At 33.0% G+C, this 144,179-nt stretch overlaps 2 protein-coding genes across 5 annotated transcripts; one reads left to right on the top strand and one right to left on the bottom strand.

Moving 5' to 3' along the window:
• The first annotated feature begins 29,591 nt into the window (after positions 1-29,591).
• LOC139869283 (uncharacterized) lies at positions 29,592-51,943 on the top strand. The gene is made up of 2 exons (XM_071857596.1): positions 29,592-29,826; positions 51,108-51,943. Exons 1-2 carry the CDS (start codon positions 29,592-29,594, stop codon positions 51,941-51,943), a joined length of 1,071 nt encoding a protein of 356 aa, XP_071713697.1.
• A 44,429-nt stretch (positions 51,944-96,372) lies between these two features.
• LOC139866982 (uncharacterized) lies at positions 96,373-143,977 on the bottom strand. Of its 4 annotated transcripts, XR_011765710.1 has the most exons (8): positions 143,380-143,977; positions 142,573-142,636; positions 141,775-141,852; positions 141,531-141,607; positions 141,348-141,403; positions 141,149-141,246; positions 140,348-140,435; positions 96,373-96,415 (listed from the first exon to the last, which is right to left on the bottom strand). XR_011765710.1 is itself a non-coding variant. In XM_071855286.1 (7 exons), the coding sequence occupies exons 1-7, from the start codon at positions 143,415-143,417 to the stop codon at positions 140,427-140,429; spliced, it is 420 nt and encodes a 139-aa protein (XP_071711387.1). In that variant the 5' UTR covers positions 143,418-143,977; the 3' UTR covers positions 140,214-140,426. The 4 variants fall into 4 exon arrangements, 1 of the variants encoding a protein (XP_071711387.1); XR_011765711.1 differs by lacking the exon at positions 96,373-96,415 and having other exon boundaries at positions 140,214-140,435; positions 141,348-141,414; XR_011765712.1 differs by lacking the exon at positions 96,373-96,415 and having other exon boundaries at positions 140,214-140,435; positions 141,149-141,237; positions 141,348-141,414.
• Between the last annotated feature and the right edge of the window lie 202 nt (positions 143,978-144,179).

Below are 144,179 nucleotides of genomic sequence, written 5' to 3'. Positions count from 1 at the left end.
GATAATGTGTAAAAACTGCATTCAAGAAACTTATTTCGTTGTAACATATTTGTATTGTAAACCATTATGTAATGGTCGTGTGTAAACAGGATATTTTAGATTATCATTATTTGATAATCTACGTAAAGCTTTTTAAACCTTTATTGATGAAATAAAGGTTATGGTTTGTTTTAAAATGAATGCAGTCTTTGAAAAACGTCTCATATAGAGGTCAAAACCTCGCAACGAAATCAATTAATATGGAACGTTTTTAATCAATAAGAACGGGACATTTCAGCGTTAAAGTCATAGACGGTCTTTACGGTCATAAGTTTGATGGAAAATAATGGTATGTTGGTATGGCTCAGAAAAAGACTAAAAGGGAATAGGAATTGAAACAACGGTTTGAGCAAACAATGAAGGAGACTGTAGATAAATCACAGGGGCTAAACTTGTACATAAAAGATTTAGATGATACAGTTTCCAATGAAAATCTTAGATTTTTCTCATATACTTAAGATCTCATAAAAGACAACCAGATTAAAATGAGATACGTTCAATCAACAACTCTGCCGATCTTTATACCAAAGCGCTATCAACTGCTGTTTTCAGAACACACGTTCACAATATTGGCATGAGGCAAGTTCAAAAGATGTGACGACTCAGCGATGTCTACTTGAGGAGGAGTCAACTCTATGCTGCACTCTTTTTCCCTTGGCTAAAGTTTTTATCCCACTGGGTTTTTCTTTAGCAAGGTTTTTAACGAGGCAGTAATGAGTGCTCTATAATAAAATTGTCATTCAAGGGGGAGTGTTATAATATCTTTACTATACAAGTATCCTAAAAGTCAAGATATGTATCCTCTAAAGTCCAAGATTTGAATGATCAATTATATTACTCCAAATCTTTATACTGTTCCTCATTTGAAAAATGAACATGAATAGCATTTATATAGTGATTCTTGTAGTATAAATATGCATACAATTGTAAGCATGTGATGCACTCATTCATATATTATATACAAGTCTTATCTTTTACTCTCCACTCAAATCTTATATAATGAAAAAGTTTGTAGTTAATTAGGCCACTAAAAGTAGTTATAAATTACTAAATCACAACATAAACTAATTAATACGTATATTGTATAAAATTTGATGTGGCATCTTCTTATTGATTAACATGACATGGAATTTCCTTTTTGTTACTTTCTCATTTTTTTTATAATCAAAATTATATAGTTAATGATTCTTCAGCAAGAAAAAGTTTAAATATCTCTATTGTTATAATTCAGTAGGCTTATAACTACCTTTAGTGGTTCTTGACTGTAGAAGGTATATAGAGATAGAGATACTGTAAAACGGAAAAAACAAAGGTTGAACAAAAGGTATGAGTAATTGGTTTTTTATTTATAGAAAAATGTACAATGAGAGTTTGGTGGCATTTGGAATCTAGAGAGATAGAGTGTTTTTGTTAACCAAAAAATACATACAATAAACTCTAACTCAACACACCTATTTATACTCAAAAAAATATACTATGCAATATCTATAATAATAATAAAATTATCATCCAATTATTACTTTTATAACACTCCCCCTTGGATGATAATTTTATTAGTGAATAACTAGTACTGCCTCTTTAAAAACCTTGCTAAAGAAAACCCTTTGGGTTAAAACTTTAGCTAAGGGAAAAAGAGTGCAGCATAGAGTTGACTCCCCCTCAAGTAGGCAACGCCTGAGTTGTTACATCTTCTGAACATGCCTCATGCCAATATTATGAACGTGTGTTCTGAAAATAGCAGTTGGAAGTGCTTTGGTGAAAAGGTCAGCAGAGTTTTTGCTGGACTGAACATATCTCATTTTAATCTGGTTGTCCTTAATGAGATTTTGAGTGTATGAGAAGAATCTAGGGGGTATGTATTTTGTTCGGTCACTTTTGATATACCCTTCTTTCATCTGTGTTATGCAAGCTACATTATCTTCATAGATAGTTGTTGAACTTTTATTGCGTTCTAGTCCACAAGAATCAGTAATGAGTTGTGTCATTGATCTCAACCAAAAACATTCCCGACTGGCTTCATGTAATGCAATTACTTCGGCATGATTTGATGATGTTGCAACAAGTGTTTGTTTTTGAGAACGCCATGATATTGCGGTACCTCCATTTAGGAATACATATCCATTTTGAGATTTAGCTTTATGTGGATCAGATAAATAACCTGCATCTATATAACCAACCAAATCTTGTTTTGATTCGTTAGAATAAAATAATCCTAAATCAGTAGTTCCTCGAAGGTATCGAAATATGTGTTTGATCCCATTCCAGTGTCTTTTGGTAGGAGCTGAGCTGAACCTTGCCAACAAATTAACTGCAAAAGAAATGTCAGGTCTTGTACAATTTGTAAGATACATAAGAGCTCTAATTGCACTAAGATATGGCACTTCTGGTCCCAGGATATCTTCATGATCTTCACAGGGACGAAATGGATCAGTGTCAACATTAAGTGATCTAACAACCATAGGAGTACTTAATGGTTTTGCCTTGTCCATATTAAAACGTTTTAAAATCTTTTCAGTATATGTTGTTTGATGTACAAGTAAACCATTAGGCATATGTTCAATTTGTAAACCAAGGCAATACTTGGTTTTTCCGAGATCTTTCATTTCAAATTCTTTCTTTAGAAGTTGAATGGCTTCATGGATCTCTTTATTTGTACCTATGATATTAAGATCATCAACATAAACAGCTATGATCACATATCCGGATGTTGTTTTCTTAATGAAAACACATGGGCAAATAAGATTATTGGTATACCCTTTGCTTATCAACTAATCACTTAATCGTTTATACCACATGCGACCCGATTGTTTCAACCCATATAAAGACCTTTGTAACTTGATTGAGTACATTTCTTTGGGTTTTGCATTGGTTGCTTCTGATACCTTAAATCCTTCAGGTATCTTCATATATATATCACTATCAAGTGATCCATAAAGATAAGCAGTCACAACATCCATGAGATGCATTTCTAAATTTTCAAAAACTGCCAGGCTGATTAAGTATCTAAAAGTAATTGCATCCATAACAGGAGAATAAGTTTCCTCATAATCAATTCCCGGTCTTTGAGAAAAACCTTGAGCTACAAGTCTAGCTTTATACCTTGTAACTTCATTTTTCTCATTTCTTTTTCGCACAAAAACCCATCTATATCCCACAGGTTTCACATCTTTAGGTGTGAGAATGATAGATCCGAAAACTTTTCTTTTATTGAGTGATTCAAATTCAGCTCGTATTGCTCCTTTCCAATGATCCCAATCATGTCTATTTTGACATTCCATGACAGATTTTGGTTCTGGATCATCATCATCATTCATGATGTCATATGCAACATTATATGAAAATATCTCATCAAGATTTTTCATTTCATTTCGGTTCCATAATATTTTTGAATGTGCGTAATTGATTGAAAATTCCGTATTGACATCATCAATCTCCTCTGCAGAAGGAGTATTGATTTGTAGTTCTTCTTGAACACTTTCTTTTACCTCATTATCAGCTAATTTTCTTTTCCGAGGATTTTTATCTTTGGAACCAATTGGTCTCCCACGTTTCTGGCGTGGCAAAGACTCAAGAATAACATTATTGCCAGTTTTTGGAATTTTAATTCGAGCTGGAGCATTTGCTGCTGGTATATATGATTTAGTCACTCTTTTTATATCTGTAAATGCATCAGGCAATTTATTTGCAAGTTCTTGCATATGCATTATTTTTTGAACTTCGATCTCGCATTCTTTTATGTGAGGATCAAGATACATTAATTGAGGTTCACACCATGAAACATCATTTTCTTTATTTTTTATTTCTCCCCCTAATCTAGGGAATAATGTTTCATTAAAGTGACAATCAGAAAAACGTGCTGTAAAAACATCACCCGTCATGGGTTCAATATATCTTATTATTGAAGATGTTTCATATCCAACATATATTCCCATCCTTCTTTGAGGACCCATTTTAGTGCGTTGTGGTGGTGCGATAGGGACATAAACCGCGCAACCAAATGTTCTAAGGTGGGAAATATTTGGCTGATGACCAAAAGCAAGTTGCAAAGGAGAATATGTATGACTTGCGCTTGGTCTAATGCGAATCAATGATGCAGCATGCAAAATTGCATGGCCCCATACAGATACTGGGAGTTTTGTTCGCATTATCAATGGTCTAGCTATTAGCTGCAATCGTTTAATTAATGATTTAGCTAAACCATTTTGTGTATGCACATGGGCAACGGGATGTTCAACAATAATCCCAATAGACATGCAAAAGTTATTAAATGCTTGAGACGTAAACTCACCGGCCGGCATTATCTAGTCTCACCCTTTTAATAGTATAATCAGGGAAATGTGCTCTCAATTTAATAATTTGAGCAAGAAATTTTGCAAATGCCATATTTCGACTTGATAATAGACAAACATGAGACCATCTACTAGATGCGTCTATTAGAACCATAAAATATCTAAATGGTCCACATGGTGGATGAATTGGTCCACATATATCACCTTGAATTCTTTCAAGAAACATTGGTGATTCTTTTTCAACCTTAAGAGGTGATGGTCTTATTATCAACTTTCCAAGTGAGCATGATGTACATGGGATAAGTGCATCATGAGGGATCCTTTGATCCGCCAATGGATGTCCATGTGTATTTTGTATTATTCTTTTCATCATTGTTGATCCTGGGTGACCTAATCTCTCATGCCACAAACTGATCATTACAGGATCACATAATTTTTCTTTAACTACCACATTTACTTCAGGTACATTTATATGTGTATAATGTAAACCAGAATGAAGTCTTGGTAGTTTTTCAATTATACGATTCTTATCAGTGATACTTAAATATTTTTCATTTTCTGTTGTCACTGACTGATAATCATATCCATTTTGGTATATGTCAGAGAAACTTAACAAATTTCTCTTTGACATGGGAGAAAATAAGGCATTATTTATCAGAAAATTCGTACCATTTGGTAACATGAATTTTGCCTTTCCCATTCCTTTTATTAAGTCCACAGGACCTGATATAGTATGTATAGTTCCTTCCGTTGCTTTCAAGTCTGTGAAATATTTTTTAGATTTGAGTATGGTGTGAGTGGCACCACTGTCTGCAATACAAATATCTCCACCATTTGACTGCTTTTTTACTCCAGCATTATACATCATGAACTTCAAAAAAAATATGAGAAACAAATAATGAGTATATAATTCATCAATATATTACATTCAAAACATGTTACAAACGATAGCACATAATAAGGAAATATGTAGTAAACTAGATATGGTGTAGATTGAAAATCTACAACCATTTATTTAACGAGAACATATAATAGGATATCTATATATATATATATATATATATATATATATATATATATATAGATATTAGAAATTTATTCATTAAAGTAGTCACAAGTTGGCTCAGTGATTTTTGTATCAAGGTCATCCACAAGATTTTCTTCTTTTCCTTTTCCCTTTAGGGATTCTTGATACCGATTAACAGAATGCTGATTTGTTTGGCAGTTTTTAGACCAGTGGCCAATTTTACCACATCGGTAACAAGAATCTTCAACATTCTTTGAAGAGCCTTCTTCAACATTGTGATTTGTGGGATTGTATGGTGTTTGGATTTTATAATTTTGTGGATTATTATTTCTTTGTCCACGACCACGACCACCACGACCACCACGACCACGACCACCACCACGACCATTACCATAAGGGTGATTTCGAACATAGTTATGATTTTTATTATTGTTATGGTAATTTCCATGATGATGGTTTTGGCCAATATGGCTACGACCTCTTCCACACCCTCGTCCATGTGCATTTCTTCTTTTATTATTATTATTATTATTGTTAATAGCATTAGCTTCAGGAAATGCTAGCGCACCGGTAGGACGAGATTCTTGATTTTTCATCAGTAATTCTTTATTAACTTCTGCAACTAAGAGATAAGTTTGAAGTTTGGAAAAAGTTTTATAATTCTGCAATCTTAAATTTTCTTGCACAGTTATATTTGCAGAATGCATTGTGGAGAAAGTTTTCTCCATCATATCAGCATCACTTATTTCTTGACCACAGAATTGAAGCTTTGAACAGATCTTGAACATGGCCGAGCTGTATTCACTTACCTTTTTGAAATCTTGGAACCTTAGATTTCTCCATTCTTCCCTCACAGCTGGAAGTAATATTTCCTTTTGATTATCGAATCTACTCTTGATACTTTCCCATAAAACATGTGGATCTTTGATAGTGAGAAACATATGTTTTAAGGTGGTATCAATATGTTTGCGAATAAAAGCAATTGATTTTAATTTATCTTGATCGGAACAAGTATTATTTTCTTTTAAAGTTTCTAGAATACCCAATGATCCAAGATTTATTTCTACGTCCATAACCCATGATGTGTAGTTTGTTCCCGATACGTCTAAGGCATCAAACTCAAGCTTTGATAAGTTTGACATTTTCTATTTTCAGAAAGATGAACAACATAAATCATAATCATAATCATAATCATAATATTTTTTTTTCGTAGATAAATAACAACATGCAATTAGAATTAGTTTAGATTCATAAGTAGTAAACAAAGGAATAATGGTATGATTACAAATAATAAAATCATAAGGGAATATAGGTTCATATTATATTATATTATTAATGATATTATTATAATATATATTAAGTTATAATATATATTATTATAATATATTTTTCTTATTTTAACCTTTAAGATTTACTTTTAATAAAAATACAAACTACTTTTCTTATTTTATCTTTTAAGATTTACTTTTAATAAAAATACAAACTACTTTTTTTATTTTAACTTTTAAGATTTACTTTTAATAAAAATACAAACTATTTTTTCTATTTTAACTTTTAAGATTTACTTTTAATAAAAATACAAACTACTTTTTTTATTTTAACTTTTAAGATTTACTTTTAATAAAAATACAAACTACTTTTTCTATTTTAACTTTTAAGATTATAAATTTAAGAATAAACATTAGTATGCATGAAATAAATAATGATTAATTGCATAAGTAATCATAAATGTTAGATAACATATAAAGACCCCATCATATTCGTATTGATCGGAATTAATCTCGACCCATGGTACCGTGTTGTCAAATGACGTGTTGCGTACATAAAGTACCGTGTTGTCAAATGACGTGTTGCGTACAATCATGAGGTCTTATTAACATAAATATAAATGTTAGTGAAGTTAATAAGAGTTAGATTACAGAAAATATAATTCAGGTGGTATAACCGACCATATATAACTTTAAATAACATAAATATAAATGTTAGTGAAGTTAATAAGAGTTAGATTACAGAAAATATAATTCAGGTGGTATAACCGACCATATATAACTTAAATAACATAAATATAAATGTTAGTGAACATAACTGTAAATGTTAGTATACATAAATAAATGTTAGATAACATAAATGTAAATGTTAGTATACATAAATAAATGTTAGATAACATAAATGTAAATTAGGCGACAGTGTCGACCATATATCATTTAGGTGGTATAACCGACCATATATTAGTTAGGTGGCAGAGCCAACCATATATTAGTTAGGTGGCAGAGCCAACCATATTTAGTATAAATGTTGAGATAATCGTGCTGATAACGTGTTATAATTCAGTAGGCTTATAACTACCTTTAGTGGTTCTTGACTGTAGAAGGTATATAGAGATAGAGATACTGTAAAACGGAAAAAACAAAGGTTGAACAAAAGGTATGAGTAATTGGTTTTTTATTTATAGAAAAATGTACAATGAGAGTTTGGTGGCATTTGGAATCTAGAGAGATAGAGTGTTTTTGTTAACCAAAAAATACATACAATAAACTCTAACTCAACACACCTATTTATACTCAAAAAAATATACTATGCAATATCTATAATAATAATAAAATTATCATCCAATTATTACTTTTATAACATCTATAATTTTATGTGTCCTTTTTATAGTTTTTATATATTTATATATTACGTAAAAATTATTATATTTATTATATTTATCTATAGTTATAGTTATTTATTGTTACGTAAGTAGGATAAGTTGGTGCTAAAATAAAAGTAAAGAAAAAGAAAATAGTAGGGGGGAAGTAGATGGATCAAGATAACTAGATAAGCTCAAATTAACTTTACTTGTGTGAGATATGAGCATTTAAAAGTTCTATAATTTACCAACTATTTTAGTTATAGAATTTCATTTAATTGCCAAAATGCCAAAAGGTGTAGTATCGGAAAAAACTGTGTTTGTGATTTGTGAAAATTCGCCATGTAAGAGTTGAATGTTTATATGATATAAGGGTTGTTAACGAACTGAAATTTTAACGAGCTACTTGAGTTCGAGCTCGTCTATTTCAAGTTCGAGTTTTAATGAATTCAAACTCGAGTCGAGTTCGAACAAAAAAATATTGTTCGATTAATTTTACAAGTTAAGTATAAAAAAGTTATGGCTCGTTCGAAAACTCTTTTAATAATCAAACGTGAGATACGAGCATTTAAAAGTTCTATAAATTACCAACTATATTAGTTATAACTTTGAATTCTTCATTTAATTGCCAAAATGCCAAAAGGTGTAGTATCTGCAAAAAGTATGTGTTTCTAGAAATTCACCATGTAATAGTTGAATGCATATATGATAGAAGGGCTGTTAACTAACTGAACTATTAACGAACTACTTGAGTTCGAGCTCGTCTATTTCAAGTCGAGCTTTAACTAGTACAAACTCGAGTCAAGTTCGAACAAAAAATATTGTTCGATTAGTTTCACAAGTTAACAAGTATGAAAAAGTTATCATTCGACTCATTCGAAAACTCGTTCAATAATCGAACGAGTTAATCGAGCATATATGGCTCGAAGAGTTCGTATATCCGCTTATGTTTAAACACGATTCGAGCTTCACGAGTCGAACTATACGAGCCGAGTTACACGAAACGTGCAGAATAATACAATATTTCAACATGTATGAGGATTCAAACTCTGGACCACAAGGATGAATTTCCCAAGTTTTACCACTAACCTATATTAACCTAGCTATATGATATTTTTGTTGTAATTTTTGTATTAATGATACTTATATATTATCAACTTATATTTCATTTTACACATTAAACACAATATAAACTACCACACTACCCACCACATGTTTCATTAAATATATGAATATTTAATCTTGTAAATGTTTTATAAAATAATAATAGATTATTGTTTTAACTATCTGCTGCGTTAATCTGATTTAAAAGTACACACGGTTTTCCATCAGTGGTATCAAAGCCCCTTTTACACCATCTTAATTGTCGCGTGATTTTCTTAGATCTAGCTTTGTGGTGAATTGGTAAAAGTAAAAACCTTTATGGTTTTGAAAGTCAGCCTTGTTGATTACCTCATGACGCACGAATAAGATCTGGAAAAAATCACTATTATAAATTTTGAATTTATTTTTTATGGCTTGAATAATTGTTGTTTATTTCATTTCATGGTTGTACACATGCTTTGTAACCATGAACAAGCCATATTTAGGTTTTAATAATGTAGTTATTAAAATTGTGATTGCACACATAACCCATAATGCCCCGACCTATGTATGATTGTTGTAATTGTTGATTACGGCAATATTATGTCATGTTGATTATTTATTTTATTAGAAAGACCATTTTGAAGCCAAAGTTGTATTATATTTATTTTTCATTTTCATAGTATTGTATTTAAGTTTATTCTAAATTGTAAAAGTATTAGATTAGTTGTATTTTTTAATTTTAAATAAATGTAATAAGATGAAGATTAAAGATAAAGATGCAACGTGGAGTTTGACTTAGAAGATGGCGAACATGTCAAATTGACAACGATGGCGTTTGTCAAGTTTTCACTTGATTCTTGAATTAAGTAGGAGCTATGATATTACCCTTAGTTTGACCTCTTGATCTCATGTCGGCTCATGGGATCAAGCATAAGATTTTTGGGCTAGGCTATGTGTGTGTGATGCATGGTTGTGTTTTAATTTTACATTTATATATAATTGTTGATTAGAATATATATGCTAAATGTTTTTGATGAAAACATTAAATAAAACTGGTAACGAGTTTCAAATATTAAAATTGATGATTTTAAAAGGTTAAACTCTAACGAGTTTAAAGTTAAATAATTTTGAGACTCAAGTTATATATGTTTTTGATGAAAACATTAAATAAAACTCTAAACGAGTTTCAAAGATTAAAATTGATGATTTTAAAATAAGTTAAATTCTAACGAGTTTAATGTTAAACGTTTTTTTTTAAAACTCAAATAATATATATGGACGACATCTTTTAAAACTGTTTTAAAACGATACAAGTTTGTATATTTGTTATTTTATGCTAGAAATTAAATAACAAACTAGACATAAACACGATCGACATATATAATTGGTTAAAATGATTTTTAACAAATAGTGTAGCGAATCTTGTATGCATGCATTATTCGTTGACATAAACGTTTTCAAATACCCGTCAAATTTAAGTCATGCCATCCAATGAGCTTGCAAACACTCCTCGTTATTTTTCTAACCTAGTAAGACTAGCATGAATTATAACCACAAGGTGGAATTTCTAATCTAGTAAGACTGGCGTGAATTTCCACTGTTTCCAAATTGGACGACTTAATCGTATTCATGGTGAGACCTGAGTTCGAGGAAAGGATGGGACAAACACGCTAGTAGATAATAGTAGTTTGTTGGACTACACATATCTCTAGGTCCCATAAAGAACTAAGAGTTACACTTGTGATGCAATTGGTACTCGCTACCTACCAATAGACTCCATAACTGCTAGCTGATCAACAGATGTAGCTATAGAACCTCTATGTGGATCTTAGGCTTTCGTAAATTAATTGTTTTTAAAAATTATAAAAACTTGGTTAGTTAATTTATTAAAGCTCAATATCGAAAATACTAAATTGAATCTTATTTCTGTTGTAGATGTTAAATAATCAAAACGTAAACCAAACACACTTCCTTATTTGTTGGAGAATGATAAACTCAATTGTTCAAACTTCCCAGACTGGCACTGTAATCTGAGAACTGTTCTCAAACATAAACAGAAGTTGAACAAAATTTAGAACCATATTCGTTCTTCCTGCTGTGGCAGTTGCTGCTGCTCAGCAAAATGCTTATCGAAAGTTGTTCGATGAGCTGGAGAAGTAGGATGAAAGGGTGAAAAATAATAAGTTGAATACTTTGTGGAAGGAAAATGATAAATAGTTTGCTAGGAAAAATATTCCACCTTCCAAGAAGAAAAGCCCAACAAAAGACGCCGAATGTTTCTATTGTGGAAAGGTTGGCAATTGGAGAAGGAAGTTGTCCTATTAACCAATCTGAGCTGAGAAAAGGCAACGCTGGTGAGACTAGCAAATCAGGTATATTCCATATATAGTTATATACTTCTTCTAGTGATTCCTAGATCTTTGTTAACTGGTTGTGGCATTCACACCTGTAACAATATGAAGGGAATGAGAAGAAGTAATAGACTGAAGAAAGACACACTGGATTTGCAAGTAGGCAAGGGGATCAAGCTTTTGTTAAAGCTATTGGTACCTCTGAACTTACTTCTCTAAGTGGTCTTATTGTTTTGTTGGAACAATAGCATTATGCTCTCAATACTGCGAGCGACATAGTTTGAAATATGCTAGTTTTGAACTTGCATTTACAGACTTAGGTATCTCAGTTTCTAAGGATAATATAATTATCTTAATACCTATCCACGTGATGGTATTTTTGAAATTGATATGCATAGTGTAATTTCAAATGAGAATTCTGTGTATACCTACATCGTCAAAGTCTTCAAGCACGACTTGAATAAGACCTATCTATAACATTGTCATATTGGTCATATAAACAAACAGTGCATTTCAAAACTCCAATCTAATGGACTTTTGGAATCAATTGACTCTGAGTCATTTGATGTATGCGAGTCATGTTTATGTGAAAAGATGACAAATGCTTCTTTCTCCGATTTAGGTAAAAGAGCTAAAGATCTTTTAGGACTAATACATACTGTTGTATGTAGCCCTTTAAGAACAATGTATAGATTTAGTTAATTTTACTTCATTACATTTACTGATGAGTATATTAGCTATGATTATGTTCACTTGCTGAAACATAAACATAAAGCTATTTTAATATTCAAAGGTATTCCAAAATGAAGTAGATAATCAGCTTGCAAAGACCATTAAAGCACTTCGCTCCGATGGAGTAAGTAAGTTTATGAGTCAAGAGTTTTTTGGACCACCTAAAGAATTTGTGGGATTGTCTCATAGTTCCTTCTACCTTACACAACACAATACGATGGTGTGTCTGAGTAAGAGAAATTAAACTTTACTTGATATAGTTTGATTTATGATGAGTCTGATTTCTCTACTACCGTCTTTTAGGGATATGCATGAGAGTCTACTGCAGGCATACTCAATGTGATTCCAACTATGAAGGTAGAAAAGACACCATATGAGTTATGGCATGGGAAGAATCCCAAGTTGTCTTATCTAAAAGTCTGGTTTGTAAAGCGTACGTGAAGCATGACACTTCAAACAAATTAGAACCCAGAACTATCTAATGTTACTTTGTACGATGCATAAAGTAAACAATGGGTTACTACTTTTACTACCAAGCTGAAGACAACGTGTTTTCTGCTAGGTCTGCTGAATTACTGGAAAGAGATCTTCTCTTACAAGAAGTCAGTGGGAGTAAAGTAGATCTTGAAGAAATTCAAGTACTTTAAAGTAACATACCTTCAGTAAGCACTAGCAATCCACACGTTGAAACTGAGCGTACTATTGGTGAGTCAGAACGTGTTACACCTGCACTTTATAGATCTAGTAGAACTCATCGGCTTATGAGGTTTAATTATCTGATTAATTAAGATAAACCTCAACTAAGGGATTATGATGAACCCTCTAGCTGCGTGAGGCCATTTCAGATCCTGAATCTGAAAATGACTAGATTCTATGAATACAGATATGCAGTCCATGAAGGATAATCAAGTATGAGACTTGATTGATCTTCTACCCAATTGTAAGACAATAAGGTAAAAATGGGTCTTCAAAGGAAGACTGATATGGACGGTAATGTAAACACTTTTAAAGCTCGATTGGTGACAAAAGGTTATGATGAAAGTTTTTCACCAGTCGCGAGCCTTAAAACAATTAGGATACTTATTGCCATAGTTACTTTTCATGATAATAAAATATGGCTAATGGATGTCAAAACCGCTTTCCTAAATGGCGACCTAAGCGATGATGTATATATGGTTCAGCCGGAAGGGTTTATGAATCCTAAGCATCCTAATAAAGTATGCAAGCTTCTAAAATCTATTTATGGATTAAAGCAAGCATCCAAGAGCTAGAATCTTAAGTTTAATGAGAAAATCAAAGTGTTTAATTTTTCTTAAACCTAAGATAAGCCCTGAGTTTACATTAGAGCTAGTGGGAGCAAGGTAGTCTTCTTGATCTTATATGTTGATGACATATTACTTATTAGAAATAACATTCCAACTTGCAAGATGTCAAGTCTTGGCTTGGAAAATGTATTTTCATAAAGGATCTTCATGAAGCTACTTATATTATTGGAATGAGGATCTATACAATAGATTCAATTGGCTTATTAGTTTGAATCAAAGTACATACATTATCTTGTAGAGATTTAGCATGCAAAACTCCAAGCATGGAGCTTTGCCAATGCAAACGGGCATAACCTTGAGAAAGTCTCAAAAGTCCTATCACATTAGATGAGATGAGACAAATGAAATGTATCACATATGCTTCAGCTATATGATACACTATGTATGCCATGATATGTACTATGCTCTATGTTTCGTTAGTTTTGAGTTTGACGAGTCATTGTCAACATAATCCAGGTGAAGTACATTGGATTGTTGTTGAGACGACCCGTCCCAATCCATAAGGATGAATACAATAACATATGATTACATCGCGAGGTATTTGACCTCTATATGATACATTTTACAAACATTGCATTCGTTTTTAAAAGACAACCTTTCATTACATCAAAAGTTGACAGGCATGCATACCATTTCATAATATCTAACCTATAAATGACCTAATCCGTCATTTAATTAATAATAATCTCTATTGAACTCAACGAATTGAATGCAACATCTTTAGAAATATGCCATGAATGACTCCAAGTAATATCTCTAAAATGAGCAAATGCACAGTGGAAGATTTCTTTCAAACCTGAGAATAAACATGCTTTCAAGTGTCAACCAAAAGGTTGGTGAGTTCATAAGTTTATCATAAACAATAAAATTCATCATTTTAATAGACCACAAGATTCAAATACAGTACACCTATCTCGTGTACGAAACCATTTTTCATAATGCTTAGCAGAGTAGGTTCGTATCCTTTTCTCCCCCGTAGGTTGCCTCGCGATTTTTAAATAATCGTGCACATATCTCGTGCACAAAACTAATACACATAACCTGTGTATAAAAATCATTCTCTCGATACATAACATTCATTTCGATTTCATTGATCAACATGGTAACCGACCTTAACATATAATGCGCATCAATAATATCCCCAAAACAGAACATCTCGTCTGTATAATATATAAACTTTGAAGTACTAAACACCACACCCACTAGCTCTTTCGTCTAGTGAAAATTCTAGGTGGTGGTGTTAAACCCGGTAGCGACCTTTAGGATTCGCGTGAATTAGGGCCATACCCGATTCTAATTCTTAGGTTACCAAGCAATAATAATCAGGGGAAAATATTCACATCAATTGGTGGCAATTATAATGTCCACATAATTCAATAATAATTCACAGAACTTCTGTCTGCATAATAATTCATTCGAGGAATGTTTTGCTTGTGTCTATCTCGTCAAACATTTATAAAAGCATTTCATGCATTCGCAGTTCAAAAATATATTTCAAAAGCATTTAATAAAGCAGTTGTAAAAACAGCGCATGTATTCTCTGTCCCGAAAATGTAAAGAGTAAAAGGGAGCAAATGAACTCACTCTACAATATTTTGTAGTAAAAATATTCATACGACGATACTGAACAATGCAAGGTTGGCCTCGGATTCACGAACCTATATCATTTATATATATATATATATATATATATATATATATATATATATATATATATATATATATATATATATATATATTAACACATATAATTAACATGTAATAATAATCAAACCTAGTTTATATATATTAATTATATAATATATTACTTATTTAAAATTTGTAATGTATTTATTATTTCAAATGTTACATATATCTATATATATGTTATTTTTATATAGTATATGAAAATAGTAAATTTAGATATGCTTATGATATATGGAACAATTAAATTTTTATATAATTATCTTTTATTAAAATAATATTTATAATAATACTAAAATAATGTTAATAACTCTAATAATAAAAATAATGATAATAAAAAAAAATGATAATACTTATAATAATAATAATGATACTACTAATAATAATAATGATAATAATAATAAAAATAATAATTTTAATAAAAGTGATAATAATAATAATAATAATAATAATAATAATAATAATAATAATAATAATAATAATAATAATAATAATAATGATAATACTACCTTAAGGAATTTGCAAGCTTCCATAAAAAAATGAACTGTGCCAGCCCGGGATCAAACCCATGACCGCTCGCTTACAAACACACCCGTAAACCATTGATCTTCCAGTTACTTATTATAATAACTCGCGTCTTTTTGTTATTTAACCCGTACGAAACGGTTATCATATTCATCATAAATTTACCATCATTATGTTAAATATTATCGGTTTTCATCACCATCATCATCATTTACTCGTCATCGTTTGTACCAATCTCATCAATACCGTAATCACCAAACATTATCTTCACTTAACGTTAAACATCATCATCATCATCAAATATCACGTATCATGATCAACACAGTCATCTTAGCATCAACGATATCACGTCCGTTCAACAGAAAAACGTAGCAGCATACAAGGATTTTTATGGGTTTCGTTTGAGTAGGTTTTTTTTTATAACGTAAAAACTGGAATGGTAACATGCCTAGCCCAACAACAAGCCCAAGGATGATAAAGTGTTAATTATTCAATTGAGGGTTAATGGGCTTGAGTTTTTGTCCATGGCTCAATTCATGATCCGTATCAAAAAAAAAAAAAAAAAAAAACGGCTGTACACAGAATTTGACTTAATTGCAAATGGGATTTTTAAGGTCCAAAAGGCAAATGTCACCATGTTGTCGGCCATAAAAACGTTTTTATTATTGTATTAATATTCTCTCCAATTAACAAAATAAAGTGGCAAGTGGGGTGATTGTCGGTTAGAAAAGGAATCATATAAAGGATAACTTAGTTTAATTAGAAACAAGAAACAATCTTAGTGCAATAGATTATTACTTTATGGGTTTTTGTCGAATAGAAACAGAAATATAATGGTGGCGGTGGTGTGGTGATATTGAAGTAGAAGATGGTTGTGAAGATGGTGGTTTTCGCTAGTTGCAGGTTGTCAGAAGTGGTAATGAGTTAGTAGCAACGGTATCAGCTTTTATGGGTGTTGTTTTGGGTAGTGCTTTCACTGTTGTAATATCTTAGCAAGAGGCTGTTAAACAGCGACAAACAAACCACGAATAGCAGCACACTTTTGAAGATGATTCGTTGGGCGGTTTAAACAGAAACAGGAAGAAAGATGGGAGTAATTGCTGCATGAAATAACAAGAAAAGAAAAATGGGTTATGGTTAGGTTGTTAATCGTATGAAAAAATAATAACGTAGTAGTTAAAGCAAGGAGGTCGATTAAAAAAACAGAATCACAAGAGAAAGAAAAGTGGGGAGATGGGTGTATGAATTGTAAGTTTTGTGGGTTTAGTTTTATATAGCAAATATGGAGCATGTGGTGGCGGTCGCGGTTTAAAATAGGAAATAGGGTGGTGAATGGTTATCGCGATGGTGGTTTGTTGCCTTCACGTTCAAGGAAGGGAAAAGAACAAGATAGGGAGAAAGAGATAAGTTGGTGGTCCGGTCGTGTATTGATCAGGGTGTTGGCGATTGTGGTGTTAATCAACTAAACGGAATGAAGGGGTTGTAGCAGCGAAATTCTCATATGGTGATGGCTAGGGTAGCGTTTTTAGAGAGGAAGAAGAAAAAGATGTGACATATAGATAGAAGGATGTCTGTAACATGGGTTATGTATTTGATATATATTATATGTATAAAATGATACTCCGTAAGTGATTGTTGGTGAAAGAAACAAAAGCTAAACAGTAAATCTTAAATCAAGTCATGGATGCATGAATGAATGAACAAGTGGTTTATGATATTTAACAATAATAATAAAATAATTATTATAATATAATATAAATATATAAACCGTGACGTTAATTCGTGACGTTAATCCGTACTTCGTCTACTATTTCATTCACAGACTGTAGTTCGTACTTCGTCGTTAATCCGTGACGTTTAAAAGTGTTTGGAAAAATTCTAAATTTTTACAATAATTATATTTATTTATTTTAGTCATTATTTTATAAAAATGGTTATTAATTGTTTACAATTATTAAATAAAAATTAAATCAATTGTCCGCGCTCGAATCTGGGTAAAAAAATAAAAAGTTCTAAAATTTAATAAATAGGTCCTAAATATATCTTTAATAAGCCTATAATTTAAATCACTCATTTTCGGATCACTGTTTATATATAAGTTTGAATTTAACTTGCTTAATATCAATCAGAACATCAAACGAGTATTACAATCATTTAATATTTATTTTTAGTATACTTTATTTATATATAGTTATGTTGTAAATAATAATTATTATAATATCATATTTTTTATTTTATTTTACATAATTCCTTCTAATAACAAAAACATAAAATATTATATTCCAATTACCATTTATATACACACATATCTATTTTCAATTAATTGTTCGTGAATCGTCGAGAATGGTCGAAGGTCAATTGAATATATGAAACAATTCAAAAATTTTGAGACTCAACATTACAGACTTTTCTTATCGTGTCGAAATCATAATAGGATTAACTTTAAATTTGGTCGGAAATTGTCGGGTCGTCACAGTACATACCCGTTAAAGAAATTTCGTCCCGAAATTTGATTAGGATGGTCATGGCTGACAATAAATATGTTTTCATGACGCATACGAACTGAAAATTAAAGTTCTACCATCATCAAGTGATATAGATAAAACAATTTGATTTTTGTGAAGAGTACGAGTGAAGTTATCACAGAATAGTGAACTGGGAAAAATAAGATTCTTCTTGACTTTTGACGTAGTCAGGGTTGAATTCCGGAATTCAATGGATTTAGAGAAAATTTTTGTAATAAGATTTGATTCTTCGGTAATTAAGGAAATTAGGATCTCTCTAATTAAATTCGATAATCTGTCCCGATTGTTCTGTCGGATATTTCACTATAAATCCGCCCTCTTCATTTCCTTTTATATTTTGGAGTTCCATTCCTTTTTGTTTTCTCTTTCCAACTTTAAGTCAAGCGAATAATGGTCCAGAATTCGTAGGTATAAAGTTTCGAATGAACATGACTAATGTTCTAAGAGAGAGATTGTAATAGCACGATCTTGATTGGTTAAATTACCAGAATTCAAGAGAAAAGATAGAATTATCAGGAAATTATGTTCTTGATATGTTTCATTAGAAACTCAGCATGACTTACTGTAATATAATCACGTTGATCAAGTGTCATTATATTATACTAACTCATGCATCAGTTCCCAATACTACTTCAAAAACATTCATATTTTAAATTTGAATCTTTCAGAATTTAGAAAACTAAAACAGTTTCCTTTCTGGTGTAATACAGATAGCGTGAAGAGATAAATTATTTCAGATAAGAATAGTTACGAAAATATCTTCAGAAATATCGAGGATATTTATAATGAAAGATACGATGATATCTTAGAATTTTCTAATATCGATGAATGATGATAAAGATTTGTCCGTAAAAGTTTAGAGTCAGGAGCAAGGTATTCGTTAATGACTTCAGCAGATACTGAATCATTTGAATTCTTTGAAGGCAAGTTTAGTCTTTGTGATTTGTCTACGGCCTCCTTCAGATTTTCGCATAATCCGCTTTTCGGTACTAAATCTTCTATTGAGTGTTTCCAACACTCCATTCTTTATCATCATACTTTTGACTGTTAAGGTCGTTTGTAGTTTTTGCTGCTTCATCAGCATTTTCAAAATTGGGAGTATTGATTCGTAGACTGGTTGCTTTTCAGAAATTCAAAATTGAAGATCATAATTCTAAGAGATAAATGTTATATGTATACATGTAACTGTTGATGTAGAAATGCTGCGAGATTCAAAATGCTGATTGCTAATTCTCGGTAATTAGTATGGCAATTCTCGTTATAAGATGTGGATGAGAATATGATGGGGTTTCGATAAATATAATGATTTTTCAGAAAGTCAAAGATCAATAAAGTTAAGTTTACTGCTAATGTGGTGGAATATAAACGGTTCCCCAGTAACAATAAAAGAGCAGACATATATATCAAGGTTATAATAAGATTGTTTAGAACGAAAAAGTCGAAGTTGACTTGTTGGAGCTGTGACAAAACTGGCTATCTCGAACAGGAGTTGCAAAGTTATTTTTTGGTAATAATAACGCTAAAGGAATTAGCATAGCTACGTGTTAAACGTTTACTCGGGTTCTGAGAGTTTTTCAGGTGCATAACTATATGCATCAATCTTTTCTTCCGTAGATGAAGTGCGGTTGGTTCATCCTCTCGTTTGAGGTGTTTTCAAGAATCATGAAAGGTTTGAACACAGATTGTAATCATCAAGATACAAATAAGGTTTAAGATGAAATCAAGTGGCAAACTTGAAGAAATGTTTAGTTTCATATGTTATAATCAATATTTTAATTCATTTTAATTGTCTAATGTCATTAGTCCATAGTTAGGAGTCCACAATTAGTAGTTCAACAATTCATATATAGTTTAATATATAATATTCGAATTAATTAATACATGTCGTGACCCGTTATATACATGTCTCAGACTCGATCACAACTCAAAGTATATATATTATTTGAGAATCAACCTCAACCCTATATAGCTAACTCGAGCATTACTGCATATAGAGTATCTATGGTTATTCCAAATAATATATATAGATGCGTCGATATGATGTGTCAAAACCTTGTATACGTGTCCCGATATTTAAAGTGCGTAAAATAAATAATAGAAATTAAATGACGATAAATAAAATTGCGAGAATATAAATTGCGATAAATAAATTGCGATAATTAAAATTGCGATAATGTAATAGGGAATTAACAGTTAGCTAGGAACAGTTAGCGTGGATTCTTAACAAAATTTCTCATAGTTAATTTGTTTGTTTCTAACAAATTTTATTTTGTCAAATGTCTTCTTTATTATGCCACTTGTTGGATTCTGATAAGTCAAAATTCAAATATGAAATTGAATGAAAATGGTTATTCTGCGATGAACAGATACGTGTATCGGTGGATGTAAGTAGGATAATAAATGACTGTTGAATCAGATTCGAAGAATGTACAGTGTAACTTATTAACGTGAAATCTAAATATTCCTCGGGTATTATCTACCCGTTAAAATATTTTCACCATTAATAGTTTGTACAAAAGAATTTTTAATTACAATCTTTATGAAAATATATATACATATATATTTTCTTCATATGTAATCATAGATTTAACGAGTCAATATGATATTAAACTCATTTGATTTACCGTTAGAACAAGAATATATAATCTCTAAAACATTAGAAATTATATAATCGTCATGTACAACGAAGATAAATGATGTAGAACGATTCGTAGAACGATGATTATGCTCGAGGTACATAATGAGATGTTGAGGCGTGTGATGTTGAAACTTGGGTTGTTGGTGGTACTGGTATTGATGTTGGTGGTACTGGTGTTGCCGGTGCTGTTGATGAAGCTGGTAGGTTTTGCACCATATTTTCCAAATTGATTACTTGAGCGCGAAGCTCGTTGACTTCTTCCATTACTCCAGAATGATTGTCAGTCAGAACGAGCGGATGAATAAGGTTTAGAATAGTGGATAGAATATAATCGTGTCGAGCTACCCTGGAAATGAGGCTGAAAATGGTGTTTCGGATAGGTTCGCCGGTAAGTGCTTCAGGTTCATCGCCAAGAGGTAAATTCGGTTGGTGGAAGGGATCGCCTTCTTCGTGTCTCCATTGATTAAGTCGACTACAAACCCATCCCCAATTCATCCAGAATAGATGATAGCTAATTGGTTGATCCATTTCGGTCACACTTCTTTCGGAGCTCGAGTGAAACTCCATATCGGAATTCAAGGGACTTGAACTAGTGGCGAGTTCCATTTCGTACGATTGAATAAAGAATTTTTCGATATGAAATGATTTCCGGCTATCGGGTGGTATCCCAATTATATAGAGTATCTATATATATAGAAGAAAAGATTTTTGTAGATTACGGAGGAATTTACGGTATATGTTAGGTAAAGTTTACAGTAACAGATACGCTAAGATATGAATTAGCAGATACGCTAAGATACGAATTTTATCTATACACTATTTATGCAATCAATGCAGTAAGATGTGTCTAGACTAAGAATGATAAGCAGGTAGTTTCCTAAGGATGATAAACAGGTAATTTTCGACAAGAAATGATAAGCAAAACTTTTGACATGCAGACACGGTCGAAGTCCAGACTCACTAATGCATCTAAACAACTATCAGTTAGACACACTAATGCAAGACCTGGTTTGCTAAGACCACCCCTCTGATACCACATGAGACAACCCGTCCTAATCCATAAGGACGAATACAATAACATATGATTACATCCCGAGGTATTTGACCTATATATGATACATTTTACAAACATTGCTTTCGTTTTTAAAAGACAACCTTTCATCGAAAGTTGACAGGCATGCATACCATTTCATAATATCCAACCTATAAATGACCTAATCCGTCATTTAATTAATAATAATCTCTATTGAACTCAACGACTTGAATGCAACGTCTTTTGAAATATGCCATGAATGACTCCAAGTAATATCTCTAAAATCAGCAAATGTACAGCGGAAGATTTCTTTCAAACCTGAGAATAAACATGCTTTCAAGTGTCAACCAAAAGGTTGGTGAGTTCATAAGTTTATCGTAAATAATAAAATTCATCTTTTTGATAGACCACAAGATTCAAATACAGTACACCTATCTCGTGTACGAAACCATTTTTCATAATGCTTAGCAGAGTAGGTTCGTATCCTTTTCTCCCCCGTAGGTTGCCTCGCGATTTTTAAATATTCGTGCACATATCTCGTGCACAAAACTAATACACATAACCTGTGTATAAAAATCATTCTCTCGATACATAACACTCATTTCGATTTCATTGCTCAACATGGTAACCAACCTTAACATATAATGCGCATCAATAATATCCCCAAAATAGAACATCTCGTCTATATAATATATAAACTTCGAAGTACTAAACACCACGCCCACTAGCTCTTCTGTCTAGTGAACATTCTGGGTGGAGGTGTTAAACCCGGTAGCTACCTTTAGGATTCGCGTGAATTAGGGCCATACCCGATTCTAATTCTTAGGTTACCAAGCAATAATAATCAGGGGAAAATATTCACATCAATTGGTGGCAATTATCATGTCCACATTATTCAATAATAATCCACAGAACTTCTGTCTGTATAATAATTCATTCGAGGAATGTTTTGCTTGTGTCTATCTCGTCAAACATTTATAAAAGCATTTCATGCATTCGTAGTTCAAAAATATATTTCAAAAGCATTTAATAAAGTAGTTGTAAAAACAACGCATGTATTCTCAGTCCCAAAAATGTAAAGAGTAAAAGGGAGCAAATGAACTCACTATACAATATTTTGTAGTAAAAATATTCATACGACAATACTGAACAATGCAAGGTTGGCCTCGGATTCACGAACCTATATTATTTATATATATATTAACACATATAATTAACATGTAATAATAATCAAACCTAGTTTATATATATATTAATTATATAATATATTACTTATTTAAAATTTGTAATGTATTTATTATTTCAAATGTTACATATATCTATATATATGTTATTTTTATATAGTATATGAAAATAGTAAATTTAGATATGCTTATGATATATGTAATAATTATATTTTTATATAATTATCTTTTATTAAAATAATATTTATAATAATACTAAAATAATGTTAATAATGCTAATAATAAAAAAATGATAATAATAAAAAAAAATGATAATACTTATAATAATAATAATAATGATACTACTAATAATAATAATGATAATAATAATAAAAATAATAATTTTAATAAAAGTGATAATAATAATAATAATAATAATAATAATAATAATAATAATAATAATAATAATAATAATAATAATAATAATAATAATAATAATAATAATAATAATAATAATAATAATAATAATAATACTACCTTAAGGAATTTGCAAGCTTCCATAAAAAAATGAACTGTGCCAGCCCGGGATCAAACCCAGGACCTCTCGCTTACAAACACACCCGTAAACCATTGATCTGCCCGTTACTTATTATAATAACTCGCGTCTTTTTGTTATTTAACCCGTACAAAACGGTTATCATATTCATCATAAATTTACCATCATTATGTTAAATATTATCGGTTTTCATCACCATCATCATCATTTACTCGTCATCGTTTGTACCAATCTCATCAATACCGTAATCATCAAACATTATCTTCACTTAATGTTAAGCATCATCATCATCATCATCAAATATCATGTATCATGATCATCACAGTCATCTTAGCATCAACGATATCACGTCCGTTCAACAGAAAAACGTAGCAGCATACAAGGATTTTTATGGGTTTCGTTTGAGTAGGTTTTTTTTTTATAACGTAAAAACTGGAATGGTAACATGCCTAGCCCAACAACAAGCCCAAGGATGATAAAGTGTTAATTATTCAATTGAGGGTTAATGGGCTTGAGTTCTTGTCCATGGCTCAATTCATGATCCGTATAAAAAAAAAAACCGCTGTACACAGAATTTGATTTAATTGCAAATGGGATTTTTAAGGTCCAAAAGGAAAATGTCACCATGTTGTCGGCCACAAAAACGTTTTTATTATTGTATTAGTATTCTCTCCAATTAATAAAATAAAGTGGCAAGTGAGGTGATTGTCGGTTAGAAAAGGAATCATATAAAGGATAACTTAGTTTAATTAGAAACAGGAAACAATCTTAGTTTAATAGATTATTACTTTATGGGTTTTTGTCGAATAGAAACAGAAATATAATGGTGGCGGTGGTGTGGTGATATTGAAGTAGAAGATGGTTGTGAAGATGGTGGTTTTCGCTAGTTACAGGTTGTCAGAAGTGGTAATGAGTTAGTAGCAACAGTATCAGCTTTTATGGGTGTTGTTTTGGGTGGTGAAGAGTGGTGCTTTCACTGTTGTAATATCGTAGCAAAAGGCTGTTAAACAGCGACAAACAAAACACGAATATCAGCACACTTTTGAAGATGATTCGTTGGGCGGTTTAAACAGAAACAGGAAGAAAGATGGGAGTAATTGCCGCATGAAATAACAAGAAAAGAAAAATGGGTTATGGTTGGGTTGTTGATCGTATGACAAAATAGTAACGTAGTAGTTAAAACAAGGAGGTCGATTAAAAAAACAGAATCACAAGAGAAAGAAAAGTGGGGAGATGGGTGTATGAATTGCAAGTTTTGCGGGTTTAGTTTTATATAGCAAATATGGAGCATGTGGTGGCGGTCGCAGTTTAAAACAGGAAATAGAGTGGTGAATGGTTATCGCGATGGTGGTTTGTTGCCTTCACGTTCAAGGAAGGGAAAAGAACAAGATAGGGAGAAAGAGATAAGTTGGTGGTCCGGTCGTGTATTGATCAGGGTGTTGGCGATTGTGATGTTAATCAACTAAACGGAATGAAGGGGTTGTAGCAGCGAAATTCTCATATGGTGATGGCTAGGGTAGCGTTTTTAGAGAGGAAGAAGAAAAAGATGTGAAATATAGATAGATGGATGTCTGTAACATGGGTTATGTATTTGATATATAGTATATGTATAAAATGATACTCCGTAAGTGATTGTTGGTGAAAGAAACAAAAGCTAAATAGTAAATCTTAAATCAAGTCACGGATGCATGAATGAATGAACAAGTGGTTTACGATATTTAACAATAATAATAAAATAATTATTATAATATAATATAAATATATAAACGTGTGATAATATTAGCCGTCGTCTACTATTTCATTCACGGACTGTAGTTCATACTTCGTCGTTAATCCGTTGCGTTTAAAAGTTTTTGGAAAAATTCTAAATTTTTACAATAATTATATTTATTTATTTTAGTCATTATTTTCTAAAAATGGTTATTAATTGTTTACAATTATTAAATAAAAATTAAATCAATTGTCCGCGCTCGAATCTGGGTAAAAAAAAAATAACAAGTTCTAAAATTTAACAAATAGGTCCTAAATATATCTTTAATAAGCCTATAATTTATATCACTCATTTTCGGATCACTGTTTATATATAAGTTTGAATTTAACTTGCTTAATATCAATCGGAACATCAAACGAGTATTACAATCATTTAATATTTATTTATAGTATACTTTATTTATATATAGTTATGTTGTAAATAATAATTATTATAATATCATATTTTTTATTTTATTTTACATAATTCCTTCTAATAACAACAACATAAAATATTATATTCCAATTACCATTTATATACAAACATATCTATTTTCAATTAATTGTTCGTAAATCGTCGAGAATGGTCGAAGGTCAATTGAATATATGAAACAGTTCAAAAATTTTGAGACTCAACATTACAGACTTTTCTTATCGTGTCGAAATCATAATAGGATTAAGTTTAAATTTGGTCGGAAATTTCCGGGTCGTCACAATTGTTAAGAATATTCTTTAGTATTTGCAGAGTACTAATGATATGTTTTTGGTTTACGGTGGTTTGGAAAAAGAGTTAAGTATTAAGTTTTATACTGATTCTAGTTTCCAAACTGATCAAGATGATTCTCGATCCAGTCACGTTGTTTCTTTGTCATGATGGGCAAGACAATTGATTGGAAGAGCTCTAGGCAGAGCACTATTGAACAATCTACAATAAAAGCAGAATACATTGTTAACTGAGAAGCTGCTCAGAAAGCTGTCTGGATAAGGAAGTTTGTTGTTATACTCAGAGTAGTACACAACATTTAATCTTCTATAATATGTACTGTGATAGTTCGAGTGTTAATATACTTTTGAAAGAATCACATGCACATAAAATTATCCGGCACATTCTTCAAAAGTTTGACTACATTCATTAAGTCATTAAGAGGAATGATATTAGTATTCTTAAAGGTTCATACAAATGGTAATGTGGCTGACCCGTTCATGAAGCCCATGATGCACAACAAGCATGATGATCATTCTAGTAATACTTGACTTCGTTATGCTGCTGATCTTTTTCATTTGTAATTTAGTATTTGAAATATTTTTAGAACATTAAGCAGTTTTATATTAATGAATTGATATATAGTTGGTATAATAGTTTTCATTTATATCACTGTGTTCTATATTAGTATGTTTAATCCATGAGTAATTGTTGATTATTCAAAATCTCCATAATCAATTATGTTATGGGAATAACATGAATTAAGATTAATATGAAGTTTTGGTTATATTTATTGATGATAAATAGTTAACTTGTAGAGACTGAAATTCATATGTATTCATTGATGATGAATATTGGAATGACTCATCCGAGATATCACTACATGGATCATTGTCAGTAGTGAATCTTTTAGTGATTATGTCTTTATGTCCTTAGACTTGAGATGCACGCCAATTTTGATGTGTGGAACATTGTACTTTGATATGGTTAAACGCTGTCCTGAATAAGGCTGTTATAAAGGCCATTATTGGGTATAATGTAAAACTCGTGATAGACACGTGTATGCAATATAGGATTTGTTCCTCTAAAATTTTTGGAGTTAGATACTTTTTGAGCTCCTCGATGAATGAATAAGATATTTGTGTGGCCGCACCCAGATGTAATTAAGATGATACTTAATTAATTTGGTGATCTAATTCAGTTCTAAGATCGAGAAACAAAATTGTTAAACAAATGAGAATGATCGATGATCCATATCTCAAGTTTAACTAAAGTATTTGAAACAAAAGGAAGAATGACATTTAAAACTTACCATAAACAGTTTCGAGAAACTACCCTCACATGAATTTGGGGACAATGACGTGTTGCTAGACGCTTACCATTGTTTGTATAGTTACTTGGTGTTGTGTCATACACAAGTGGGAGTCTGTAGGATTAATGTGCAAGGTACAACATATAACTATATGGCCAACTTCATTTGATCCTTCGGAGTCACACACATATACACCGAGACATCAAATAAAATATATATATGATGTATATATATTACTCAAGTAACAAAATAGTAAATCGAAATTAATTCATTTACTATTCATATGAATAGTAAATGAAACGAAATTAATTAATTTACTATTCACATGAAAGCGACATGATAGAAATTATTAATTATAAGTTACATAACATACCCCTAAAGTATTTGAGAAATACGACTTTTTAAAACCAAATCAAACGAAATATGATATTACAGACAAAGAAATCGAAAACAAGATATTCTTTTAATTTTCTTTTTGCTACCAAATAAGATATTTTCTTTTTGTTTGTTGGGTTATGAGATGAGGAAGAGAGAAAGTAAGAAAAGAAATAACATTGTTTCATACGAAGTATTATTTTGGGTTCATAATATTAATCAAAGGTTGATTAATTATTACTTGAGTTTGGACTAGCATCTATTGACGTTGTTTGAAGTGTAGTGTGGACTATCCAAAGAGATGATCATACTTTTGATCGTAGGTTTCTCTCCGTTCATTAGTTTCTTCAAGAAAGGTATATCGTTAACTCATCTTATGATTTAATATTCATGACAATTATTATGGTGTAACTGGATCTTATTGGGATAAATTAATCGTGTGCATGTTTCATTAAATATATGAATATTTAATCTTGGTATGATTTTGATAAATTTTCAAACCTAAAATCTTGGATTACTCGATCGTATCACCGCCTCTCTATCTATGATTTTCAAAAAACCATCTCGGTCGTCATCTTCATCTGGATCTCTATCTTTGATCTCGACGGTGGCTCGGATATCGTCATTGTATCACCGATTCTCTACTAGATCTATCAGATCCCGTTGAAACCAGATCTCTTCAGCAATTAATTTCATCTGGGTCAGTTTCACAATCGTCATTTTTCATCTTTTTTGTTTAATTTGTATAATTAGAACGATTTTGTGTTATATTTATGTGTGAATTGTTGGGGCTTTTGTTATGCACGCAATGTGTTTGTTTAAATGCTTAAATGAGATATGGCCGAAGATGATGTAATCCCTATGTCGAAGCCAAATGACGTTTCGTCTACAAAGTCGAGTGATAGTCGTGTTACATCGTTTTTGATTTTCAACTTTCCGGATTCTTGGTCTCGTGATGATTGTCGAAGAGTTTTCGAGAATTATGAGGCTCTCAGAGACGTGTACTTTGCTCGGAAGAGATTGTCGAGCGGCCAACGCTTCGGGTACGTCCGATTCGATGGCATTTCCGACATCGATTCCTTCACGAAAGTTTTAAACAACATACATGTCAATGAGAGGTAGATTCGTGCCTATAAAGCTTTAGAAATAAATGTAACCAAACGAGTACTAAATAAAGGTCATGTTTCTAACCTGAATGCTGATGTTTATGGTCGTGCTCCCAATCTAAATGTCGATGATTATGATGAATTTCCACATGCTCCTTGGAGTCGTGCTTCGTCAAACCCGTCAAATCCAATTAGTCAGGAAGGTAAATCCTTCGCAGATTCTGTTGTTGGGTCTAACCAACAACCCAATGTGTCTCAGCATAATAATTCAAATCGTATCGAGATAAAAGTCGGAGGTAAATGGATCGATTTTGATCTTCCGGAATCGGTGAGCAATCATAATCTTGTTTTTAGTTTTAACAAGGATCGGATTTCGTGGTCTCTAATCGAAGTAAATAAGTTCCGATTCGAAGATGCTGATAGTGAGATTCAATCGAAGCAGGCCAAGGGTTATAATTTGGGTGATAATAAATCATCAGATATGGATTCAGTTTCGTCACGTGAGCTTAATGTAACGACAGAGGGGGATGTGCATTGTGAAGAAGTTAAGATGGAATTTCAGGGTGATAATCTTACTGTGAATGTCGATGTTGTCGTTGATGATGAGGTTGAAGAGGGAGAGATCACGACTGTTGATTTTAGTGATAACGTAGTTCCGCCACAGTCTGACGACCCTCTAGCCTCGACATCCACACCGGATTTCAATTTAGGCGGCGACTAACTGCCCAAAAATTTACAGTCGCCGATGTCTTCTGATGTAATTTCCAACGTTGATGGTGATGTGTTCGAGGAAAGCAAGGGCACGCGTATGTCTGTTTATCCGATTCCCCATTCGTGCAGTTCCCAAAATAAACATCAAACTGGGCCAATTCCTCATACTGGGCCAGTTCCTCATGTTGGGCCAGACTCTTCATGTGAATTTGCTATGGACAATCAGGCCCTAAACGGGCTAGACCTGGGCTTAGATGACCGTGACGTGGGTGACCCTAGCCCAATATAAAATGTTCATGCCGACTTGCAGGACGTACCCCTCTGTCCTGCTTTTACCGCGGTAGCTCGGTTTCGTGTTAAAAGAAAAAAGGCTCCTCCTTTGATAAAAAGTCATTTTATTAAACATGTGTGGGGTAGGAATAATATGAAGCGTAACCGACGTCGAGATAATTTTCGGTGGCACGATAGATATTTTATCAAGAATGTGATGAATGACTCGGAAGAGGATATTGGTTGTTGCTCGTGTTGCTCTTCTTGCGCGTCATCGGACTCGGAAACATAGTATTTTAGCTGTCGTGTCGTGTCCTCGTAATTGTGTGTCTTCTTTAGTTTCGTGCCTTTGTGTGTACGTGCGTCTTTTTTTTTTGCGGTTGTGTGTTGGTTCGTGTAATTGTCTAGCTCCTTGCTAGTCTTTTTTTGTGTACTGTTTTATTCTTAATAATAAAATCTGCCTTGCCTTTAAAAAAAATGAATATTTAATCTTGTAAATGTTTTATAAAATAATAATAGATTATTGTTTTAACTATCCGCTGCGTTAATCTGATTTAAAAGTACACACGATTTTCCATCACCACCCACCACCAACACTCACTACCAACCACCACCACCACCACTCACCACCAACCATTACCACCACCACCACCACTCACCACCGACCATTACTACCATCACCCACCATTACCACAACTTACCACCAAACACCGCCATCACTCACCACAAGCCACTGCAACCACCGCCCCCACCCATCACCGCCCTTCACCATCTACCAACGATCACCACCCTTACCCAGCCTGCTCGACTCGAGTTTGGTTCGCTAACAACCATATGTATGATACATGCATGTGGAACGATAGCACCTCACTTTTAAATCCTTATAAAATGTGGGACCCGAACATACACCCATTTTTATAAAGGCTTTCACATGCTGGGTCCTAACTTCTAAGATAACGGATACTACTAAGCTATTAACACATTATTTTCTATCTTTTTTTTTCTTTTTTATTTTTTATTTTTATGATTGGTTAAAAATTTTGTGTGAATTTATTTTAACTATCGAATATTGTTTTTTTCACTTTTTATTAATAAAGTTCTTCATTAATTCAATCACCACTCCGAGAACTCTAAGCAATATTATACATAAATGATAAAATCACCTTTTATGGGTGTCATTTTGATCGTCAAATCCGATTGGCATGAAATAACAAAAACAACACACCTTACATGCCATCATTTTTTGACAAAAAAAAATAAAAAAAAAAAAAAAAAATTAAAGGGTGTCAGGGAATTATGAAATTGAGGGAGTTGGGCGTGATTTTCATCCTAGTTTAAGGGTGTGTTCGGTAGAGAAGCTTATGAGAGCTTATAGGAGTTTGAGCTTATAATTTTAATAAGCTCTAAGTAATAAGCTTTGTTTGGTAGACATAAAAAATAGAGCTTATGAAAATCATAAGCCCTAGAAAAATAAGCTACTTCTAATAGCTTATGAAAAAAAGTAGAGCTTATGAACTAGAAAATAAGCTCCAGCTAGTTTACCAAACACTTATAAAAAATAATAAGCTCCAGCTACCAACTTAAAAAATAAGCTCCAGCTCCAGCTCCAGCTCCAGCTCTAGTCCATAAACTCCAGCTCCAGCAATAAGCTCCAGCTCCAGCTCCAGCTAGTTTCATCCAAACACATCCTAAATGTGATTGTTTCTTGTTGTTCAAAACTTTTTTAATTTGTTTTAGACAAAATTACGTTCGTCGTCCCTGAACTTGTATCCAGCCTTCTCACGTCATCCTTAAAGTTTTTTTTTCTTCTGGCGTCGTCCCTAAACTTGTACTTTGTAACTCTGGTCGTCCCTCCGTCTATATTCCGTCCAATTTCTCTGCTAAACTGACCCATGTGCGAATCATGTGAGGGTATTTCAGTCTTTTTATCATTTTCCAAAATAATTTAATTTAATTTAATTTTATCTTTTTTTTTTTCTCTTTTAAAACTCATTTTCTTCTTTATCTTTCTTCTTTTTCATATCCCATTTCATTTCTCCTCATCTCCTTCAACTTCCAAAATTAAAATCAATGGCAGATCTTGAACCAGATATTCAGTCACCACCATGGTCGCACCATTTCCTTCACAAATTAAAAATCCACCTGCAAATTTCATGAAATGGAACTTTTATGTGTTGATCTGTTGAATCAAATTTAATTTAATTTAGTATAAATCTAGATCTGTTGCAAATGACGTTTGGGGTGTTTGTTCATGAAATCAAAGCTTGAAACGACTGTCATGGACGATCTCGTTAGTGGAGACCACGTATATGAGAACGTTGTTGGGTGTTTACCTTTTAGATCTGCAACATGAGGCCACCACTTATGCAAGCTCCACCGTCATCATAGTTCCCCACAAAATTACAGGTCATTATTCTTTGATCTTCGTTTTTCTTTCTCCAATTGGTGTTTTAAGATGAAGGCGTCGTTGGTATAGCTGGTGAATATGAAGCGACGATGTTAGTGGTAAGAAGATGAAGTCTGCTGAATGATTCAATGCTTATAGGTGATTTATTGTGGTTTTGATTTATGTGATTATGATTAGTGTGATGAATTTTGTGAATCGAATAATTTACCGAATAAATAGTTGATTGAGTGTATGTTGAAATGATATGAGTTTGCACTAAAAGTTTATGTGATTACTGATTTGAGAGTGATAATTTCATATGGGGTATATAATTTATGTGATTCCAGATTTGAGATTTGAAAGTGTACTGAATTAAATCCGAAGTCGAGCAGCAGAGAACTCTGTGATTTTTTAAAATCGAAGTCAAAAGCATAAATAGATTTAGCATAAATAGATTTTTTAGTATTTTATGGATTTGTGAAATCAGGGGGTTCAATTTCTATTTGTGGTGAAGTTGTTTTAATGGAGATGTTTTAGTGAAGAAATTTTAATGGAGGAAGCATGAAGGAAAGGATATAAAGGCAAAGAGAGTAAATAAATGAAGGAAAAAGACTAAAAGGAGTAAACGAGTTAAAAAGACTGAAATACCCTCACATGATTAACATGGGTGAGCTTAACAGAGAAATTGGATGGAATATAGACGGAGGGACGACCGGAGTTACAAAGTACAAGTTCAGGGACGACGCCAGAAGAAAAAAAACTTTAAGGATGATGTGAGAAGGCTGGATACAAGTTCAGGGACGACGAACGTAATTTTGTCTTTGTTTTATTTTAACTTACTTTTCACTCAACTACCAATTTTACATCATCTAATATCTTCTCACAACAACGGTTCTTAAAACAATAAAGCATCTATACTCTTAACTTCTAGATTTATACGATAAACAATTGTAGATTAAAAGACACCTCCACTAGCAATTAATCCAATTTGTTTTTGCGATCCCAACGAAACCTGTTTTGCCTGAAACGGGATATCCACGCGCCGCTTGAAGCTCTTTGCCGAAATTGTACTTTCGCCGGCCAACTGATACCGGAAAATTATTTTTCCGACTGGTTCTTGTTTCTATCCCTTTATACGCTCCTTTAAATTGTTTAACCCTTTTGTCTTTGGTACATCCTTTATAGTCGAAGGTGATTTCAATTTATATTATCATTATCATCTTTATATAAATATAATAGTCTCCATTATAGTCTTTCCTGGTGTTTAATTTCTATCCCTTTAATTATTTATGCTACTTATTTACTCCGTATTATATTAATTTGTATTATATTATTAGTTTTTAGAGCTAGTAAATTTGTATAACTTTAACTTAAGTATTATCTGTATCATTAACTATTATTTATTATTATTAAGTATTATTATTATTCTTTATTTTGTTTTTTTTTTTTACTGTTACTGTTATCCATAAGACTAGTTGTATTAATTTATTATTATTTTTATTTTTTTCAACTACTTTGCCGGATTTTTCGTTTCATAGGGTAAGATAGACGCTAATCGTTCTCATGGTTACTTGAGGTCATGTCCTTCGAGCTCTGGGTCGGGTAGGTGTATAGGATCTAGAAGCGGCAATAGGTTAGTGAAGCCGGTTAGGATTAGAGCGGGTAGTTAGAATGTGGGTACTTTGACCGGCAAACGTTACGAACTAGTGGAAACTTTACGTAAACGTAAAGTGGACATCTTGTGTGTTCAAGAGACTAGATGGAAGGGTCGTGGGGCGGTTAAGATCAAGGACTACAAGCTGTGGTTCTCGGGATCGAGAGTAGCTAGAAACGGCGTTGGGATTATTATTGGCCCACCCCATAACGAGAATGTCGTGGATGTGAGCAGACGGTGCGATAGGATTATGTCGGTTAGGTTGGTAATCTAGGAGGTGACCTACACGGTCATTAGCGCTTACGCACCTCATGTGGGCCTTGGCGCAGCGGAAAAGAGACACTTCTGGGATTCTGATGTTAAAGCTAAGGGGTATATAATACTATTAAATTTTACAACGAAACACTATTAAATACGATACAATTTTACACAAGATATTTATTTATTTATAGAATGGATATACTTAAACCTTGCTACAACACTTATAGGCAGTGTACCTAATCGTACAGTAGTGTAGTTTTTAGTAAGTCCGGTTCGTTCCACAGGGAATCTTTTTTTAAACAAAGCTCAACGCTATATTAGTTTACTTTTATAAAAATACAAATATATATATAAGTAATATTATTATTATAAAGGGGGGGTTTTTACCGTTTAATGACCGGTTTGTCGATTTTAAAACTTTAGTCGCAGTTAAAACCAAATGTAAAATATTAAAAATAAATACAAGACTTAAATTAAAGCATGAAGTAAATAACGATAAATGAAATTGCGAATAATAAAAGTGCGATAAAATAAACTTGCGATAATTAAAAAGTACGATAATTAAAAGTGCGATTAAATACAATAACAATAAAAATGCGATAATTAGAAGTGCAATTAAATATAAAATAAAGGAAATTAAATATGAAATAAAAGAATTATGCTTATTTAAACTTCCGTAATCATGATGTTTGACGTGTTGATTTTAGTTTTATGCCCATGGGTTAATTGTCCTTTGTCCTGGATTATTTAATATGTCCGTCTGGTTTTTGTCCATAACAGTCCATCAGTCATAAATATAAAGTGCGAGTGTCCTCGTCAAATTATCCTTATACCCGAAGTTAAATATTCCAACTAATTGGGGACTTAAACTGTAAAAAGATTTTAATACTTTGTTTAATAATTACACCAGGATGTCGACTGGGTGTAACCCAAGGTTTTAATATTTTGTTATCAATTATACCAAGTGTCCTTTGTACATAATTTCACCCCTGTTTTAATTATTCTAGTGGCTATTAATCCATTCTCGTGTCCGGTTAAATGAACGATTATTCGTACATATAAATACCCCGCCCATCGTGTCCGATTGAGTGTATATGGTAATTTATAGGGACGCCCAATTGTAAATCTTTATATTAACATTAACAAACTATCATTTAGTTAAACAAATATAAAGCCCATTAATAGCCCATAGTCTAATTTCCACAAGTGTCGTTCTTTTGTCCAAACCCCAATTATGGTACAAAGCCCAATTACCCAATTTTAGTAATTAGTCCAACATCATGATTACTTCGTTTTAAATAAGCATAATAATAACTTAGCTACGAGACATTAATATAAAAAGGTTGAACATAACTTACAATGATTAAAAATAGCGTAGCGTTACACGGACAGAATTTCGACTTACACCCTTACAACATTCGCTAACATATCCTTATTATTAGAATTATAATTAAATTAAAATTAAAATTAAAATATAAATTATATATATATATTTTACGTATATATGAGAGAAGAAGAAAAAGATGATGAAAATGATCAGAATTCGGTTTGCTTTATAGGGAGTTTCAAAACTGGGGGCTCCGCGACTCGCGGCCATTTTGGCCTTCAAACTTCGCGAGTCGCGGAGAATGAAATTACAGCTCACATCTTTGGAGTCTTTCTCTGCCGACGGTTTTTATTTATAAATATAATATATATATAATTAATTATATATTATATTATATTTATATACCTAGTTAACTTGTAATTTTTAGTCTGTTGCGTCGAGCGTTGCGAGTTGACTCTGGTCCCGGTTCCGATTTTTCGAACGTCCTTGCGTACAATTTTATATTTTGTACTTTGCGTTTTGAATCTTGTACTCTTGTAATTTCGAGACGTTTCTTATCAATAATTGGAACCTCTTTGATTGTCTTTTGTTCTTTTGAGCTTTTTGGTCGTTTGCGTCTTCAATTCGTCGAATCTGTCTTTTGTCTTCACCTTTTATTATTTAAATGAATATCACTTGTAAATAGAACAATTGCAACTAAAAGCTTGTCTTTCTTGAGGAATAATGCTATGAAATATATGTTCGTTTTTAGCATTATCAAATATTCCCACACTTGAGCGTTGCTTGTCCTCAAGCAATATCGTCTTGAAATACTAGAATCACTTCTTTATTCTTCACACTTTGTACATCAGTGATTTCTATACGGCGGTATAAACAATGGTAGTAACGATATGGTTTACATTCCCACATGACTATAAAAATTTAGATCCATTAAGGAAATTGGATCTTTATGAAAACATTTGATCTTTTGAAAATTAAATCTAGTTTTTACCCTAGATAAGTTTTCCGGAATAACCCTTTACTGGTGTTTGCAAAATATTTTTGTGGGTTTGGTGGGTTTCAGATTTGAAAATTTTAGCTCAAAACTTGCGGTTTTGTGTCACCCACTTGCTAACCTTGTATTTGGAAAGCAACACGTCCAGTTTACTTGTCCCGTATATTACCTTTCGGTAAACTACCATCCGGTTGAAAGGAAAGCATTGAACAAGCAACTGTTAAGGCAATGTCTCCTGACATGCTTTTAATTATGGTCTATAACGTGTCGGACGCAATTACTATCCTTGGTAGGAGCAATAGTAAAGCTCACCCTTATAATTTTTCGGTATGGCACAAGGTCCTGTCTTTGACCACTATGCAACCACCGTTCTTGCGGTTGACACCCGATTTAGTTCAGGTGACCTAATGAATTCCAGGTGAATTCCTAGGATTTTACGTTCAATGGTAATGAACGCATTGAAAATAGGTTTTCAGAAAACAAATCGGTTTTAATTTTGATCAAAATATTTTCTCGTTCAAGCTCGAGTTTAGATATCATTGAATTCCATGAGTTTGTAATTCTCAATCTTTAAGGTCAATCTCTAGGATTGAGTAATATCAGGCTTAAAAGCTGATTTTTAATCTTTAAGGAGATTATCCTTTCTGGGGATCTGATTCATTAGTCTTATCCAGCTAATTTGCATGGCGCCCCCCATTGTACGAGATAAATCCTTCTCATGGTTAGGATAAATCTGACCACTTGGCGACCCTGTTTGATGCTGAGGTCCGTGGATTTCCTGCTGATTTTAGTGATGACTTTTCTAGATTTTTCGTCAACCTACAGCTGGTCTGGATGACAACTTCATAACCTAAATCAAGAAGCGCGTTTCTTTTTCGGAAGACTTTACTTCCTTTTAATGATGGAATTGATTCATTGTGTAGATCCATCTTTTTTTTTCATCGGGTAAAACCGTTTAGTTTAGTCCAAAGCAAAAGTATTTTCAGTTATTTGTTACAGATATATGTGACATATGTTTAAGATAACTTGGTAAATTTTCCCACACTTGGCTTTTATTTTCCTTTTTATCGTCCTCTATTCCATTTTAAATGAATTTTAACATTTTGGTTTGTTTCTCAATTTATGTCCTTTCCGAGGTAACAATAATTTCGGTGTTAAAACCTAGTTTTATCGTTCATAAATATGTATAAACATGATTTTGAGTTCATTTAATTGAAAATTTTGAAAAATTTTACTAGAATTGGGTAGTCAGTATATAAGACTAGGGCTGTTCTTTATTATCAGAGAGCACTAGATTCTAATACAACTACTGCTTTACTAGTATTTTTAATGGTAACCAAGTGTTTAAGATAAAAATTTTAAAATCCGAAAGAATTTAACCCCTTCCCACACTTAAGATCTTGCAATGCCCTCATTTGCAAGAAATCAGTAACAATTTAAATTATTGAGGGTGATTTGTGTGAAAATGATTAAATTTTACCAAAGTTTCCAAATATATTGGCGTTTGTTTGCTGAATGATAAATGGTGCACATCATTTGTTCATTCCGTCTTGTTGTTATTTCACATATATTTTGCATCTTGTCGTCAAAATTAGTTGCTTTTGCTGAACTTAATGCCAGTCTTTGAAAATGCGTTGTTTTACCCTGTTGTGTACATAAGATAAACTGCAAATATATATACATATTTTTGAAGTTTGGCATATTACCCCACATTCAAAAATTATTAAAATCTAAGAATAAAAGTTAAACAATTATAAAAACTATTACAATATTAACAAAAGTATTAAACGTATCAATCATTACAAATTACAAAAAAAAAAAAAAAAATAGACTAGGGATGATATTGGTACCAATAGGGGTTCCAGGCATAACCATAGGTGCTATAGAATGCTTCGGCAGGGTTATACGTAGGATATGGTGACTGCATCTCTATAGACCAGGGAGGGAAGATGGGTTTCGGTGTAGGAATATAGTTTCTACCTATATGTTAGCAATGAGCTATGATTTGGTTCTGATGAACTTGCCAATCTTCAAATGCTCTCTGTCTAGCATTTTCGTATTCCTGAGAAGCTATAAACCTTTGCATTTCTTGCATCTCATTCCCCCCTCCTACATTACCTTGCTGTTGGTTTCTCTCCACCTGTGGATGTCTACCATGGTATTGTACTGCGGCGTTATTTCGCCTCTTCAAAACTTTCGCACCATGGTATACATTTAAACCTATAGTATCGCGGGGTTCCGGTTCTTCTACTAATAATCCCCCCCGACTTATATCCACACCGAGATATTCACCAATCAAAGTAATAAAAATACCACCTCCTATTATGCTATGCGGTCGCATCCCCCGAACCATAGCTGATAAATAATAACCCACACAATATGGTATACTTACAGCGCTTTATGGGTCTCGAATACACATATGGTAAAACAAATCTTGTTCATTTACCTTTTCCTTGTTTTTACCCCTTTGTGTAATCGAATTAGCTAAAAACCTATGAATCACTCTTAATTCGGCTCTATCTATATCCAAATAAGAGTAATTTCCCCCTTTGAAACGGTCATGGCTTGTCATTTGACTCCACACACCGTGTGTATCAAAATTTTCATCTATCTTTCTACCGTTTAGTATCAACCCTCTACAATCGGCAGATGCTAACTCCTCAGGCGTATATATACGTAAAGTCTGAGCCATGTCCAGTAAAGACATGTGGCGCATCGAACCGCCTAACAAAAATCTAATAAAAGAACGATCGGTTAAACTAGCTACCCGATCATTCAACTCTATACTACATAACAATTCTTCACACCATACTTTATATACAGGTCTACGCATGGTGAATAAACGTACCCAGTCATTAAAAGTAGAATTACCATACCTCTGTACAAGTAATTCCCTAATTGGCCCGGCCAATTCTACAGCTTCTAAGGGTCCCCATTCTATGACCCTCGGTACTTCAACAACCTTAGAATGAAGAGTATGCAAACCCCTTTGATATTTTGGATAATCTATCCAAAGTCTGTCAAATCTCAGGTTCGGGTGCAACTCTTCCAAGTGCATATTAGAAAAGGTCATGACTGGATGAGGTATATCCTGCTTGTAGTAGTTATCCACCTCCTGTTGTTCCACATTCTCAGCAGGAGCATTGCGGGCTTGGGATGAAGATTCACCCCTTTCAGTCTGCAAAACACATCAAACACAATTTTTGTGCATCCAAATATGCGTTAGTGTCAGCAAAATCATCAATCAAAATAATTACAATGACATGATCAATTTATATCAAACTTAAGCTCATTTTCACATTTTTATCAAATCTACACTTTTTCAAATAAGCATATACGAAAATGTTCGCCAAGTTCATAAGCATTCAACTCAAATAACATGTCAAAATAATCATTACTAGTAATTAAACAAGTTTCAAATGGCATTGTCTTTCAAAAATCAAGTTCATGAATTTTAGAATTGAAAAAGTCCACTTTAATTCTCAAAATCATGTTTAGGCTCAAAGTTTGGATCATTTAACTACCTAGACATGTTACACTACTTAATTTAGCAACAATTCATGACAAAAATCGGCCATAACCTGTTTATATCAAAAAGCCCCAAATTTGCTCAAGAACACAAATCCTAGATTACTCAAAATTTGAAGTTTAAGGCTTCTAATCATGTTAAACAGCATCAATCTAGGTTATACAAACATAATACATAAACAATTTAAGCATAATTACACTAAAAAGCATCAAAATCAAATTGGGAAAAAAAATGGCTCAAGAACACTAATTTCGGATTAAATGGTGTTTAGGTGTAGAAATTTACCGTTTTTCTTGAGCAATTCCTAGATAGCATCCTTCTCAACATGATTTTAGTAAAAGATTTGGTGATTAACGGATAAAAATTGTGATTTTGGGGTGTATTTTTCGGGTTTTTCGTGGGTTTTTTCGCAGTTTGTTTGAGTTGTGGAGTGTGAAACTGAGCTGTTGCAGCTCTTTATTTTTTTTCTGTAATCCGGCCCCTCCGCGACTCGCGGTATTTTCCCCTTCAAACTCCGCGAGTCGCGGAGTTTGATATTTTTTTTTTTTTATATAATCATTAACTTATAAAACAATTAAGTACTTAATTTTAAAATTTTGTTTTCCTTGTTATTTAGGACGAGGTCGTTTCGGATCGATGTCCTAGTCCGTCCCTCGACAAAATTTTAAAATTTGTCTTTTTGTAGCGATTGTTTTAAAAGCTAAGATTTTTGGGTTTTTTTTTTATGTTTTTGGCATACTTTAAATCAATAAGATTAAAAATAATGATAATAAAAGTTCTCGTCCCTCCCTTGGGTGAAGCAATTTCGGTTCAAAGACCTAGTCTTCAACTTACGACGAATTTTAAAAATCATATTTTTAACTTAATGAGATAAAGTAAATTTTTGTTTTTAAATTCACACAATTTAAATATAAAATTCAAAATTAATATTAAAAATTCACACCGAACTTACAATTTAAAATGCATAACATTAAAAATTCATATTTTAATAATTAAAAATTCACACCAAACTTAATTTAAAAATTCATATTATAAATTCACACCAAACTTATATTAATTTTTCAAATATTTACAATTTTAAAAATATTGTTTTTACAAAGTTTACAATATTAATTTAAGATTTATATATTAATTTTAAAAACATGGTAAAAATAAAATTAAAAATCTTTTTGGCTTTTTATCCCACTTTAGTCAATCAAATATTATCAAAAATATGCGCCCCTCTTTTCGGTAAAGTAATTTCGGTTCCAAGACCTAATTTAACTCATGACGAATTTTTGAAATATTTTGGGTTGATTGATTAAAGATATTTATACCTTAAGAATAAACGTTAAATTTCGCAGTGATGTAATAAATTTTTGAATGATATCAATAATTTCGGTCGCCAAACCTAATTTTATTCAATACCAATTTAATACTTTTTAGCGAACAAATTAGCGTTTATTATTAAAAGGTTAAAAATAAAAATAAAAATAAAAACTGTACAGACATACCTGTGAAATAGATTTCTTAGTTATATGATCTATCCCATTCATAAGATAGTCGGTTTAATTGGTTTTCCATGGCTACATAGGCGTAACCTCGAGCATTCAGTGTCTTTTCTTCTAAACATATGAACGGTCCGTCTCTGCATAAAGTAACAAATTCGGTATTTGAATAGGTTTGATTATTTGAACATTTACCTCCATGTGACCATTTTCCGCATTTGTGACATCTTTCTAGGTGTCGTGCTCTTCTTTTCGCTGCGGATTTTGATTTTCCTTTACCAAATTGTAACTTATTATCTTCGCATCTGGATTCTTTTCTAACTCCGTCCATTCTTTCTCTGATTACTGATACTAATTCACTCGGTAGTATGTCATTATTACGTTTAGTGATCAAAGCGTGTAGCATTAGACCATGGTTTAGTTCACAGGCAGTCTTCATTTCGTAAAAACCTAAAAAAAATAAAAATTCAGAATGGGGGGAGAAGACTAGTTCTTTAGGGTCTGCTAGGGAAAGACCATTCGGGTTTCATTTTCGAGAACTACACGAAAACAGACAATCTAACTCTAACAGAAATACATATTATCTTTTAAAGACTTGATTCTCCCCACACTTAGTTAGCTGTGGTGTCGAAATTGTGATTAACTTCGTTGTCGACTTCCATCGGACCATGTATGTAATGTTTAACTCTCTGACCATTAACTTTAAATTCAATCCCATTTGAATTTATTAATTCTATCGTTCCGTATGGGAAAACTCTTTTGACTATGAATGGTCCAGACCATCTTGATTTCAATTTTCCAGGAAATAGCTTGAATCGTGAATTAAAAAGAAGAACTCTGTCTCCTTTTTTAAATTCTTTTGAACTTCTGATTTTTTTTTTATCATGCCATTTCTTCGTTCTATCTTTATAGATTAACGAATTTTCGTATGCTTCATGTCTTAATTCTTCTAATTCGTTTAGTTAACTTAATCGTAGACGTCCAGCTTCATGTATATCAAGATTACATGTCTTCAAAGCCCAAAATGCTTTGTGTTCAATTTCTACTGGAAGATGACATGCTTTTCCATAAACAAGTCTAAAAGGTGTGGTTCCAATTGGAGTTTTGTAGGCTGTTCTAAAAGCCCAGAGTGCATCCTCCAATTTAATGGACCATTCCTTCGGATTTGATCCTACGGTTTTCTCTAGAATACGTTTTAAAGCTCGGTTGGTATTTTCAACTTGTCCACTTGTTTGTGGATGATATGCGGTGGAGATTTTATGAGTTACTCCATATCTTTTAAGAACTTTCTCAAGTTGATTATTACAGAAATGAGTACCCCGATCACTTATTAAAGCTTTCGGTGTTCCAAACCTTGCAAAAAGACGTTTTAAAAAGTTGACTACAACTCGTGCATCGTTAGTTGGGAGAGCTTGTGCTTCCGCCCATTTAGATACATAATCAATGGCTACGAGTATATATAGATTATTATGAGATTTTGGAAATGGACCCATAAAGTCAATACCCCAAATGTCAAATACTTCACATACTTGGATGACATTTTGTGGCATTTCATCACGTTGACTTATTTTTTCGGCCCTTTGACATGCATCACAGGATTTGCAAAGAAGGTGTGCGTCTTTGTAAATTGTAGGCCAATAGAATCCAGCTTCATAAACTTTTCTTGCTGTTAGTTGAGGCCCATAATGCCCTCCTGTTGGTCCTGTGTGACAATGGTTTAATATTTTACTAGCTTCATCTCCAAATACACATCGGCGTATTATTCCATCGGGACAACTTTTAAACAGATGAGGATCTTCCCAAAAATAGTGTTTTATATCACTGAAGAATTTCTTTCGTCTTTGGTACGATAATCCTTTTTCAAGGAATCCACAAACCAAGTAGTTTGCATAGTCTGCAAACCATGGGATTTCTTTATAATCTATCTTCAATAGATATTCATCAGGAAAGTTGTCTTGTATGGCTGATTCATTTAGAACTTCTAATTCGGGATTTTCAAGACGAGAAAGATGATCAGCGGCGAGATTTTCTGCTCCTCTTTTATCTCGGATTTCAATATCAAACTCTTGTAAGAGTAAGATCCAACGGATTAGTCTCGGTTTAGCATCTTGTTTTGAAAATAAGTATCTAAGAGCAGAATGGTCGGTATAGACCACCGTTTTTGCTAGAACGAGATATGATCAAAATTTGTCAAAAGCAAAGACAATAGCAAGGAGTTCTTTTTCAGTAGTTGTATAGTTCGTTTGTGCTCCTTGTAACGTCTTACTAGCATAATATATAGGTTGAAATCGTTTTTCAATCCTTTGTCCTAAAATGGCTCCCATTGCAAAATCACTTGCATCGCACATTAGTTCAAATGGTAGATTCCAATTTGGTGTTATCATGATCGGTGCATTAGTGAGTTTCTCTTTAAGAATATTAAAAGATTTGATACACTCATCTGAAAAGATGAATGGAGCATCCTTTTCTAGGAGTTTATTCATAGGAGTGGCAATTTTAGAAAAATCTTTTATGAAACGTCGGTAAAAACCGGCATGCCCTAGAAAACTCCTAACTCCTCTAACATTGGTGGGATGTGGAAGTTTAGCAATTACATCTACTTTAGCTCTATCCACTTCAATTCCTTCTTTTGAAATTTTATGTCCAAGAACGATGCCTTCTTTAACCATGAAGTGGCATTTCTCCCAATTAAGTACTAGATTTGATTGTTCGCATCTAAGAAGCATTCGTTCCAGATTAACTAGGCATGATTCAAATGTATCACCGAAGACTGAAAAGTCATCCATGAAAACTTCCATGCATTCTTCTATCATGTCGTGAAAAATCGCCATCATGCATCTTTGAAAGGTTGCAGGGGCATTGCAAAGTCCAAATGGCATGCGTTTGTAAGCAAAAGTACCATAAGGGCACGTGAATGTGGTTTTCTCTTGGTCTTCGGGTGCTATTGGAATTTGAAAATATCCGGAAAATCCATCTAGAAAACAATAGTAACTATTTCCGACTAATCTTTCCAACATTTGATCAATGAAAGGTAAGGGAAAGTGATCTTTTCTGGTGGCGTCATTTAATTTTCTATAATCAATACACACACGCCATCCTGTTACAGTTCTAGTAGGAATAAGCTCATTTTTCTCATTTGTAATGACAGTCATGCCACCCTTCTTAGGCACGCATTGAACTGGGCTTACCCATGGACTATCAGAGATTGGATAAATTAAACCTGCATCTAGCAGTTTAATAATCTCTTTCTTAACTACATCTTGCATATTAGGATTTAGTCTTCGTTGGCTTTGCACATACGTTTTATGACCTTCTTCCATAAGGATTTTATGTGTGCAATACGAAGGACTTATTCCTTTAATATCATGAATCTTCCATGCAATGGCTGGTTTATGAGCTTTCAACACAGAAATGAGTTATGATTTCTCATTTTCAGTAAGAGAAGACGATATTATTACAGGTAATTCAGATTCACCATGTAAATAAGCGTATTCCAAATGGTTTGGAAGTGGCTTTAACTCTAATTTCGGAGGTTCTTCTATCGATGATTTATATCGATATCTGTCTTCTTCTTTTAGTATTTGAATTTCTTCTGTTGTTGGTTCATATCCATTAGCTATAAGTGTAGCTAACATTTCAGCTTCATCAATTGGTTCATTACCTTCTCCTAAAGAGCATTCTCCTGTTCCTTGTACTTCTGGAAATTCTTCTAATAATTCTGCATGTGCATCTATAGTTTGAATATAATAACATGTATCATCTGCAGATTGTGGTTGTTGCATTGCTCTATTAACTGAAAAGGTAACACTCTCATCCTCTATACTTAGGGTCAGTTTCTTACCGAACACGTCTATCATTGCTTTAGCCGTGTTTAAGAATGGTCTTCCTAATATGAGAGGAACTTGAGAATCTTCTTCCATGTCCAAAACAACAAAATCTACTGGAAATACTAAAGTACCAACTTTAACTAGCATGTTCTCCATTATCCCTCTAGGATATTTTATTGATCTATCGGCTAGTTGTATGCTTATTCTGGTTGGTTTCAATTCTCCAAGGTCTAGTTTAGCGTATAGTGAATACGGCATTAAATTTATACTAGCACCTAAGTCTGCCAATGCTTCTATTGAACTAAGACTACCCAGAAAACATGGAATTGTGAAACTTCCTGGATCAGATAATTTTTCTGGTATCTTATTCAACAGCACTGCTGAACAATTAGCATTCATAGTAACAGCCGAGAGTTCTTCCATTTTCTTTCTATTCGTGATCAGATCTTTCAAGAATTTAGCATATCTAGGCATTCCTGAAATCACATCAATGAAAGGAAGATTTACATTTATCTGTTTAAACATATCCAAGAATTTGGATTGCTCGGCTTCAAGTTTCTCTTTCTTCATTTTACTCGGATAAGGAAGTGGTGGTTGGTATGGTTTAACATAAGGTTTATCCTTAACTTTGTTATCTTCATTAACCTTTTCAACTACCGGTTCTTTTTCCTTATCTTGATCAGGTTGTGGTTCTTGTGGAGTAGGAATAGTTTCATTAGAAGTTACAGGTATTTCTGGTGGTTTAAGTGTTGTACCACTTCTTGTGGTAATGGCTTTAGCTGTTTCATTCCGGGGGTTAGCATTTGTATCACTAGGTAGACTTCCCGGTTTTCTTTCACCTATTAACCTTGCTAGGTTACTTACTTCTTGTTCCAGATTTTGAATAGAAGCTTGTTAATTTCTAAATGCTTGAGCATTTTGTTCATTGGTTTGTTTCTGAGAGGTGAAAAACTGCGTTTGAGTTTCAACTAGCTTTGTCATCATATCTTCTAAATTCGGATTTTTATCATCGGTTTGTTGTGGTGGTTTGTTTTGAAAATTCGGTCTTTGCTGATTGTAAGTATTATTGGATACTTGTTGATTGCTAGGACCTTGTTGGTTGTTGTATGGAATATTTCGGTTATAATTCTGGTTTTGATTGTAAATCGGTCTTGGCGGTTGATAATTATTCTGATAATTATTTCCAGGCCTTTGGTTTATGTATGAAATATTCTCTCTTTGTTCCATTGTTAATTCGATACTGAGACAATCTTTTGTCAAATGTGGTCCTCCACACTGCTCACAACTAATTCGTATTGAGTGAATATCCTTAGTCATCTTTTCCATTCGTCTCTCCACAGCATCTATCTTTGCGGAAATGGAATCTAAGTCATGGCTAGAATCGGCTCTAGCTGCTTTAGATGATCTAATGATATCTTTTTCTTGGTGCCACTCATGTGAGTGGGAAGCAGTGTTATCAATAATTTTGTAAGCATCAGTTTCGGTTTTCTTCATAATAGAACCACCAGCTGCTATATCTATGTCTTTTCTTGTAGTGATGTCGCATCCTTGGTAGAATATTTGTACTATTTGACAGGTGTCTAAACCATGTTGTGGACATCCTCTTAACAACTTTCCATATCTTGTCCATGCCTCATATAGAGTTTCATTCAGTTTCTGTGTAAACGTAACAATTTCTGCTTGAAGTCTTACGGCTTTAGATGCAGGAAAGAATTGTTTAAGAAATTTGTCAACTAAAACATCCCATGTATCGATCGCCCCTTCAGGTAACGATTCCAACCAATCTTTGGCTTCTCCCTTTAAAGTCCAGGGAAATAACATGAGATATATCTGTTCATCCTCCACTTCTCGGATTTTAAATAGTGTGCAGATCCTATTAAAGGTACGTAGATGTTCATTTGGATCTTCCTTCGGCGCACCACTAAATTGACATTGATTAGTCACCATGTGTAGAATTTGTCCTTTGATTTCATAATCTGGCGCATTAATGTCTGGATGAGTAATTGCGTGACCTTGGCTAGTGCGTTTAGCTCTCATTCGGTCTTCCATACTTAAAGGTTCCAGATTTTCCATAATTGAATTTGTTGAATCGGTATCACTAGATGATTCTGATTTAATGGTTCGTTCCTCAACAATCTCTGTTTGAATGATTGGTGGCTCCGGAGGAAAGTTTAGTGGTTCAGGATCTACGAACCGTTCCTGAATATTCTCCGGATTCTCAATTGTGAGGTTGGGTTCAAAAAATGGATTATCGGAAATTTGAACTGAAGTACTTGGTCGACTGGATGACGATTCTAAAGAAAAATCAACGGCGGTTATATTTGCTAAATGTCTTGATCTAGTTACAGGTGGTGAACGTACAAAAGGTGGTGAACGTCTTGCTCGGTGCATTCACTGAATATCCTATTAGTTTTTAAAAAGGAAAGAAAAATTATAATAAGTTATCCAATTAATAGACTTTTCTGATTTTGCCCACGTTTCGAATAGCCAAAAGATGCAGCAGAGGGGCAGGATTCGTTTGGTCTCAATATAATTGAGGACTGTTTGGCTCCAATAACCCGGTCCACGTACAAATCCAACTATTACTACGAACCAGAAAATTTTGATGTCTATTAATTTAACCACTTAAAATAAATTTTCGTAATTTTAAGAAATTTAGATAAGAAGTAGAATAAAAATCTATGTCCTAAAACTAGAATAGCGAGAAATAAGAAAGAAAAAGAGTTCGTCGGAAAAAGGTTGAAAAAGAAAAATGGTTGAAAAAAAAAATAAAAGGTGACGGGAAAATAAAAGAAACTTATAAAAACTTAAAAATACTTGACTAACCTAACCTTATTACTACAACTAATTTAAAATTATAATCGCAAATTGAAATTACTAATTGGAATGATAATTGATACATAGTAAAAGGTGTCTAAAAATATTAAAGCTTACAGGAAAAATTAAATCCCAAATGGAAATAACTTAAAAAGAAACTAAAACTTAAAAAGGCGTCGCAAAATTCTAAAGTACCTAAATCTTAGTCTAAGAAAAAGCACTTAAGGAATTCTACGGCAAAGCCTAAAAATCTAGAAGTAAAAATAACTATGGCAAAATCTAAGTTTAAAACTAAATATGAGCTAAAAATACAAAAGTTACGCTAAAGCGATTAAAAAGGGACAAAATATAAAAATATATAAAAAGTTGTAAAAATTAAAATTTTTATAAAAATATTATTTTTATATTATTTATTTATTAAAACTACTAATTTTACAAATTAATTAAACTAAATTAAACAAAATATAAAATAAATAAAAAGTAAAACTAAAAATAAAACTAATTATAATAATAATAATAATTAGGGTTAATATTAATTATAATTAATAATAATCCGTAATAAATGCAGTTTTAGGGTTTCTGTCGGTGTCAGAGAAACTCCGCGAGTCGTGGTTCTCAAAGCTGCAAACCCCGCGAGTCGCGGGGTTCAGAATTCCAACTGACAGCTTATAATTTCGACGCGTTTTTAATTATTTTTTTTTTTATTTTTTTTTCTGTTTTTAAATATGTGTATTAATAAAACTTTATATTTAAAACTTAAATAAAAATAGAATCACTTTATAATTTTATAAATAAAAATCTTAAAACTAGATTTATATATATATATTTTTTTATATTTATATGTTTTTAAATAAAAACAAAATACTTAAATAAAACTTATATAAAAATAAAGAAACTTTATAAAACTTAAATATTTAACAAAATCTTAAAAATATAAAAATTTTTGTTTATATTAGCGTTGCGCTTCCGGCTTTTAAGAGACTCCCCGGCAGCGGCGCCAAAAATACTTGATGTTAAAGCTAATGGGTATATAATACTATTAAATTTTACAACGAAACACTATTAAATACGATACAATTTTACACAAGATATTTATTTATTTATAGAATGGATATACTTAAACCTTGCTACAACACTTATAGGCAGTGTACCTAATCGTACAGTAGCGTAGTTTTTAGTAAGTCCGGTTCGTTCCACAGGGAATCTTTTTTTAAACAAAGCTCAACGCTATATTAGTTTACTTTTATAAAAATACAAATATATATATAAGTAATATTATTATTATAAAGGGGGGTTTTTACCGTTTAATGACCGGTTTGTCGATTTTAAAACTTTAGTCGCAGTTAAAACCAAATGTAAAATATTAAAAATAAATACAAGACTTAAATTAAAGCATGAAGTAAATAACGATAAATGAAATTGCGAATAATAAAAGTGCGATAAAATAAACTTGCGATAATTAAAAAGTACGATAATTAAAAGTGTGATTAAATACAATAACAATAAAAATGCGATAATTAGAAGTGCAATTAAATATAAAATAAAGGAAATTAAATATGAAATAAAAGAATTATGCTTATTTAAACTTCCGTAATCATGATGTTTGACGTGTTGATTTTAGTTTTATGCCCATGGGTTAATTGTCCTTTGTCCTGGATTATTTAATATGTCCGTCTGGTTTTTGTCCATAACAGTCCATCAGTCATAAATATAAAGTGCGAGTGTCCTCGTCAAATTATCCTTATACCCGAAGTTAAATATTCCAACTAATTGGGGACTTAAACTGTAACAAGATTTTAATACTTTGTTTAATAATTACACCAGGATGTCGACTGGGTGTAACCCAAGGTTTTAATATTTTGTTATCAATTATACCAAGTGTCCTTTGTACATAATTTCACCCCTGTTTTAATTATTCTAGTGGCTATTAATCCATTCCCGTGTCCGGTTAAATGAACGATTATTCGTACATATAAATACCCCGCCCATCGTGTCCGATTGAGTGTATATGGTAATTTATAGGGACGCCCAATTGTAAATCTTTATATTAACATTAACAAACTATCATTTAGTTAAACAAATATAAAGCCCATTAATAGCCCATAGTCTAATTTCCACAAGTGTCGTTCTTTTGTCCAAACCCCAATTATGGTACAAAGCCCAATTACCCAATTTTAGTAATTAGTCCAACATCATGATTACTTCGTTTTAAATAAGCATAATAATAACTTAGCTACGAGACATTAATATAAAAAGGTTGAACATAACTTACAATGATTAAAAATAGCGTAGCGTTACACGGACAGAATTTCGACTTACACCCTTACAACATTCGCTAACATATCCTTATTATTAGAATTATAATTAAAATTAAAATTAAAATATAAATTATATATATATTTTACGTATATATGAGAGAAGAAGAAAAGGATGATGAAAATGATCAGAATTCGGTTTGCTTTATAGGGAGTTTCAAAACTGGGGGCTCCGCGACTCGCGGCCATTTTGGCCTTCAAACTCCGCGAGTCGCGGAGAATGAAATTACAGCTCACATCTTTGGAGTCTTTCTCTGCCGACGGTTTTTATTTATAAATATAATATATATATATATAATTAATATAATTAATTATATATTATATTATATTTATATACCTAGTTAACTTGTAATTTTTAGTCCGTTGCGTCGAGCGTTGAGAGTTGACTCTGGTCCCGGTTCCGGTTTTTCGAACGTCCTTGCGTACAATTTTATATTTTGTACTTTGCGTTTTGAATCTTGTACTCTTGTAATTTCGAGACGTTTCTTATCAATAATTGGAACCTCTTTGATTATCTTTTGTTCTTTTGAGCTTTTTGGTCGTTTGCGTCTTCAATTCGTCGAATCTGTCTTTTGTCTTCACCTTTTATTATTTAAACGAATATCACTTGTAAATAGAACAATTGCAACTAAAAGCTTGTCTTTCTTGAGGAATAATGCTATGAAATATATGTTCGTTTTTAGCATTATCAGATTCGTTAGACGAGGTTGTGAGGATGTGCCCTCCGGACCATCGATTACTTATTGGTGGGGACCTTAATGGTCATATAGGAACGAATGTCGAGGGATATCCAGGGGCCCATGGGGGCTTTGGGTACGGAGTAAGAAATGAGGAAGGGCTCTCTATTCTCGATTTTGCTGTTGCTCACGATTTGGTAGTTGCGAATTCGTTCTTCAAGAAGACGAATGCTCAGTTAGCAACCTTTCATAGCGGGGGAAATAGTACCCAGATTGACTATTTGTTGCTTCGCAGAGGGGATCTTAGGACATGTAGGGACTGTAAGGCCCTGACTGACTTGACATGCTCCTCCCAACACAGATTGTTGGTCATGGATTTGGTTCTCAGGAGACGGGTCAACGGGAGTGTAAGGCCCGTCCAACCTACAATCCTATGGAAGAAGTTGAACGGGGAGAAGGTAGAGACTTTTAAGACTTTAGTTATAGAAAGAGTGGAGGCAGAAGTGGAAATGGTATCTCATGATGATGCGGACCAGATGTGGAATTGTCTGGCGTCCACTATTAGAGAGGCGGCCAAGGAAGCCTTGGGTGTGGCAGTAGGAACTTCGAGAGGACATAGGTCGGATAGAGAATCATGGTGGTTTAGTGATGAAGTCCAAAGCAAAGTCGCGCTTAAACAACTAAGGTTTAGGGAGCTCATCACTTGTCGGGAGGGGACCCCGGCGAGTAGATCTAGGGTTGAAGAGAGATATAAAGAAGCCAAAAGAGAAGCTAAGAAGGCTGTAGCACGAACAAAAGATAAGGCATATGAAGATTTGTATAGGAAACTAGACTCCAAATAAGGAGCTAATGATATCTACAGGATAGCCAAAGCTAGGGAGCGACGACGCAGGGACCTAGATAACATCAAGTTTATCAAAAATGAAGCTGGTCAAACCTTAGTAAGGGAAGATGAAATTCGAAAAAGATGGAAAGGGTACTTCTCAGCCCTTTTCGCCGGAGGAAGACTTGAATGTCTCGAAGATCTGCAAGATTCTGAGATAGAACAATCCCAGAACAACATAGATTGTGAGAGGATCTGTAGTGACCCGAACTTTTCCATGTTTATATATATTAATTGAGATTGATATTTACATGATTAAATGTTTTCAACATGTTAAGCAATCAAACTTGTTAAGACTTGATTAATTGAAATATGTTTCATATAGACAATTGACCACCCAAGTTGACCGGTGATTCACGAACGTTAAAACTTGTAAAAACTATATGATGACATATATATGGATATATATATATATATATATATATATATATATATATATATATATATATATATATATATATATATATATATATATATATATATATATATATATATAGTTAACATGATACAATGATAAGTAAACATATCATTAAGTATATTAACAATGAACTACATATGTAAAAACAAGACTACTAACTTAATAATTTTTAAACGAGACATATATGTAACGATTATCGTTGTAAAGACATTTAATGTATATATATCATATTAAGAGATATTCATACATGATAATATCATGATAATATAATAATTTAAAATCTCATTTGATATTATAAACATTGGGTTAACAACATTTAACAAGATCGTTAACCTAAAGGTTTCAAAACAACACTTACATGTAACGACTAACGATGACTTAACGACTCAGTTAAAATGTATATACATGTAATGTTTTAATATGTATTTATACACTTTTGAAAGACTTCAATACACTTATCAAAATACTTCTACTTAACAAAAATGCTTACAATTACATCCTCGTTCAGTTTCATCAACAATTCTACTCGTATGCACCCGTATTCGTACTCGTACAATACACAGCTTTTAGATGTATGTACTATTAGTATATACACTCCAATGATCAGCTCTTAGTAGCCTATGTGAGTCACCTAACACATGTGGGAACCATCATTTGGCAACTAGCATGAAATATCTCATAAAATTACAAAAATATGAGTAATCATTCATGACTTATTTACATGAAAACAAAATTACATATCCTTTATATCTAATCCATACACCAACGACCAAAAACACCTACAAACACTTTCATTCTTCAATTTTCTTCATCTAATTGATCTCTCTCAAGTTCTATCTTCAAGTTCTAAGTGTTCTTCATATATTCTACAAGTTCTAGTTACATAAAATCAAGAATACTTTCAAGTTTGCTAGCTCACTTCCAATCTTGTAAGCTGATCATCCAACCTCAAGAAATATTTGTTTCTTACAGTAGGTTATCATTCTAATACAAGGTAATAATCATATTCAAACTTTGGTTCAATTTCTATAACTATAACAATCTTATTTCAAGTGATGATCTTACTTGAACTTGTTTTCGTGTCATGATTCTGCTTCAAGAACTTCGAGCCATCCAAGGATCCGTTGAAGCTAGATCCATTTTTCTCTTTTCCAGTAAGTTTATCCAAGGAACTTAAGGTAGTAATGATGTTCATAACACCATTCGATTCATACATATAAAGCTATCTTATTCGAAGGTTTAAACTTGTAATCACTAGAACATAGTTTAGTTAATTCTAAACTTGTTCGCAAACAAAAGTTAATCCTTCTAACTTGACTTTTAAAATCAACTAAACACATGTTCTATATCTATATGATATGCTAACTTAATGATTTAAAACCTGGAAACACGAAAAACACCGTAAAACCGGATTTACGCCGTCGTAGTAACACCGCGGGCTGTTTTAGGTTAGTTAATTAAAAACTATGATAAACTTTGATTTAAAAGTTGTTATTCTGAGAAAATGATTTTTATTATGAACATGAAACTATATCCAAAAATTATGGTTAAACTCAAAGTGGAAGTATGTTTTCTAAAATGGTCATCTAGACGTCGTTCTTTCGACTGAAATGACTACCTTTACAAAAACGACTATTAACTTATTTTTTCGACTATAAACCTATACTTTTTCTGTTTAGATTCATAAAATAGAGTTCAATATGAAACCATAGCAATTTGATTCACTCAAAACGGATTTAAAATGAAGAAGTTATGGGTAAAACAAGATTGGATAATTTTTCTCATTTTAGCTACGTGAAAATTGGTAACAAATCTATTCCAACCATAACTTAATCAACTTGTATTGTATATTATGTAATCTTGAGATACCATAGACACGTATACAATATTTTGACCTATCATGTCGACACATCTATATATATTTCGGAACAACCATAGACACTCTATATGTGAATGTTGGAGTTAGCTATACAGAGTTGAGGTTGATTCCAAAATATATATAGTTTGAGTTGTGATCAATACTGAGATACGTATACACTGGGTCGTGGATTGATTCAAGATAATATTTATCGATTTATTTCTGTACATCTAACTGTGGACAACTAGTTGTAGGTTAATAACGAGTACAGCTGACTTAATAAACTTAAAACATCAAAATATATTAAAAGTGTTGTAAATATATTTTGAACATACTTTGATATATATGTATATATTGTTATAGGTTCGTGAATCAACCAGTGGCCAAGTCTTACTTCCCGACGAAGTAAAAATCTGTGAAAGTGAGTTATAGTCCCACTTTTAAAATCTAATATTTTTGGGATGAGAATACATGCAGGTTTTATAAATGATTTACAAAATAGACACAAGTAGGTGAAACTACATTCTATGGTTGAATTATCGAAATCGAATATGCCCCTTTTTATTAAGTCTGGTAATCTAAGAATTAGGGAACAGACACCCTAATTGACGCGAATCCTAAAGATAGATCTATTGGGCCTAACAAACCTCATCCAAAGTACCGGATGCTTTAGTACTTCGAAATTTATATCATATCCGAAGGGTGTCCCGGAATGATGGGGATATTCTTATATATGCATCTTGTTAATGTCGATTACCAGGTGTTCACCATATGAATGATTTTTATCTCTATGTATGGGATGTGTATTGAAATATGAAATCTTGTGGTCTATTATTATGATTTGATATATATAGGTTAAACCTATAACTCACCAACATTTTTGTTGACGTTTTAAGCATATTTATTCTCAGGTGATTATTAAGAGCTTCCGCTGTTGCATACTTAAATAAGGACGAGATTTGGAGTCCATGCTTGTATGATATTGTGTAAAAACTGCATTCAAGAAACTTATTTTGTTGTAACATATTTGTATTGTAAACCATTATGTAATGGTCGTGTGTAAACAGGATATTTTAGATTATCATTATTTGATAATCTACGTAAAGCTTTTTAAACCTTTATTGATGAAATAAAGGTTATGGTTTGTTTTAAAATGAATGCAGTCTTTGAAAAACGTCTCATATAGAGGTCAAAACCTCGCAACGAAATCAATTAATATGGAACGTTTTTAATCAATAAGAACGGGACATTTCAGTTGGTATCCGAGCGTTGGCCTTAGAGAACCAGAATTTTGCATTAGTGTGTCTTATCGAGTTTGTTAGGATGCATTAATGAGTCTGGACTTCGACCGTGTTTACTTGAAAAATGATTGCTTAACAAATTTTGTTGGAAACTATATATTTTTAACATGTGAATATTATGTGATATATTAATCTCTTAACGCGTTTGATATTATGTGATAGATGTCTACCTCTAGAACAAGTCCCATTGACTCACCTAATAATAATGAAGAGTCAAATGTAAATTGGAATGATTCGTGGACTGATTCATAAGTTCCCGAAGAGGAACCGGAAGAAGAGTCGGAACCGGAAGAAGAATCGAAACCGGAAGAAGAATCGGAACCGGATGAAGAAATAGAACCGGTGGGGGAAATAATAAAACGGTTAAGTAAAAGAAAATCCTCAACCAATCGACCAAGGTTAATTATGGTCAATGATGTTTCCGCCAAGGAAGCAAAATATTGGGAGGATTACCAATTCTCCGATGAATCGGATTCCGACGAGAATTCCGATGATGTTATAGAAATTACCCCAACTGAATTTAAAAAGGCAAAAGAAAATAATAAGGGAAAGGGCATAAAAATAGAGAAATCTAATTCCAACCCCGATTAACTTTATATGTATCGTCAACCCCCGAAGTCCTTAAGTTGTAACAATGACCCGGGAACCTCTAAACCACCGGGTTTTTCTAAACCAATGTGGAAAACGACGGCTCGTATTAGGGGAACATCATATATCCCTAGAAACTTGGCAAAACGAACCAAAACCGAAGAAGAAGAAACAAGCGAGTCAGAATAAGATAGTTGTATTCGTGTGGTGTAATATATGTAATATAGTGTGCTTATGCTTTATGATATATGTAAAAATTGCTTGTATTAATAAGTATTTTTTTTATGAATCTAACTCTTGTCTATTTTACAGTATAAAAACACAAAATGGATAGACAACCCAATATTTTAAGAGACCTACCCGGAGACATGATTGATGAAATCTTGTCTAGAGTCGGTCAGAATTCTTCGGCACAACTATTTAAGGTGAGATCAGTTTGTAAGACATTCGAAGAACGTTCCAAGAATGCCTTGGTTTATAAAAGGCTTTCGTTCGAAAGATGGGGGATATCACATTGGGAAATCCATAAGTTTCGATGTGTTTACTTTGACGCATATATTGCGGGAAACCCAAATGCTATTTTACGCAATGGGTTAAGAAATTATTTTGACTCAATATATCCGAATATTGGACTTCGTGATTTAGAAAAAGTGGCTAACATGCAACATAAAGAAGCATGTTATGCTTACGGATTAGTAATGTTCGCTTCTCACCAAAGTGAGAACAAGAACATCGGGCTACAACTATTAAACAAAACGTTTCCACAAGTGACGGAGTCGGTAATTGGGGTAAGAAATGAGGTTTTTAGATTGTTACGGGACTGTTGGACATTACGTAACCCTCATCCCTTTGACGACGTTACAACACGCTGTCTTATCAACGGCCATAACGGTTATGTTCCACAAGACCAAGGATGGGAAGTAATCCTAGTAAAACCAGAATGCATGGCTTGTTTCTGGACGTATGAATTACGTGTCTTTATTGCCTTTGCTGAACGACTTGTGTACTAGCTAGAATTATCTTCACAACCATCTTGTATCAAATTTATTGTGTGCCATATTTCATGCTATATGTAAAATAAGCGGTATTGTAAGTTTGTAAAATATTGTGTAAAAGTTTGAACGCGAAATATTATTATAATCAGTTTTTCATATAGAATTGTAGTAGTTGAATTGTATATTAGCTACTAAGTATGAACTTAACGGGTAGGTACTACCTGAATTTAAACTTATAAAACGCTAATATGAAGAAAAAGCTTTTATAAATGAGTTCATATTATGCTACGAAATACTATTAACTACTCTTAATATTCTGTATGATTAACTTGTTCCATTTGACTATTTTGAAGGAAATGGCACCGACTACTCGACACACCGTGAATATGAATGAAGAGGAATTCCGTACTTTTCTAGCTTCAAACATAGCCGCAGTACAGGCTGCGCTACATACCAACAATAACCTTGGATCTAGCAGTACAGGAAATCGTGTAGGATGCACCTACAAAGAATTCACTGCCTGCAAACCTTTGGAATTTGATGGAACCGAAGGACCGATCGGATTGAAACGGTGGACCGAGAAGGTCGAATCGGTGTTTGCCATAAGTAAGTGTACTGAAGAGGACAAAGTGAAGTACGCTACGCATACCTTCACAGGTTCTGCGTTAACATGGTGGAATACCTATCTAGAGCAAGTAGGACAAGACGATGCGTACGCACTACCGTGGCCAGCATTCAAGCATTTGATGAACGAGAAGTACCGTCCCAGAACCGAGGTCAATAAGCTCAAGACAGAACTTAGAGGGTTACGAACCCAAGGATTTGATATTACCACGTATGAAAGACGATTCACAGAATTGTGCCTATTGTGTCCGGGAGCATTCGAAGATGAGGAAGAGAAGATTGACGCGTTTGTGAAAGGATTACCGGAAAGAATCCAAGAAGATATAAGTTCACACGAGCCCGCCTCCATACAACAGGCATGTAGAATGGCTCACAAACTAGTGAACCAGATTGAAGAAAAAATTAAAGAACAGACTGCTGAAGAGGCCAATGTGAAGCAAGTCAAAAGAAAGTGGGAGGAAAACGGTGATAAGAATCACCAATACAACAACAACAGCAATTACAACAATAATCGCAACAATTATCCCAACAATCGCAACATCAATCGCAACTACAACAAACGGCCCAACAACAACAACAACAACAATAACAACAACAACAGCAACTACAACAATCATCCCAACAACAATAATAACCGCAAGAACAACAACAATCAGAAGCAGCTATGCCAAAGGTGTGAAAAGTATCACTCGGGGTTCTGCACCAAATTTTGCAACAAGTGTAAAATAAATGGTCATAGCGCGGCGAAGTGTGAGGTCTACGGACCAGGGGTTAATAGAACGAAAGGAACAAATGGTGTCGGAACGAGTAATGGCGGAGCAAGTAGTGTCGGAGCAAGTTATGCTAATGTAGTTTGTTATAAATGTGGAAAACCGGGCCACATTATTAGAAATTGCCCGAACCAGGAGAACACAAATGGACAAGGCCGCGGAAGAGTTTTCAATATTAATACGGCAGAGGCACAGGAAGACCCGGAGCTTGTTACGGGTACGTTTCTTATTGACAATAAATCTGCTTACGTTTTATTTGATTCGGGTGCGGATAGAAGCTATATGAGTAGAGATTTTTGTGCTAAATTAAGTTGTCCATTGACGCCTTTGGATAGTAAATTTTTACTCGAATTAGCAAATGGTAAATTAATTTCAGCAGATAATATATGTCGGAATCGAGAAATTAAACTGGTTAGCGAAACATTTAAGATTGATTTGATACCAGTAGAGTTAGGGAGTTTTGATGTGATAATCGGTATGGACTGGTTGAAAGAAGTGAAAGCAGAGATCGTTTGTTACAAAAATGCAATTCGCATTATACAAGAAAAAGGAAAACCCTTAATGGTGTACGGAGAAAAGGGCAACACGAAGCTACATCTTATTAGTAATTTGAAGGCACAAAAACTAGTAAGAAAAGGTTGCTATGTTGTTCTAGCACACGTCGAGAAAGTACAAACTGAAGAAAAGAGCATCAATGATGTTCCCATTGCAAAAGAATTTCCCGATGTATTTCCGAAAGAATTACCGGGATTACCCCCACATCGATCCGTTGAATTTCAAATAGATCTTGTACCAGGAGCTGCACCAATAGCTCGTGCTCCTTACAGACTCGCACCCAGCGAGATGAAAGAACTGCAAAGCCAATTACAAGAACTTTTAGAGCGTGGTTTCATTCAACCAAACACATCACCGTGGGGAGCTCCTGTTTTGTTTGTCAAGAAGAAAGATGGTACATTCAGGTTGTGTATCGACTACCGAGAGTTGAACAAACTTACCATCAAGAACCGCTACCCACTAACGAGAATCGATGACTTATTTGATCAACTACAAGGCTCGTCTGTTTATTCAAAGATTGACTTACGTTCCGGGAATCATCAAATGCGGGTGAAAGAAGATGATATTCCAAAGACTGCTTTCAGAACACGTTACGGTCATTACGAGTTTATGGTCATGCCGTTTGGTTTAACTAATGCACCAGCTGTGTTCATGGACCTTATGAACCGAGTGTGTGGACCATACCTTGACAAGTTTGTCATTGTTTTCATTGATGACATACTTATTTACTCAAAGAATGACCAAGAACACGGTGAACATTTGAGAAAGGTGTTAGAAGTATTGAGGAAGGAAGAATTGTACGCTAAGTTTTCAAAGTGTGCATTTTGGTTGGAAGAAGTTCAATTCCTCGGTCACATAGTGAACAAAGAAGGTATTAAGGTGGATCCGGCAAAGATAGAAACTGTTGAAAAGTGGGAAACCCCGAAAACTCTGAAACACATACGCCAGTTTTTAGGACTAGCTGGTTACTACAGAAGGTTCATCCAAGACTTTTCCAAAATAGCAAAACCCTTGACTACATTAACGCATAAAGGGACGAAATTTGAATGGAATGATGAACAAGAGAAAGCGTTTCAGTTATTGAAGAAAAAGCTAACTACGGCACCTATATTGTCATTGCCTGAAGGGAATGATGATTTTGTGATTTATTGTGACGCATCAAAGCAAGGTCTCGGTTGTGTATTAATGCAACGAACGAAGGTGATTGCTTATGCGTCTAGATAATTGAAGATTCACGAACAAAATTATACGACGCATGATTTGGAATTAGGCGCGGTTGTTTTTGCATTAAAGACTTGGAGGCACTACTTATATGGGGTCAAAAGTATTATATATACCGACCATAAAAGTCTTCAACACATATTTAATCAGAAACAACTGAATATGAGGCAGCGTAGATGGATTGAATTATTGAATGATTACGACTTTGAGATTCGTTACCACCCGGGGAAGGCAAATGTGGTAGCCGATGCCTTGAGCAGGAAGGACAGAGAACCCATTCGAGTAAAATCTATGAATATAATGATTCATAATAACCTTACTACTCAAATAAAGGAGGCGCAACAAGAAGTTTTAAAAAAGGAAAATTTAAAAGATGAAATACCCAAAGGATCGGAGAAGCATCTTAATATTCGGGAAGACGGAACCCGGTATAGGGCTGAAAGGATTTGGGTACCAAAATTTGGAGATATGAGAGAAATGGTACTTAGAGAAGCTCATAAAACCAGATACTCAATACATCCTGGAACGGGGAAGATGTACAAGGATCTCAAGAAACATTTTTGGTGGCCGGGTATGAAAGCCGATGTTGCTAAATACGTAGGAGAATGTTTGACGTGTTCTAAGGTCAAAGCTGAGCATCAGAAACCATCAGGTCTACTTCAACAACCCGAAATTCCGGAATGGAAATGGGAAAACATTACCATGGATTTCATCACTAAATTGCCAAGGACTGCAAGTGGTTTTGATACTATTTGGGTAATAGTTGATCGTCTCACCAAATCAGCACACTTCCTGCCAATAAGAGAAGATGACAAGATGGAGAAGTTAGCATGACTGTATTTGAAGGAAGTCGTCTCCAGACATGGAATACCAATCTCTATTATCTCTGATAGGGATGGCAGATTTATTTCAAGATTCTGGCAGACATTACAGCAAGCATTAGGAACTCGTCTAGACATGAGTACTGCCTATCATCCACAAACTGATGGGCAGAGTGAAAGGACGATACAAACGCTTGAATACATGCTACGAGCATGTGTTATTGATTTCGGAAACAGTTGGGATCGACATCTACCGTTAGCAGAATTTTCCTACAACAACAGCTACCATTCAAGCATTGAGATGGCGCCGTTTGAAGCACTTTATGGTAGAAAGTGCAGGTCTCCGATTTGTTGGAGTGAAGTGGGGGATAGACAGATTACGGGTCCAGAGATTATACAAGAAACTACCGAGAAGATCATCCAAATTCAACAACGGTTGAAAACCGCCCAAAGTCGACAAAAGAGCTACGCTGACATTAAAAGAAAAGATATAGAATTTGAAATTGGAGAGATGGTCATGCTTAAAGTTGCACCTTGGAAAGGCGTTGTTCGATTTGGTAAACGAGGGAAATTAAATCCAAGGTATATTGGACCATTCAAGATTATTGATCGTGTCGGACCAGTAGCTTACCGACTTGAGTTACCTCAACAACTCGCGGCTGTACATAACACTTTCCACGTCTCGAATTTGAAGAAATGTTTTGCTAAAGAAGATCTCACTATTCCGTTAGATGAAATCCAAATCAACGAAAAACTTCAATTCATCGAAGAACCCGTCGAAATAATGGATCGTGAGGTTAAAAGACTTAAGCAAAACAAGATACTAATTGTTAAGGTTCGATGGAATGCTCGTAGAGGACCCGAGTTCACCTGGGAGCGTGAAGATCAGATGAAGAAGAAATACCCGCATCTATTTCCAGAAGATTCGTAAACACCTTCAACAGCTTAAAATTTCGGGACGAAATTTATTTAACGGGTAGGTACTGTAGTGACCCGAACTTTTCCATGTTTATATATATTAATTGAGATTGATATTTACATGATTAAATGTTTTCAACATGTTAAGTAATCAAACTTGTTAAGACTTGATTAATTGAAATATGTTTCATATAGACAATTGACCACCCAAGTTGACCGGTGATTCACGAACGTTAAAACTTGTAAAAACTATATGATGACATATATATGGATATATATATATATATAGTTAACATGATACTATGATAAGTAAACATATCATTAAGTATATTAACAATGAACTACATATGTAAAAACAAGACTACTAACTTAATGATTTTTAAACGAGACATATATGTAACGATTATCGTTGTAAAGACATTTAATGTATATATATCATATTAAGAGATATTCATACATGATAATATCATGATAATATAATAATTTAAAATCTCATTTGATATTATAAACATTGGGTTAACAACATTTAACAAGATCGTTAACCTAAAGGTTTCAAAACAACACTTACATGTAACGACTAACGATGACTTAACGACTCAGTTAAAATGTATATACATGTAATGTTTTAATATGTATTTATACACTTTTGAAAGACTTCAATACACTTATCAAAATACTTCTACTTAACAAAAATTCTTACAATTACATCCTCGTTCAGTTTCATCAACAATTCTACTCGTATGCACCCGTATTCGTACTTGTACAATACACAGCTTTTAGATGTATGTACTATTAGTATATACACTCTAATGATCAGCTCTTAGCAGTCTATGTGAGTCACCTAACACATGTGGGAACCATCATTTGGCAACTAGCATGAAATATCTCATAAAATTATAAAAATATGAGTAACCATTCATGACTTATTTACATGAAAACAAAATTACATATCCTTTATATCTAATCCATATACCAACGACCAAAAACACCTACAAACACTTTCATTCTTCAATTTTCTTCATCTAATTGATCTCTCTCAAGTTCTATCTTCAAGTTCTAAGTGTTCTTCATATATTCTACAAGTTCTAGTTACATAAAATCAAGAATACTTTCAAGTTTGCTAGCTCACTTCCAATCTTGTAAGCTGATCATCCAACCTCAAGAAATCTTTGTTTCTTACAGTAGGTTATCATTCTAATACAAGGTAATAATCATATTCAAACTTTGGTTCAATTTCTATAACTATAACAATCTTATTTCAAGTGATGATCTTACTTGAACTTGTTTTCGTGTCATGATTCTGCTTCAAGAACTTCGAGCCATCCAAGGATCCGTTGAAGCTAGATCCATTTTTCTCTTTTACAGTAGGTTTATCCAAGGAACTTAAGGTAGTAATGATGTTCATAACACCATTCGATTCATACATATAAAGCTATCTTATTCGAAGGTTTAAACTTGTAATCACTAGAACATAGTTTAGTTCATTCTAAACTTGTTCGCAAACAAAAGTTAATCCTTCTAACTTGACTTTTAAAATCAACTAAACACATGTTCTATATCTATATGATATGCTAACTTAATGATTTAAAACCTGGAAACACGAAAAACACCGTAAAACCGGATTTACGTCGTCGTAGTAACACCGCGGGCTGTTTTAGGTTAGTTAATTAAAAACTATGATAAACTTTGATTTAAAAGTTGTTATTCTGAGAAAATGATTTTTATTATGAACATGAAACTATATCCAAAAATTATGGTTAAACTCAAAGTGGAAGTATGTTTTCTAAAATGGTCATCTAGAAGTCGTTCTTTCGACTGAAATGACTACTTTTACAAAAAATGACTTGTAACTTATTTTTCGGACTATAAAACTATAATTTTTCTGTTTAGATTCATAAAATAGAGTTCAATATAAAACCATAGCAATTTGATTCACTCAAAACGGATTTAAAATGAAGAAGTTATGGGTAAAACAAGATTGGATAATTTTTCTCATTTTAGCTACGTGAAAATTGGTAACAAATCTATTCCAACCATAACTTAATCAACTTGTATTATATATTATGTAATCTTGAGATACCATAGACACGTATACAATATTTCGACCTATCATGTCGACACATCTATATATATTTCGGAACAACCATAGACACTCTATATGTGAATGTTGGAGTTAGCTATACAGAGTTGAGGTTGATTCCAAAATATATATAGTTTGAGTTGTGATCAATACTGAGATACGTATACACTGGGTCGTGGATTGATTCAAGATAATATTTATCGATTTATTTCTGTACATCTAACTGTGGACAACTAGTTGTAGGTTACTAACGAGGACAGCTGACTTAATAAACTTAAAACATCAAAATATATTAAAAGTGTTGTAAATATATTTTGAACATACTTTGATATATATGTATATATTGTTATAGGTTCGTGAATCAACCAGTGGCCAAGTCTTACTTCCCGACAAAGTAAAAATCTGTGAAAGTGAGTTATAGTCCCACTTTTAAAATCTAATATTTTTGGGATGAGAATACATGCAGGTTTTATAAATGATTTACAAAATAGACACAAGTAGGTGAAACTACATTCTATGGTTGAATTATCGAAATCGAATATGCCCCTTTTTATTAAGTCTGGTAATCTAAGAATTAGGAAACAGACACCCTAATTGACGCGAATCCTAAAGATAGATCTATTAGGCCTAACAAACCCCATCCAAAGTACCGGATGCTTTAGTACTTCGAAATTTATATCATATCCGAAGGGTGTCCCGGAATGATGGGGATATTCTTATATATGCATCTTGTTAATGTCGGTTACCAGGTGTTCACCATATGAATGATTTTTATCTCTATGTATGGGATGTGTATTGAAATATGAAATCTTGTGGTCTATTATTATGATTTGATATATATAGGTTAAACCTATAACTCACCAACATTTTTGTTGACGTTTTAAGCATGTTTATTCTCAGGTGATTATTAAGAGCTTCCGCTGTCGCATACTTAAATAAGGACGAGATTTGGAGTCCATGCTTGTATGATATTGTGTAAAAACTGCATTCAAGAAACTTATTTTGTTGTAACATATTTGTATTGTAAACCATTATGTAATGGTCGTGTGTAAACAGGATATTTTAGATTATCATTATTTGATAATCTACGTAAAGCTTTTTAAACCTTTATTGATGAAATAAAGGTTATGGTTTGTTTTAAAATGAATGCAGTCTTTGAAAAACGTCTCATATAGAGGTCAAAACCTCGCAACGAAATCAATTAATATGGAACGTTTTTAATCAATAAGAACGGGACATTTCAGGATCAACCAAGAGGAAGTAAGATCGGCACTACGAAAAATGGGGAGAAATAAAGCTGCGGGACCGGACCAGATCCCCATTGAGGCGTGGCGGTGCCTTGGCGACAATGGTGTTAGGTGGTTGACTTGCCTTTTCAACAAAACGTATCGAAGCTCCAAAATGCCTATGGAATGGAGAGTGAGCGAGACTATTCCCATTTATAAGAACAAGGGGGATGCTCAAACATGCGGTAACTATAGAGGCATAAAATTACTTAGCCACACTATGAAGCTTTGGGAGAGAGTGATTGAGACTAGACTTCGACGTGTAACAAATATTTCGGAAAACCAATTTGGTTTTATGCCAGGGCGCTCTTCGATAGAGGCAATCCATATTATTAGGAACCTAATGGAGAAGTATAGAGAAAAGCAAAAGAACCTCGAGATGGTATTCTTAAACTTGGAAAAGGCCTACAATTGCGTCCCACGAAATTTAATTTGGAACACCCTTAGAGGTAGAAGTATCCCGAGTAGATATATTCGGGCTATTAGGGATATGTACGAAGGGGCGAAGTCTTACTTTCGAACGTCGGTGGGAACTACCGAAGTTTTCCCAATAGAAGTAGGCCTGCATCAGGGATCGGCCCTTAGCCCTTTTCTTTTTGCTTTGATCCTGGATGAGCTTTCTCGAGGAATACAAGAGTGTATCCCTTGGTGCCTAATTTTTGCTGATGACATTGTGCTTGTTTCCGAATCTAAGGAGGAACTTAATAGAAGACTGGAGCAATGGAGGGTAGCCTTAGAAGCTAATGGTCTACAAATTAGTAGACAAAAGACGGAATATCTTAGATGTGAATTGTAACATCCCGCGTTTTTCCGTTAAATTTATTTTTAACACTATCTTTTTTTTAATAATACCTTTCGTTATTTAAATTCGTAGTTTCCGTTGACTAACGTTCATAATATTCCCGTTACTTAATTATAACATCACTCGTTTACTCGAGCGTTTTTAAAATATTCGTTCGGTTAATTCTCGCACCTGACTACAAACTCGAGGGACTAGTTTTGCCATTTAATCAAAAAGGTGACTAGTGGTTGACTAAGTCAACCACCTCCCACCATCTCATCCATTCATTTTTCACTTCTTCTTCTACTTCCTTTTCTCTCATCCAATTTTGAACTCAAACACCCATCTTCACAAAATCATCATCTAAATCCGAATCAAGAAGCAAACATCAAAATAAATTACATATTCGTGATCCTCTCTTCATCCTCTACATTTTGGTACCAATTTCATCTCGTTTGAGTAACATTTCTAAAACACTAAATTTCTCTAAATTCATTTTATATACTTGAAATGGTGTTAGTTACTGTCTATGGCTCGTGTATAACATGAATATATGTTTTGTTTGCTCGATTTGTTATTTTGAGTAACTAGTTTGAACATTTGAAATGAGTTTTCTTAATCTTGCATTTTGGAAGAGTTAATGTTGTTAAATTGTAAAAGTTCATGTTTTAATTGTGTTACTAGTATCACTAGCTTCGTTTTGATGCGTAGGTTGATTAAGAAAACTTCAAAAACATGATTAATGATTTTGTGATTCTTGGTTAGGGTTTGATAGCTCTTAAGATGAACTTTTGATGCTTTGAATGTCGTAAAATGTTATTTGTGAGTGTTTAGCTGTAATATATGTTTCATTACCTTCAAAACGGCATATCATACATGTAAATTGGTTGCCCGAATCATGAAATGCGTTTTACAAACTTGAAACTTTGATTATGAACGTTCATTGAATATTTGACGAGAATTTGATTATTTTAAATGCATGTTTTGATTGATATTATGTACTTAGTTGTGTTCCTTGTCAAAAGAGCTTTCCAACGATATAAGATACGCATTCTAAGTGTTTACGGTTTGTATTTTGTGCTAAATTGAGTTTTGGAAAAGACTTGAACAATTGAGACTGACCAGGTACCAGCACCCGTTATTCGCCGCGGTGCGGCCAGCCTTTGTCGCGGCGCGACAATAGGCATGGTTTGATTCTGTCTTGCTGTCCAATATACGAAAAATGTGTGGCATGCTATGGACCTTCGATTCACATGAAACTTGTTCTAACATGCTTATATATGAATAATTAGCACAGAAAAATAGTTCGAGACCTGACCCGAAAGTGTTGACTTTTTCGTTGACTTTGACTTGACCGAGTTCGACTTTTAGTTAAACTTAACCAAACGTTTATGCAATCATTCTAATCTTCTTTTATACTTGATTCTTGCATGAAACTTGACAATGTGATTCACATGCTATACTATTCGAGTCGTAACGAGCCATATGACTAATTGAACACATTTCGCCCGACCTTGTGTCGTAACCGGTTAATTGATACAACTTACTTGTTTAGGTTAAGGCTAAGCAACTTTCATGCACACATTTACTTTGTGAAGTACTTTTATACTCGTGCACTCGAGGTGAGATCATAGTCCCATCTTTCAACAACTTTTATGCTTTAAACTATGGGATGAGAAACATATACGTATCATACTTTTACACTTGAACACAAGTACGAAAATGAACATTCCACGTACGGGTTTGAACAAAAAGCCTCAATTCAATTATCATTAGTTACACTTGCAGGGTGTAAACGTGAACTTATATTATGTGATCACATGGGCTTGATGAGCCTCATTCGGACGGTTCGCTACCGTTAGCGGATGAAATATATTTTCGGGTCTAGTGTATGTTCTAACACTACGCAAAGGGTGCAAAACAGTTAAGTTTGATAATTGGGTGCCCGGGATACAAACAACAACTTTGGAATGCAAATGATTTTGATAATCATCTTATACTAAATCTTGTAGTTCAAATACAACGTTTACTAAAACACCTATGATTTCACCAACGTTTTTCGTTGACAGTTTTCTATATGTTTCTCAGGTTCATACTTGGCTATTCGTTACATGCTTCCGCGTACACTCATACTTGCTTGGAGTCAAGCATACATGCATACACTTTGATTTCGTGCTTGGAGTCAAGCATACATACATACATACGCTAGTGATAGCACCTTTGGATTCAAACTTTTGTCTACAGACTTACGATATTTATAGCAACCGTGATTTTCAACTTACATTATGTCGCAAGTTTATTTCATTTATACATTATACTTTTGTAAACTTAAACTTGTAGTCAATCCGTTTGGCAAACTAAACTTTGCAAGTCTTGTACTTTTCAAATGAATGCGACGTAATTTTGGTCAAACGAGTCTCATATAGGGACTACGACCACGTAACGGGACCTAAGTTAGCAGCGCCGTCAATGACGATTTGGTCTGGTCACTACATGAATTTGATAGAAACTCTGATGAACAAGATGATGGGGTGAACATCTGCATTGGAGACTAGATCTTGCATCCACAAACCTCGTTTAGGTACTTAGGCTCGATGCTCCACAAATCGGGGAGGATAGATGAAGACGTGTCTCACCGTATCAAAGTAGGGTGGGTGAAGTGAAGGGCAGCGACCGGAGTCTTATGCGACAGGAAGATCCCTTTAAAGCTGAAAGGAAAATTCTTCAAGGTGGCAATTAGACCTGCCATGTTATACGGATCAGAATGTTGGCCAATGACGAAGGCGCAAGAGAGAAGGATGGAAGTGGCAGAGATGAGGATGCTTAGGTGGACATGTGGGAAGACGATGTTGGATATGATCCCAAATAGTGTTTTTAGGGAGAACCTGAAAGTTAGAAGCATCATCGACAAGCTAAGAGAAGAACGGCTTCGATGGTTTGGGCATGTGAGGAGACGACCGCTTAATGCACCTGTTAGAAGAGTCGAGGCACTTACAGTTGACGGTGTAAGGAGAAGGGGTAGACCCACACGTAGGTGGGAGGATAGAATAAAGCTCGACTTGAAGGAGCTTTTATTGACCGAGGACATGACTTCTGATAGGAATGCGTGGAGGGCTAGAATTAGAATAGACGAGTAGACTTTGGTTTATTTGTGTGTACGCGGGTAGGGGCGTGTGAGTATGTGGGTTTGGGGGATTGTGTGTTTGTGTCTTCCTTTGTAGTGATCTTTGTTTGATTGTTTGTGTACATATTTATCCTCATGTATCGGGTATTCCGTGCTTTGCATTTAACCAGGACCCCGGCTTAGTATTGGGTTTGAATGTGTGTGCTGGTATGTTTGTGTTTGTACGGAGTTTCGTGCATGTTTGGACGCATGTTTAGGGTATGGTTGTGTGCATGTTTAGGTACGGATGCTTTTTAGGTATGTATTTTTTATGTGTGCATATATGGTTGCTTTGTGCATGTTTATGGATGTTTGTATGTTTTTGTATGTATGCGTATGTAAGTATGCTTATGTTTGTTTCTATGTTTGTATGTTTATGGATGTAGGTTTGTTAGTGTGTTTGTATGTTTCTGTCTTTGTGGGTAGGTTTATATGTACGCTTGTATGTTTCATGTGTGTTTGTTTTATGTATTGTTTAAATACGGATGTTTGAATGTATGTACGTACGTACGTACGTATGTATGTATGTATGTATGTATGTATGTATGTATGTATGTATGTATGTATGTATGTGTGTATGTATGTGCGTATCGTAATGTGCGTATCGTAATGTGCGTAATGTGCGTAATGTGCGTATGTATGTATGTATGTATGTATGTATGTATGTATGTATGTATGTATGTATGTATGTATGTATGGGTGTATGTTTGGGTGTATGTATGTTGGTTTATGTCTGTAGATATGTATGTTTTATGTTTTATTTTTAGTGTAGCTTTTCTCGATTTGTCTGGAGCCCTGCTCAGCAGCCTAAGGTACGTTCTCATATATATATATATATATATATATATATATATATATATATATATATATATATATATATATATATATATATATATATATATACACTTTTTTTTTGTACTATGAGTATTATTATTATTTATATATATACACACACATATACACGGTTCTGTTAAGCGAGGCTTAGCAAGCGTCGATTTATTGGCGACTTGACTGCCGCTTAGAGCCTAAATTGAACTCCAGGCATGATGTAAAACATATGAAAATTTGATTCTACCATTTTCATGGCGTCTCCGTTTATTTTATTTTTTTATTTTCTTATTTATTATTACTATTTTTTTTATATTTTTCTAATTATTTCATTTTTTTTCCATTCTTTATGGCCGGAGATCCCCTTGAAAGCAATCTCTTTACCCGTCGAATAGAGAGAGGGAGGACTTTCTCCGCCCTTGTGAGTGTTTAACTCGGGATGGAGAAATGATTTCTCTTTATTCTAGGATAGAGGAAGGATTGTCTACATCTTACCTCCCCCATACCCCACTCATATGGGATTGGGTATTTGTTGTTGTTGTTGTTGTTGTAATATCTTCTCACAACATTTTGAATAACACTTTCCATAACACCCCTTAAAAAAATAACATTGTCACGTCACAATCATCCTATTTAAAACTCTCAAAATGTCTTCTTGTTACACTCATAACACCCTTTAAAAAATATCAAAATATCATTGTCACATCACAATCATCCCACTTAACTCGTAAAAACCAAAACGTCTGTATGTTACAGTGTAATGAGTGGTTTAAGTGTAGAAAAAAGGTTGAATTTGTTTCTTTAACATTTGTGGTTGATTGTGTCTAAACTAAAAATATGTGCGACTTGGTACATATTTATGGTATATGTTTCGGATTCTTTATTCCTCTATTACACTGTTAAAGATTTTGAATATATCTTTAGGTACACATTTTTAAGAGCAAAAAAAAAAAAAAATAAAATAAAATAAAATAAAATGTTGACTTTGTATATATTTCATACCAGTATCTTTTTTTAGTTACTTAGTATTTATAAATGTCCACAACTTATTTTTAAGGATAATAAGTTGTGGTTAAGAATATAGATCGAAGGTACTCAAATCAACTTTACTCATACCCCGTACATAGGCGTATTTATAAAGGTCTACAAAATTTTACTGACTTATTGATAATCGATTTGAGTATTGGCTTTTTAATAAATTTATTTATATGATCAAGGTAACAAAAAGTTGTTTTAATATGCGATACACAACAAAGCCAAACCAAAACTATAGTATTAATTTCATTAACAAAAATATTGACACGACTTTAAAGGGCCACAAACTCTTACTTGTGGTTTATAACAGCAAAAACATTCTTTTGCCTTTTTACCACAATACGATAAATTGTCTGGTACACATTCACCCATAGGGTGGACATCCATTGTGTCGTAACTTTCAGGAGGGGTTGATACGATTAAACTATCAAGAACGGTCTTCGGGATCCCAGTAGCTATTTTATCATCGTTGTTATTATTTCCATCAATACCTGCAATTATAAACATGTATTAGTCAGGCTCGCAAAATGCAGGACTCGAGAGACGAATTTAACTCGATAAATACAATATAAAATGATATAATTGAAGACTAATTGATTGAACGAGACTTGAAACAGTGATTACATAAGATCAGAAGACTAAGAACAAAGAGGAAATGTAACAAATGTTTATTGATCAACATCTCCATGTAACATATGTGGTTATGAGTATTCTTTATGATCTCCAATGGGGATACTTATACTACAAAAAAATTATACGAGTAATAAATTGCATTAAATGTACAAAATTAGAAAGTGGTTGCCGCAAGTGTTCGAAGACTTTTACACGATTTTCATTTTTAATACTTCTATAAGACCTACTTTATCGCAACGTGTTGGGGGTATGTGTTGGCCAACACGCCACCTAGCACACCATAACAAGGAGTGTTGGTGTGTGTGTTGGTCAAGTGCGTGCTGGGAGCACGTAGAATGTTTGTAGCGTGTTGGTATTTTCCCCCTTTTTAATTAGTTTTTATCTTCTTTTTCACCCAACTTCCAATCAGATTTTAACACATCACTCAACACGCCACTAAACACTCCACCCCATTACACATCAGTCTGGCAACACGCCCATCAAGCACCCCACCCCCACCCAGCAACACGCCAAAACGCCCATCAGGGATAAAGATGGTCCAAGTATGTTAATCTTATCTTCTTTACATTTTACATTTTAGGAATATACGATAACATATAGCGTATACTTTTCAACTCTCCAAGACCATTTTTAATCGTGTCTGTGATATCACGAGCAGTTAGTACACTTTTGGCAAAAAAGTACAAACTGTCTGTGATTAGGCAGTGTCAGTTTCTGACGTTTTATAACTGTTGTGTCAGTTTTTGTGTCAAATATTGGGTAGAATGATGTGGTAAAATCTGATTGGAAATTGGATGAGAAAAAATAATTTAATTATAAAAATATATATTTATTAAATCAGAAATAAATCTGAATGGTTGAAGGCAAAAGTGACGAGTTATGTATTTGCGTCACAAGTCCAACTGACAAAACTGATTGACGCCCCCGTTAGGCTCTGTTAGTTTTCGTCAGTTTTGTCCATGTAATTTGACGGACGTAACTAACGCATGGTTAGTATTGGTCTAAATAGAGTGGAAAGGCTTGAATACTTTACTTTAATATCAAAGTGAAACAAATGTATGTAAAAGATTTAAAACATAATGATAATGATAGGAATTTCTACGATTATAAACATGCGTTTGAAAGAGATAATAGTAGCGTTACAGAGCTGTTTTACGTGACTAATTTTCCTGAACACACGAATTAAGAAACACTGTGGGAGTTGTTTGATTGATATGGTTGCTTGGTTGACGTGTTCATCGCAAAGAAAGGATCAAAAGCCGAAAAACAATTCGCATTCATTAGGTTTATTTTATGGGGGTTAAAAACTGGAAGGTCTGTAAAGGTTTGCTAAACTGTACGAATTGGCTAAAGGAATGTCTTTGATTATTTTATCACTATTATTTTGAGATGTTTGGAGTAATCTCCAATTGGACGTTCATCAAAATCTAATTTCTATATTTTTTGAGAAATATTACAAAACTGATGCACGTGCTGAAAGTGATTTAGTAAACCATAACTAGACCCCTTCTGATATCTGACTTTTAAATATCGTATGAGGCTTTGGACGGACTTTTTGGAATCGATTTTAAGTCTAGTTGTCATCTGGAGTTGGTCATAATTTTATGAGTTATGTGCTATGAGCTATAGTTGTATCTTTCTACGATGTACGTATTTTGAAGGCATGCTTTAAACTGCGAATGTGCAATTTGCTTAACTATGAGTTGTAAAGTGATACTTGACCTAGGTTTGATATGTTGACCATGTTTGCATGACCTACAGAGATTTTTGACTTTAATTAGCCACTTTGACCGAGTTGACTTTTGAGTTGACTTTGGTTGACTTTGGTTGGATTAGTTGACTTTTACTTGCTTGTTGAGTTAGTCTGAGCACTAGGACTTTGCGTACACTATGGGTTGACATAGTGTGACGTATATGTATACTTAAGGTGACCTATTTGACCAGGTTACATTGTTTGGTCGTGATTGTTCGACTACCGTACGATTTTACTAAGAGAATGACTGTGCTTTTGCAAAGGTGAGTCTAGAGTCCCTTTTTTTAGCAACATTTTTGGGATGAGATAAATGCTACTTTTGAAACTATTTCTTAAACTGTTTTTACAACTATTTTACATATTAGGCACGAGTAACTTACCAGAATATACATATGAGTTCAGATAAAAAATCCCTTAGCTTGATTATATTAGTTACTTTGTAAGCTCGACTTATAGGGACGGTACCGTTAGGTTTGACAAACCTCACCGCAACATAATTGGTGCTTATTTTGTTGTTACTCGTACACTTGATCGTTGTATCGCTTAGATAGGGTAAAATGAAGACGTGTAGCTCGGCTATACGCAAAGGTTAAAGCTTTATAATCAAGTGCTCATGCTTATGTATACTTTTATGAAGCTTTTCAGAAATCTCGTGGCCTAACTTACGATGAATGTTACTTAAACTTGATGTTTACAAACTAGAACCTAGACATGGTTATGTCTACAAACAGATGAAACAAAAAGAACTTTTTGGTGTCACTCATAATTTAAACTTGACATCTTACAAACAGTTTATTACTTAGCATTTGCTATATGCAAACTTTTGAGATTAAATCTTAGCGGTTTATTCAGATAAACGATTTTGAGAAATGATTTTCGACAAACGATTTATGGAAACTATTTTATGAAACATACGAGAACTATTTACTCAAACCGGTATATTCACTCAACTTTATGTTGATCCGTTTTGCATTTTTTATCTCAGGTATTAGTTGCTTCCGCTGTAGAGCATTGCTGTTATGTAGAAGCCAAGCCAAGCACTGGGACCCGAGTTAATACGCCGTTAGTGGATTCTGACGGGGTATTACAACTAGGTAGATAAGATTTTAGATCTAAACATCGTGACATGTGCTTCCTTTGTATCAACTTAAATAAAACTCTGAAAGAATAGAAAAGAAAACCCATCGCCGCTTCTCTTATGATGAAACATCAATGTTACAAGGTCTAAATGTAGTGACCCGAACTTTTCCATGTTTATATATATTAAATGAAATTGTTATTTACATGATTAAGTGTTTCCAACATGTTAAGCAATCAAACTTCTTAAGACTTGATTAATTGAAATAGGTTTCATATAGACAATTGACCACCCAAGTTGACCGGTGATTCACGAACGTTAAAACTTGTAAAAACTATATGATGACATATATATGATTATATATATAGTTAACATGATATTATGATAAGTAAGTATCTCATTAGGTATTTTAACAATGAGTTATATACATAAAATTGAGTTTATTGAATTAAGAAACTCGAAACGATATATATAATGATTATCGTTATAACAACGTCTTACTAAATACACATGAATCATATTAAGATATTGATACACTATGTTTAATCATGATAAATGATAAGTAAACATGTCATTAAGTGTATTAACAATGAACTACATATGTAAAAACAAGACTACTAACTTAATGATTTCGAAACGAGACATATATGTAACGATTATCGTTGTAACAACATTTAACTGTATATATATCATACTAAGATATATTAATATATCATAATATCAAGATAATGTAATAATTTAACATCTCATTAGATATAATAAACATTGGGTTAACAATATTTTACATGATCGTTAACTTAAAGGTTTCAAATCAACATTTACATGTAACGACTAACGATGACTTAACGACTCAGTTAAACTGTATATACATGTAGTGTTTTAATATGTATTCATACACTTTTTAAAGACTTCAAGACACTTATCAAAATACTTCTACTTAACAAAAATGCTTACAATTACATCCTCGTTCAGTTTCATCAACAATTCTACTCGTATGCACCCGTATTCGTACTCGTACAATACACAGCTTTTAGATGTATGTACTATTGATATATACACTCCAATGATCAGCTCTTAGCAGCCCATGTGAGTCACCTAACACATGTGAGAACCATCATTTGGCAACTAGCATGAAATATCTCATAAAATTACAAAAATATTAGTAATCATTCATGACTTATTTACATGTAAACAAAATTACACATCCTTCATATCTAATCCATATACCAACGACCAAAAACACCTACAAACACTTTTATTCTTCAATTTTATTCATCTAATTGATCTCTCTCAAGTTCTATCTTCAAGTTCTAAGTGTTCTTCATAAATTCTATAAGTTCTAGTTTCATAAAATCAAGAATACTTCCAAGTTTGCTAGCTTACTTCCAATCTTGTAAATGAAATGTCCCGTTCTTATCGATTAAAAATGTTCCATATTAATTGATTTCGTTGCGAGGTTTTGACCTCTATATGAGACGTTTTTCAAAGACTGCATTCATTTTTAAAACAAACCATAACCTTTATTTCATAAATAAAGGTTTAAAAAGCTTTACGTAGATTATCAAATAATGATAATCTAAAATATCCTGTTTACACACGACCATTACATAATGGTTTACAATACAAATATGTTACATCGAAATCAGTTTCTTGAATGCAGTTTTTACACAATATCATACAAACATGGACTCCAAATCTTGTCCTTATTTTAGTATGCAACAGCGGTAGCTCTTAATATTCACCTGAGGATAAACATGCTTTAAACGTCAACAAAAAATGTTGGTGAGTTATAGGTTTAACCTATATATATCAAATCGTAACAATAGACCACAAGATTTCATATTTCAATACACATCCCATACATAGAGATAAAAATCATTCATATGGTGAACACCTGGTAACCGACATTAACAAGATGCATATATAAGAATATCCCCATCATTCCGGGACACCCTTCGGATATGATATAAATTTCGAAGTACTAAAGCATCCGGTACTTTGGATGGGGTTTGTTAGGCCCAATAGATCTATCTTTAGAGTTCGCGTCAATTAGGGTGTCTGTTCCCTAATTCTTAGATTACCAGACTTAATAAAAAGGGGCATATTCAGTTTCGATCATTCAACCATAGAACGTAATTTCGATTACTTGTGTCTATTTCGTAAAACAGTTATAAAAGTTGCGCATGTATTCTCAGCCCAAAAATATAAAGGGTAAAAAGGTAAATGAAACTCACTTTCACAGATTTTTACTTCGTCGGGAAGTAAGACTTAGCCACTGGTTGATTCACGAACCTATAACAATATATACATATATATCAAAGTATGTTCAAAATATATTTACAACACTTTTAATATATTTTGATGTTTTAAGTTTATTAAGTCAGCTGTCCTCGTTAGTAACCTACAACTAGTTGTCCACAGTTAGATATACAGAAATAAATTGATAAATATTATCTTGAATCAATCCACGACCCAGTGTATACGTATCTCAGTATTGATCACAACTCAAACTATACATATTTTGGAATCAACCTCAACCCTGTATAGCTAACTCCAACATTCACATATAGAGTGTCTATGGTTGTTCCGAAATATATATAGATGTGTCGACATGATAGGTTGAAACATTGTATACGTGTCTATGGTATCTCAAGATTACATAATATACAATACAAGTTGATTAAGTTATGATTGGAATAGATTTGTTACCAATTTTCACGTAGCTAAAATGAGAAAAATTATCCAATCTTGTTTTACCCATAACTTCTTCATTTTAAATCCGTTTTGAGTGAATCAAATTGCTATGGTTTCATATTGAACTCTATTTTATGAATCTAAACAGAAAAAGTATAGGTTTATAGTCGGAAAAATAAGTAACAAGTCGTTTTTGTAAAGGTAGTCATTTCAGTCGAAAGAACGACGTCTAGATGACCATTTTAGAAAACATACTTCCACTTTGAGTTTAACCATAATTTTTGGATATAGTTTCATGTTCATAATAAAAATCATTTTCTCAGAATAACAACTTTTAAATCAAAGTTTATCATAGTTTTTAATTAACTAACCCAAAACAGACCGCGGTGTTACTACGACGGCGTAAATCCGGTTTTACGGTGTTTTTCGTGTTTCCAGGTTTTAAATCATTAAGTTAGCATATCATATAGATATAGAACATGTGTTTAGTTAATTTTAAAAGTCAAGTTAGAAGGATTAACTTTTGTTTGCGAACAAGTTTAGAATTAACTAAACTATGTTCTAGTGATTACGAGTTTAAACCTTCGAATAAGATAGTTTTATATATATGAATCGAATGATGTTATGAACATCATTACTACCTCAAGTTTAGTAGGTAAACCTACTAGAAGTGACAAGAAATGATCTAGCTTCAAAGGATCTTGGATGGCTTGAAAGTTCTTGAAGTAGGATCATGACACAAAAACAAGTTCAAGTAAGATTTTTACTCGAATTAAGATAGTTTATAGTTATAGAAATTGAATCAAAGTTTGAATATGAATATTACCTTGAACAAGAAAGATAACCTACTGTATATAACAAAGGTTTCTTGATCTTAGATGATTACTTGGAATGGATTAGAAAGCTTGGAAGTAAATTAGTAATCTTGAAGGGATTTTTGAAGTGTTCTTGAAGTGTTCTTCCTATGATGATTATAGCTTGATTCTTGAAGTGATTTTTGATGAAGATGATGATTAACTACTGGAAAAATACGTTCATAATAGTGTGTGTGTGTGTTGAGAGAGAATTAGAAAGAGAATTGGAAGTGAAATGGAGTGAATGATGAGTGGTAATTGGTGAGTGGTGAGTGGGGTTAAAAGGAGTTCTAGTTAGTTGAATAGCTCATGGTAGAAGTTAAAATTGATTAGTCATACATGACATAATCAAGAGTGGAATCCCATGCTAGTTTCTATTGGTATATACCCATAGTAAGTACGTTTTGAAGCTGTGTATAATACGGGTAAGAATACGACTAGAATTCTTGATGAAAGAAAAGAATGGGAAAGTAACTGTAACCATTTTCGTTAAGTATGAGTGTTTTGATATATGTCTTGAAGTCTTCCAAAAGTATTTTAATACATCTAAATACACTACATGTATATACATTTTAACTGAGTCGTTAAGTCATCGTTAGTCGTTACATGTAAGTGTTGTTTTGAAACCTTTAAGTTAACGATCTCAATTAATGTTGTTAACCTATTGTTTATTATATCTAATGAGATGTTAAATTATTATATTATCATGATATTATGATATATTAATATATCTTAATATGATATATATACATTTAAATGTCGTTACAACGATAATCGTTACATATATGTCTCGTTTCGAAATCCTTAAGTTAGTAGTCTTGTTTATATGTATATAACTCATTGTTAATATACTTATGGAGATACTTACTTATCATAATCTCATGTTAACCATATGTATATCCATATATATATCGTCATGTCGTTTTTACAAGTTTTAACGTTCGTGAATCGCCGGTCAACTTGGGTGATCAATTGTCTATATGAAACATATTTTAATTAATCAAGTCTTAACAAGTTTGATTGCTTAACATGTTGGAAACATTTAATCATGTAAATATCAATCTCAATTAATATATATAAACATGGAAAAGTTCGGTTCACTACAGTAAAGTGATCATCCAACCTCAAGAAATCTTTCTTATTTACAGTAAGATATCTTTCTAATACAAGGTAATACTCATATTCAAACTTTGATTCAATTTCTATAACTATATCAATCTTATTTCGAGTGGAAATCTTACTTGAACTTGTTTTCGTGTCATGATTCTGCTTCAAGAACTTCCAAGCCATCCAAGGATCCTTTGAAGCTAGATCTATTTTTCTTATTTCTAGTAGATTTATCCACAAAACCTGAGGTAGTAATGATGTTCATAACATCATTCGATTCATATATATAAAACTACCTTATTCGAAGGTTTAAACTTGAAATCACTAGAACATAGTTTAGTTAATTCTAAACTTGTTCGCAAATAAAAGTTAATCCTTCTAACTTGACTTTTAAAATCAACTAAACACATGTTCTATATCTATATGATATGCTAACCTAATGATTTAAAACCTGAAAACATGAAAAACACCGTAAAACCGGACATACGCCGTCGTAGTAACACAGCGGGCTGTTTTGGGTTAGTTAATTAAAAACTATGATAAACTTTGATTTAAAAGTTTTTATTCTGGGAAAATGATTTTTCTTATGAACATGAAACTATATCCAAAAATCATGGTTAAACTCAAAGTGGAAGTATGTTTTTTCAAAATGGTCATCAAGACGTCGTTCTTTCGACTGAAATGACTACCTCTTACAAAAATAACTTGTAACTTATATTTCCACCTATAAACCTATACTTTTTCTGTTTAGATTCATAAAATAGAGTTCAATATGAAACCATAGCAATTTGATTAACTCAAAACGGATTTAAAACGAAGAAGTTATGGGTAAAACAAGATTGGATTTTTTTTTATTATTGTAGCTACGGGAAATATTGTAACAATTCTATACAAATCATATCCTAGCTAACTTATATTGTATTATACATGTATTCTAATATATTATGTAATCTTGGAATACCATAGACATGTATGCAAATATTTTGACATATCATATCGACCCATGTATATATATTATTTGGAACAACCATAGACACTCTATATGCAGTAATGTTGGAGTTAGCTATACAGGGTTGAGGTTGATTCCAAAAATATATATACTTTGAGTTGTGATCTAGCCTGAGATGTGTATACACTGGGTCGTGGATTGATTCAAGATAATATATATATCAATTTATTTCTGTACATCTAACTATGGACAACTAGTTATAGGTTACTAACGAGGACAGCTGACTTAATAAACTTAAAACATCAAAATGTATTAAAAGTGTTGTAAATATATTTTGAACATACTTTGATATATATGTACATATTTGTTATAGGTTCGTGAATCGACCAGTGGCCAAGTCTTACTTCCCGACGAAGTAAAAAATCTGTGAAAGTGAGTTATAGTCCCATTTTTAAAATCTAATATTTTGGGATGAGAATACATGCAGTTTTATAAATGTTTTACGAAATAGACACAAGTAAATGAAACTACATTATATGGGTGAATGATCGAATCCGAATATGTCCCTTTTGCTTGGTAGCATAAGAATTAGTAAACCGATCTACTAATTGACGCGAATCCTAAAGATAGATCTATTGGGCCTAACGAACCCCATCCAAAGTACCGGATACTTTAGTACTTCCAATTCGTTTTTATCATGTTCGAAGGATTTCCCGAAATGATAGGGGATATTCTTATATGCATCTTGTTAATGTCGGTTACCAGGTGTTCACCATATGAATGATTTTTATCTCTATGTATGGGATGTATATTGAAATATGAAATCTTGTGGTCTATTATTATGATTTGATAATATATAGGTTAAACCTATAACTCACCAACATTTTTGTTGACGTTTTAAGCATATTTATTCTCAAGTGATTATTAAGTGCTTCCGCCGTTGCATACTAAAATAAGGACAAGATTTGGAGTCCATGTCTGTATGATATTATGTAAAAACTGCATTCAAGAAACTTATTTTTGATGTAATATATTCTTATTGTAAACCATTATGTAATGGTAGTATGTAAACGGTATATTTTAGATTATTATTATTTGATAATCTACGTAATGCTTTTTAAACCTTTATAGATAAAATAAAGGTTATGGTTGTTTTAAAAATGAATGCAGTCTTTGAAGAACGTCTCATATAGAGGTCAAAACCTCGCGACGAAATCAATTAATATTGAACGTTTATAGTCAATATGAACGGGACATTTCACTAAATCCTTCCTTCCTCCCTCCTCTTCATTTTCTTTTTCTGTTTTCCTTCCTCATCTTTTCTCGTTTTCGGCAACTTTTGAATTGCCATTTGACCGTCGTTGACCGGTGGTTGACCGATTAATTAGTGAGTTAGACACCGATTTTTCGTTCTGGAAATTTTTCCGAGTTGTCGTTGAGAACTAGGTCGAGTCATCCGAGTATTGCAGCCATGATGTGCGCAGTTTAAACCATTGTTTGTGAGTAGATTCTGGTTGTGCAAGGCCGATCATGTTCATGGATTGCGAGTAGATTAATTGCGGTATTACAAATCAGTATCCATGATCTTAATGGAACCGAAATTGAATCGTGATGCGGTATATCTAACCGATGAACAAACAAGAATTCGTGTTATCACTTATGTCGGGTCTAGGCATATGGGGGATTGGGTATTGTTGTTGTTGTTGATGTTGTTGTACTTATGTCGGGTTTAGACTTTATATTGCTTAGTCAAATTAGACATATTATTTAGATAGTTAAAAAGATTAACTGATTGAATATAGCTCATGAACGTCAGTTGAAGTTTAGGGTTTGTTTAGGAACGATTTTGTTTATTAATAATTTTGGTACTCAACTCTTTCTCGTTGACATGTATATTGTATATTGTGATGAGTAGTGATGTGCGAGCGGAGGTGTACGAAATACTATTATAGTTTACTACGAAATACTACGAAATATGATACAAGTTTTAATTAATTTACGGATGGGATATACCTAAACCTTGCTACAACACTATAGGCAGTGTACCTAATCGTAGAGTAGTGTAGTTTTTAGTAAGTCCGGTTCGTTCCACAGGGAGCTAGTGATTACGTACTATATTTTTAACAACTATATTTATACAAATATATATATATATATATATATATATATATATATATATATATATATATATATACACACACACACACACACACACACACACATACACATAAGTGTTATTATTATAAAAGGGGGTTTTACCTTTTAATGACCGGTTTGTCGATTTTAAATAAAGCGTAAAGATAAATGACGATAATTAAAATGTGTAAAATAAATAACAATATTTAAAGTTGCGATAATTAAAATTGCGATAAGAAATAAATTGACAATAAATAAAATGACAGTAAATAAAAGTACGATAAGAAATACAATAAAAGAATTATGCTTATTTAAACTTCCATAATCATGATGTTTGACGTTTTGATTTTAATTTATTATCCTGGGTCAATTGTCCTTTGTCCTGGATTATTTGATAAGTCCATCTGGTTTTGTCCATAATAGTCCATCGGTCATAATTATAAAGTGCGAGGGTCTTCGCCAAATTAACCTTATACCCGAAGTCAAATATTCCAACTAATTGGGGATTTAAACCGTAATAAGGTCTTAATACATTGTTAATGATTACACCAGGTTATCGACTGCGTGTAATCCAAGGTTTTAATACTTTATTAACAATAACGCCAAATACCCTTGAATGTAATCCACCCCCGTTTTAATGAGTCCATTGACTATTAATCCATCCCCGTGTCCGATCAAATGAACAATTATTAGTATTTATAGATATCCCGCCTACCGTACCCGATCAAGCGTATGTGGTTATATATAAATACGTCAAGTTGTAAATCTCTACATTAAATTAACAAGATATCATTTAGTTAATCGAATATAAAGCCCATTAATAGCCCATAGTCCAATTTCCACAAGTTTCGATCTTTTGTCCAAACCCCAATTATGGTCCAAAGCCCAATAACCCCGTCTTAATATTTAGCCCAACATTCACGATTACTTCGGCTCAAATAAGCATAATAATAACTTAAATACGAGACATTAATTTAAAAAGGAGAATTTAGCTTACAGTGATCATTAATCGCGTAGTGTTACAGGGACAAAGTTCCGACTTTAAAACCCGTAAAATAACCGTTACAATACCCAAACTAACTAATATAAAACTAAACTATATTTTATATATATATATATATATATATATATATATATATATATATATATATATATATATATATATATATATATATATATATATATATATATATATATATATATATATATATATATATATATATATATATATATTATATCATTGAGGAGAGAAAGATGGATATGGTGTGTAAAATTCGGCAGACTTCGTGGCCTTTTATAGGCAGATTTTAAAACTGCGTACTCCGCGATCGCGGTACTTTTGTGCCTTGGAGCTCCGCGATTGCGGAGGTTCGAAATCCAGCTCATCCAATGAATACAAAACGTGGGCTGCTGAATAAATATATAATATAATATCTATATAATTAATTATATATTATATTATATTCTTGTGCATAGTTGACTTGTAATTTTAGCTCCGTTGAATCGTACGTTGATAGTTGATTTATGTCTCGGTTTTGGATTTTCGAACGTCCTTTCGTACGCTTAGATATCTTGTACTTTGCGTTTCGCGGCTTGTATTCTTGTCATTTTTAGACGTTTCTCATCAATAGAACCACTTGGATTGTATCTTGTACATTTGAGATTTTTGGTCATTTGCGTCTTCAAATCGTCGTTTTCTTCTTTTGTCTTCGCACTTATTTATTTAAACGATTATTACATAAAAATAAAACAATAATAACTAAAAGCTTTACATATTGGAAGGATATTGATACTAAATATATGTTCATTTAGAGCACTATCAAATATCTCCACACTTGAACGTTGCTTGTCCTCAAGCAATACAGAACTTGAAATTAAATCACACTTCACTCGAATCACTTTTTTTTATTCTCACACTTTGTACAACAGTGATTTTAATACGGCGGTATAAACAATGATAGTAACGATGTGGTTTACAGTCCCACATGACTATGAAAATTTACATCCTTTAAGGAAATTGGATCTTTATGAAAACATTTGATCTTTTGAAAATTCATTCTAGCTTTTACCCTAGATAGGTTTTCCGGAATAACCCTTCACCGGTGTTTGCAAAATATTTTTGTGGGTTGCGTGGGTTTCATATTTTAAAATTTTAGCTCAAAACTTGCGGTTTTGTGTCACCCACTTGCTAACCTTGTATTAGGAAAGCAACACGTCCAGTATACTTGCTCCGTATATTACCTTTCGGTAAACTACCGTCCGATTGTAAAGGAAAGCGATGAACAAGCAACTGTTAAGGCAATGTCTAATGACATGCAGATGTTCATGGTCCACAACGTGTCGGATGCAATTACTATCCTTTGTAGGAGCAATAGTAAAGATCACCCTATAATTTTTCGGTCTGGCACAAGGTTCTGTCTTCGACCATGCTATGCAACCACCGTTCTTATGGTTGACACCCGATTTGGTTCAGGTGACCTAATGAATTCCAGGTGAATTCCTAGGATTTTACGTTCAATGGTAATAGACGCATTGAAAATAGGTTTTCAGAAAAACAAATCGGTTTTAATTTGATCAAAATATTTTCTCGTTCAAGCTCGAGTTTAGATATCATTGAATTCCATGAGTTTGTAATTCTCAATCTTTAAGGTCAATCTCAAGGATTGAGTAATATCAGGCTTAAAAGCTGATTTTTAATCTTTTAAGGAGATTATCCTTTCTGGGGGTCTGATTCATTAGTCTTATCAAGCTAATTTGCACGGCGCCCTCCCCATTTTACGAGACAGATCCTCTCATGGATAGGATAAGTCTGACCACTTGGCGACCCTGTTTGATGCTGAGGTCCGTGGATTTCCTGCTGATTTTAGAGATGATTTTTCTAGATTTTTCGTCAACCTACAGCTGGTCTGGACGACAACTTCCTGACCTAAATCAAGAAGCGCGTGTCTTTTTCGGAAGACTTTACTTCCTTCATTTCTTTTTCCAGAAGACTTTACTTCCTTTTAAATCAAGTGACACATTTCTTTTAAATATATTATTAGAAATCGGGTAAAACAGTTAATTTTGTCCAAAACAAAAACACCTGCAATAACTTTACAGAAACATGTGATAGATAGTTTTTAATTGAAAAACTTGGTACATTCTCCCCACACTTGGCTTTTATTTCTTTCTTTCTTTGCCTTTTTATTCTCCTCTTTTCCATTTTAAATGAATTCAAGCATTTTAGGTTGTTTCTCAATTTATGTCCTTTCCTAGGTAACGATAATTTCGGTATTAACACTTAGTTTTCATCGTTCATAAATATGTATAAACATGATTTTGAATTCATTTAGTTGAAATTTTTTCAAAATTTCACAAAATTTGACAATTAAACTAAGTGTAATCCTGAGAGAATTTATAACCCTTCCCCACACTTGAGATCATGCAATGCCCTCATTTGCATGAAATCAGACTATAATTATAAATTTATGAGGGTGATTAGTGTAGAAAAGTGATTAAAAATACCCAGTTTGTAATTACAAAGCTCGTCGAATGATAGATGGCGCGCCTCACCGTTCATTACTTTTGTTATTTTATCACTCATGTTTTTCTTAAAAAATGGTTGCTTTTCTGAATTGTTTGCTAATCTTTGAAAATGTGTCTTTTACCCTAACTTATCATGCATTTTTGTTAACGAGTTATGCACTAACCCGAACCCCTAATTTAACGTTAAGTGGGGTTAGACTTCCCCACACTTAGCTGACGACATGTGAAGTCGGTAGAATAAGTTCCAAGAATTAAAATTTTGAGCCAGTTATTTACATCTCTTGTGGTGTATAATATATCAATGGGTTTAAAGTTTAGACCCACCCGATCGTCACTACTTAATTCCTTTTTAATTGTAGGTTTTAGTAAATGGAAATGTCTCTTTTCTGGTTCTTGGTCAAATGGATCGTTATACACCGACATACATATTTCTTTAGGGTGGACAATTCCTAACATTTCCTTCCGTTCATTCTCGGGATCAAAGTTTTCACTTCTATTACCCAATTGGGTAAAATTTGAGGTGTCGTTATCTATTACAGCTCGTAGTTCATCTTCGGTAGATGACTCGTCTATTGAGAATATTGGGTTGGAAGGTTGTGGAATGGTGAATTTCGGGATCGAAGCAAATTCTTCTTCTTTAACGGTCCTTATCGGTCCCACCACTTTGGTCTCGGGGGTAAAATTTTCAACGTTATAGTTTTTCCAAGAGTACCAATTTGTCACCCTTACTTCTTCTTTATCCATTGATGGATCGATGATTTCGTCGGTAGAGGTTAATGTGTCAGTATGTTGTGAAATTGGTAAAACTGAATAAAAAGTATCATCGGGATAATTGGTGATTTTGGAGCTCTCGAATTCATCAAAATTCGATGATATGAGATTTTCTTGCACAATACTCCTCAGATTAACAGGTGTGTAATCTGATAGAGTTTCAGCTTGCCTATTTGTGAACTCTCTCATTTGTTCATTTTGAGCGTCAAGTTCTTCGAGTTTGATTTTCATAGAATCTAAAAAAATTTTAGACACATAATTTTCCTCGTTCTCTGGTTGTTGAGTTTGGATATATTCTTGGGAATAATCCCAATTTGAATTGTATTCCTCATAATCATTCCATTCAGGTTCCATGGGTGCATAATTTTCCATAGGAACGTAATAATAACATTCCCATGTTGAGTGATAATTTCCACAGATTTCACAACCAGTTATTGATTCGTCATTCGTGATCCAAGATTGACCGAACGAATTGTCATCAACACTCGTTTGAGAATATTGATTTAATTGATTTTGGATTTCAAAAAGAGTTTCCATAGCCTTGTTTTCAAAATTTTCCATTTTATTGCGATGGCCAAATTTTAGCTACAATGTTGTGCATTCACTAATTATCCTATTAGATATAAAACTAAAAATTATATATAAGTTATCAAATTAATAGACTTTTCTGCTTTTGCCCACGTTTCGAATAGCCAAAAGATGCAGCAGGGGGCCAGGATCCTTTAAATCGAAAAATCCACAACTCAGCCACTAACAAATCCAACTATTAATACGAAGCAGAAAATTTTGGATGTCTATTAATTCAATCGTTTACAATAATTTTTCGTCGAAATTTAAAGAAATTTAAAGAAAATTCTATGTCCTAAAAACTAGAGCGTAGAAAAGAAAACTAAAAAGCGCGTCAAAAAACATCGAAAAAAAAAAAACATCGAAACTTAAAAGTCTAAAAATTAAATCTAAAAAGTAGCGCCTAAAGGTATTAAAACTTAAATGCAATTCTATTTCGAAAACTGCAATTACTTAAAAGGCACTAAAATATATAAACGGTGTTGCAAAATTCTAAAGCGCCTAAATCTTAATTCTAAAGAAAAATCACTTAAGGAATTTTACGGCAAAGCCTAAAGATCTAGAAAAACTACGGCAAAATACTAAACTTAAAACTATATAACGAACGACAAATATAAAAATTACGAATTAAACGATTAAAAGATAAAAATTATAAAAATATATAAACTAAAATGATAAAAATAAAATTTATATAAAAATATTATTTTTATATTATTATTATTATATAAAAATATTATTCTATATAATTAATAATAATATTCAGACTAAAAAATACGAATTATATATTAAGAATAAAATTAAAACTAATTATTAATTAAAAACCCTAATTAGGGTAAATAATAATAATAATTATTAATTAAACCCTAATTCTGTAATTAATGCGTACTATGTTTCCTGACAGAGCAGGCTCCGCGACTGGGACACTATGTGCCAGCTTGGCTCCGCGACTGCGGAGTTTAATTGTGTTGGGTTCGGCTGTTGGGCTAAAAACAGACTCGGCACAATGCAGTTTTTAATTATATTTGGGTTTCGAAAATAATCTGACCCAATTTGAATTTTTTTTATAAAATAATAGATAGAAAATAAAAATAAATTTATATTTTAAAAACTTAATAAAAATTCTTTTTATAGATAAATTCTTAAAATATATATATATATATATATATATATATATATATATATATATATATATATATATATATATATATATATATATATATATATATATATATATATATATATTAAATTTTTTAACACTAAAACAAAATATTTTTATGAAATAAGAAATAATATATTTTTACAAAAATATAGTTTATAAAAATATAGCGTTTTTCACCGAGTCCCCGGCAGCGGCGCCAAAAACTTGATGTGCGAGCGGAGGTGTACGAAATACTACGAAATATGATACAAGTTTTAATTAATTTACGGATGGGATATACCTAAACTTTGCTACAACACTATAGGCAGTGTACCTAATCGTAGTGTAGTGTAGTTTTGAGTAAGTCCGGTTCGTTCCACAGGGAGCTAGTGATTACGTACTATATTTTTAACAACTATATTTATACAAATATATATATATATATATATATATATATATATATATATATATATATATATATATATATATATATATATACATATATATATATATATATACATATATATATACATATAAGTGTTATTATTATAAAAGGGAGTTTTACCGTTTAATGACCGGTTTGTCGATTTTAAATAAAGCGTAAAGATAAATGACGATAATTAAAATGCGTAAAATAAATAACAATATTTAAAGTTGCGATAATTAAAATTGCGATAAGAAATAAATTGACAATAAATAAAATTACAGTAAATAAAAGTACGATAAGAAATACAATAAAAGAATTATGCTTATTTAAACTTCCATAATCATGATGTTTGACGTTTTGATTTTAATTTATTATCCTGGGTTAATTGTCATTTGTCCTGGATTATTTGATAATTCCATCTGGTTTTGTCCATAATAGTCCATCGGTCATAATTATAAAGTGCGAGGGTCTTCGCCAAATTAACCTTATACCCGAAGTCAAATATTCCAACTAATTGGGGATTTAAACCGTAATAAGGTCTTAATACATTGTTAATGATTACACCAGGTTATCGACTGCGTGTAATCCAAGGTTTTAATACTTTATTAACAATTACACCAATTACCCTTGAATGTAATCCACCCCTATTTTAATGAGTCCATTGACTATTAATCCATACCCGTGTCCGGTCAAATGAACAATTATTAGTATTTATAGATATCCCGCCTACCGTACCCGATCAAGCATATGTGGTTATATATAAATACGTCAAGTTATAAATCTCTACATTAAATTAATAAGATATCATTTAGTTAATCGAATATAAAGCCCATTAATAGCCCATAGTCTAATTTCCACAAGTGTCGGTCTTTTGTCCAAACTCCAATTATGGTCCAAAGCCCAATAACCCCGTCTTAATATTTAGCCCAACATTCACGATTACTTCGGCTCAAATAAGCATAATAATAATAACTTAAATACGAGACATTAATTTAAAAAGGAGAATTTAGCTTACAGTGATTATTAATCGCGTAGTGTTACAGGCACAAAGTTTCGACTTTAAAAACCGTAAAATAACCGTTACAATACCCAAACTAACTAATATAAAACTAAACTATATTATATATATATATATATATATATATATATATATATATATATATATATATATATATATATATATATATATATATATAGGGGCAGGATCAATGGGGAAGTAACCAATCGGGGGGAAGCGGGGGGAAGCAAAAAAAAAAAATTTCGTTTTTTTTTGGAATTTTTTTTTCCGGCATCAAGATCACACGAAAATATGAATATTTAGAAGAGACACTTCGTGATGAATGTTATTATTTAGGCGGAAAAATGATTGACAAAAATAACATTCAAGATTATATTGTTCGTGAAGAATATGAGCGTTTTTTTCATGTTTTGTGAAGTAAAATTTAGCCCGATTTATAGTTTAGGGTTTAGGGTTTAGGGTTTAGGGTTTGGTGTTTTCCATAAACCCAAAATACCAAACCCTAAACCCTAAACCCTAAACTCTAAACCGTTCGTGTTAAAAACTCAATATAAATCCTAAATCTAAACCCTAAATCTAAACCCTAAACCCTAAATTAATAAACCCTAATATCTAAACCCTATAAACCCTAATATCTAAACCCTAATATCTACACCCCAATAGCTAAAACCTCAATATACGCTCGAAAAATACGATAATTGTTATATATTACTTCTTCGAGCGTTTTCCCGCCAAAATAAAAACATTTATCAAGTGTCTCTACTAAATGTTCATATTTTCATCTCATCTATAATTTTCGTGAACAATTTTTTTTTCAAAAAACGAAAAAAAAGTTTTTGCTTCCCCCCGTTTTCCCCCGATTGGTTACTTCCCTCTTGATCCTACCACTATATATATATATATATATATATATATATATATATATATATATATATATATATATATATATATATATATATATATATATATATATATATATATATATATATATATATATATATATTATATCATTGAGGAGAGAAAGATGGATATGGTGTGTAAAACTCGGCAGACTTCGTGGCGTTTTATAGGCATATTTTGAAACTGTGTGCTCCGCGATCGTGGTACTTTTGTGCCTTGGAGCTCCGCGATTGCGGAGGTTCGAAATCCAGCTCATCCAATGAATACAAAACGTGGGCTGCTGAATAAATATATAATATATAATATATATATATATATATATATATATATATATATATATATATATATATATATATATAATTAATTATATATTATATTATATTCTTGTGTATAGTTGACTTGTAATTTTAGCTCCGTTGAGTCGTACGTTGATAGTTGGTTTATGTCTCGGTTCCGGATTTTCGAACGTCCTTCGTACGCTTAGATATCTTGTACTTTGCGTTTCGCGGCTTGTACTCTTGTCATTTTTAGACGTTTCTCATCAATAAATTGAACCACTTAGATTGTATCTTGTACATTTGAGCTTTTTGGTCATTTGCGTCTTTAAATCGTCGTTTTCTTCTTTTGTCTTCGCACTTATTTATTTAAACGATTATTACATAAAAATAAAACAATAGTAATTAAAAGCTTTACATATTAGAAGGATATTGATACTAAATATATGTTCATTTAGAGCACTATCAAGTAGCAATGTGCAAAAGTGGGATGATGTGCGTCAGGTCTTGCATGGGACCATGCCCTCTATGATGAACTCGAAGTGATTATCTTGCTATCTTCTGATATGTTTCATAGGATTACGGAGTGTGTATATATATATATATATATATATATATATATATATATATATATTGTGTTACATGTTGTATAAAAATGTTAATTTTTGTAGACTTTTGGCCTAGGTATATCATGTGAATGTAACATTTTAGTCACAGATACGCCTCTTAAACCTTCAAGTAACAAAGAGAAAATGGTTTGTATGGAGTATCAGATATAACTTCAAATTTTATATCTTTTCACCATCATTGGCGTCTTTTATTTTTTACCGTTGATACGTGTTATGTAATTGTGCTAGGCATGGCCTTTTTATTGCAATAATGATAGTGAAATTGAAGTTGGAATATGATGTACCATAGCGAATTAGATCAAGGTAAGTTATTGTGGAGATATCGATTCCTACTAGATTGGAAGATTCATAGCTTAACGTGATAAAAATGACAATCTTTTATTTGTTTTAGCTTGTTCTTATGTTTGTTTGGATGAGTTACAGGTTGTAGCATCAATGGTGAGAGCTGTTGCTGTGCTTACTTGTATGCTGGTCATATTGCTGAGAAGACCCAATCACTTTGTGCACCATGTACAGATTAACACTGAATAATACACCTGGTGTGGGGTCAAATGTTTAATCTTTAATTATATCTGTGATGATTCGTTTAATTGTGTTTGTAGTCGAGGTAGACCTCCTATTCGTTAAAATAGTTGGCTGATAATACCATTGTAATCTTGTTGGTTCATCTTCCCTAACTTTTCGCTAGGGGAAGACTGTTTCATTTGTATAAAATTTTATCTGTTCAAAAGGAAGTATTAAACGCTATAAATTTATCTTTAGATCCACATATGTTATTGTGAGTAGTCATGTCGCAAACACTCTTTACTATAAATAAAAAAGGGACTTACATTTCTTAAGAATAATAAAGCATTGATATTTACCTCAAGATTGAAGAACATTTGTCTACATCTCACTAGAGAAACAACTATCAAAATTTTAACTCATCTTGTACATTGCGTTCACATATTTTGTTTGGTGTGGTTGTTTAGGCACACATATTTAAGCACATAAGTATTTACATTAACTTTCTTTAGTTATTACATTATTTCATAGTATAGTATTTATATTTATTCAAAAGTATTTATGCTATTTTTAATTATTAAGAAGTATATATTTTTATTATGTTGGTGCAAAAATAAAAGTAAAGGCGGGAAGAAGTAGATGAACTATGAAGATAAGCTTAAACGGCTTCACTCGTGTGACCTAGGGGCGTAATAAATTCTATAATACTAATCGACTTTATTACTTATCGATTTGAATATTATTTTTTAAACAACTATATGCACGGTCATCGTAAGAACATTTATATTTATTACGCGATACATAACAACGCAAAACGAACTATCACATTTTTTAGTTAATACATATATTAATGACAGCGGGGACACACCGCCTCTGGAGGGCCACAAAGTTCATATTTTAGTCTATGACAACACCAACATCTTTTAACCCCAGGTTGACATGTCTTTGGAACACTCGCTGGATAGCAATATGTATCCATAGGGTGAACATTCAATGAGTTTGGACTCTCAAAAGGAGTTGATACGGTTAAAATATCAATACCAGTCTGTGATATCTTCGTAGCCAATTTATCATCATTGTTATTATTTCCATCAATACCTGCAATGATGAGAACGTATTTTAGACTCGTTAAGTGTAAGAGTACTCTAGAGATGAGTTTAACTAAAAAAAAGTTAGATGTATATATATAAAAGTGAAGATTAGATGACTAAGACTAGAAATAGTCATTTACCTAATACGAGAAGACTAAGAACAAAGAAGAAATGCAACATATGTTTGTTAAACAACATCTTCATAAGATATATCAAAATATGACTATGATGGTGAACCTTTTTATACTACAAAGATTGCATTAAATTGCATTAAGTACACGAATTTAGAAAGTTGTTGCCATAAATGGTTGAAGACTTTTTTAGTAACTACACTCTATATTTGGTTTATCTTGATCTTAACTACATACAACGTACACGAGTATTATCATTATTCTAACCGAGTATATGTATAAGGTTTTATATGTTCATCATATTCGGGAAAGGGTCATGATTTGTACATGTTGGTGCATAATCCCTAGTTTTAAGTTTATCATTTGAATACATTTATTCATGTAATAACATTTTATATTGTGACTATTGAATTGTTATGTGTGTGCTTTAATATTTAACTAGTTAAATACCCGTGAATTTACGGGGATCATTTTGGAGTTATATAATGACGATGTTAGATAACGATAGTTGATAGTTGCGATGTAATGGTAATGAAATATAAAAGTAAACTATCTATATCAAGAGACAAATATCGAATGAAGTACTTCATTAGAATAAAATAACGACAGTAAAGTCAAAAACAATAATAAGAATTTGATTGTCTACAACAATAAGTAGTATGGATAATATGTAATATGATATGATAAGTGTACTTTGATAGATCTAGTAGTCATTTTTTTCTCTAAGTTTCCCATATTTGAGATACTATAGTCAGTCTTGTCAGATACTCCGTAGTAGTCATGAATAGTGAATACATCCATAGCTTGTTGTCTTGGGATGATTATCTTTCAGATCTTCTTTAAAGCGTTTTCAAGTAGCTGATTAGCCTGTAAAATTAATAAACAATTCCTTATGATATACATGTGTAATGTGACGTACTAAGATAATCTGGTATGTTCAAGACATAATCTAAAACAGAAGCTCATTACATAAATGGTCTTCAATTAACTAACCCATGTAACCCGCCCAATTTATCATGTGTACTAAATACACACATAAACATTTGATTAGTTTTTGGTAGGGTGCTACTACTAAACGAATTTAATTGTCATGTACCACTAAAACAAAAAGTAGTTGAGTACTGATTTCGATTACTTATTTCTTTTAATGTATTAAGTAAAGTAGATAGAAGTAGATCACAAATAGCAGATTGATCATCACACGGAGTTCATATATTTAGATATTGCAGGTATAGTCACATACTTTATTTATTCTCAGTAACTAGGTAAACAATTAGAATGACCGATTTACGTGTTTCATGATTATTTCTCAATGAATACCTGATATTACAGTTGATAATGCAAATGGATTAAAATCATCACGAAAATGATTTCCATATTACAATTGTTGTTGATGTTATCCTCCGGAGTTCAGGAAATCAACTATTTTACGTTTAGGAACAATTAGACAAATGCACAAAGATTGTATGCAAATAATACAATTTAAAAACTTTAGTCTCATGATCGAATAAACACAAGTAAGATATGTTACCAATTTAAAGGAACAATTCTCCAATAAAACACACATACCGCAATCGTGAAGATTATAATTGCATGGTCAACATCATTTCCAACACCTGTTTTCCCATCTATAAACTCTACTTCGCCTTCTTCATCTTTTGTATGCCCAGTTAAATACCTACCAAATAGTAATTGCAATATAAGCGACAGAAAAAATGAGTAAAAAAGAAAATAAACTATAAATTACTTGATGAGAAGGATCACAAGAACGTATACAGCTACCACACGTCCAACTGTACTAATAAATGTCGCTACTCCATTCATAATGCACCGAGTTGAAGTCAAGGATATTCAACTTCCGGTTCTTTCATCAAGGATATTTAACTTCCGGTTCATCATCGAGTGGTTAGTGTGGTTTAGATGGTTATCAATCTTCTTTTGTTTAGTAGATTGTAGATTGATTACTCTCTTTTCTTTGTTGTTTACGATCGTTTGTAATTTTTTGGTTATTATTTTTTCATAGATGTTGTGAGCTTTCGTTCGGTTGTAGTTCATTTAGCTCGATAGTTTTTGAAGTTTGTAAGTTTTAGGATTCATCTTTTTGATGAATCTCTATTTGATGAATTCCTAGTTAAAGATCTGCGATTTCGCGGATTTTATGAAATGATAGAATTTGATGGAGTATTTGTTAGGTTGATTAAAAAGCAAACAATATTAGATAAACCACAAAGGGTTGTGATATTCTCAATAACATAAATAGACCTCATAAAACGTTGCACATATCTAATCATCAAAGGGCTGTAATAAGAAATGCTTATGAGTAAAAGTACATACGAAGCTGAAATTAAACGAATTTTTTTTTATCATGGATGGAAATACTAAATAGATACATATATACCTATTTCATTAGCATGAGCGTCACAAGAATTGAAGCATTATATAGACTCACGAATTGACGGAGATTTTTTAGGGATGAATCACCATTTACTTGAATTAATCACTATATCTTGTATAGTATTTGTTAGGTTTATAATAAATTGATTCAGTTGCAATATTAGGGTTACCTGACTTATAATCAATGTAGGTTTTTTTAACCTAAAAACAATAAATATAAAATAAAATTGAAAATCTAACGCTGTAAAAAAGGCTAACATCCATTTTGCCAGGAAAACATAAAGTAAAACATAAGGTTTCATGTACTCTGAAACAACCCAACCCGTCTTTAACCCGACAAATTTTTTTTAAAACATTAATAAGATTAGTACAACAACACGTTGCGTTTCTCGAATCATAATCAACCACCATACACGTTTAACGACATTAAAACGTTTAGTACAATACTTCGAGTAATCTCAAAATGTAATATCAACCCATGAGTTTAATTGCCAAACAAAACACGAGCATGGCGTTTGGGGTTAAACTACCCAACAAGGTCGCATCCAAAAATACCCCCACTAGATGGAGGTCTCTAATCCAAAAGTATACCCTTGCCTTTATCCACACCGGAACCTAAAAAGAGTAAACAACAAGAGGGTAAGCAAAACGCTTAGTGAATACAATAATTATACATCTACATATATAATCTACTTACTTGCAATCACCTACACAAATACCGCATACATGCTAGCAAACTAATTAGCATACCACCTCAAAGTATAAGGCTAATAATCTCCAATACCGCCAACTAACATAACCAATAGCATATAGTCGATACGATATAATATGCTAAACTACAACACACGACCATGGTTAACCAATAGTACAAGGGAATGGTGCTAGCGAAAGACCATCGGTGCTCACAACATCCGTTAGTGTACTCAACATGAAAGGACCCGTCCTAATCCACCTGGACGAAGTCATCAACATTTGGTCCCATTGCGATGATCGGCTCCAAGTAATGCCCTTATATTGAGCAAATGCACAGCGGAAGACTTAATTCGTACCTGAGAATAAACATGCTTTAAAGTGTCAACCAAAAGGTTGGTGAGTTCATAGGTTTATCATGACAATCATTTCAATATGTTAATAGACCACAAGATTTCATAATCATAAACATAATACACTCGCAAGTGTATGTAAAGCATTCTAAGTGGTTGAGCACTTGGTAACCATACTTAACATTTAATCAACGTCGCATATTCCCTTTATTATGAAATCTCACTACACCGTACCAAGTGTAGTCACCAAAACGAAGTACTGTGCAACCGTTGAATACTGGTCATCCAGTCCGGTTGGGGTTGTCAGGCCCGATAGATCTATCAACAGGATTCGCGTTTACAATACCCATGTAAATAGTAGTTACCAATCTACAGGGAAATATGCCTGATAATGCTAAAAACGAACATATATTTCATAGCATTATTCCTCAAGAAAGACAAGCTTTTAGTTGCAATTGTTCTATTTAAAAGTGATATTCGTTTAAATAATAAAAGGTGAAGACAAAAGACAGATTCGACGAATTGAAGACGCAAACGACCAAAAAGCTCAAAAGTACAAAATACAATCAAAGAGGTTCCAATTATTGATAAGAAACGTCTCGAAATTACAAGAGTACAAGATTCAAAACGCAAAGTACAAGATATTAAATTGTATGCAAGGACGTTCGAAAATCCGGAACCGGGACCAGAGTCAACTCTCAACGCTCGACGCAACGGACTAAAAATTACAAGTCAACTATGCACATAAATATAATATAATATTTAAATAATTCTTATAATTATTTATATATTATATAAATAATAAAAATCCGTCGGCAAGAAAGACTCCAAAGTTTGTGAGCTGGAATTTCAAACTCCGCGACTCGCGGAGTTTGAAGGCAAAAAATGCCGCGAGTCGCGGAGTACCCCTGAACTCAATTCCCTATAAAGCCAACCGTATTCTGATCATTTTTCACAACATATATCCATCCTCTCTATATCTATACGTAAATATTTATATTTATATTTTAATTTTAATTTTAATTTTAATTTTAATTTTAATCCTAATAATAAGGGTATGTTAGCAAATGTTGTAAGGGTGTAAGTCGAAATTCTGTCCGTGTAACGCTACGCTATTTTTAATCATTGTAAGTTATGTTCAACCTTTTTAATTTAATGTCTCGTAGCTAAGTTATTATTATACTTATTTAAAACAAAGTAATCATGATGTTGGGCTAATTACTAAAATTGGGTAATTGAGCTTTGTACCATAATTGGGGTTTGGACAAAGGAACGACACTTGTGGGAATTAGACTATGGGCTATTAATGGGCTTTATATTTGTTTAACTAAATGATAGTTTGTTAATGTTAATATAAAGATTTACAATTGGGCGTCCCTATAAATTACCATATACACTCGATCGGACACGATGGGCGGGGTATTTATATGTACGAATAATCGTTCATTTAACCGGACACGGGAATGGATTAATAGCCACTAGAATAATTAAAACAGGGGTGAAATTATGTAAAAGGACACTTGGCATAATTGATAACAAAATATTAAAACCTTGGGTTACACTCAGTCGACATCCTGGTGTAATTATTAAACAAAGTATTAAAATCTTGTTACAGTTTAAGTCCCCAATTAGTTGGAATATTTAACTTCGGGTATAAGGATAATTTGACGAGGACACTCGCACTTTATATTTATGACTGATGGACTGTTATGGACAAAAACCAGACGGACATATTAAATAATCCAGGATAAAGGACAATTAACCCATGGGCATAAAACTAAAATCAACACGTCAAACATCATGATTACGGAAGTTTAAATAAGCATAATTCTTTTATTTCATATTTAATTTCCTTTATTTTATATTTAATTGCACTTCTAATTATCGCATTTTTATTGTTATTATATTTAATTGCACTTTTAATTATCGTACTTTTTAATTATCGCAAGTTTATTTTATCGCACTTTTATTATTCGCAATTTCATTATCGTTATTTACGTTACGCTTTAATTTAAGTCTTGTATTTATTTTTAATATTTTACATTTGGTTTTAACTGCGACTAAAGTTTTAAAATTGACAAACCGGTCATTAAACGGTAAAAACCCCCCTTTATAATAATAATATTACTTATATATATATATATATATATATATATATATATATATATATTTATTTTTATAAAAGTAAACTAATATAGCGTTAAGCTTTGTTTAAAGATTTTCCCTGTGGAACGAACCGGACTTACTAAAAACTACACTACTGTACGATTAGGTACACTGCCTATAAGTGTTGTAGCAAGGTTTAAGTATATCCATTCTATAAATAAATAAATATCTTGTGTAAAATTGTATCGTATTTAATAGTATTTTCTTGTAAAATATAAAGCTATTTTATATACACCTCGCATAACTATCAAGTATTTTTGGCGCCGCTGCAGGGGAACAATCTAGCTTAAAAGCCGGAAGCAACGCTAATTAAAAAAAAAAGATTTTTAGTTTACTTTTATTAAAATTCGTTTTTATAAAAATACGTTTTAAATATTCGAAAATATAAAAAGAAAAACAAAAATATAAATATTTTTAGGAGTTTGATAAATATTTAAGTTTTATAAAGTTTCTTTAGTTTGTAAAAATATAAGTTTTATTTAATTTATTTTATAAATATATTTTATAAATATATTTTATAAATATAAAACCGAAAAAAAAACCAAAAAAATATATATAGATATATATAGATATATATATATATATATATATATATATATATATATATATATATATATATATATATATATATATATATATATATATATATATATATATATATATATATATATATATAAATCTAGCTTTAAGATTTTTATTTATAAAATTATAAAGTAGTTCTATTTTTATTCTAGTTTTTAAAATATAAGTTTTTATTATATAAAAATTTTAGATTATAAAACAGAAAATATAAAACAGAAAATATAAATAAAAAAAAACGCGTCAAATTTTGAACTGTACCAGAGTTGAATTTTGGAACCCCGCGACTCGCGGGGTTTGCTGCTTGGAATACCGCAACTCGCGGAGAAACTCTGACACCGACAGAACCCTAATTTAGCATTTATTACGGGTAATTATTAATTATTATTATTATTAACCCTAATTAATTATTATTATTATAATTAGTTTTACTTTTTATTTAATTTATATTTTAGTTAAATTAGTTTAATTAAATTGTAAAATTAATAGTTTTATTAAATAAATAATATAAAAATAATATTTTTATAAAAATTGTACTTTTTACAACTTTTTGTATATTTTTATATTTTGCCCCTTTTTAATCGTTTTAGCGTAATATTTGTATTTTTAGCTCATATTTAGTTTTAAACTTAGTTTTTACCATAGTTATTTTTACTTCTAGATTTTTAGGCTTTGCCGTAGAATTCCTTAAGTGCTTTTTCTTTAGACTCGGATTTAGGTGCTTTAGAATTTTGCGACGCCTTTTTAAGTTTTAGTTTCTTTTTAAGTTATTTCCATTTGGGATTTAATTTTTCCTGTAAGCTTTAATATTTTTAGACGATTTTTTCCTATGTATCAATTATTATTCCAATTAGTAATCTCAATTTGCGATTATAATTTTAAGTTAGTTGTAGTAATAAGGTTAGGTTAGTCAAGTGTTTTTAAGTGTTATAAGTTTCTTTTATTTTTCCGTCACCTTTTATTTTTCAACCATTTTTCTTTTTCGACCTTTTTCCGACGCGCTCTTTTTCTTTCTTATTTCTCGCTATTCTAGTTTTAGGACATAGATTTTTATTCTACTTCTTATCTAAATTTCTTAAAATTACGAAAATTTATTTTAAGTGGTTAAATTGATAGACATTAAAATTTTCTGGTTCGTAGTAATAGTTGGATTTGTACGTGGACCGGGTTATTGGAGCCAAACAGTCCTCAATTATATTGAGACCAAACGAATCCTGCCCCTCTGCTGCATCTTTTGGCTATTCGAAACGTGGACAAAATCAGAAAAGTCTATTGATTGGATAACTTATTATAATTTTTCTTTCCTTTTAAAAACTAATAGGATATTTAGTGAATGCACCGAGCAAGACGTTCACCACCTTTTGTACGTTCACCACCTGTAACTAGATCAAGACATTTAGCAAATATTACCGCCGTTGATTTTTCTTTAGAATCGTCATCCAGTCGACCAAGTACTCCAGTTCAAATTTCCGATAATCCATTTTTTGAACCCGACCTCACAATTGAGAATCCGGAGAATATTCAGGGATGATTCATAGATCCTGAACCACTAAACTTTCCTCCGGAACCACCAATCATTCAAACAGAGATTGTTGAGGAACGAACCATTAAATCAGAATCCTCTAGTGATTCCGATTCAACAAATTCAATTATGGAGAATCTGGAACCTTTAAGTATGGAAGACCGAATGAGAGCTAAACGCACTGGCTAAGGTCACGCAATTACTCATCCAGACATTAATGCGCCAGATTATGAAATCAAAGGACAAATTCTACACATGGTGACTAATCAATGCCAATTTAGTGGTGCGCCGAAGGAAGATCCAAATGAACATCTACGTACCTTTAATAGGATCTGCACACTATTTAAAATAAGAGAAGTGGAGGATGAACAGATATATCTCATGTTATTTCCCTGGACTTTAAAGGGAGAAGCCAAAGATTGGTTGGAATCGTTACCTGAAGGGGCGATTGATACATGGGATGTTTTAGTTGAAAATTTTCTTAAACAATTCTTTCCTGCATCTAAAGCCGTAAGACTTCAAGCAGAAATTGTTACGTTTACACAGAAGCCGAATGAAACTCTATATGAGGCGTGGACTAGATTTGGAAAGTTATTAAGAGGATGTCCGCAACATGGTTTAGACACCTGTCAAATAGTACAAATATTCTACCAAGGATGCGACATCACTACAAGGAAAGACATAGATATAGCAGCTGGTGGTTCTATTATGAAGAAAACCGAAACTGATGCTTACAAAATTATTGATAACACTGCTTCCCATTCACATGAGTGGCACCAAGAAAAAGATATCGTTAGATCATCTAAAGCGGCTAGAGCCAATTCTAGCCATGACTTAGATTCCATTTCCGCAAAGATAGATGCTGTCGAGAGACGAATGGAAAAGATGACTAAAGATATTCACTCAATACGAATTAGTTGTGAGCAGTGTGGAGGACCACATTTGACAAAAGATTGTCTCAGTATTGAATTAACAATGGAACAAAGAGAGAATATTTCATACATAAACTAAAGGCCTGGAAATAATTATCAGAATAATTATCAACCGCCAAGACCGATTTACAATCAAAACCAGAATTATAACCGAAATATTCCATACAACAACTAACAAGATCCTAACAATCAACAAGTATCCAATAATACTTACAATCAGCAAAGACCTAATTTTCAAAACAAACCACCACAACAAACCGATGATAAAAAGCCGAATTTAGAAGATATGATGACGAAGCTAGTTGAAACTCAAACGCAGTTTTTCACATCTCAGAAACAAACTAATGAACAAAATGCTCAAGCATTTAGAAATCAACAAGCTTCTATTCAAAATCTGGAACAAGAAGTAAGTAACCTAGCAAGGTTAATAGGTGAAAGAAAACCGGGAAGTCTACCTAGTGATACAAATGCTAACCCCCGGAATGAAACAGCTAAAGCCATTACCACAAGAAGTGGTACAACACTTAAACCACCTGAAATACCTGTAACTTCTGATGAAGCTATTCCTACTCCACAAGAACCACAACCTGATCAAGATAAGGAAAAAGAACCGGTAGTTGAGAAGGTTAATGAAGATAACACAGTTAAGGCTAAACCTTATGTTAAACCATACCAACCACCACTTCCTTACCCGAGTAAAATGAAGAAAGAGAAACTTGAAGCCGAGCAATCCAAATTCTTGGATATGTTTAAACAGATAAATGTAAATCTTCCTTTCATTGATGTGATTTCAGGAATGCCTAGATATGCTAAATTCTTGAAAGATCTAATCTCAAATAGAAAGAAAATGGAAGAACTCTCGGCTGTTACCATGAATGCTAATTGTTCAGCAGTGTTGTTGAATAAGATACCAGAAAAACTATCTGATCCAGGAAGTTTCACAATTCCATGTTTTCTGGGTAGTCTTAGTTCAATAGAAGCATTGGCAGACTTAGGTGCTAGTATAAATTTAAGGCCGTATTCACTATACGCTAAACTAGACCTTGGAGAATTGAAACCAACCAGAATAAGCATACAACTAGCCGATAGATCAATAAAATATCCTAGAGGGATAATGGAGAACATGCTAGTTAAAGTTGGTACTTTAGTATTTCCAGTAGATTTTGTTGTTCTGGACATGGAAGAAGATTCTCAAGTTCCTCTCATATTAGGAAGACCATTCTTAAATACGGCTAAAGCAATGATAGACGTGTTCGATAAGAAATTGACCCTAAGTATAGAGGACGAGAGTGTTACCTTTTCAGTTGATAGAGAAATGCAACAACCGCAATCTGCAGATGATACATGTTATTATATTCAAACTATAGATGCACATGCAGAATTATTAGAAGAATTTTCAGAATTACAAGGAACAGGAGAATGTTCTTTAGGAGAAGGTAATGAACCAATTGATGAAGCTGAAATGTTAGCTACACTTATAGCTAATGGATATGAACCAACAACAGAAGAAATTCAAATGCTAAAAGAAGAAGACAGATATCGATACAAATCATCGATAGAAGAACCTCTGAAATTAGAGTTAAAGCCACTTCCAAACCATTTGGAATACGCTTATTTACATGGTGAATCTGAATTACCTGTAATAATATCGTCTTCTCTTACTGAAAATGAGAAATCACAACTCATTTCTGTGTTGAAAGCTCATAAACCAGCCATTGCATGGAAGATTCATGATATTAAAGGAATAAGTCCTTCGTATTGCACACATAAAATCCTTATGGAAGAAGGTCATAAAACGTATGTGCAACGCCAACGAAGACTAAATCCTAATATGCAAGATGTAGTTAAGAAAGAGATTATTAAACTGCTAGATGCAGGTCTAATTTATCCAATCTCTGATAGTCCATGGGTAAGCCCAGTTCAATGCGTGCCTAAGAAGGGTGGCATGACTGTCATTACAAATGAGAAAAATGAGCTTATTCCTACTAGGACTGTAACAGGATGGCGTGTGTGTATTGATTATAAAAAATTAAATGACGCCACCAGAAAAGATCACTTTCCCTTACCTTTCATTGATCAAATGTTGGAAAGATTAGCCAGAAATAGTTACTATTGTTTTCTAGATGGATTTTCCGGATATTTTCAAATTCCAATAGCACCCGAAGATCAAGAGAAAACCACATTCACGTGCCCTTATGGTACTTTTGCTTACAAACGCATGCCATTTGGACTTTGCAACGCCCCTGCAACCTTTCAAAGGTGTATGATGGCGATTTTTCATGACATGATAGAAGAATGCATGGAAGTTTTCATGGATGACTTTTCGGTCTTCGGTGATACATTTGAAACATGTCTAGCTAATCTTGAACGAATGCTCATTAGATGCGAACAATTAAATCTAGTACTTAATTGGGAGAAATGCCATTTTATGGTTAAAGAAGGCATCGTTCTTGGTCATAAAATTTCAAAAGAAGGAATTGAAGTGGATAGAGCTAAAGTAGATGTAATTGCTAAACTTCCACATCCCACCAATGTTAGAGGAGTTAGGAGTTTTCTAGGGCATGCCAGTTTTTACCGATGTTTCATAAAAGATTTTTCTAAAATTGCCACTCCTATGAATAAACTCCTAGAAAAGGATGCTCCATTCATCTTTTCAGATGAGTGTATCAAATCTTTTAATATTCTTAAAGAGAAACTCACTAATGCACCGATCATGATAACACCAAATTGGAATCTACCATTTGAACTAATGTGCGATGCAAGTGATTTTGCAATGGGAGCCGTTTTAGGACAAAGGATTGAAAAACGATTTCAACCTATATATTATGCTAGTAAGACGTTACAAGGATCACAAACGAACTATACAACTACTGAAAAAGAACTCCTTGCTATTGTCTTTGCTTTTGACAAATTTCGATCATATCTCGTTCTAGCAAAAACGGTGGTCTATACCGACCATTCTGCTCTTAGATACCTATTTTCAAAACAAGATGCTAAACCAAGATTAATCTGTTGGATCTTACTCTTACAAGAGTTTGATATTGAAATCCGAGATAAAAGAGGAGCAGAAAATCTAGCCGCTGATCATCTTTCTCGTCTTGAAAATCCCGAATTAGAAGTTCTAAATGAATCGGCCATACAAGACAACTTTCCTGATGAATATCTATTGAAGATAGATTATAAAGAAATCCCATGGTTTGCAGACTATGCAAACTACTTAGTTTGTGGATTCCTTGAAAAAGGATTATCGTACCAAAGATGAAAGAAATTCTTCAGTGATATAAAACACTATTTTTGGGAAGATCCACATCTGTTTAAAAGTTGTCCCGATGGAATAATACGTCGATGTGTATTTGGAGATGAAGCTAGTAAAATATTAAACCATTGTCACACAGGACCAACAGGAGGGCATTATGGGCCTCAACTAACAGCAAGAAAAGTTTATGATGCTGGATTCTATTGGCCTACAATTTACAAAGACGCACACCTTCTTTGCAAATCCTGTGATGCTTGTCAAAGGGCCGAAAAAATAAGTCAACGTGATGAAATGCCACAAAATGTCATACAAGTATGTGAAGTATTTGACATTTGGGGTATTGACTTTATGGGTCCATTTCCAAAATCTCATAATAATCTCTATATTCTCGTAGCCATTGATTATTTATCTAAATGGTCGGAAGCACAAGCTCTCCCAAATAACGATGCAAGAGTTGTAGTCAACTTTTTAAAACGTCTTTTTGCAAGGTTTGGAACACCGAAAGCTTTAATAAGTGATCGGGGTACTCATTTCTGTAATAATCAACTTGAGAAAGTTCTTAAAAGATATGGAGTAACTCATAAAATCTCCACCGCATATCATCCACAAACAAGTGGACAAGTTGAAAATACCAACCGAGCTTTAAAACGTATTCTAGAGAAAACCGTAGGATCAAATCCGAAGGAATGGTCCATTAAATTGGAGGATGCACTTTGGGCTTTTAGAACATCCTACAAAACTCCAATTGGAACCACACCTTTTAAACTTGTTTATGGAAAAGCATGTCATCTTCCAGTAGAAATTGAACACAAAGCATTTTGGGCTTTGAAGACATGTAATCTTGATTTACATGAAGCCGGACGTCTACGATTAAGTCAACTAAACGAATTAGAAGAATTAAGACATGAAGCATACGATAATTCGTTAATCTATAAGGAAAGAATGAAGAAATGGCATGATAAAAGAATCAGAAGTTTAAAAGAATTTAAAGAAGGAGACAGAGTTCTTCTTTTCAATTCACGATTCAAGTTATTTCCTGGAAAATTGAAATCAAGATGGTCTGGACCATTCATAGTCAAAAGAGTTTTCCCATACGGAACGATAGAATTAATAAATTCAAATGGGATTGAATTTAAAGTTAATGGTCACAGAGTTAAACACTACATAGATAGTCCGATGGAAGTCGACAACGAAATTAATCACAATTTCGACACCACAGCTAACTAAGTGTGGGGAGAATCAAGTCTTTAAAGGATAATATGTATTTCTGTTAGAGTTAGATTGTCTGTTTTCGTGTAGTTCTCGAAAATGGAACCCGAATGGTCTTTCCCTAGCAGACCCTAAAGAACTAGTCTTCTCCCCCCATTCTGAATTTTTATTTTTTTTAGGAAATGAAGACTGCCTGTGAACTAAACCATGGTCTAATGCTACACGCTTTGATCACTAAATGTAATAATGACACACTTCCGAGTGAAATAGTATCAGTAATCAGAGAAAGATTGGACGGAGTTAGAAAAGAATCCAGATGCGAAGATAATAAGTTACAATTTGGTAAAGGAAAATCAAAATCCGCAGCGAAAAGAAGAGCACGACACCTAGAACGATGTTACAAATGCGGAAAATGGTCACATGGAGGTAAATGTTCAAATAATCAAACCTATTCAAATACCGAATTTGTTACTTTATGCAGAGACGGACCGTTCATATGTTTAGAAGAAAAGACACTGAATGCTCGAGGTTACGCCTATGTAGCCATGAAAAACCAATTAAACCGACTATCTTATGAATGGGATAGATCATATAACTAAGAATACTATCTCACAGGTAAGTCTGTACAGTTTTTATTTTTTTTATTTTTATTTTTAACCTTTTGATAATAAACGCTAATTTGTTCGCTATAAAGTATTAAATTGGTATTGAATAAAATTAGGTTTGGCGACCGAAATTATTGATATCATTCAAAAATTTATTACATCACTGCGAAATTTAACGTTTATTCTTAAGGTATAAATATCTTTAATCAATCAACCCAAAATATTTCAAAAATTCGTCATGAGTTAAATTAGGTCTTGGAACCGAAATTACTTTACCGAAAAGAGGGGCGCATATTTTTGATAATATTTGATTGATTAAAGTGGGATAAAAAGCCAAAAAGATTTTTAATTTTATTTTTACCATGTTTTTAAAATTAATATTTAAATCTTAAATTAATATTGTAAACTTTGTAAAAACAATATTTTTAAAATTGTAAATATTTGAAAAATTAATATAAGTTTGGTATGAATTTATAATATAAATTTTTAAATTAAGTTTGGTGTGAATTTTTAATATTAATTTTGAATTTTATATTTAAGTTGTGTGAATTTAAAAACAAAAATTTACTTTATCTCATTAAGTTAAAAATATGATTTTTAAAATTCGTCGTGAGTTGAAGACTAGGTCTTTAAACCGAAATTGCTTTACCCAAGGGAGGGACGAGAACTTTTATTATCATTATTTTTAATCTTATTGAAGTAAAGTATGCCAAAAACATTAAAAATCCAAAAATTTTAGCTTTTAAAACAATCGCTACAAAAAGACAAATTTTAAAATTTTGTCGAAGGACGGACTAGGACATCGATCCGAAACGACCTCGTCCTAAATAACAAGGGAAACAAAATTTTAAAATTAATTACTTAATTGTTTTAATTAGTATAAGATGTTATAAAAAAAAAAAAAACAAACAAACTCCGCGACTCGCGGAGTTTGAAGGTTTAAACCCCGCGACTCGCGGAGGGACCGAAATACAGAAAAAAAAATAAAACACAAAGAACTGATCAGTCCACACCACAACTCAAACATACAGCGAAAATACTCCAAAAAACCCGCAAAAACACCCCCAAAATCACAATTTTTAACCGTTAATCATCAAATCTTTTACTAAAATCATGTTGAGAAGGATGCTATCAAGGAATTACTCAAGAAAAACGGTAAATTTCTACACCTAAACACCATTTAATTCAAAAATTAGTGTTCTTGAGCAATTTTTTCCCCAATTTGATTTTGATGCTTTTTAGTGTAATTATGCTTAAATTGTTTATGTATTATGCTTAGATTGATGCTATTTAACATGATTAGAAGCCTTAAACTTCAAATTTTGAGTAATCTATGGTTTGTGTTCTTGAGCAAATTTGGGGCTTTTTGATATAAACAGGTTATGGCCGATTTTTGTCATGAATTGTTGCTAAATTAAGTAGTGTAACATGTTTAGGTAGTTAAATGATCCAAACTTTGAGCCTAAACATGATTTTGAGAATTAAAGTGGACTTTTTCAAGTCTAAAAATTCATGAACTTGATTTTCGAAAGATAATGCCATTTGAAACTTGTTTAATTGCTAGTAATGATTATTTTGACATGTTATTTGAGTTGAATGCTTATGAACTTGACAAACATTTTCGTATGTGCTTATTTGAAAAAGTGTAGATTTGATAAAAATATGAAAATGAGCTTAAGTTTGATATAAATTGATCATGTCATTGTAATTATTTTGATTGATGATTTTGCTGACACTAATGCATATTTGGATGCACAAAAATTGTGTTTGATGTGTTTTGCAGACTGAAAGGGGTGAATCTTCATCCCAAGCTCGCAATGCTCCTGCTGAGAATGCGGAACAACAGGAGGTGGATAGCTACTACAAGCAAGATATACCTCATCCAGTCATGATATTTTCCGATATGCACTTGGAAGATTTGCATCCGAACCTGAGATTTGACAGACTTTGGATAGATTATCCAAAATACCAAAGGGGTTTGCATACTCTTCATTCTAAAGTTGTTGAGGTACCTAGGGTCATAGAATGGGGACCATTAGAAGCTGTAGAATTGGCCGGGCCAATTAGGGAATTACTTGCACAGAGGTATGGTAATTCTACTTTTAACGACTGGGTACGTTTATTCACCATGCGTAGACCTGTATATAAAGTATGGTGTGAAGAATTGTTGTGTAGTATAGAATTAAATGATTGGGTAGCTAGTTTAACCGATCGATCTTTTATTAGATTTTTGTTAGGAGGTTCGATGCGCCACATGTCTTTACTAGACATGGCTCAGGCTTTACGTATATATACGCCTGAGGAGTTAGCATCTGCCGATTGTAGAGGGTTGATACTAAATGGTAGAAAGATAGATGAAAATTTTGATACACATAGTGTATGGAGTCAAATGACAAGCCATCACCGATTCAAAGGGGGAAATTACTCTTATTTGGATATAGATAGAGCTGAATTAAGAGTGATTCATAGGTTTTTAGCTAATTCGATTACACAAAGAGGTAAGAACAAGGAAAAGGTAAATGAACAGGATTTGTTTTACCATATGTGTATTCGAGACCCACAAAGCGCTGTAAGTATACCTTATTGTGTGGGTTATTATTTATCAGCTATGGTTAGGGGGATGAGACCGCATAGCATAATAGGAGGTGGTATTTTTATTACTTTGATTGCTGAATATCTCGGTGTGGATATAAGTCGGGGGGGATTATTAGTCGAAGAACCAGAACCCCGCGATACAATAGGTTTAAATGTATACCATGGTGCGAAAGTTTTGAAGAGACGAAATAACGCCGCAGTACAATACCATGGTAGACATCCACAGGTTGAGAGAAACCAACAGCAAGGTAATGTAGGAGGGGGAAATGAAATGCAAGAAATGTAAAGGTTTATAGCTTCACAGGAGTACGAAAATGCTAGACAGAGAGCATTTGAAGATTGGCAAGTTCATCAAAACCAAATCATAGCTCATTGCCAACATATAGGTAGAAACTATATTCCTACTCCAAAACCCATATTCCCTCCCTGGTCTATAGAGATGCAACCACCGTATCCTACGTATAACCCTGCCGAAGCATTTTATAGCACCTATGGTTATGCATGGAACCCCTATTGGTATCAGTATCATCCCTAGTCTACTTAGTTTTATTTATTTTGTAATTTGTAATGTTGATACGTTTAATACTTATGTTAATATTGTAATAGTTTTTATAATTTTCTAACTTTTATTCTTAGATTTTAATAATTTTTGAATGTGGGGTAATATGCCAAACTTCAAAAATATGTATATATGTTTGCAGTTTATCTTATGTACACAACAGGGTAAAACAACGCATTTTCAAAGACTGGCATTAAGTTCAGCAAAAGCAACTAATTTTGACGACAAGATGCAAAATATATGTGAAATAACAACAAGACGGAATGAACAAATGATGTGCACCATTTATCATTCAGCAAACAAACGCCAATATATTTGGAAACTTTGGTAAAATTTAATCATTTTCACACAAATCACCCTCAATAATTTAAATTGTTACTGATTTCTTGCAAATGAGGGCATTGCAAGATCTTAAGTGTGGGAAGGGGTTAAATTCTTTCGGATTTTATAATTTTTATCTTAAACACTTGGTTACCATTAAAAATACTAGTAAAGCAGTAGTTGTATTAGAATCTAGTGCTCTCTGATAATAAAGAACAGCCCTAGTCTTATATACTGACTACCCAATTCTAGTAAAATTTTTCAAAATTTTCAATTAAATGAACTCAAAATCATGTTTATACATATTTATGAACGATAAAACTAGGTTTTAACACCGAAATTATTGTTACCTCAGAAAGGACATAAATTGAGAAACAAACCAAAATGTTAAAATTCATTTAAAATGGAATAGAGGACAATAAAAAGGAAAATAAAAGCCAAGTGTGGGAAAATTCTCCAAGTTATTCAAAACATAGATCACATATTTTTGTACAAATAACTGAAAATACTTTTGCTTTGGACTAAACTAAAAAGTTTTACCTGATTTACTGTAAGAGAGATGGATCTACACGATGAATCAATTCCATCATTAAAAGGAAGTAAAGTCTTCAGAAAAAGAAACGCGCTTCTTGATTTAGGTCATGAAGTTGTCGTCCAGACCAGCTGTAGGTTGACGAAAAACCTAGAAAAGTCATCACTAAAATCAGCAGGAAATCCACGGACCTCAGCATCAAACAGGGTCGCCAAGTGGTCAGATTTATCCTAACCATGAGAAGGATTTATCTTGTACAATGGGGGGGACACCGTGCAAATTAGCTGGATAAGACTAATGAATCAGATCCCCAGAAAGGATAATCTCCTTAAAAGATCAAAAATCAGCTTTTAAGCCTGATATTACTCAATCCTTGAGATTGACCTTAAAGATTGAGAATTACAAACTCATGGAATTCAATGATATCTAAACTCGAGCTTGAACGAGAAAATATTTTGATCAAAATTACAAATCGATTTGTTTTCTGAAAACCCTATTTTCAATGCGTTCATTACCATTGAACGTAAAATCCTAGGAATTCACCTGGAATTCATTAGGTCACCTGAACTAAATCGGGTGTCAATCGTAAGAACGGTGGTTGCATAGTGGTCAAAGACGGGACCTTGTGCCAGACCGAAAAATTATAAGGGTGAGCTTTACTATTGCTCCTACCAAGGATAGTAATTGCGTCCGACACGTTATAGACCATAATTAAAAGCATGTCAGGGGACATTGCCTTAACAGTTGCTTGTTCAACACTTTCCTTTACAACCGGACGGTAGTTTACCGAAAGGTAATATACGGGACAAGTAAACTGGACGTGTTGCTTTCCAAATACAAGGTTAGCAAGTGGGTGACACAAAACCATAAGTTTTGAGCTAAAATTTTCAAATCTGAAACCCACCAAACCCACAAAAAGAATTTGCAAACACCGGTGAAGGGTTATTCCGGAAAATTTATCTAGGGTAAAAACTAGATTTAATTTTCAAAAGATCAAATGTTTTCATAAAGATCCAATTTCCTTAATGGATCTAAATTTTTATAGTCATGTGGGAATGTAAACCATATCGTTACTACCATTGTTTATACCGCCGTATAGAAATCACTGATGTACAAAGTGTGAAGAATAAAGAAGTGATTCTAGTATTTCAAGACGATATTGCTTGAGGACAAGCAACGCTCAAGTGTGGGAATATTTGATAATGCTAAAAACGAACATATATTTCATAGCATTATTCCTCAAGAAAGACAAGCTTTTAGTTGCAATTGTTCTATTTAAAAGTGATATTCGTTTAAATAATAAAAGGTGAAGACAAAAGACAGATTCGACGAATTGAAGACGCAAACGACCAAAAAGCTCAAAAGTACAAAATACAATCAAAGAGGTTCCAATTATTAATAAGAAACGTCTCGAAATTACAAGAGTACAAGATTCAAAACGCAAAGTACAAGATATTAAATTGTACGCAAGGACGTTCGAAAATCCGGAATCGGGACCAGAGTCAACTCTCAACGCTCGACGCAACGGACTAAAAATTACAAGTCAACTATGCACATAAATATAATATAATATTTAAATAATTCTTATAATTATTTATATATTATATAAATAATAAAAATCCGTCGGCAAGAAAGACTCCAAAGTTTGTGAGCTGGAATTTCAAACTCCGCGACTCGCGGAGTTTGAAGGCAAAAAATGCCGCGAGTCGCGGAGTACCCCTGAACTCAATTCCCTATAAAGCCAACCGAATTCTGATCATTTTTCACAACATATATCCATCCTCTCTATATCTATACGTAAATATTTATATTTATATTTTAATTTTAATTTTAATTTTAATCCTAATAATAAGGGTATGTTAGAAAATGTTGTAAGGGTGTAAGTCAAAATTCTGTCCGTGTAACGCTACGCTATTTTTAATCATTGTAAGTTATGTTCAACCTTTTTAATTTAATGTCTCGTAGCTAAGTTATTATTATGCTTATTTAAAACAAAGTAATCATGATGTTGGGCTAATTACTAAAATTGGGTAATTGGGCTTTGTACCATAATTGGAGTTTGGACAAAGGAACGACACTTGTGGAAATTAGACTATGGGCTATTAATGGGCTTTATATTTGTTTAACTAAATGATAGTTTGTTAATGTTAATATAAAGATTTACAATTGGGCGTCCCTATAAATTACCATATACACTCGATCGGACACGATGGGCGGGGTATTTATATGTACGAATAATCGTTCATTTAACCGGACACGGGAATGGATTAATAGCCACTAGAATAATTAAAACAGGGGTGAAATTATGTAAAAGGACACTTGGCATAATTGATAACAAAATATTAAAACCTTGGGTTACACTCAGTCGACATCCTGGTGTAATTATTAAACAAAGTATTAAAATCTTGTTACAGTTTAAGTCCCCAATTAGTTGGAATATTTAACTTCGGGTATAAGGATAATTTGACGAGGACACTCGCACTTTATATTTATGACTGATGGACTGTTATGGACAAAAACCAGACGGACATATTAAATAATCCAGGACAAAGGACAATTAACCCATGGGCATAAAACTAAAATCAACACGTCAAACATCATGATTACGGAAGTTTAAATAAGCATAATTCTTTTATTTCATATTTAATTTCCTTTATTTTATATTTAATTGCACTTCTAATTATCGCATTTTTATTGTTATTATATTTAATTGCACTTTTAATTATCGTACTTTTTAATTATCGCAAGTTTATTTTATCGCACTTTTATTATTCGCAATTTCATTATCGTTATTTACGTTACGCTTTAATTTAAGTCTTGTATTTATTTTTAATATTTTACATTTGGTTTTAACTGCGACTAAAGTTTTAAAATCGACAAACCGGTCATTAAACGGTAAAAACCCCCCTTTATAATAATAATATTACTTATATATATATTTGTATTTTTATAAAAGTAAACTAATATAGCGTTAAGCTTTGTTTAAAGATTTTCCCTGTGGAACGAACCGGACTTACTAAAAACTACACTACTGTACGATTAGGTACACTGCCTATAAGTGTTGTAGCAAGGTTTAAGTATATCCATTCTATAAATAAATAAATATCTTGTGTAAAATTGTATCGTATTTAATAGTATTTTCTTGTAAAATATAAAGCTATTTTATATACACCTCGCATAACTATCAATGCCAGTGGTACAACTCAACGTAGAATATATTTTTAAGTACTTGTGTCTATTTTGTAAACATTTATAAAAGCAGCGCATGTATTCTCAGCCCAAAAATATATATTGCAAAAGCAATTAAAAAAGGAGCAAATGAAACTCACTTTTGCCTTGAAGGTATTTAATTCGACTTGGTCTCCGATAGATATCACGAACCTAACCATATATATAATATATCAACATATTTTCTTTTTAAGTAATCGTTACATATATATATATATATATATATATATATACTTTTAATACTTTTAATATTTTCTTAGTCCGTAGTTAGCAGTCCGATGTTAGTGGTCCACAATTAGTTGCTTAAATAAAATAAATAAAGACCCCATCGTATTCGTATTGATCAGAATTAATCTCGACCCATGGTACCATGTTTTCAAATGACGTGTTGCGTACATAAAGTACCGTGTTGTCAAATGACGTGTTGCGTACAATCATGAGGTCTTATGATTAATCTTCTCGTGTTGTTTACGGGTGGTCCTGAAATATATAAAATCAAATCATAAGTAATTATATATAAAATATCATATTAATTAGAAAAGATATGATTAATTTACTTTTTCTCCAAATATTTTCGTAGCTAAACTAGCTTCGGATACCCAATCTTGTTTTAGTCGTAGTTTCTTCATTACAACTCCGTTTTTGTTGGTTCAACTTGCCACTTCCTTGGATCGAGTCAAATTTTAAGAATATGAATTGAAAATACCTTAGTTTGTGTTCGAAATCATAGGTTATAGGTCAAACTTTGGTGAAACTTATGAAAGTGATCATTTTCCATCATAAAAACAACATTTAATGATCATTTTTCTAAAAATACTTACACTTTGAGTTAAACCATGAAATTTTTATGTGTTAACATATTCATAAGAAATATCATTTTTCCAGAACATGAACCTCCAATTCAAAGTTCAAGATGGTTTTTAATTATCCAACCCAAAACAGCCCCCGGTTGCACTCCGACGACGTAGATTCAGTTTTTAAGATGTTCTTTGTAAAACCAAGTTATATCTTGTTAGGTTAGCATATCATTATGATATATTACAGGTCTTGAAGTGTTTTAAAAGACAAGTTAGAAGGATCTATTTAGTTTGCGAACAAGTTTGAAATCATTCAAACTATGTTCTTGTTGTTAAAATTTTATACCACAAAATAAGATAGCTATATGAATATGAATTGAATAAGATTATGAACAAGGTTACTACCTCAAGTTACTTGGACAAAGTTACTGCAAAAGATAAGAAATAATCTTGGAATCAAAGAGTGGTGGAGTTAGATCAAAAGGTTGGAAGTAAACTTCTTCAAATGGGTGGTTATTTTGATATGTTCTTGAAAGAGTTTTCTTATGGTGTTTAAGGCTTGTAATTGAAGCTAAATGATGGGGAAAATGCTTGGAGATGATCAAGTATGAAGTTAGGAGTATTTTTAGAGAGAAATGAGGGTGTAGATATGAGAAAATGGAGTGAAGAAATGGTGTTCATTTATAAAAATGTTTTTAGTTTATAAAGAAAGAAAAGGATTCCTAATTTTGTTTTCTTACTAATAATTCATACTACTTGACAAATTCTAGTTACCTCATATCTAGGGTAGTAATAATGTTGATTAGGATGTTGATTTGATGTGTATATACCAATAGTAAATACGTATAGAAGTTGGGTATGATACGGGTACATATACCCTAGATATACGTATAGAAATCTTGAGGAAACGGAATGAGAATTCAAATATAGCTATCTTTTGTGAATATACTTATATTGTTTTATGTATTTAAGTCCTTAAAAAGTGATTAAATACATTATATATACGATACATGTATAAGCATTATAGATTATAAGTATATATATCAAAGAATGTTACGTATAGTTATCGTTTTGAAAACTTAAGTTAGTAGTTTCAAAATATACTTATAACTCATTGTCACTAGTACACAATGAGATATTAAACCATCCTTAGATCATGTTAAATATATATAAATACATATATATACACAAACGTATAATTATCGTATGTTATATAGTTCGTGATATCATCGGTCATATTGGACGGTCAAACGTTGTGTAAAACTCTTTTCAAAAACACAAGTCTCAAGAATTTGGATTGCTTATCATGTTGGTATGGTTTAATTTATGTAAATATTAATCTCATAAGTATTTTGGTCGGAAAATTCCGGGTCATTACAGTACCTACCCGTTAAAGAAATTTCGTCCCCGAAATTTGATAGAGGTTGTTATGGATAACAATAAGAAAGTTTTCACGACAAATATAAGGTGATAATGGAGTTTTATCATCATTGAGTAATGTAGATAAAGCGATTCGATTATGCGAAGAATATAAATGAGACTATCGTAAAAGAGTGAGATGAGTAAAATATATTCGTCTTAACTGATGACGTAGTTATGATTGATTTCCGGGATTTAAGGGATTTAAAGAGAATCTTACGTAATAAGATTTGGTTCTTTGGTGATTAAGGAAATCAGGATCTTCTTTGATTATATGCAATAATCTGTTTCGATTGCTCTGTCGGATATTTCACTATAAATTCACCCCTTCGTTTCCTTATTTTCCACGACTCACACCTTCTATTCTTTCTCCCTTGATTCTTACTTTAAAGCATTCATCAATATGCTCCATCCAGTCCTGATTCTTGATATACTCCTAATTTTTATATCTGTCATTCTTCTTTTTCATCTACCACCAGAAGAATCTATTTACTTCTACTATACTCTTGTGTTTATAGTGTTTCTAATTCTCCCGTGTCTCTATATTGCTATCTGCATCGATATATACGGTTTGTAATTTCGGGGTTATTATCGGAGTTTATATTCTTCATTATTTTTCGGAGCTTCATGCTTTCGTTTTCTCTTCCCGACTTCGAGTCAAGCGAGTAATGGTCCGGAATTCGTAGATATGAAATTCAGAATGAACATAGCTAATGCTCTAAGAAGAAAATGGTAATAGAACGATTTTGATTTGTTAAATTACCAGAATACCCTGGAGAAGACCGAGTCATCCAGAAAAATATTCTCTTGATATGTTTAGAGATTAGATAGAATGTAAGAGTTGTGTAAATGGCACATGATGACGGTACTGTGAATCATCATGCTTCATTAGAAACTCAGCATGACTTACTGTAATATAATGACGTTGATCAAGTGTCATTATATTATACTAATCCATGCTTCAGTTCCCAACACTACTTCAAAACATTCATATTTTAAACTCGAAGGTTTCAGAATTTAGAAACTAACACAGTTTCTTTTATGTTGCAGATATTACGGAGAGATAAATGATCTCAGATAAGAATAGTTGTGAAAATATCGCCAGAAATATGGAGGATATTTATAATAGAACATACGAGAATATCTTAGAATTTCTAATATCAATGGATGATGAAGAAGATTTGTCTGTGAAGGTTTAGAATGAGAAAAAAGATGTTTGCTAACGATTTCAGCAGGCACAGAATCATTTGGATTCTTTGAAGGCAAACTTATTCTTTGTGATTTGTCCACGGCTTTCTTCATAGTTTCGCATAATCCGCTTTTCGGTACTAAATTTTCTATCGAGCGTTCCTAACACTCCTTTCTTTATCATCAAACTTTTGGCCATTAAGATCATCTATAACATGCTGCTTCGTCAGCATTTTCAAAGTTAACTGATCTGGGTCATCGGTTATCAAACCGAGGTAGTTTCAGGAGAATTGTGTTTTTAAAATGATTAATCGCTGATGGTAATATTGTGGAATATAAAAGGTTCCCCAGTAACAATAAAGAGTACGCATATATATCGCGGTTATAATAAAGTTGTTTCGGATGAAAAGTCGGAGTTGACTTGCTGGAGCTGTGACAAAATTAGCTACTTTGGAAAGGGATTGCAAAACGATCTTCGGTAATAACAATGTCAAAGGAACTAGAACAGATACGTGTCAAACGTTTACTCAGTTTCCGAGGGTTTTTCAGGTGCATAACTATATGCATCAATCTTTTCTTCCGTAGATGAAGTGCGGTTGGTTTATCCTCTCGATTGAGGTGTTTTTAAGAATCATGATAGATTTGAATGCTGATTGTAATCGTCGAGATACAATGAGGTTTAAGATGAAATCAAGTGGCAATCTTAAAGAAATGTTTAGTTTCATATGTTATAATCAATATTTTAATTCATTTTAATTGTCCAATGTCATTAGTCCACAGTCGATAGTCCACAGTAACAGTCCAATAATTCATATATAGTTTATTATATAATATACGAATTAATTAATACGTGTCGTGGCCCGTATACGTCTCAGACTCGATCACAACTCAAACTATATATATTGTTGTAGAATCAACCTCAACCCTGTATAGAGAACTCGATCATTACTGCATATAGAGTGTCTATGGTGATTCCAAATAATATATATAGATGCGTCGATATGATATGTCAAAACATTGTATACGTGTCCCGATATTTAAAGTGCGTAAAATAATTACAGAAATTAAATGACGATAAATAAAAGTGCGATAATTAAATTGCGATAAATAAACTGCGATAAATAAAATGTAATCAGTTAGCTAGGAACAGTTAGCGTGGATTCTTACCAAAATTTTTCATAGTTAATTTGTTTGTTTCTAACAGATTTTATTTTGTCATATGTTTTCTTCATATGCCACTTGTTGGATTCTGGGAAGTCAAAATCCAAATATGAAATTGAATGAAAATGGTTATTCTGTGGTGAACGGATACGTATATCGGTGGTTATAAGTAGGATAGTAAATGACTGTTGAATCAGCTTCGACGAATGTACAATGTAACTTATTAAGATGAAATCTAATTATTCCTCGGGTATTACCTACCCGTTAAAAAAATTTTTCACCATTAATATTTTGTACAAAAGAACTTTTAATTACAATCTTTATGAAAACATATATACATATATATTTTCTTCAGATGAAATCATGAATTTAATGAGTTAATATGATATTAATCTCATTTTCTTTTCGGTTTGAGCTAGAATAAGAAATCTCTAAAACTTTTTGAAACCACATATTCTTCGCAGAATATCAATGAAGTTATGGATCAATACTTCATCGTTCATTATTGTTGGTACTCCTTGGTATCTATAGTGCGTATGATGTTGATGTTTGTGGGACAGATTATGATGTCGAGACGTGTGATGCGGATGTTGTTTGTTAGTGGTGATGATGGTATTGTTGATGTTATTGATGGTGGTGCTGATTATGCTGCTGGTGCTACTGCTGGTGTTTGCAACCTTCGCACCATGTTCTCCAAAGCCGTCACGCGAGCGCGAAGTTCGTTAACTTCTGCTAGTACACCGGGATGATTGGTGGTTGGAGCGAGCGAATGAACAAGAATTGTAATATGGGATAGTATATAATCGTGACGAGATACTCTAGAAATGAGAGAGAAAATGGTGTTTCGAATAGGTTCGTCGGTAAGTGCTTCAGGTTCATCGCCAAGAGGGCAATTTGGTGGATGGAATGGATCACCTTCTTCTTGTCTCCAGTGATTTAGTATATTACGAACCCATCCCCAATTCATCCAGAATAGATGATGGGAAATTGGTTGATCCATTCCGGTGACGCTGCTTTCGGAGCCCGAATGGAAATCCATATCGGCATAACTCTCGGAATCTGAAGAATTCGAACTAGATGCGGAATCCATCTTGTATAATGGGAAAAATGAATTTTTGGTATGGAATAGATTATAGGAGTTAGATTTGGTACTCTTCAATACATAATTTACATATGTATATATAATACCAAAATCCCGTAAATTACGGAGAATCTTTGAAAAGATATCAGTCAAAGTTCGCAATAACAGATATGCTAAGATAAGAATTCGTCTATACACTATCAATGCAGTAAATGCAGTAAAACGTGTCTAGACTTATGAATGATAAGCAGGTAATTTTCTAAGGATGATAAGAAGATGATTTCCGACTAGAAATGATAAGCAAAACTTTTGACATGTAGACACGGTCGAAGTCCAGACTCATTAATGCATCCTAACAACTACTAGTTAGACACACTAATGCAAGACCTAGTTCGCTACGACCACCGCTCTGATACCAACTGAAAGGACCCGTCCTAATCCACCTGGACGAAGTCATCAACATTTGGTCCCATTGCGATGATCGGCTCAAAGTAATGCCCTTATATTGAGCAAATGCACAGCGGAAGACTTAATTAGTACCTGAGAATAAACATGCTTTAAAGTGTCAACCAAAAGGTTGGTGAGTTCATAGGTTTATCATGACAATCATTTCAATATGTTAATAGACCACAAGATTTCATAATCATAAACATAATACACTCGCAAGTGTATGTAAAGCATTCTAAGTGGTTGAGCACTTGGTAACCATACTTAACATTTAATCAACGTCGCATATTCCCTTTATTATGAAATCTCACTACACCGTACCAAGTGTAGTCACCAAAACGAAGTACTGTGCAACCGTTGAATACTGGTCATCCAGTCCGGTTGGGGTTGTCATGCCCGATAGATCTATCAACAGGATTTGCGTTTACAATACCCATGTAAATAGTAGTTACCAAGCTACAGGGAAATATGCCAGTGGTACAACTCAACGTAGAATATATTTTTAAGTACTTGTGTCTATTTTGTAAACATTTATAAAAGCAGCGCATGTATTCTCAGCCCAAAAATATATATTGCAAAAGCAATTAAAAAGGGAGCAAATGAAACTCACTTTTGCCTTGAAGGTATTTAATTCGACTTGGTCTCCGATAGATATCACGAACCTAACCATATATATAATATATCAACATATTTTCTTTTTAAGTAATCGTTACATATATATACTTTTAATACTTTTAATATTTTCTTAGTCAGTAGTTAGCAGTCCGATGTTAGTGGTCCATAATTAGTTGCTTAAATAAAATAAATAAAGACCCCATCATATTCTTATTGATCAGAATTAATCTCGACCCATGGTACCATGTTGTCAAATGACGTGTTGCGTACATAAAGTACCGTGTTGTCAAATGACGTGTTGCGTACAATCATGAGGTCTTATGATTAATCTTCTCGTGTTGTTTACGGGTGGTCCTGAAATATATAAAATCAAATCATAAGTAATTATATATAAAATATCATATTAATTAGAAAAGATATGATTAATTTACTTTTTCTCCAAATATTTTCGTAGCTAAACTAGCTTCGGATACCCAATCTTGTTTTAGTCGTAGTTTCTTCATTACAACTCCGTTTTTGTTGGTTCAACTTGCCACTTCCTTGGATCGAGTCAAATTTTAAGAATATTAACTGAAAATACCTTAGTTTGTATTCGGAATCATAGGTTATAGGTCAAACTTTGGTGAAACTTATGAAAGTGATCATTTTCCATCATAAAAACAACATTTAATGATCATTTTTCTAAAAATACTTACACTTTGAGTTAAACCATGAAATTTTTATGTGTTAACATATTCATAAGAAATATCATTTTTCCAGAACATGAACTTCCAATTCAAAGTTCAAGATGGTTTTTAATTATCCAACCCAAAACAGCCCCCGGTTGCACTCCGACGACGTAGATTCAGTTTTTAAGATGTTCTTTGTAAAACCAAGTTATATCTTGTTAGGTTAGCATATCATTATGATATATTACAGGTCTTGAAGTGTTTTAAAAGTCAAGTTAGAAGGATCTATTTAGTTTGCGAACAAGTTTGAAATCATTCAAACTATGTTCTTGTTGTTAAAATTTTATACCACAAAATAAGATAGCTATATGAATATGAATTGAATAAGATTATGAACAAGGTTACTACCTCAAGTTACTTGGACAAAGTTACTGCAAAAGATAAGAAATAATCTTGGAATCAAAGAGTGGTGGAGTTAGATCAAAAGGTTGGAAGTAAACTTCTTCAAATGGGTGGTTATTTTGATATGTTCTTGAAAGAGTTTTCTTATGGTGTTTAAGGCTTGTAATTGAAGCTAAATGATGGGAAAAATGCTTGGAGATGATCAAGTATGAAGTTAGGAGTATTTTTAGAGAGAAATGAGGGTGTAGGTATGAGAAAATGGAGTGAAGAAATGGTGTTCATTTATAAAAACGTTTTTAGTTTATAAAGAAAGAAAAGGATTCCTAATTTTGCTTTCTTACTAATAATTCATACTACTTGACAAATCCTTGTTACCTCATATCTAGGGAAGTAATAATGTTGATTAGGATGTTGATTTGATGTGTCTATACCAATAGTAAATACGTATAGAAGCTGGGTATGATACGTGTACATATACCCTAGATATACGTATAGAAATCTTGAGGAAACGGAACGAGAATTCAAATATAGCTATCTTTTGTGAATATACTTATATTGTTTTATGTATTTAAGTCTTTAAAAAGTGATTAAATACATTATATATATGATACATATATAAGCATTATAGATTATAAGTATATATATCAAAGAATGTTACGTATAGTTATCGTTTTGAAAACTTAAGTTAGTAGTTTCAAAATATACTTATAACTCATTGTCACTAGTACACAATGAGATGTTAAACCATCCTTAGATCATGTTAAATATATATAAATACATATATATACACAAACGTATAATTATCGTATGTTATATAGTTCATGATATCATCGGTCATATTGGACGGTCAAACGTTGTGTAAAACTCTTTTCAAAAGCACAAGTCTCAACAATTTGGATTGCTTATCATGTTGGTATGGTTTAATTTATGTAAATATTAATCTCATAAGTATAATTTGGTCGGAAAATTCCGGGTCATTACACAACACGTCGTATCACTAACCCCCTGTGTGGTGTCTTAACACTTCGACTAGTCCACCCCTCGTACTTCCTGGAGTGGTGTCTTAACACGTCGACTAAACCACTCGTCACGTAAAATGTGATGTCTTAACACGTCGACTAGCCCACATCTCACGCCACACAAGTATATACATCATATACATACACGTATAATTATTCCACTCACCTTATCGCCAAGGTGATGATTATACAATTCCGCAAGCTTCAATGTAAAATACGTATTACATTAAATATACAATTAACACATAAACAAGTCGGACTACTTACCAACTCACAACCCTCGTGCATTAATGACCCAAGGTGCAATTATGACCCATTGACATTAATGACACTCACACTAGGTCAAGACTAACTTAAATCACTAATGGCTAGTGATTAAAGTCTAACCACAACAACTAGCTCAAGTTTTGAGCAATAAACATCTCATTTTGATAGTTTGGTCACAATACACCCATTTGACCCATTTGACTCATTTGACCCATTTCAAAGTCTCTACTTGCATTTGGGTCACCCATAACCCTAATGACACCCATTTCACCAACAACTAAGTGTGCTAGTGATTCAACAACCAATTAAGACTCACAAACCCCAAAATAACAACACCAAACCCTAGTTCATGAGTCTTTTAGTCCAAGTACACAAATCTTACCCAAAATCCCCAAATTAATATAGAAATGGGTCTTACACTCAACCCATAACTAAAACCCAAACCATAACTCAAATTAAGCACTAGAACTTGAAATTCAAACTTACCACAACACCAAAATGTAGCTAGCAAGTGGATGTAACAAGATCCAAGCTCCAATTAGTAAGAACTATCTCCTCCTTCCTTGAATCAAGCTTTCTCTCAATATAACTCTCTCTCTAGTTGGGAGTGTTTGAAGGATAAGGTTTGAGGTGGAAATGAGATCTAGATCTGATCTCAAGCTTTAAATACGCCTTCAAGTGAAAAGACCAAAGTGCCCTTCTTATTCTTACAAAATAACCCAAAAACCAGATTCTGTCATAGGAACGTCGTTCCACATTTAGGAACGTCGTTCCTCCCTTCGTAATCATAGAACACCGTTCCGAAATAAAGGAACGTCGTTCGTCAAACGTCCTCAAAATTCTCTGTTCAACTTTATACACAATCCCCATATATACAACGTCGTTCTTGGTTTTGGAACGCCGTTCCAGCATTTGGAACGTCGTTCCTCCCTTCTGGAACGTCGTTCTTGACTGATTCCGATGTAAATTCTAATAAGTATAGGGTAGACTATTAGTGGCAGTTTCTGATGCACACTTTTACTGACACTTTTTTTTACTGACACTTTCTGATGCATAAAATTCAGGGTCTTAAATGGTTGCAATCGCAAATGGTTTTGGGAATCGAAAACAATCTCAAATGGTTGCAACGTCTCGTTCATCACCCTCATTCCTAAGGTATCTGATCCTCTTAACTTTTCAAATTGACCCATTAGTCTCATCGGTAGTGTAGTGACCCGAACTTTTCCATGTTTATATATATTAATTGAGATTGATGTTTACATGATTAAATGTTTCCAACATGTTAAGCAATCAAACTTGTTAAGACTTGATTAATTGAAATAGGTTTCATATAGACAATTGACCACCCAAGTTGACCGGTGATTCACGAACGTTAAAACTTGTAAAAAAACTATATGATGACATATATATGGTTATATATATAGTTAACATGATATTATGATAAGTAAACATATCATAATTTATATTAACAATGAACTACATATGTAAAAACAAGACTACTAACTTAATGATTTTGAAACGAGACATATATGTAACGTTTATCGTTGTAACGACATTTAATGTATATATATCATATTAAGAGATATTCGTACATCATAATATCATGATAATATAATAATTTAAAATCTCTTTTGTTATTATAAACATTGGGTTAACAACATTTAACAAGATCGTTAACCTAAAGGTTTCAAAACAACACTTACATGTAACGACTAACGATGACTTAACGACTCAGTTAAAATGTATATACATGTAGTGTTTTAATATGTATTTATACACTTTTGAAAGACTTCAATACACTTATCAAAATACTTCTACTTAACAAAAATGCTTACAATTACATTCTCGTTCAGTTTCATCAACAATTCTACTCGTATGCACCCGTATTCGTACTCGTACAATACACAGCTTTTAGATGTATGTACTATTGGTATATACACTCCAATGATCAGCTCTTAGCAGCCCATGTGAGTCACCTAACACATGTGGGAACCATCATTTGGCAACTAGCATGAAATATCTCATAAGATTACAAAAATATGAGTAATCATTCATGACTTATTTACATGAAAACAAAATTACATATCCTTTATATCTAATCCATACACCAACGACCAAAAACACCTACAAACACTTTCATTCTTCAATTTTCTTCATCTAATTGAACTCTCTCAAGTTCTATCTTCAAGTTCTAAGTGTTCTTCATAAATTCCAAAAGTTCTAGTTTCATAAAATCAAGAATACTTTCAAGTTTGCTAGCTCACTTCCAATCTTGTAAGGTGATCATCCAACCTCAAGAAATCTTTGTTTCTTACAGTAGGTTATCATTCTAATACAAGGTAATAATCATATTCAAACTTTGGTTCAATTTCTATAACTATAACAATCTTATTTCAAGTGATGATCTTACTTGAACTTGTTTTCGTGTCATGATTTTGCTTCAAGAACTTTGAGCCATCCGAGGATCCATTGAAGCTAGATCCATTTTTCTATTTTCCAGTAGGTTCATCCAAGGAACTTAAGGTAGTAATGATGTTCATAACATCATTCGATTCATACATATAAAGCTATCTTATTCGAAGGTTTAAACTTGTAATCACTAGAACATAGTTTAGTTAATTCTAAACTTGTTCGCAAACAAAAGTTAATCCTTCTAACTTGACTTTTAAAATCAACTAAACACATGTTCTATATCTATATGATATGCTAACTTAATGATTTAAAACCTGGAAACACGAAAAACACCGTAAAACCGGATTTACGCCGTCGTAGTAACACCGCGGGCTGTTTTGGGTTAGTTAATTAAAAACTATGATAAACTTTGATTTAAAAGTTGTTATTCTGAGAAAATGATTTTTATTATGAACATGAAACTATATCCAAAAATTATGGTTAAACTCAAAGTGGAAGTATGTTTTCTAAAATGGTCATCTAGACGTCGTTCTTTCGACTGAAATGACTACCTTTACAAAAACGACTTGTAACTTATTTTTCCGACTAGAAACCTATACTTTTTTTGTTTAGATTCATAAAATAGAGTTCAATATGAAACCATAGCAATTTGATTCACTCAAAACGGATTTAAAATGAAGAAGTTATGGGTAAAACAAGATTGGATAATTTTTCTCATTTTAGCTACGTGAAAATTGGTAACAAATCTATTCCAACCATAACTTAATCAACTTGTATTATATATTATGTAATCTTGAGATACCATAGACACGTATACAATGTTTCGACCTATCATGTCGACACATCTATATATATTTCGGAACAACCATAGACACTCTATATGTGAATGTTGGAGTTAGCTATACAGGGTTGAGGTTGATTCCAAAATATATATAGTTTGAGTTGTGATCAATACTGAGATACGTATACACTGGGTCGTGGATTGATTCAAGATAATATTTATCGATTTATTTCTGTACATCTAACTGTGGACAACTAGTTGTAGGTTACTAACGAGGACAGCTGACTTAATAAACTTAAAACATCAAAATATATTAAAAGTGTTGTAAATATATTTTGAACATACTTTGATATATATGTATATATTGTTATAGGTTCGTGAATCAACCAGTGGCCAAGTCTTACTTCCCGACGAAGTAAAAATCTGTGAAAGTGAGTTATAGTCCCACTTTTAAAATCTAATATTTTTGGGATGAGAATACATGCAGGTTTTATAAATGATTTACAAAATAGACACAAGTACGTGAAACTACATTCTATGGTTGAATTATCGAAATCGAATATGCCCCTTTTTATTAAGTCTGGTAATCTAAGAATTAGGGAACAGACACCCTAATTGACGCGAATCCTAAAGATAGATCTATTGGGCCTAACAAACCCCATCCAAAGTACCGGATGCTTTAGTACTTCGAAATTTATATCATATCCGAAGGGTGTCCCGGAATGATGGGGATATTCTTATATATGCATCTTGTTATTGTCGGTTACCAGGTGTTCACCATATGAATGATTTTTATCTCTATGTATGGGATGTGTATTGAAATATGAAATCTTGTGGTCTATTGTTACGATTTGATATATATAGGTTAAACCTATAACTCACCAACATTTTTGTTGACGTTTTAAGCATGTTTATTCTCAGGTGATTATTAAGAGCTTCCGCTGTCGCATACTTAAATAAGGACAAGATTTGGAGTCCATGCTTGTATGATATTGTGTAAAAACTGCATTCAAGAAACTTATTTTGTTGTAACATATTTGTATTGTAAACCATTATGTAATGGTCGTGTGTAAACAGGATATTTTAGATTATCATTATTTGATAATCTACGTAAAGCTTTTTAAACCTTTATTGATGAAATAAAGGTTATGGTTTGTTTAAAAATGAATGCAGTCTTTGAAAAACGTCTCATATAGAGGTCAAAACCTCGCAACGAAATCAATTAATATGGAACGTTTTTAATCAATAAGAACGGGACATTTCAGTTGGTATCCGAGCGTTGGTCTTAGAGAACCAGAAAATTTGCATTAGTGTGTCTTATCGAGTTTGTTAGGATGCATTAGTGAGTCTGGACTTCGACCGTGTTTTCTTTAAAAATGATTTCTTAACATTTTTGTTGGAAACTATATATTTTTAACATATGAATATTATGTGATATATTAATCTCTTAACGTGTTTGATATTATGTGATAGATGTCTACCTCTAGAACAAGTCCCATTGACTCACCTAATAATAATGAAGAGTCAAATGTAAATTGGAATGATTTGTGGACTGATTCACAAGTTCCCGAAGAGGAACCGGAAGAAGAGTCGGAACCGGAAGAAGAATCGGAACCGGAAGAAGAATCGGAACCGGATGAAGAAATAGAACCGGTGGGGGAAATAATAAAACGGTTAAGTAAAAGAAAATCCTCAACCAACCGACCAAAGTTAATTATGGTCAATGGTGTTTCCGCCAAGGAAGCAAAATATTGGGAGGATTACCAATTCTCCGATGAATCGGATTCCGACGAGAATTCCGATGATGTTATAGAAATTACCCCAACTGAATTTAAAAAGGCAAAAGAAAATAATAAGGGAAAGGGCATAAAAATAGAGAAATCTAATTCCAACCCCGATGAACTTTATATGTATCGTCAACCCCCGAAGTCCTTAAGTTGTAACAATGACCCGGGAACCTCTAAACCACCAGGTTTTTCTAAACCAATGTGGACAACGACGGCTCGTATTAGGGGAACATCATATATCCCTAGAAACTTGGCAAAACGAACCAAAACCGAAGAAGAAGAAACGAGCGAGTCGGAATAAGATAGTTGTATTCGTGTGGTGTAATATATGGAATATAGTGTTCTTATGCTTTATGATATATGTAAAAATTGCTTGTATTAATAAGTATTTTTTTTATGAATCTAACTCTTGTCTATTTTACAGTTTAAAAACACAAAATGGATAGACAACCCAATATTTTAAGAGACCTACCCGGAGACATGATTGATGAAATCTTGTCTAGAGTCGGCCAGAATTCTTCGGCACAACTATTTAAGGCGAGATCAGTTTGTAAGACATTCGAAGAACGTTCCAAGAATGTCTTGGTTTATAAGAGACTTTCGTTTGAAAGATGGGGGATATCACATTGGGAAACCCATAAGTTACGATGTGTTTACTTTGACGCATATATTGCGGGGAACCCAAATGCTATTTTACGCAACGGGTTAAGAAATTATTTTGACTCAATATATCCGAATATTGGACTTCGTGATTTAGAAAAAGCGGCTAACATGCAACATAAAGAAGCATGTTATGCTTACGGATTAGTAATGTTCGCTTCTCACCAAAGTGAGAACAAGAACATCGGGCTACAACTATTAAACAAAACGTTTCCACAAGTGACGGAGTCGGTAATTGGGGTAAGAAATGAGGTTTTTAGATTATTACGGGACTGTTGGACATTACGTAACCCTCGTCCCTTTGATGACGTTACAACACGCTGTCTTATCAACGGCCATAACGGTTATGTTGCACAAGACCAAGGATGGGAAGTAGTCCTAGTAAAACCAGAATGCATGACTTGTTTCTGGACGTATGAATTACGTGTCTTTATTGCCTTTGCTGAACGACTTGTGTACTAGCTAGAATTGTCTTCACAACTATCTTGTATCAAAGTTATTGTGTGCTATATTTCATGCTTTATGTAAAATAAGCGGTATTGTAAGTTTGTAAAATATTGTATAAAAGTTTGAACGCGAAATATTATTATAATCAGTTTTTCATATAGAATTGTAGTAGTTGAATTGTATATTAGCTACTAAGTATGAACTTAACGGGTAGGTAGTACCCGAATTTAAACTTATAAAATGCTAATATGAAGAAAAAGCTTTTATAAATGAGTTTATATTATGCTACGAAATACTATTAACTACTCTTAATATTCTGTATGATTAACTTGTTCCATTTAACTATTTTGAAGGAAATGGCACCGACTACTCGACACACCGTGAATATGAATGAAGAGGAATTCCGTACTTTTCTAGCTTCAAACATAGCCGCAGTACAGGCTGCACTACATACCAACAATAACCTTGGATCTAGCAGTACAGGAAATCGTGTAGGATGCACCTACAAAGAATTCACTGCCTGCAAACCTTTGGAATTTGATGGAACCGAAGGACCGATCGGATTAAAACGGTGGACCGAGAAGGTTGAATCGGTGTTTGCCATAAGTAAGTGTACTGAAGAGGACAAAGTGAAGTACGCTACGCATACCTTCACAGGTTCTGCGTTAACATGGTGGAATACCTATCTAGAGCAAGTGGGACAAGATGATGCGTACGCACTACCGTGGTCAGCATTCAAGCACTTGATGAACGAGAAGTACCGTCCCAGAACCGAGGTCAATAAGCTCAAGACAGAACTTAGAGGGTTACGAACCCAAGGATTTGATATTACCACGTACGAAAGACGATTCACAGAATTGTGCCTATTGTGTCCGGGAGCATTCGAAGATGAGGAAGAGAAGATCGACGCGTTTGTGAAAGGATTACCGGAAAGAATCCAAGAAGATATAAGTTCACACGAGCCCGCCTCCATACAACAGGCATGTAGAATGGCTCACAAACTAGTGAACCAGATTGAAGAAAGAATTAAAGAACAGACTGCTGAAGAGGCCAATGTGAAGCAAGTCAAAAGAAAGTGGGAGGAAAACGGTGATAAGAATCACCAATACAACAACAACAGCAATTACAACAATAATCGCAACAATTATCCCAACAATCGCAACATCAATCGCAACTACAACAAACGGCCCAACAACAACAACAACAACAACAGCAACTACAACAATCATCCCAACAACAATAATAACCGCAACAACAACAACAATCAGAAGCAACTATGCCAAAGGTGTGAAAAGAATCACTCGGGGTTCTGCACCAAATTTTGCAACAAGTGTAAAAGAAATGGTCATAGCGCGGCGAAGTGTGAGGTCTACGGACCAGGGGTTAATAGAACGAAAGGAACAAATGGTGTCGAAACGAGTAATGGCGGAGCAAGTAGTGTCGGAGCAAGTTATGCCAATGTAGTTTGTTATAAATGTGGAAAACCAGGCCACATTATTAGAAATTGCCCAAACCAGGAGAACACGAATGGACAAGGCCGTGGAAGAGTTTTCAATATTAATGCGGTAGAGGCACAGGAAGACCCGGAGCTTGTTACGGGTACGTTTCTTATTGACAATAAATCTGCTTACGTTTTATTTGATTCGGGTGCGGATAGAAGCTATATGAGTAGAGATTTTTGTGCTAAATTAAGTTGTCCATTGACGCCTTTGGATAGTAAATTTTTACTCGAATTAGCAAATGGTAAATTAATTTCAGCAGATAATATATGTCGGAATCGAGAAATTAAACTGGTTAGCGAAACATTTAAGATTGATTTGATACCAGTAGAGTTAGGGAGTTTTGATGTGATAATCGGTATGGACTGGTTGAAAGAAGTGAAAGCGGAGATCGTTTGTTACAAAAATGCAATTCGCATTATACGAGAAAAAGGAAAACCCTTAATGGTGTACGGAGAAAAGGGCAACACGAAGCTACATCTTATTAGTAATTTGAAGGCACAAAAACTAATAAGAAAAGGTTGCTATGCTGTTCTAGCACACGTCGAGAAAGTACAAACTGAAGAAAAGAGCATCAATGATGTTCCCATTGCAAAAGAATTTCCCGATGTATTTCCGAAAGAATTACCGGGATTACCCCCACATCGATCCGTTGAATTTCAAATAGATCTTGTACCAGGAGCTGCACCAATAGCTCGTGCTCCTTACAGACTCGCACCCAGCGAGATGAAAGAACTGCAAAGCCAATTACAAGAACTTTTAGAGCGTGGTTTCATTCGACCAAGCACATCACCGTGGGGAGCTCCTGTTTTGTTTGTCAAGAAGAAAGATGGTACATTCAGGTTGTGTATCGACTACCGAGAGTTGAACAAACTTACCATCAAGAACCGCTACCCACTACCGAGAATCGACGACTTATTTGATCAACTACAAGGCTCGTCTGTTTATTCAAAGATTGACTTACGTTCCGGGTATCATCAAATGCGGGTGAAAGAAGATGATATTCCAAAGACTGCTTTCAGAACACGTTACGGTCATTACGAGTTTATGGTCATGCCGTTTGGTTTAACTAATGCACCAGCTGTGTTCATGGACCTTATGAACCGAGTGTGTGGACCATACCTTGACAAGTTTGTCATTGTTTTCATTGATGACATACTTATTTACTCAAAGAATGACCAAGAACACGGTGAACATTTGAGAAAGGTGTTAGAAGTATTGAGGAAGGAAGAATTGTACGCTAAGTTTTCAAAGTGTGCATTTTGGTTGGAAGAAGTTCAATTCCTCGGTCACATAGTGAACAAAGAAGGTATTAAGGTGGATCCGGCAAAGATAGAAACTGTTGAAAAGTGGGAAACCCCGAAAACTCCGAAACACATACGCCAGTTTTTAGGACTAGCTGGTTACTACAGAAGGTTCATCCAAGACTTTTCCAGAATAGCAAAACCCTTGACTGCATTAACGCATAAAGGGAAGAAATTTGAATGGAATGATGAACAAGAGAAAGCGTTTCAGTTATTGAAGAAAAAGCTAACTACGGCACCTATATTGTCATTGCCTGAAGGGAATGATGATTTTGTGATTTATTGTGACGCATCAAAGCAAGGTCTCGGTTGTGTATTAATGCAACGAACGAAGGTGATTGCTTATGCGTCTAGACAATTGAAGATTCACGAACAAAATTATACGACGCATGATTTGGAATTAGGCGTGGTTGTTTTTGCATTAAAGACTTGGAGGCACTACTTATATGGGGTCAAAAGTATTATATATACCGACCACAAAAGTCTTCAACACATATTTAATCAGAAACAACTGAATATGAGGCAGCGTAGGTGGATTGAATTATTGAATGATTACGATTTTGAGATTCGTTACCACCCGGGGAAGGCAAATGTGGTAGCCGATGCCTTGAGCAGGAAGGATAGAGAACCCATTCGAGTAAAATCTATGAATATAATGATTCATAATAACATTACTACTCAAATAAAGGAGGCGCAACAAGGAGTTTTAAAAGAGGGAAATTTAAAGGATGAAATACCCAAAGGATCGGAGAAGCATCTTAATATTCGGGAAGACGGAACCCGGTATAGGGCTGAAAGGATTTGGGTACCAAAATTTGGAGATATGAGAGAAATGGTACTTAGAGAAGCTCATAAAACCAGATACTCAATACATCCTGGAACGGGGAAGATGTACAAGGATCTCAAGAAACATTTTTGGTGGCCGGGTATGAAAGCCGATGTTGCTAAATACATAGGAGAATGTTTGACGTGTTCTAAGGTCAAAGCTGAGCATCAGAAACCATCAGGTCTACTTCAACAACCCGAAATCCCGGAATGGAAATGGGAAAACATTACCATGGATTTCATCACTAAATTGCCAAGGACTGCAAGTGGTTTTGATACTATTTGGATAATAGTTGATCGTCTCACCAAATCAGCACACTTCCTACCAATAAGAGAAGATGACAAGATGGAGAAGTTAGCACGACTGTATTTGAAGGAAGTCGTCTCCAGACATGGAATACCAATCTCTATTATCTCTGATAGGGATGGCAGATTTATTTCAAGATTCTGGCAGACATTACAGCAAGCATTAGGAACTCGTCTAGACATGAGTACTGCCTATCATCCACAAACTGATGGGCAGAGTGAAAGGACGATACAAACGCTTGAAGACATGCTACGAGCATGTGTTATTGATTTCGGAAACAGTTGGGATCGACATCTACCGTTAGCAGAATTTTCCTACAACAACAGCTACCATTCAAGCATTGAGATGGCGCCGTTTGAAGCACTTTATGGTAGAAAGTGCAGGTCTCCGATTTGTTGGAGTGAGGTGGGGGATAGACAGATTACGGGTCCGGAGATTATACAAGAAACTACCGAGAAGATCATCCAAATTCAACAACGGTTGAAAACCGCCCAAAGTCGACAAAAGAGCTACGCTGACATTAAAAGAAAAGATATAGAATTTGAAATTGGAGAGATGGTCATGCTTAAAGTTTCACCTTGGAAAGGCGTTGTTCGATTTGGTAAACGAGGGAAATTAAATCCAAGGTATATTGGACCATTCAAGATTATTGATCGTGTCGGACCAGTAGCTTACCGACTTGAGTTACCTCAACAACTCGCGGCTGTACATAACACTTTCCACGTCTCGAATTTGAAGAAATGTTTTGCTAAAGAAGATCTCACTATTCCGTTAGATGAAATCCAAATCAACGAAAAACTCCAATTCATCGAAGAACCCGTCGAAATAATGGATCGTGAGGTTAAAAGACTTAAGCAAAACAAGATACCAATTGTTAAGGTTCGATGGAATGCTCGTAGAGGACCCGAGTTCACCTGGGAGCGTGAAGATCAGATGAAGAAGAAATACCCGCATCTATTTCCAGAAGATTCGTCAACACCTTCAACAGCTTAAAATTTCGGGACAAAATTTATTTAACGGGTAGGTACTGTAGTGACCCGAACTTTTCCATGTTTATATATATTAATTGAGATTGATGTTTACATGATTAAATGTTTTCAACATGTTAAGCAATCAAACTTGTTAAGACTTGATTAATTGAAATAGGTTTCATATAGACAATTGACCACCCAAGTTGACCGGTGATTCACGAACGTTAAAACTTGTAAAAAAACTATATGATGACATATATATGGTTATATATATAGTTAACATGATATTATGATAAGTAAACATATCATTAATTATATTAACAATGAACTACATATGTAAAAACAAGACTACTAACTTAATGATTTTGAAACGAGACATATATGTAACGTTTATCGTTGTAACGACATTTAATGTATATATATCATATTAAGAGATATTCGTACATCATAATATCATGATAATATAATAATTTAAAATCTCTTTTGTTATTATAAACATTGGGTTAACAACATTTAACAAGATCGTTAACCTAAAGGTTTCAAAACAACACTTACATGTAACGACTAACGATGACTTAACGACTCAGTTAAAATGTATATACATGTAGTGTTTTAATATGTATTTATACACTTTTGAAAGACTTCAATACACTTATCAAAATACTTCTACTTAACAAAAATGCTTACAATTACATTCTCGTTCAGTTTCATCAACAATTCTACTCGTATGCACCCGTATTCGTACTCGTACAATACACAGCTTTTAGATGTATGTACTATTGGTATATACACTCCAATGATCAGCTCTTAGCAGCCCATGTGAGTCACCTAACACATGTGGGAACCATCATTTGGCAACTAGCATGAAATATCTCATAAGATTACAAAAATATGAGTAATCATTCATGACTTATTTACATGAAAACAAAATTACATATCCTTTATATCTAATCCATACACCAACGACCAAAAACACCTACAAACACTTTCATTCTTCAATTTTCTTCATCTAATTGAACTCTCTCAAGTTCTATCTTCAAGTTCTAAGTGTTCTTCATAAATTCCAAAAGTTCTAGTTTCATAAAATCAAGAATACTTTCAAGTTTGCTAGCTCACTTCCAATCTTGTAAGGTGATCATCCAACCTCAAGAAATCTTTGTTTTTTACAGTAGGTTATCATTCTAATACAAGGTAATAATCATATTCAAACTTTGGTTCAATTTCTATAACTATAACAATCTTATTTCAAGTGATGATCTTACTTGAACTTGTTTTCGTGTCATGATTTTGCTTCAAGAACTTTGAGCCATCCGAGGATCCATTGAAGCTAGATCCATTTTTCTATTTTCCAATAGGTTCATCCAAGGAACTTAAGGTAGTAATGATGTTCATAACATCATTCGATTCATACATATAAAGCTATCTTATTCGAAGGTTTAAACTTGTAATCACTAGAACATAGTTTAGTTAATTCTAAACTTGTTCGCAAACAAAAGTTAATCCTTCTAACTTGACTTTTAAAATCAACTAAACACATGTTCTATATCTATATGATATGCTAACTTAATGATTTAAAACCTGGAAACACGAAAAACACCGTAAAACCGGATTTACGCCGTCGTAGTAACACCGCGGGCTGTTTTGGGTTAGTTAATTAAAAACTATGATAAACTTTGATTTAAAAGTTGTTATTCTGAGAAAATGATTTTTATTATGAACATGAAACTATATCCAAAAATTATGGTTAAACTCAAAGTGGAAGTATGTTTTCTAAAATGGTCATCTAGACGTCGTTCTTTCGACTGAAATGACTACCTTTACAAAAACGACTTGTAACTTATTTTTCCGACTAGAAAACTATACTTTTTTTGTTTAGATTCATAAAATAGAGTTCAATATGAAACCATAGCAATTTGATTCACTCAAAACGGATTTAAAATGAAGAAGTTATGGGTAAAACAAGATTGGATAATTTTTCTCATTTTAGCTACGTGAAAATTGGTAACAAATCTATTCCAACCATAACTTAATCAACTTGTATTATATATTATGTAATCTTGAGATACCATAGACACGTATACAATGTTTCGACCTATTATGTCGACACATCTATATATATTTCGGAACAACCATAGACACTCTATATGTGAATGTTGGAGTTAGCTATACAGGGTTGAGGTTGATTCCAAAATATATATAGTTTGAGTTGTGATCAATACTGAGATACGTATACACTGGGTCGTGGATTGATTCAAGATAATATTTATCGATTTATTTCTGTACATCTAACTGTGGACAACTAGTTGTAGGTTACTAACGAGGACAGCTGACTTAATAAACTTAAAACATCAAAATATATTAAAAGTGTTGTAAATATATTTTGAACATACTTTGATATATATGTATATATTGTTATAGGTTCGTGAATCAACCAGTGGCCAAGTCTTACTTCCCGACGAAGTAAAAATCTGTGAAAGTGAGTTATAGTCCCACTTTTAAAATCTAATATTTTTGGGATGAGAATACATGCAGGTTTTATAAATGATTTACAAAATAGACACAAGTACGTGAAACTACATTCTATGGTTGAATTATCGAAATCGAATATGCCCCTTTTTATTAAGTCTGGTAATCTAAGAATTAGGGAACAGACACCCTAATTGACGCGAATCCTAAAGATAGATCTATTGGGCCTAACAAACCCCATCCAAAGTACCGGATGCTTTAGTACTTCGAAATTTATATCATATCCGAAGGGTGTCCCGGAATGATGGGGATATTCTTATATATGCATCTTGTTATTGTCGGTTACCAGGTGTTCACCATATGAATGATTTTTATCTCTATGTATGGGATGTGTATTGAAATATGAAATCTTGTGGTCTATTGTTACGATTTGATATATATAGGTTAAACCTATAACTCACCAACATTTTTGTTGACGTTTTAAGCATGTTTATTCTCAGGTGATTATTAAGAGCTTCCGCTGTCGCATACTTAAATAAGGACAAGATTTGGAGTCCATGCTTGTATGATATTGTGTAAAAACTGCATTCAAGAAACTTATTTTGTTGTAACATATTTGTATTGTAAACCATTATGTAATGGTCGTGTGTAAACAGGATATTTTAGATTATCATTATTTGATAATCTACGTAAAGCTTTTTAAACCTTTATTGATGAAATAAAGGTTATGGTTTGTTTAAAAATGAATGCAGTCTTTGAAAAACGTCTCATATAGAGGTCAAAACCTCGCAACGAAATCAATTAATATGGAACGTTTTTAATCAATAAGAACGGGACATTTCAGGTAGTTACTATAAAATCCTTTCCAAAGTACTTGCAAATAGAATTAGGAAAATTGTCCCTTGGTTAATCGGTGAAGAACAAAGCGCCTTCATTAGTGAAGGACTAAACTACCTCCTCAACATGGCTTTAAAGAAAAATTTAATAAGTGGAGTCGAAGTTGATCATGATAAAGTAGTTATTTCCCACATACAATACTCCGATGGCACGATCATTTTTGGGAAATGGAACAAAATGAAAGTAAGAAACACCTTAAAAATCCTCAAATGTTTTGAGGACCTATCGGGCTTAAAACTTAACCTAAACAAGAGTAATGTATATGGAATTGGAACCACAAAATATGAGCTTAGTTTGCTTGCGTCATGGTTTGGTTGTAAAGAAGATTCTTTTCCTTTCAATTATCTTGGTTTACCAATAGGAGCCAATTTAAAACTTCATAAAACTTGATTACCCATCTTTGAAAAATTCAAGAAAAGACTTACGGATTGGAAGGCCAAATCTATATCCTTTGGGGGTCGTCTAACGTTAGTCAAATCGGTTTTGAGCAGTTTGCCTCTTTATTACTTCTCACTTTTCAAAGCCCCTCTTCGTGTCATCAAAGATCTAGAAGGTTTGCGACGTGATTTCTTTTGGGGTGAGAATTCTGAAAATAGGAAAATGGCTTGGGTAAGTTGGAATCAAATCTTAATGCCTTATGAATATGGAGGTTTAAATGTCGGATCCTAAGTCAAAAAACCTTGCACTTCTAATAAAATGGTGGTGGAGATTTCTTAATTTTAATAACTCTTTTTGGGCCCGTATAATCAAAAGCATTTATGGAAAAAATGGTGGGTTGGGTTGCGTTTCCCCTTTGTCAAACGGTGCCCTCAAAAAATTCGCGGGTAGGTCTTGGTTTAATATTATAAATTTAGAACACACCTTAAACAAGTTAGGGTGTGATATTACTAATGCGTTTGTTAAAGTTGTAGGACAAGGGTTCGAGACGAGTTTCTGGAATGACAAATGGTGCGGGGAAGAAACGTTGAAAATGACTCATCCTAGATTACACAGGCTGGAACTTGACAAAGATATAAACATTGCTGGTAGAGTAAAATAGATTGATGGATCGGCTGTCTTCAATTGGGCCTGGGCCGTTGACCCAAAACGGAGAGCAGAAACTGAATTGTCAAACCTTGTTAACAAAATTAAAAGCTACGTACCCTCTGGTAAACAATTCGACGAATGGTCTTGGAAATTTTGTAACACCAACGCCTACCCTTCAAGATCTCTTGTGAACATTCTCGATGAATTAACAATGGCAGGCCGTATACCTCCTGATTCTACCCCTATCAACCCTTTGTTACCTCAAAAAGTCGGCATTCTCATTTGGCGTGCATCCCAAAATAAATTGCATGTGCGTATCAAGCTTGACAACCGGGGCATTGATTTACACTCTACTAGATGCCCGGTTTGCAATGATGATGTCGAAACGCTACACCACACTCTTTTAATGTGCAAAGTAGCATCAGATGTTTGGGGAAAGGTTTGCAAATGGTGGTCCCTTGATCTCCTAAAAATCGATAACCTCTCTGACTTATCCAAAGCTACACACCCAAGCTTCTCATCCCCCATGAAATCGTCGATTTGGCAAGCGGTAGTTTGGGTTACATGTTACTACATTTGGAAGAATTGAAACGACCACGTTTTCGGGAATAATCCTGCTTGCTCTCCAAAAATCTTATTCGAGATTCAAACAAAATGTTTCGAGTGGATCAATTGTCATGGTAAGAGCTTCAGTCTTGAATGGTTACCAGGGGCGATTGTACATGGAAGTGAGTGGGGTCCTATGACCCCACTACTTTGAAATTTTTTTATACAATGTATTCTTCAAATTGTGTACACCACTAAATTTAACCATAGGACCCCATATATTTTTGAAACTTATGGGTTTTTTAGAGGTAAACAACCACTAAATTACCCTTAAAACATAATTAACTTTGAAATTTTTTTTAGGACCCCATTGGATTATCATCCTAGAATCGCCACTGATGGTTACCTTGGATAACCAACCCAAAGACTTCCATTCTCATTTCTAGACCCAAAGTGGGAATCGGCTAAATAGGCAGGTTTTTCTTCTCGTTTTGTCTCCTTGTTCTAGCGACACGGATCTAAATGGGTTGGATCGAGCTACTTTGTAGCTGGGTTTCACGGCACTGTATTTTGAACCCAACCCAGCTTGTCTTTTCAAGTTGTATCTGCGTCGTCGTGAGCTTGGAGCAATAGGAGTTGTTTTTCCTGCCTCCTCTCGTGATTCTTTGGGTTTTCTGTATATGTATGTGTATTTCATGTTTATTCCAGAATCTAGATAGTGTTGTATCATGTTTCTTAGTCTTAGTTCTCGAAAGCCTTATGGCTGCCCATATGGTAATTTTTCTTTCTTCTTAATAAAATTTAGGCTTTTTAAGAAAAGTAATAAAACAGTACAACACCTTTGTGGAGAATTATAAGTAATACAAGCTAACTTAAGCTAAGTTCGCACTCTGGATTCGATAAAAATCATACCAATTGCAGCTACAAACTTGTCGATATTTTCTTTACTTTTCATCGAAAACGAAGGGATCAATTCAAACGCGTTCTTCATGTAAAGCATATATATACCTTTAGCAAATAAATACTCCATTGTCAAACTCAGAAGCCAGACTACACTTGACAAACGTCATCCTAATCTTGCTTCTCTTCATAATACCTACATCACATTCAGGGTGTGTTTGTCTCAAAGCCTTTTGAATAAATTAATAATGAAAAAATATCCCACAAGTGCACTCGTTTCGTTCAATTACTATTTTCATTATAATTATATAAAAAAAATTATGTTATAAGAAATTACTGGATGTTTGTATAGACCATAGGCAGATATGGAAATGGATCATGATTACCATAACTAAATTCACACAATAATAAATTATGTGATAATAAATAGTTCCTAGACATTTCATTTAAATCCTTTACCACCAAATATTGGACTTAACCCATTCACCCCGTTAGAGATAAACACCACCCACTTTGACCCACCTATAGTAAAATCGGTCGAAACAGTTTCTATTTAATGGTATATATACCTTGAGAATATAAATTAAAAAATGTAATGGGACAATCTTACAATTCCAAAATCTACAAGCCATAATTATCTAACGTCGGCGTGAAGTGTTGTAAGACAAAATTAGATAGCACTTGTAAAGCATACGGTTTTTCACCCAGAAAGAGAAAACGGAGAGATTGTTGACTTTCTGACCAAATACACTAACAGTAACTTAATTTTGATCTCATTGGGGGTGATCTTTTTTCAACTCAGGTCAACTAGATATAATCTAGATATAACTTGGCCACCAAATCCATGTGACTGTACTGACCAACATAAAGAACATGTAAGCCAAACAAAACAAAAGATATATATGTTACCTCCTCAGCAAACTTAATCAATATAGTTGTCCGGGGTCTTTGTTGACCATCCACCGGTACGAAATGAGCAGTCACAACAGCCGGGAATCCTGCATTGTCTAATACACCATTCAAGTACGGGGGAAACACACTTCAGAAAATTATGGATAAAAAGTGAAAATATGTACACATACAAACGATTGAAGTACATAACACATACCCTTACTACCCCTGCAACAAAAGCACCACAGTTGAACGACCCCATATCTTTTGGTACTGAAATAAATCTTTAATTTACAGAAACAAAAAAAAAAAAAAGTGTGTATAAGTAGTGAAATATAAATGAGAGGATATTGAAGGAAATGAGCATACATATATACCATATGCAAGAAAAAAAAATTACCTATTGACTAGGAGCTCCTTTTCGCTAATCATATATTCATCTTCGTGTTTAGTACCTTTCTCAAGTGAGTCAGCTACCTATCAAGTTGTTGTAGTAAGATAGACAAACTTAAAAAACCAAGCGAGAAAAAGCAAACAGATACGTAAGTAATACATTTGTATCATACAGGGGCACATTTTGAAGAGAATGAATGCAAAGTTCAAAACTTTATTAAAAACAACTTTAAATTAAGTGTAGCACAAACCTTTCCAAAAAACACCTTCCATACTGTACTGTGTACAAAAGACAAGATGCCCAACAAACGTGTCTCCCTTCTGTTTCCCTGAAAAGAAATATAAAAAGAGTTACTCGCATAAGGTAACAAACAAAAATAAAAATTAAGCATAATTTGATAAAAAAAAAAAATATAAAAAAAAAAAAAAAAAAAAAAAAAAAAAAAAAAACTGATTCACATGGAGAAATGTATAACAAACATGAAATTAGATGTCAAAAAAATAGTCTGGCTAAGACTCTAAGAGACTTAGGTTAGTGTCAGAAATTGTCACTATGATGTGTAAATGTGCGATTGAAATACGCCAGGTCAAATTAGTTGACTCGCTGACCTGTTTGTCCACTTTTATATTATTTTATTTATTAATTATTAATACGTATAAAAAATGATTGAATATGTAAGCTTGGATTATTAAAAAAATATATCACAATAATAACGTACACGGATATAGCATAGGTTCTATAAATATATGAAACAAAAATAAATTCTGAAAATATTTCACACACATTCTACCCGTTTGAAATGTTCCCTTATGACTCTATTATCTAGTTTTATTTACTCATCCAGTTTGACATAAAACATAACCAAAATCGACTAACTCATTACAAAAAGGGCCAAATAACTACCTATTCGGGATATAACGTGCATGTTTGGATCGCTGTCTACACATCATGTTAAATCAGAAGGCCAATTTGCAATGCATAAAGAATACAAATCAGAACATTTTTCTCTGAATGAAACATAACAATAATATCCAGTAATGTATTATACCTTTTCCCTATGACAAAGTAATTCCAAAACTCGTACTGCAACAGCATACCCAGCATCCTCTAATCTGATCCAAAACATACAATTGTATATTTTGACCATGGATTAAAGTCTCGTATGTAGACATACGAGTCTTCGTTAAAAATGAAATATTCATCGATCATCTTTTAACAAGACGTCAATGGCCTTATATTATCATTAAATATAAAGAATAAAAATGTTACAAGGAACATTTTTCTATGGGATAATTTCAGGAAAAAGATACTAACATGATTGTCAATAAATTCTAATTAACGTGACCTAACATGATACAGTATATCATTATCATTATATTTCAACAAATGAAGGTGATTACAATTTCAATATCACTTGAAAAATATTTCAAACACGATTGCAAAAAGTTCAAGAGAAGGTAATCTAATTGTCAAGATTTTAAAATCAAAGGAACCAAACATGATTTCTAAAAAAGAGAATTCGTGCACCTTACGGTATCATTTTTGCACTTAAAAATGAACTTATAATCTGTTTTACAGAGTTATGTTCCTTGCCCCTAGCTTACGAAACAAAATCAAACTATGTAAAAAAAAATTAAATTATAAATTATCCCCTTCAAATTTGTAGCACATTAGCACTTAACAAAAATCCTTAGAAAAAAAAAAAACTACATAATCCACATAAAAATCAAAACTTTAATCATATTAATCGCATAATCAAAAACAATTTGTAACACACCATAATCAGAATTTAAATTCTAGATCGATTATACTGAACAAGCTCTGAAAATAAGTAAGCAAATCCACTTAAACTCACCTGTAAACAGTTTCCATCATTTGATCTATAAAACTCATTTCAATTAGTTGAAATTGGAATTGGGGATCTAGGGTTCAAAAAAGGGGGAAAACTGTTACCTCTTGTCTGCCTTTACTTAGAGGTTTATCGACAACATTTGTATATTGTTTCATCTTCCCTGCTCCGATCATGGTGTATGAATTTCGCAATGTTTTTAGTTTAAAACATGACAAAATTGCCAAATTAATCCCTGTTTTATTCGATTTTCTTCTTTTTCGTCCCTCTCAGAATGTTCCTGCATTTTTAGTCCCCTAATGGCATTTAGTAGTCTCAATTTCGTCCTTGTGTAAAACAGCCCCAATCTTATCCTCATCATCATCATCATGTACCAGAGAAAAGAAATAAAACAACACAAAAATTACACGATAACAACTAAAAAAAATTCGCCGTTAGAAAAGTCTTTCACAATTCATCAATTTTCATTTTCATCTTATTTTTCCATCCATATTTATTTCGATCATCAATCAAGAGTCAAACCCTAAGGTTGTATTCTCGCCTCTCACGGTGGTGCGCCACCGGCATTGTTGCCTTACGTGACTCCAAATTAAAGGCAATTACTCTTTATCTTCATTTTTTAATTAATAAAAAATCATCTGCTTTTTTTTTATCTTTAATGAAAGTTTTTTTTTTTTTTTTTTTTTTTTTGATAAATCATTCGCTGCAAATGGCTTAAAAAATTGACTGTTTTTTATGTTTTATTGTTACATTAGCATACATGAATCTGGTTTTTTCTTCATTTATTTGGTATTTAAATAAATTTA

This window comes from Rutidosis leptorrhynchoides, chromosome 9 (genome assembly GCF_046630445.1).
Source record: "Rutidosis leptorrhynchoides isolate AG116_Rl617_1_P2 chromosome 9, CSIRO_AGI_Rlap_v1, whole genome shotgun sequence".
Taxonomy (NCBI): Eukaryota; Viridiplantae; Streptophyta; class Magnoliopsida; order Asterales; family Asteraceae; genus Rutidosis; species Rutidosis leptorrhynchoides.
This window is presented reverse-complemented; position numbering and strand designations above follow the sequence as displayed.

What these genes read in the sequence shown, in the direction of transcription:
- LOC139866982 (XM_071855286.1), bottom strand. Translation starts at nt 143,417, where the DNA reads ATGAGTTTTATAGATCAAATGATGGAAACTGTTTACAG. An exon ending in ATGATGGAAACTGTTTACAG is followed by an intron (nt 142,637 to 143,379) that starts GTGAGTTTAAGT and finishes GTTTTGGATCAG; the next exon opens with ATTAGAGGATGCTGGGTATG. An exon ending in GGAAGGTGTTTTTTGGAAAG is followed by an intron (nt 141,608 to 141,774) that starts GTTTGTGCTACA and finishes ACAACTTGATAG; the next exon opens with GTAGCTGACTCACTTGAGAA.
- LOC139869283 (XM_071857596.1), top strand. Translation starts at nt 29,592, where the DNA reads ATGTCTTCTGATGTAATTTCCAACGTTGATGGTGATGTGTTCGAGGAA. An exon ending in CTTAGATGACCGTGACGTGG is followed by an intron (nt 29,827 to 51,107) that starts GTGACCCTAGCC and finishes GTTCGTTTTTAG; the next exon opens with CATTATCAGATTCGTTAGAC.